General features: G+C 42.2%; 3 protein-coding genes, 1 long non-coding RNA gene and 1 pseudogene across 5 annotated transcripts; 2 read left to right on the forward strand and 3 right to left on the reverse strand.

The window, feature by feature from the left end:
* Window positions 1-10166: 10166 nt before the first annotated feature.
* On the reverse strand, window positions 10167-74128 carry LOC111078851 (putative ABC transporter ATP-binding protein BC_2655). Of its 2 annotated transcripts, XM_022373753.2 has the most exons (7): window positions 73966-74128; window positions 40734-41080; window positions 40339-40677; window positions 11580-11727; window positions 11323-11520; window positions 10411-11274; window positions 10167-10359 (listed from the first exon to the last, which is right to left on the reverse strand). In XM_022373753.2, exons 2-7 carry the CDS (start codon window positions 41041-41043, stop codon window positions 10209-10211), a joined length of 2010 nt encoding a protein of 669 aa, XP_022229445.2. In that variant the 5' UTR covers window positions 41044-41080; window positions 73966-74128; the 3' UTR covers window positions 10167-10208. The 2 variants fall into 2 exon arrangements, with proteins under 2 accessions (XP_022229445.2, XP_022229447.1); XM_022373755.1 differs by lacking the exons at window positions 40734-41080; window positions 73966-74128 and having other exon boundaries at window positions 11580-11624; window positions 40339-40373.
* LOC121405240 lies at window positions 59711-84324 on the reverse strand (annotated as a pseudogene).
* A 6763-nt stretch (window positions 84325-91087) lies between these two features.
* Window positions 91088-92569, forward strand: LOC121405242. Its single transcript, XM_041595864.1, has one exon. The coding sequence runs from the start codon at window positions 91088-91090 to the stop codon at window positions 92567-92569; it is 1482 nt and encodes a 493-aa protein (XP_041451798.1).
* A 14410-nt stretch (window positions 92570-106979) lies between these two features.
* Window positions 106980-108564, reverse strand: LOC121405243. The gene is made up of 3 exons (XM_041595865.1): window positions 108501-108564; window positions 107643-108317; window positions 106980-107557 (listed from the first exon to the last, which is right to left on the reverse strand). Exons 1-3 carry the CDS (start codon window positions 108562-108564, stop codon window positions 106980-106982), a joined length of 1317 nt encoding a protein of 438 aa, XP_041451799.1.
* Window positions 108565-118032: 9468 nt separating this feature from the next.
* LOC121405262 lies at window positions 118033-135823 on the forward strand. The gene is made up of 5 exons (XR_005968437.1): window positions 118033-118067; window positions 126231-126287; window positions 126397-126669; window positions 131941-132166; window positions 135228-135823. It is a non-coding gene; the product is annotated as an uncharacterized LOC121405262 (long non-coding RNA).
* The last annotated feature ends 8356 nt before the right edge of the window (window positions 135824-144179 follow it).

Raw genomic sequence — 144179 nt, forward strand, 5'->3', positions numbered from 1 at the left:
ATCCAGATGTTGATTGCGGGATGTGTGTTGGTCGCTTCTAGGCGGTCCATAATAGCGTTCGTAGTGACGTTGTTGAATGCTCCGGATATGTCTACGAACACTCCTAGAGCATACTTTTTATTATGGAGGGCTCTCTCGATGGTGGCTTCTAGCGAGTGCAGTGCCGTCTCTACCGATTTCCCTTTGGTGTAGGCATGCTGGTTGGTTGACATCAGTCTCCCTACATCATTCCTGATGTGTAGATCCAGCAGATTTTCTAGTGTTTTGAGTAGAAAGGATGTAAGGCTTATCGGTCTATAATCCTTGGGGCTCATATGGCTGCACTTTCCTGCCTTTGGAAGGAAGACAATCCTCGAGGTCCTCCATTGGATAGGGATATAGCCTGTGCTCAGGCAAGCTGAGTATATTGCAGAGAGCCATGGGGTGATCACGTCTTTGGTCACCTGTAGCATGGCTGGGAATATACCGTCTAGTCCAGGTGCTTTTGTACCCTCAAAGGAGTCTATAGCCCAGTGGATTTTCTTAGACGATATGAAGCCTGTTGGGGGATGCTCTTCCTCAGTTACTAGGTCCTGATGCGTTGTAGCATCAGCAACCTCGGTGCATCCTGGGAAGTGAGCTTCCATTAGTGCTGTTAGGGCTTCTTCACAGCCCTCAGTCCACTATCCATCTTCTCGCTTCAGCTGACTCTGTATGGTAGGTTGCTTTGATAGCAGCTTCCGAAGTATTCCTCATTGATTATCTCCTCGTTCGCCTGTTTGGCGATTTTGAAGAATTCTTTGAGGTTGTTTCTTTGAAGCGATAAGTCCCGGTTCCACCAGAGTGGTTTGGTCCTCTTTTTTCGTTCTCGAGGGTGGGCATGATGCGTGGTACGCATCCAGTAGTTCCTTGGACAGGGTCTCTAGGGACGTTTCTATGTCTTCCGGGGATTTCACTGTGCCCGGGCGAGCTTCGAAGTAACTGTTTTTTTAACTTTTCCCAGTTTTTGTTCCGGGGGTTTCTATAAACAGTTTTCTTCGGAGAGTGTTTAAATTCGTACTTGAATTGAATGTACTTGTGGTCTGAGAAGGATGGTCTTTCAAGGACTCTCCAGCCAGATACCAAAGTACTCTTTCCCGTTACGAGTGTTAGATCTAGTACGTTGGACGAGGTTGGACCTACGAAGGTGTGTTCCTCCCCTACGTTTGCTACATCTAGGTTAGTTGATAGTATGAAGTCTAGAAGTGACTCACCTCTGTCGTTGATGTCGGGGCTTCCCCACTCGCTGTGGTGGGCATTGGCGTCCGTACCAACCAGAAGTTGCTGGTCTTTCGGGCTGGCATCCGCCACCAGACTCCTTAGCTCTTCCGGTGGAGCTGGCCTGTCGTGTGCCATATAGCAGGAAGCTACCATAAGGTGCGTTTCCTCGGTTTCTAGCATCACAGCAGTCAGGTCATCAGTGCTGTAATGAGACAAAAGGTAAGCATGGATGCCCTTCCGTACGAGTACGGCGGTTCTGGTCCTGCTTACCGATGGTGAGTGAAAAATGTTGTAGTTAGAGGACTTTAGTCCGGCCACAGCGTTGCCAGAGGCAATCCATGGCTCCTGGACCAGAGCTATGTCGACGGGCCCTTGCTCCATGGCGATGAGGAGCTCCGTTGACGAGAGCTTGCTTTTATGTAGGTTGAGCTGCAGCACCCTCACCGACATGGGAGGCTGGCTCAACTACACTCGACGGTTGACTATTATTGTCAGGTCTCCCAACAGTTTGTAGCAGAAGTTCATTTATTGGAAACGTGTCGCATATTTCGCTACATATCCTCACCACTTCAAGCAACGGAGCTGCATGGATTTGCCGATGCGTCGGCTCATGCATACGCCGCTGTTATTTACAGTCGCGTGAAACTCAATAAGGACTATGTTGTCGGAATGATCGCCGCAAAAACCCGTGTTGCGCCCATCAAACCTGTATCCATTCCGCGACTCGAATTGAATGCAGCCCATCTTCTTTCTAAATTGATGTCTCTGGTTAAGAAAGCACTAACTATTCCTATTTCCAGTACCTCATGTTGGTCTGAATCAGAAGTTGTACTGCATTGGCTCTCATCACCCCCTCGGACTTGGAACACTTATGTTTGCAATCGGACTGCTGAGATTTTAGATGCTTGTCAACGTAGTTGCTGGCAACACATTCGCACTGGGGACAATCCCGCGGACTGTGCATCACGTGGACTTTTACCGAGGGATCTTGTAGACCATCAACTGTGGTGGAATGGACCACCGTGGCTTTCACAATCACGGCTCACTTGGCCACCTGCTAAGGCAAAGCTTGCACTGTCGACTGAGGAGGCTGCGCACATGGAAGTTAAGGCAAGCCTTAAGTTAATCTACACATTTCCGATGAAGGAAATGTTCTTCAATGTATGATTAACAAGGCTTCCTCTTGGTCACATCTTTTGCGGACAATAAGCTACTGCTTTCGCTTTGTACACCGTCTTCGCTGCAAGGAACGCCTGTCATCGTTTTTATCATCATGGGAGCTTCAATATGCACGCTCTAGGATAATCAAACACGTTCAGATGGAGTTCTTCCAAACTGATTCACTACACTCCATTTATTGACGACCAAGGAACAATGCGCGTAGGAGGACGCATTGACAATTCAATGGCAACTTACGATGCAAAACATCCCATACTTCTTCCAAAAGAATCACCAGTCGCTGTTTTATTAGCTAGACACCAGCACGTCACATCGCTACACGCTGGAGTTGAATTTATGTTCCACACGTTGAGACAGAAGTATTGGGTTCTCGGTGCCCGCAACATTGTCCGGAAAATCGTATTCAACTTCAAGATTTGTTTCCTCCAGCGCAAAAGTACGAGCACACAACTCATGGCTCATCTTCCCGCTTTTCGGTTTCAGCCCACCCGCTGTTTTCTCCATTCTGGATTGGATTACGCTGGACCAGTTACTATCAAGACATCGGTAGGTCGGACACCGAAGTTTGGCAAAGCTTGGTTTGCTATCTTTGTTTGTCTGTCCACCAAAGCAATTCATATCGAACTCGTCAGTGATTTGACGACTCCCGCATTTATCGCAGCTTTCAAACGATTCTGGTCTCGACGTGGCCCTATATCCGATTTATACTCAGCCAATGGCACAACATTCCACGGAGTCAGACGGGAACTAACGGAAGTGCAACGGATGGCTGTATCTCATTGTCAAGACGAGGACATTGCAAGTTTTCTGACGAGTCAGGAAATCAACTGGCACTTTATTCCGCAGTCAGCCCCGCATTTTGGATGTATTTGGGAGACTGGCGTACGATCAATTAAGCTTCACCTTCGCCGAGTAATTGGTAGCAGTGCATTAACTTTCAAAGAATATTCAACCGTTTTAACCCAGATTGAAGGTCTACTCAACTCTCGCCCACTGTGCGCTCCCAGTGATCATAGCTTGGACCCTCTTACACCCGATCATTTTCTTACAGGTCAGCCTCATATGTCGGTGCCAGAGCCGTCGTTTTTGGACGTGAACATTAACAGACTGCAGCGTTGGAGACGACTGTAAGCCAAGGTTCAAGGGTTCTGGAAACGTTGGAATCTTGAATACCTTTCTTCCTTGCAGTCGCGCACCAAATGGCAGCAGGAGACCAACAACATAACATACGCTTCATCATGGTCAAGACGAGAGAGTTCGAGTGGTCACCGTAAAAACTGCCCGAGGAGTGTACAAGAGACCTATCACCAAAATTGCTGTGCTTCCCTTTAACTGAACAGTCGTTCAGGGGGGCCGGTATGTTGAGAAATTAGTCGCTTTGTTTTAGGTCAATATTCATTCATATAATAGTTGCCCTAATCATATGCTCGCTATTGTTTTGCCCGCTGTTCTTATTGCTTATGTCCAAAAACTTAACTGTAACGTTCTCACACGTATAGCCAAAACGCGCAGCTGCACACGAAGACATCGAAGTGCACCGTCTTTGTATTGGAGTGTCGCATCGCGTGATCTTCTTATTCCCTTTTGGCCTCGACTTCATTTGTGGAGTTGAGTCAGTACAAAATGATATTTGAGAGTAACCGCACGCGTATTCAGTACCGGCCCGCTATTTTCGCCCCAGCCTTGTGTATAACCCGCTGTACAAATAACATTTAAACCACTAATGTTACATATGAATAAAATCAAAATACATAAAGATTACTACAGTCCATTTATTCGCAACCACTCATGTTCTCATGTATCAAAAAAAAAAACAATTTTCATCTTAGACGAACACTAGGCCTATATAATTTACAATCTAACATCTGAACACAGGCTTAAGTTTATTACAGCAAAGGAGCTGACTAAGGCTTTTGCCTATGGTCTTCCGGCTTTATCGCTTTTGGTCAGTTCTTTTGGAATACCAGCTACGCCAAAGTGTACAATAAGCTTAAAGATACTTTGGATGCAATTGTACCGATCACAGATGTATGTAGTTTTAACAGCGAAATTTCAGCCAACACAACACTTAACAAAAGATCTGCAAGTAATTCTCTTATAAATTCGTTAGCTCATGAAAAATTAACTTATTTGAAATCTAAGCACTTCAATTTAATTTTCAAGGACGGTTCAATCACAGACAATTACGTGGGTTCTGCTTTTATCCATAAAGAATTAGGATTCGATAAAACATACTGCGTTTTTAGTTTTATCGTATCTTTAAAATTGTGCCTGCCACAGATTTTCGTTCTTTGTGGGGGCGGAAGGGGGCGGAAGGGGGTGGGGCGAAATTTTGAAATACACTTGTAGCAGTGTGATATCACATGAGCTTGGAAACAAAATTTGGTTGCTCTAGCTCTTATAATCTCTATGATCTAGGCGCTCATCAGGACGGACAGACGGACATGGCTATATCGACTGGGCTATTGATGCTGATCAAGAATATATATACTTTATGGGGTCGGAAACGTTTCCTTCTCTGCGTTGCACACATCCACTTTTACCACAAATACAATATACCCCTTAACTCTTTTTTACGTACGGTTATAAAAAAATCCTTCCAGATAATTACATTCAGGGGTGCCACAGAAATCACTAGTGAAATGGGAAACCGCGCAGAGGATTTCCGCTTCAAAATTTCCGTCGTGCCACAGAATTCCGAGCGATTTAATTTTTCTTAGCATTATCACAAACCAAATTCTAACTAAAGCTAGGGTTGACACCTTACAAGATTCAATTCGAATGGGGTTTATTTTGCAGTTTTATTGATTTTATCACATCAAAACCATTGGTTTTTAATTTTTTTCCTTTTATGATATAAAATATTTGATTTTTCAAAGCTGTAATTTTATAATTTCAAACAAAACAATGTACTCGGCAACTCTAGCAGTTGTCTGCCAACTCTCCCTGCATGGCAGCAATATGCTGTTAAAAAAAAACACACATCTGAATTTTACGGTAAACTTAATTAAAATGCCTTTAACGAGACTGTTGGCCGTCGAAGAACTACGGAGGCAACATATTAGAATACAAACCTTGCAGTGCAGGCTTTTCAGATGCGCATCGGACTCGTTTTCACGTTCAAACGATACGTATGTGGTTTTTGTGATTCATTACAATTACCAATTTTTGGTATAATGATCGCTATGCTTCTATTTGTGCTGCCATGGGTCTGCGCTTAGCCGAACAGGTCTTTTTGACATAAATGCAATGGCAATAATGTGTAGAAATGGTTTGTTAGTTTTGTTTTGGCATTTTGAAGCGATGCCACCTGGTAGAACAAATGACTACAAATGTTTTCACAATGTGCACAAAAAGTATGCACACGTTTGATGTAAAGGAAGTTTTACTACAATGAGCTATTTTTTGTAATGCTTAATTAAAGAAAAACAGAATTCTTTCAATATAATTAATATTAAATATATTGTTCCGAATTCGACTTAAACAAGGTGGCATTACTGTATTAACTTCGAAAGTCCGAATCGCCCTAAGTGGCCACCTCGCTCTGAAAATTCAGTCAGCGGATTGAAAAATGATTTACTAAAATGCTTATTTTATTAACTTCACATGTAAAATGTTAAATTATTTGGATGAGGGTTAATCACCAATTGAACAACCTTTATGGGAAAGTAAGATTCGAATCGTTTTAGGTGTATTTTATGGGTGTATTTAATTAAATCGCTGGATAAATTGTGAGCGATTTTGATTCCGCTAAAAAATCGGTGTGTGGCACGGCGGAATGGAATTGAGGTGATTTTCCAGCGGAAGTGATTTCTGTGGCACCCCTGATTGGCAAAGATCAGCACTCCCTGTTTCATTTCATTGCATTCCAAGTCATGTACACATAAATAAGCTGATATTGCTGCAAAGAATGCTAAAAATAATGGCACATTCTGGTTGCTCGCTGGCCTCTTAAAGACGTTATCACTCATATTTATAATAAAATTAAAGAAGATTGGGAAAGAGAATATATTACTTACGCCACGGAATGAAATAAAGGTTACACAAAGTTATTTCCGTATATACGGGAAAAACCATGGCTTAAAGACAAAAAATGCAATCTAAGCCGTTTGGAAATCAAACAAATCGACAGACTACTAAGTGGTCACGGAATAGGCAAAGTTTCGCTTGATAGAATGAAAGTAATAAATAACAATTTATGTGATACCTGCAACCTACCGGAAGACACTTCGCATATAATTTTCAAATGTCGCGCCTATAGCCATAAGACATTAGACTTAGACAATTTTGCTGCGTAGAGAATGATAGCACTAGAGACAAAATGCAACAATATTGTTCGTAGACGTCTATAGACACACCTAATGGTTGGCAGTCAAACAACTGAGGGACTACTTGATACAAAATGATGTTTTTCAGAAAAACTCAGCCACCAAGCTAGCAAAATTGTATACGAAAAGTAAAATTTCCGATCAATTCTGCCGCAGCGCTGCTCCCAGCTCAACTGGACAGCCAGCTTGACGAATATAGTTCTCTCGCTCTTTATTTTTCCAGCTAGTCGGTTAGCAAAGTCTAATGTCATATGGCTATTTCTCTCAAGATCGAAATCGTTTTCAAGTTTCAAATCCTATACTGATATATATCGATTCTCTGAAAAAGAACCTATCGCATCTTACAAATACATTGTGGAATTCACACGCATCGCAAATATTAAATTGTAAATCAAGCACGCTAACCATTTACTAACAAACACATCATGGCATGAGCATCGTACATACACTTCCAATCATACAATTTAAAGCTAACATAATTAATCGAGTCTTTCAAGAACACAAACAGGAGGTGGCGGTAACCCGTTTCTGGGTTTCTCGTAAAACGCAAGAGTATTCTGTTTTCAAAACGGAAACAAATTCCTCGCTGAAATTAAAAGTAAACGGCTTTTTATACAACTCAACAAATTTTAATTGCAAAACGAAAAAAATAGATGACTTAGTGATGGATTGGCATAAATTTTACACCATTACTAGTTAAATTGAGCTTGTGTCCATTTTATAAATAATTTGTATTTAAACCAACCTCAAAATTGGATCTGAAAAAATTGGTCAGGGCAAAAACAAAAAGTGAATTCATCTTTCCAGCTGTGGCAGCCCGATTTGGCTATCGATAAATCTCAGTTAAACATAACAGGGGCCTTTTTGTATGAGCTGGGTATAACAGCAGTAAATTTGGCGTACAAAGCGTAAACAAATTCACAAAAGTGGATTGTAACGCTTGTAGCAGCATCAAGAGTGTTAGCGGGTGGCGCTCTCTGTCGGCCAGGGGAAGGTCCGGTGGCGCCCTCTAGGGCTCAGATTGGATGATCGGGTCAAGGAATTTTCGGAGGAAAAGAGAACAACAGGGGCAAATGTCAGGCCTTTCACTCACTGGCCCTATTAACCTTTTCGAGACCATGAGGTTGGCGCTTAAACGGAAGCGTCTAGCTCGGTCTCTCGCTTTTGGTCCCCCAGTCAGTGCAGTTGTGCGGAGTGGAAAAACTCCCTTAATTTTATAACACGCGTGTATGTAAAAGTAAAGTGCAAATTGACGGTGAAAAAGTCCAGAAGGAGAAGATTTATTTTGCGAAGAGGCGTTGAATTGGTGAGCATGGATAGTTAAAGTTTGAGGGCGGCAACGCCTAATTCCATCGCTTCGTGGAGATCTTGGCGCTGGTTAGCTGTCGCTGGGCCCAGGCGACGCCGCAAAGAGGTGCCCTCAGTTGGACACTGGATTGGAGGATCGCTCCCGTGGTCAAGGAGAAGCTCAATAGAGGAGTCCCGCTCCATCACCCATATAGGCGGCAGTTGATACGCGCAGAGCTCGGACGAGCCCATTTTTTTTGGTCTCCCTTGTGCCTCCCTATACGCCAAATACCAGCAGCGCTCGCAAGTAGCAGCGTAGGGGGAAAGGGGATGAGGGAAGATCAGCCGAAGTTCAAGCAGGCAGAGCTAGTGCTCAGCGGATGGCTAGTTAGTGCCCGTGAACCGTGCAGAGAGACAGCTGCGTCGGCGACCCTGCGCTATTGGGAGCGAGGGAATCCGCAAAGGAATCGCGAGAGACCCCCGTGTGGATCCGGACGGCGGGTGACCAGAGGCATACCAGATGCCCAAGAGAATTTTATTTTTTTTTGTGATTAATTTTGTTTTGTGTGATTTTTGCAACGTTTAGTTCCAAAGAAAAAAAACAGTTTTAAGCTTTAACGTTTTTGTTGGTGTCCCAGCGAGATTAGAGTGTTTTTGCAGTAAGCGATGAGAGCGAGAGGTCAGGGGGTGCGCGCTTAGAATATTTTCCTTCCATCTCGATATTTTCTCTCTCTCCCCTCTCTCCGTTAAGCAATACGTCGGTGAAGGCGCTTTCTTCGATGGATTCCTGACAAGGGTGAGTGCTGTTATGGCCACATAAGGCTGCATTTTATAACAACAGACCAAAACCAGCAGAAATATATTTATTCGCGGACCTAATTAATCATGCGCTAGCCCATCCTCTGCCATCAAAGTTTACGCGTAACACTTTTTGCATGCCAATGATCGCATGTCTGGAAAATTGTCCCAACAACGATCTGCGGTTTGATCATTCATTTGTATTTATTCATATTTATTTATCATTTGTTCTTATTTATTTATATGCATTCATTTTTGTCCATTTAATATTATTCATTTCTCGTGCATATCGTAGCTTAAGTATGTTAGTAGGTTCATTTTTATAGAATTTAGAATATATTTTATAATGTTTTAATTCGTTTTTTTGTTTGCCTTAGCTAGCACTCTCCCCATGTAGGCGTCCCTAGGCAGAAGGGGCCATTCCATATTCAATGAAGGCGGCTTGGAATGGCCAAGGTAGGGCGGGCGAGACAGTCTCATTAACACCAGAGACGGGACGAAACTCTTCGCAGCACAGACCCTAGCTTTTTCTTGTATTCAGGGATAGGTAGTATCTTCCGGTTAAGTTTTCGTCGTAGCACGCTATTTCATTTTTGGTAGGATGAGTATAGGCCACCAGCATGAGGGGGGGCAAGACCATCAACCCCAATAGCCGACGAGCAGAAGCCGGAAACCTTAAGCGTGCGCTTCCCCTCACTGACCAACAACTAGCCTGGCATAATTTGTATATTTGTGTTCGTGAAACGTTACAGGATTCCAGAGCGCCTTGAAATGAATAGTATGACTTTTTCTGAAAAGTAAAACGCAAAGTGAATGTGAAAGCCTGCCTGATTATAAAAATATACAAATAATGTAGATTTCAAATCTACAAATTATATTCTACATTCTGCTGCTTCGACTGCAGTTTTGATCGTCTGTCGTTGCCGAATTTTGATCAATGATAATATATCGCCGCATAGGTTGCATGCCGCCATTATAACGTCTTAACTCGCATTTGTTTTAACTGATTTTTTTTTAGAAAAGCCAATTAACCTTGGCGTCTCAAACAGTACTCGTCTGCTAAAAGCCTGCTCCTAAATTTTCTGGCTGGATGATTTTTTATCGTTTCCATACGAATATCATCCCTGACTCGGTCGACAAAAGATTTAGCTGATCTGAGTACTGAAGTTAAATTGTAACTTGTAAGCCCCTAAATTGTGACTCCCAGTGCAAATGCAAATACCACCTCCCTTAGTACGGTCCTGGATGGGAGTACATTCAAAAGTTTTCATTTTGTCGTACATGAACTCTGTGAGGTCGGAAACGCTTCACCTATACACTCTTTGAGTACCAGCTACAATAAACAGCCATGTTTATTTCATTTTTATCAAAAATCGATTAAGAAGTAAATTGTGTAGAGCTTACAGTTGGTGAAGCAATTGAGAAAGAGTATAAAATGTGTTTGTTACTTTCGAGCGTTTTAAGTATCTGTGACATAGAGTACATATTATTCGATAGCCAAAAGCACGCCGTGTGAATGTTTGCTGTCCTGTAATTAGGGAGTTTTACTCTGCTTAAAAATGTTATATTATTTACTTACTTAACAATTGCGTGTGGAAATATTTTTTCAATTAGACGACACATCATAAGATTAATCGAGGAAATATCTGGGTGTACCATGTCAGACTTGGAATTATCGTCCATTTTAAGTATAATTGTATAATTCTGCTCCTGTACTTCTGTTGGCCAACTCTGTATAGTTCCATCAACATCAGTATTACTTATATTGAATTGTGATTTTTGGTAGAGCACCTCCACTAGAGATTTTCGATCTGAAAGCTTAAGACTATCGATTTGAGCTTCGACGACATAGTATGTTGAATTCCTGCCCATTAGCTCCTGCCGCTCACCAAAAGTTGTCATACTTGAGCTGCTAAGCGTAGCAATACGGGGAACTGTTTGGGGATTCACTGTATTCGAGCATGTGTAGACCACTGAATAGCCTTGTCTGCACAGGGCTTCTATAAAATGATGAATATTGTTTTGGCTGATGATATCCAAGTGGGAAAAAGGGTCGTCCAGCAAGACTAAATCAGCATAGCCAGTTAGCGCTATAGCAATACTTAGACGCTTCCGTACACCAAGGCTGCATGAGGCAAGCGAAAATAACCGAAAATTGTATAAATTAAAGATCCTGCATAAGGCCAGTGCCACGTTTTTCACATTTAAATATATTAATCCACGAGTATGCAGCACCATTTCAATGGCTTCTAATACCGTCAGCGGCTCCACTAATTCATTAACCTGAGCACTATAAGCGGCGTGAATGCAGTATTCTTGTTGGTTGGGCTGTTTAACAAAGCTACTAATGTTACCCGTCTGGTGGAAGTAAATGCCTAGAATTGCCTTAATTAACACAGTTTTCCCAGCTCCATTTTCTCCACAAACGCTCCAGCCTTGGTACCTGAGACAGAAATAATGTGAAAGGGACTGAACTTCACACCATACATACCATTCGACCATGAAATTTATATGCTTGAGCGCCACGTTGCATCCGAAGAAAACTCCTAGATTTTCGACATGTAACGGTTTGGTTTTGATGGATTGACGTTCGAGAGTACGAGTACGGGACTTTTCCTGAATGCAGGTGTTGCCTAGCTCCTTACGCTGACTTTTGTGTAACACATTCTGGTCATACCGACTGTCTGGACTTAAAAATAAATTTTTCTGTTGATTTATTTTGTTTTTGATGTTGACTATACAACTTACTTAATGTTCCATAGATCGTTTCGTAGGCGCGGCTCATGTTTGACCCTTTTAAATTGAAAAAATATATAAATAAAGATCCACATCACCAGTATAAACAGATATAAGCTCATAAATGAATATAATATTTTGAGTTCCCGTGCGCTTTTATCTAAATATATAGGAGTAAAAAAAGCTGACGTATGTAATAAAATATAAACCATTTTAAGAATTAGTTTTTAGTTTAGCTAGGTTACCCAGAAGAAAGCATGTAAGTTAGCACTAACAGCAATACAGTGAGCACTGCGAGAGCGCATCAAGACGGTGTAGTTAGAGCTCAGCGCATTAGCAATCAGTTAATGCTGACTCGACCCACGATCAGTCGACTAGCAAAAGAGAGAAGAGAAGCGAACAACTCTATTCCACGAAGTGCAAGGTCGGCTGAGCTATACATAAGGCTCTAAGCTTTTCGGGTTCATTGCTGCAGTTTGTCAGGTTCGAGCTCTGAAGACAGATTGAGTTCAATCGGCCCAACGTCATTGTTTAACCCATCTTAATATTTATATAAAGAAAACATATAATAGAATTATAGTTAATTGGCACCCATCGAAAAATAACTTACGAGTGTGAACACAAGTCAACCTAAATATAATACAGAAAATATGACACACATTAAAATAGTAACAGTTACAAAATATAAAACTCGGCGATCGAACATCAAACTCGTACTTGTCGTACTGTCGAGGAGTGGTCGAGCTATTGATGGTAAAGTGAAGGTGAAACAGCTAAAAGGCTAGGCTAAAAGAAAACGAGAAGGAACGTGTGAGGAACGCTTCTGGGGACGCGACTCTACTTATACCCGTACTCAGTCAGTATCTATATTTTTGAGCATTATTTTTTAGAATTTTAGAATTGAAAAAAAAAATTTTACATTTTACATTTTTTTTGCTACATATGTTATCAACATCTACATCTACAATGTATATTCTACATCTAACATGTAGATTCTACGTGTACCATTTAGATTCTACATCTCCTCCGCTAGGGGTTGCTCGCGCACTGAACGCGGCAGAGTGTGCGAGCGAGAAGGAAAATGAGTTGCGTTGTCGTTGGCAGGAGAGGGCAGGGGAAGCAACTGAAAATTAATTTCTTCACTCTGGCTATAATTATGATCCGATCTGATTCAGATTCGGCAATCTGATAGATATGGTCATTCTCTACGATAATGCGTTTTTAGTTTTATCGTATCTTTAAAATTGTGCCTGACACAGATTTTCGTCCTTTGTGGTGGCGGAAGGGGCGGGTCGAAATTTTGAAATACACTATATAATCTACATGTTAGATGTAAAATATACATTGTAGATGTAGATAACAGGTGTAGCTAAAAAATGTAAAATGTTTTTTTTTTTAATTTTAAAATTCTAAAAAATCATAAGCTCATAAATGTATATACTGACTGAGTATAAGTAGAGTCAAGTCCCCAGAAGCGACTCACACGTTCCTTCTCGTTTTTCGTTCTGATCGTATTGGACATGCAGGTGGTGTTGCTATATATGTTAATACTAGATTAAAATGTAATGTTAAATGTAAACAACCAAGTGAATGTCCCATTTAATATTTACTTTTGGAAATATCAAGAAAATTAAATAAGAAAATATTACTTGGATGTATTTATAGACCCAGTAGGACAATTGACTATGAGCCATTAATTAATAGTATCTCGGACATTTCAGTGACATACACGGACATTATTCTGGCCGGCGATTTCAATAGCAATATCATGAAAGAGAGTTATCTATTGGATAGCTTTGCTTATCTGGGGTTGTATGCCGTTAATGTAACCATGCCTACACACTTCAGAAATACCTGTGATACACTTCTTGACATGTTTTTCATCAATGACCCTAATAAGACCTTACTCTATGACCAGGTATCAGTACCAGCTTTCTAAACTTTACCTTATTTTCCTGATATATGACTTGACTTTTGATTAAAAAACTGATTCTTTTACGTATAGAGACTATAAGAATATTGACCTTAATGAACTAGAACTAGAATATAATGCATGTGACTGGTCTTCCATTTACAAATCTCCCCATGTTAATTGTCAATTGAGTGTTTTAAAAAACAATGTTCAGTACCTGTTCAATAAGTTTTTTCCTCTAAAAACCAAATTAACCAACCTAAGACAAAAACAAGGGTTTAACAGTTAGATAAAAAATCTAATTTCATCAGAGAGACAATGCTTTTCTTAAATGGAAGCGTTATAAAACAGATGAATTTCGTTTAACATACAAACGATTAAGAGCAATAATTACCAAGGGTATAAGATCTGCAAAGTGTGACTTCTACAAATCTAAATTTCAGAACTGTATGAGGTCCTATCTCAGGCTGAGGTATGCTTCAGTCTGTCCAGGATCCGCTACAAGAAAATTTGTAGATCGCAGGTGGCTTCAGGTGTCGGGCAGTCTTGAAATGCAGTAGGCAAGGGAGAAATGATGACGCGATCGTTTTGTTTTGTTTGTTCTTGATTTATTCAGTACTTTTCGTTCACTTATTTATTCACGTTGTTGCTCTTGCTTTCGGCTGTGTGGTGCGCTGGTGGACTGCGTAGTGTGGTGTTTTGCGTTTGTGACTGCCTAGTGCAGTGTCTTGTGTTCTTGGCCTCTTTTGTTTTCGGTCTGATGTACTGCCTAGTGCAGTGTCCTGGGTGTGTGACTGAGGGACTGCCTAGTGCAGTGTCTTGTGTTCGGGCTGATGGACTGCCTAGTGCAGTGTCTTGTGTTCGGGCTGATGGACTGCCTGTGTCTTGTGTTCGGGCTGATGGACTCCCTACCCTTTCGGCCGATCTTGGCCCTTTTATGCAGCTGGCGATCGCACCTGTCTTTGACCCGGAAATAATTAATTATTGCTAACGTATGATTATTGGGTGGCAATAATTGTGGAAAGTGGGTCGAAGTTGGGTGCTTCGTTAACAATTTGCTAGTGGGTCAGAAGTGTTTAGGAAAAGGTTTTGCTGAGACTGCATCGCAGTCGGTGCGGGCTGCAGTTGGGAATTGGGCTTAGGATTGATTTTGCTAACTCGGCATCGCGGAAGGTGATAGCTGAATTTGGGCCGGTAGGTCGATAATTTTATGCTGGCTTGACTTATTGTGAAATAACGCAAATGATATTTCTTATGTAGGCCGTTGATTGCGAAATTTCCCAAGACGTGGGGTGTTTTAAATTGTTGTGTGGACAAGAAAGTGTAGAGTTGTTGATCGAGAGTTCTTAATTAATTGTGTGCGTTGCTTAAGACTATTTTATTATTATATTGGTAGTTCTTTGTCTAGGCATTCTTGAATCGGCGGTGCTACGTCGGGTGGCCAAGGATCCGTGGGAAGTTCTGGCTCGTCTTCGGTGGGTTCTGTGGTCAAAGGTTTGATTCGGGTCTTTCGGCGGGATGGGTCTGTCGAATGTGCTGGACGGTTCGATCCTCCGATCGTAATCGCTTATGTGGGCGATGATCGGGGAGGCGTTGGACGTGGGTAGAGTAGTTTTGTAGCTCTGGTGGAATACTTGGGTGGTGTTATCTCTAGACTGGTGCATGAACTGTCTGGTCACGACGATGTCTCTTTTGTTGGACCAATGGCTTGTTTGGGCGACGAAAATTTCGGACATGACTCTAGGCATGGCTCGGTGCATGGGGCTAGGAGTCACGTCGGTAAGCGGAAGGTACTCCAATGTCTTGGCGAAGATCTGTTAAGCGTCGGCCGTTGTTTCGAGAGGGCGGCGGTCGGTATATCGTAGGCTTATCGTATTTTGGTATGCCGGGTGTAGTACTCGTGTTATACTACAGCCAGACTGGTACGTGAACAGGTGAGTCGCGATGACGCCTCTGGTATCGCAGCAACGACTTGTTTGGGCGACGAAGATCTCGGACATGGCTGTAGGCATGGCTCGTGGCATGGCTCGTGGCATGGCGCTAAGAATCATGTCGGTACGCGGAAGGTACTCCATTGTGTTGGCGAGGATCGGTGTGGCGTCGGCCGTGGGTACGACAGGGCGGTGGTCGGTGCATCGTGGGGTCATCGTCCTGGTTTCTGGGCCCGCGTTGAGGGGTCCTGTGGATATCAGTTCGATTATGGGCCCCGACCAGCGTGGTGATGCTGATGGTCGGTTTTGAGGGTGTCCGTGCGTTCAATTCTTCCGTTGTGGATTCTGTGCGTGCTTGCTCTGTTGCTTGTCTTGGACCTGGACCTGTGTCGAGCGCCGGGTTCAAGTGTGTTTGTCTCGTGTGTGAGATCCTCGTGGTTTGTTTGGGATGCTTGTTCCCTGTTGTAGGCCTAGGACGCGGTTGCTCCGTAGTGACCGTGGGCCTCGTTTTCCCGATTGCTTGGTTGCTGTTTGCTGGTGTTGACCTTGGATTCGTGTTCTCCGTAGTGTGTCGTTGCTTCGTATTCGTTGCGATTGGTTTGGGTGTCAAGTGCTGCGTGGCGTTATTGGGTGCCGTGTGCGTTGTGGTAGGTCGTGGACGTGGGTTCGTTGCGATTTGTTGGGGTTTCTGGTATCGAGGTTCGGCGTCTTGTACGTGGATGGTTGTAAGCACGGGTTCAGTGGGCATGGGGTGACGGTCTCGTAGCTGTAGCAGCGTGGAGCCGCATTGGATCGTCGTTTCGGTGGCACCTGGGAAGTCCATGCCGACAATGACTTGTTCCAACATGTTTGGCAGGACCAGGAGCGGGATTTGAACCTCTCGTTGATCCAGCTTGATGTGCGCCAGTAGAACTTGTGAGATCTCTCTGACCGAGCCATCGGCCAGGCGTATGCGGACGCATGCATCTTGCAGGTTGGTGTTGTTGTCTAGTTGTCGAGCGAGGTTTGCGCTGATAAAGCTTCTGGATGCCCCAGTGTCGATTGTGGCTTCCGTTGCGTATCCTCCTATGCTTACCATCGCCACTATCCGGCCGTTGCTTACGTGTAGAGAGTTATTTAGTCGCGGGTTGGAGGAGGCGTCGTTCCCGGCTGATCCCGTGTCAGTTGGGGACGCATGTCGTTTCCCAACGTATTCTGGCGGCAGTAATCGACGGTCCGTGTGCCGCGTTTGCCACATTCCCAGCAGAATAGGATCGAGGGACTATGGCAGTCGTATGCCGCATGCCCGGCTTCACCACACCGGCGACAGGCGGTGCGTGGGTTGGCGATAGGGGTCGTGATCATGCGAGGTGCTATATCGGGATTCGTCGTACTGTTTGGTTGAGCTGGCGGTCTCCCTGGTGTGTCTGTCGACTCCCAATGTGGTCTCCGAAATGGCGTCCACTGCGAGAGACTGTTCGTCTGCTCTGTAGCTGGCCTTGGGTATCTTGGCGTGTTCCGCGGGGGTGCGAAAGTGGTCGGAATGGTCCGCTCTTGGATGCTCTCGAACTCTGTGGCCAACAGTGTGAGCTGTGCTAAGCTTTGTAGTTCGTGTCGGCGCACGTACATCTGATATGCTGGCAGCGCGTTGTCGTAGAACCTGTTCAGTTCCTTGGCTGCGTCGTACCTGGCGTGGTGCATGAGTAGACGTATCTCGATGAGGAAATCTTTAAACAGTTTCCCCGCCACTTGCTTGCGGGCTCGGATCTGGTCTTCCAATTGTTCAAAATACCGTGGCAAGAAGAACGTTAAAAATTCCTGGCGGAAATTTTCCCATGAGGAACTTTGTAGGCGGCTGGTGCGGAACCAACGACTGGCACGGTCTGTGAGAAGTTCGGCCATTACCCGCGGCAGATGGTTTGAGTCCACCCGATACGAGAGCGCGCGTTCTTCGAGCAGTTCGATGAATGATCATTTTGGCCGTCAAACTGGATTCCCCACTTTCGGATGCCATTCCGCCATTGGTTGTAGTGGTGCCCTTCCATGGGTCGGTCGATCGCTGACAAGACCCTCGGTACGGGTGCTGGGTGGGTCTCAATAGCTAGGGGCCTTGGAAACGGGGCTGCAGGAGTGCGGTATTCGGTGGCTGCGGGGACTCGTAATCCGGTCTTAGGATCCATTTGGCGAGTGTCGGATGGTCCAGAAGTAGTGGGCAGTGGTGACTTGGAGCGAGAGCGTGAGGCTGGTTTGGCATAGTACCTTTCAAACTCTCCTAAGCGAACCCAGGCATCTTGCGCGAGTGGCCCGGTGACTAGAGCGGCAAATTTCCTTCGGCGTTCATCGACCGTTCCTTCGCTGCCGAATCCGAATTCTTCGGCGAGACTTCTAGCTCGTCCCGACGAAGTTTGTGGATCCAGCCGGTGCTGACCCCTGGATTGGAAAAGTGTCCCGCAGGGTACGCTTCCTCTGGTTGTTCCTCGTCGTGGTGTTCCATGGTGGTTTTGGCACTGATTCACGGTTAAACGGCACTTTTAGGGTCGGCACTGCGTTTACTTTCGCGATTTTTTTCGCGCCCGGATTATGTAAATGCGCGGACTTTTGATTGATTCAATTTTCTTTTTGATGGCAGTGGGTCTTTAATCCACGAAGTCCCTGATTTCGGTTTTCTTGAAGTTTCCACAAAAAATCCTTTAAAGTCCCTGCTCGGGCGCCACTTGTAATGTCCTATCTCAGGCTGAGGTATGCATCAGTCTGTCCAGGGTCCTGAATTACAAGTTATTTATAATTCGCAGGACTTTATTTGGGGAAACCAGGAACTTTGCCAGCAACTGAAATAGAAATCACAACACTTTTTGGTTCTTTTAATTTTAATGGGTTTCTTTATTCTTCCCGGTTATGTTAAGTTTAATTGTTCTACGACGCGTATGGTGGTTTGACTTGCGTGTTTGTTATTTGCCTGACTGCTGCGGCTGGTGGACTCTCTGCCTGCGATGGCTGATTGACTGCCTCCTACGATGGCTGGTGGACTGCCTTTTTATTCATGCAAGGCAGTGCCTTTTATAGATCGGGCGGACTTCCATTTTCCCATGAATGTCTTACAGATATCTTATTTCTACTCCAGAATGTGGGAAGGGTTCTTACATAAATATATATTGCCGAATTATAGTCTGCGCGTGCAGACGGGCTGATCGGTAACAGAAGGTTACCTAATCATTAGCCCTGCAGCTAGTGTCCAATATTCTTGTCTTTTGGCGTGTGCTGAGTTTGCATTTTTGCTGGGTGTTGATCGCTTCACCTGGGAGTAGCGTTGGCTGCGTCGTCTGCTTGTGACGAACCATGGGATCCATGGTTCGTTACAAGATGTAGATAGCAGATGTAGCAAAAAAATGTAAAATGTAAAATTTTTATTTTTTAATTCTAAAACTCTTAAAAATCATATGCTCAAAAATATATATACTGACTGAGTACGGGTATGCGTAGAGTGGCGTCCCGAAAAGCGACTCACACGTTCTTTCTCGTTTAATCTAATACTTATACATTTGTAATGTCCTATTTCAGGCTGAGGTATGCATCAGTCTGTCCAGGGTCCTGAATTACAAGATATTTATAATTCACGAGGACTTTATCGGGAAACCAGGAACTTTGCCAGAAACTGAAATAGAAATCACAACACTTTTTTTGGTTCTTTTAATTTTCAATGGTTTTCTTTATTCTTCCGTATTCTTCCGTATGATTATGCTACCCGGTTATGTTATGTTTACTTATACTACGACGCGGATGGTGATTTGACTGCCTCCCGATGGCTGGTGGACTGCCTTTTTATAGATCGGCCGGCCTTCCATGAATGTTTTATAGATATCTTATTTCTATTCCAGACCGTGGGAAGGGTTCTTACATAAATCTCTCTGGCCGAATTATAGTCTGCGCGTGCAGACGGGCTGATCGGTACCAGAAGGTTACCAAATCATTCCCTGCAGTCAGTGTCCAATATCCCCGGTAAGGAGAGTCGGAGACTGCTGACTGGCTCGCGCATGTGGGGGTTTTGCCCGGTAATCGAGGGTTACCTAAGCAATCGCCTCCCAACAAGTGTCCAATGTCCCAGGTAAGGTGATCGGTGTGCACCGGTACCGTGGGAAAGGAATTTCGTTGGCACTTCGGGAATATATATTGTTAGGAATATTTATTTATTTAATATTATTTTAGGTACTTATTGCGTAAGCCCCTTCTGCTGGTCTCCTGTCTTTTGGCGTGTGCTGAGTTTGCATTTTTGCTGGGTGTTGATCGCTTCACCTGGGAGTAGCGTTGGCTGCGTCATCTGCTTGTGACGAACCATGGGATCCATGGTTCGTTACACCCCCTTTCTTCCGGGTGGGTGATGGAGAGATTTGTGGCGTCGCTTGGCGGGTGCTGAGGTTCGCCTTTTTTCCGGGTTATCCTGTCCTTTGGCTTGTGCCGAGTCTCCGGATTCGTCGCTGTTAATCTCGTCACTTTAGCGTGGCGTCGGTAACGTTATATTTTCTACTGCTGTTGTGATCGTGGCCTTTCTGCTGTTCTGGGTGCTTTGTAGTTGGTGTAGTTGGTGCTTGGTGGGTCGAATTTCCCATATGACGACAGTCATATCGGCAGTTTTCTTTGGTAGTTATTTGTCCAGGCATTCTCGAATCTGCGGTGCTATGTCGGGTGGCCAAGGATCCGTCGGTAGTTCTGGGTCGTCCTCGGTGGGTTCGGTGGCTCCGGGGTCAAAGGTTTGATTCGGGTTTTTCGGAAGGATGGGTTTGTCAAATGTGCTTGACGGATGGATGCTCCGGTGGTAATCGCTTATGTGGGCGATGATCGGGGAGGCGTTGGACGTGGGTAGAGTAGTTTTGTAGCTCTGGCGGAACACTTGGGTGGTATTGTCTCCAGACTGGTGCATGAACTGGCTAGTCTCGACGATGTCTCTTTTGTTGGACCAATGGCTTGTTTGGGCGACGGATGCTTGGGTCTGTGGGGCCAAGTCCGGCGGCCACGGCTCCGGGACTGGTTCGGGCTCATGTTCGGTTCAATCGGCGGCTTCGGAGTCAAATGGCTGGCTGGGTTCTTCGGGTAAGAGGTTTGTGTCGAAGGAGCTGTGCGTTTCGATCCTCCGTTGGTAGTCGCTTATGTGGGCGACGATGGGTGTGGTGTCGACCATGGGTATGATGTTTTGGTACGCCGGGTGTAGTACTCGTGTTATACTACAGCCAGACTGGTACGTGAACAGGTGAGTCGCGATGACGCCTCTGGTATCACAACAACGACTTGTATGGGCGACGAAGATCTCGGACATGGCTCTAGGCATGGCTCGGTGCATGACGCTAAAAATCATGTCAGTACGCGGAAGGTACTCCATTGTGTGGGCGAGGATCGGTGGGGCGTCGGCCGTGGGTACGACAGGGCTGCGGTCGGTGTATCGTGGGGCCCTCGTACTGGTTTCCGGGCCCGCGTTGAGGGGCTCTGTGGATATCAGTTCAATTATGGGCCCCGACCAGGGTGGGGTCAGCGTGGCTGTTTCCCTTGTTGCTGGGCTGTTGATCTGTTGCTGCCGTTGTCGGTGTCGATGTTGTTGTCTTGGTTCAGGGCTGATTGTCGTCTCTGAGGGTGTTTCTATGTTCACTTTCTCCTGGGAGGAGAGGGTACTTACATGCTCTGTTGCTGGACTTGGACCTGGGCTTCCTGTGTCGAGCGCCGGGTTCCAGTGCGTTAGTGCTTGTCTCGTGGGTGAGATTCTCGTAGTTTCTTTGGGGTATGTGTCCCCTGTGGTTGGCCTAGGACGCGGTTGCTCCGTAGTGACCGTGGGACTCGTTTTCCCGTTTGCTTGATTGTTGTTTCGTGTTGTTGGTTTCAGCTTCATGTTCGTGGGCCGGCGCTTTGCCTCTGCTGGGGCTGGGCTGGGTGTCGTGTTCTTCGTGGCGATCTGGGTCGTTTTGTTCATGGGGTAGGTCGTGGTCGTGTGTTCGCTGAGGTTTGTATGGGTGTCATGTTGGCGTGGCTGGGTGCCGAAATTGTTGGGATAGGTTGCGGACGTATGACGGCCGCCGTTGGCTTCAGTTTCTGGTGTCGGGTTCGTGGCCTTGTACTCTGTTGGTCGGAACGGTGTGGATATGTGGTGTGTGGCACTGATCTCGTAATTGTAGAAGTGTGGTACCGCACTGGATCGTTGTTTCAATGGCGCATAGGAAGTCCATGCCGACGATACCTTGATCCAACATGTTTGGTAGGACCAGGAGGGGTATTTGAACTTCTCTTTGATCCAGTCTGATGTGCGCCAGTAGAATCTGGGTGAATCTGGTCCAGGAGTAGTGGGCAGTGGTGACTTGGAACGAGAGCGTGAGGCTGGTTTGGCATAGTGCCTCTCGAACTCTCCTAGGCGGACCCAGGCTTCTTGCGCGAGTGGCCCGGCGACTAGAGCGGCAAATTTCCTTCGGCGTTCATCGACCGTTCCTTCGCTGCCGAATCCGAATTCTTCGGCGAGGACTTCTAGTTCGTCCCGACGGAGTTTGTGGATCCAGCCGGTGCTGACCCCTGGATTGGAAAAGTGTCCCGCAGGGTATGCCTCCTCTGGTTGTTCATCGTCGTGATGTTCCATGTTGATTTCTGTTGATTTTTGGCACTGAGTCACTGTTAAACGGCACTTTTAGGATCGGCACTGCGTATACTTTCGCGTTTGTTTTCGCGCCTGGATTATGTAAGTGCGCGGACTTGTTATCGATTCAATTTCCTTTTTGATGGCAGTGGGTCTTTAATCCACGAAGTCCCTGATTTCGGTTTTCTTGAAGTTTCCACGAAAAATCCTTTAAAGTCCCTGCTCGGGCGCCACTTGTAATGTCCTATTTCAGGCTGAGTATGCATCAGTCTGTCAGGGTCTGAATTAAAGTATTTATAATTCGCAGGACTTTATTTGGGGAAACCAGGAACTTTGCCAGCAACTGAAATAGAAATCACAACACTTTTTTGGTTCTTTTAATTTTAATGGGTTTCTTTATTCTTCCCGGTTATGTTAAGTTTAATTGTTCTACGACGCGTATGGTGGTTTGACTTGCGTGTTTGTTATTTGCCTGACTGCTGCGGCTGGTGGACTCTCTGCCTGCGATGGCTGATTGACTGCCTCCTACGATGGCTGGTGGACTGCCTTTATTCATGCAAGGCAGTGCCTTTATAGATCGGGCGGACTTCCATTCCCATGAATGTCTACAGAATCTATTTCTACTCCAGAATGTGGGAAGGGTTCTTACAAAATATATATTGCCGAATTTAGTCTGCGCGTGCAGACGGGCTGATCGGTAACAGAAGGTTACCTAATCATTAGCCCCAGTGTCCATTCCGGAGGAAGTCGGAGCGCTGACTGGCTCGCGCATGTGGGGGTTTGCCCGGTAATCGAGGGTACCGAAGCAATCGCCTCCCAGTCAATGTCCCAGGTAAGGTGATCGGTGCCGCCTGGGAAGGGATTGTTGGCACTGATATATATTGTTTGAATATTTATTAATTAATATTATTTTAGGTACTTATGCGTAACCCTTTGTGCTGGTCTCCTGTCTTTTGCGTGTGCTGAGTGCATTTTTCTGGGTGTTGATCGCTTCACCTGGAGTGCGTTGGCTGTTGGCGACGAACCATGGGATCCATGGTTCGTTACAAGATGTAGATAGCAGATGTAGCAAAAAAATGTAAAATGTAAAATTTTTATTTTTTAATTCTAAAACTCTTAAAAATCATATGCTCAAAAATATATATACTGAGTACGGGTATGCGTAGAGTGGCGTCCCGAAAAGCGACTAACGTTCTTCTCGTTAATCTAATACTTATACATTTGTAATGTCCTATTTCAGGCTGAGGTATGCATCAGTCTGTCCAGGGTCCTGAATTACAAGATATTTATAATTCACGAGGACTTTATCGGGAAACCAGGAACTTTGCCAGAAACTGAAATAGAAATCACAACACTTTTTTTGGTTCTTTTAATTTTCAATGGTTTTCTTTATTCTTCCGTATTCTTCCGTATGATTATGCTACCCGGTTATGTTATGTTTACTTATACTACGACGCGGATGGTGATTTGACTGCCTCCCGATGGCTGGTGGACTGCCTTTTTATAGATCGGCCGGCCTTCCATGAATGTTTTATAGATATCTTATTTCTATTCCAGACCGTGGGAAGGGGACCATGGGATCCATGGTTCGTTACACATTGATGTTTTGACAAGAGTTATGTACTTAAATCGAATACTTATACATTAATATGTTGTTTTGTATAAAATTTTTAAAATATTTTTTTATATTTTTTTTTTCATTATTTGATTTATTTTTTATATTTTTTGTATATTGATGAGTCTATTTATTTTGCATGCTAGTGGAATGGGCAGCTACGCGTAAATGACCTAGTTCGAGCTGCAGACAGCAGCTCGGCTTTCAAAGAAATGAACAACGTATCGAAGGTTTCACGCAGCTCACTTCCAATCTCCTCTTCATCCAGCGATTCCAACTGGTCGGCTCTAGCCACTGTTCTCCACAAATTGCGGTGTGTCAGCACCTCCGGGAAATAAAATAGTTTTAAGCAACGCACACAATTAATTAAGAACTCTCGATCAACAACTCTACACTTTCTTGTCCACACAACAATTTAAAACACCCCACCTTTGCGTTATATCACAATAAGTCAAGCCAGCATAAAATTATCGACTTACCACTCAACTTCCGCGATGCAGAGTTAGCAAAAACTAATTTTGAAACCAAATACCCAATTCCCAACTGCACCTTCCGGGATCCAGCATCAGCAAAACCACCCTGACCCACTAAAAATTGTCAACGAAGCACCAAGCTTCGACATAGTTACCACACCCCACAATTATTGTTATCCAATAACCTTAAGTCAGCAAGAATTAATTATTTCCGGGCCTCAGGTGCGATCGCCAGCTGCTCCATCAGCCCGAACACAAAACACTGCACTAGGCAGTCCATCAGCCCGAAGACAAGACACTGCACTAGGCAGTCCCTCAGTCACACACCCAGGACACTGCACTAGGCAGTACATCAGACCAAAAACAAAAGAGGCCAAGAACACAAGACACTGCACTAGGCAGTCACAAACGCAAAACACCACACTACGCAGTCCACCAGCGCACCACACAGCCGAAAGCAAGAGCAACAACGTGAATAAATAAGTGAATGAAAAGTACTGAATAAACCAAGAACAAAAAAAAACAAAACGATCGCGTCATCATTTTTCCCTTGCCTACTGCATTTCAAGACAGCCTGTAGTAGCCAGCAGAAATTTGGGAAAATTATTTTATGCTCGTTCACGTCTTGTGGTACCCCAATAGTTTTAATGCCAAGCTCTAGCCACGCTCGTAAACGATATTCACAGCTTTAGCCGCTCTTAAACGATATTCACAGCTTAAGCGCTCTTATCTTTACTGCGCTCACGCATACGTTCGAGCTACGAACAGTGGGGAGCGTAACCGATAATCGTACGATTGCACAGTTAAGAACTGCCTAATGCTGCTGCAAGGGTATGAGAACATACGATTGCACAGTTAACGTAGAACTTAAAGCTCTGACGAAACGCGCGTAGACGATCGTCTATTGATGCTATGATCATTAGAGAAAATTTGATGAACAAGTGCAGACGTGCAGATTTTTACCGTGCCCAGAGTGTGCAAATAACCGTGCATTATATTTTCACCTGCTTTTATGCGCAGAACAATTGTAATAAGACCAAGCGAACTAGATATTCCATTTATGTATGGTTATTAGGATAATATATTGAAGTGCTGTGTATCTCTTGGCAAAGGTATGTTACCATGTTCGTGCAGTGCCCATGTGCTTACATAACCTATGTTGCAGGTCAAAGCATCTTAAGCTGCCCACCGCGGTGAAGTCTGTCTAAGACTGCCCTGGGAGCAGACTGAGGGAAAAGTTGTCGATTTTAGTCCAACTGCAACCTTCGTGGTGGAGTTTCATCATCCCTTGTCCAAATACCTGTATACAGTTTGACGGAAGGTGCTGTCCCATTCCACTTGGGGGCAGATAGACTGGCCGCGTCCACAGAATTGGCTCTCGTATCTAATAAAGAGGCTACATCGTAAACCGGAGTCGGACATATCGCCGAAGTGGCTCTTAAATCTCCCCGAGGCGATTTCCGAATCGCAACAGACTAACCCGGTCACGCCTTCATCGTTGGATTCCTTTCCCCCCCCGCAGTCTAAGTTTATATATATACCAATATATTCAAAGTTCCATTAAAATCTGCCATCGCATATATGTCAGCATTGCAATTCAGTGTATGTGAAACTTTAATAGTACTCCTCGCTAATGGCAAGGAATCGTGCGATGTAAATGCACCATGCAGTTCCCTTTTGATTTGATTTTCTTTTCGCAATAATGCTTCTCAAATAATTTGTAAGCTTGTTCTTTACTCATATATTTATATATGCAGAAGTGATGTCAAATAACGTAAATTAATAATCATGCAAACTGAGACAACTGGCTGATAGATATGAACGGTTTTCCTTCGAATAAGTAATTGTTGATATGTATTTAATTAATTTCAATATCTAAAACAGCCAACACCAACACATACGTCTTCATTGGGCCCAACGATACGCAAAATAAGGTTTATAGCGGAGTGAGTAAAAACAAAAGATTTTGGTAATTCTTTTGCATTTGCGTTCATGCTGGACAGTATGAATACGTACATATATACATATTTATGGTTAACTATATTCGATTCCGTTCTTAAAGCCTAGAATGCACTTTTGTCTTCGTTTCCATAAAACTTAAGAGAACTCTAGATATCTGAAGGCAATGAATTCCGTTTATAATAAAAAGATAATAGTCTACCCTTACCTTGCCTTACGCATATATATATATATATATATGTATATCTATATCAAATAGATTCCCTTTCTTTACAATTATCTGATGAATTTAATTAAATAATACCTAGTAATTAAGAAATTAGTACCCTATTTCAAATATCTATATTAATTGCTGCCTTCTGGTTTGTAACATTATGGTTACCCGAACTGAAAATATTTTTTTGTATTAAAATATGAAGTGTTATGAATTTGAAATGAATCTTTAAACTTTTTGTAATAGTCTGTCTAGTATCCATGCCAGGATCTTATAAAATGTGGTGAATCTGATTAAAAAGGTTGAACAAGGGACAATGCAGCAGTTCTCACGCATTGTCATGGTAGGGTGGGTAGAGAAGAGAGGGACAATTTACATCTAGGTCCCCTCCAAATAGAAATGGGTTCAGTAGGGCTTTATTTGGCGTGTCGGCGCTATTTGATCATAAGTTTTTTTTTGTTTGTATTAATACAATAGCCACCTATAGTCTACCGTACAAGTGCACTAATTAAATGTAGTGGAGTACAAAAGTACAGTTTGGTGAGGAAGAACCCCGACAATCCGGCGAGCTAGATCCGAGCCTAGCAAGAGTGCACACGACCAAACCTTGCTGTACGCCGCCCTTAAAATTCAGTTTTCACCATCTGCTGATATCGAGGCACTATATATATGTATACATATGTATATAAACTCTGGTACACTACACATTTTGGCGCCCAACGTGGGGCCAGGCAACTTGCCTTAGAATCTAAAACCTATTCTGAACTATTATTAAAATTTGGAGTTATAGTGTCATACTATACGGGCCGAGTTATTTTAATAAAACACGCAAATATTGCCTTGGTTCACCAAGCTCAACCGTTTATCCATTTAAATAACAAAAATTACAATTTTTTTATAATTATATTGCTTAAAGATCACGATTTCAAAATTTGTATGTGGACTCTGGTTTAGGATTTAGTAACTGCAATTCTTTTAGTTAGGATTGGTTAACCAAAGCAGACCCACAGTGCAAAATTGCGAGTATCGGAAATAGTTATGCAATACCAAGCCATGATCAGTGTAACCAGGAATTGTTTTAGGATTTTGCGATTTCAATTCTTTTTATTTTGGATTGATCGACCAAAGCAAACCTGACTAACACATAGTGCACCCTGAATTATTTGGATTTACAGTTTATATTGCGAAAACGCTATAATTGTCCAATGGTTCAATGCAAGAGGTCATAAATGATAATTCGTCCATATTAATAGCAATAGAAAAGCCTACTGAAACCTATTTGATAATTATAAGTATTCTGGCATGTGAGAAAGACAGACATTATTTATATTACAACCACTTATTATTGCAAATTACTCCTTTGTTTTTTTATATATTCTTGAATTTTTTTTATATCGTTATTGTGTCTGATATATAATGGCTGTAAGGCGAAGCACAGAAGACATCACAATTGCTTTGCAGGAAGCAGAACCATTTTGTGGTATTTGCAACGAAGTATTGGGGGCTAGTGAGCTCATAGCAAATACTCCGTGTAGACATAAGTTCCACAAAATTTGTATTTTGGAACATATTAGAACAAATCCTAAATGTCCCACCTGTACATTAGATTGTTCTGCTCTAGCACTAACATTCTCTAACAACACATTGTTAGCAGAGCTTAACGCAGAAGGAGCGCGACCACCCAGTGCTAACGAATCTTTGAGTACGGTAGACGGTATGTCAAGTCGACCAAAAAGGGGGCAAAAGTTCAGTAGAAGAGGTATGAGTACAAGATCAACTCAACGATCTAAATTAGATCGCTCACTAACGGAACCCGAAACCAACAATACAACCCTGCCGATAAATACTCAAGTTGAAATCGCTAATTATGTCCAGTCTGCTGTTAGCATTCAACAGGCTCAGTTGATGGAACAGCTTTCTTCCTTCTTAAGCAAAACTATTGAATCTTCGATTCAAAGTCAATTAGCGTCACTCCAGTTGACACAAGCTGCACATACTACACCAGATGTATCACATAACGGTAATAGTAACCAGACGAATAACATTGGTAGCACTCAAGCACGAGATAGTAATGCAGAAGTCCTTTTAGATTTTTCAAGAGTTGGTGCGAATCGAAGTAATTCGAGCTCACACGTAGCACCAGCAAAAGTTTCTAGTATAATGCAGAATTGGCGCATCAAATTTGATGGCTCAAAGACTTGCATGAGGATGGATGAATTTATTTATCGAGTCCGTTCTTTAACTCAACAAAATCTATGTAACAATTATCAGTTGCTTTGCGATCACTTGTACCTCCTATTCTCGGGGAAAGCTAGTGATTGGTATTGGAAGTTCCACCGCACTTACCCAAATTTTACTTGGGAGACATTTTGTATAGAGTTTAGACGAAGATTTGAGGATGTAGAGACCGATTACGACATCTGGGAGAAGATTAGGAAACGCCGTCAGGGCGAAAACGAATCATTCGACGACTTTCAATATGCTATCGAAGATCTCGTTGACAGGCTTCAAAATTCTGTTGCAGAAGAAGATGTTGTCGATTTACTAATTAGAAACTCGAAGCCTTCCCTTCATCTTGAACTTCTTCATTTAAAGATCGCAAATAGGTCTCAGCTACGACGAGAGGTGCGTAAGCATGAACAGTTTTATAATGATATAAAATCGGTCAAGCAAAAGACCCTACGCTCATATGTATCGGAATTGGCAAATCCAGACGATAACGAAAAGCTATCCGACGACAATTTAGAACCGAACGAAGTATGTCAAATACAACGTCACGCTGCGCGGACAGTTCCAATTTGCTGGAATTGTGACACCAAAGGTCATAAATTCGATGATTGTGTTGGTCCACGAAGGATCTTTTGTTACGGTTGCGGAACAAAGGATACTTACAAACCAACATGCCCCAAATGTAACCCTTCGGGAAACAGACAGAGGGATGTGTCAACCAACAACAAACAGACACATCCTTAGAAAACAGTTGTCAAGAATCACCTACTGATTTGACAAACGACCAATGGTTAACAGAGCCGAAGATCAGCTCTCAAACAGTAGAGAAACCGCGGTTAACACCACTTCATTTTTCATTTATTCCTTTACAAGAAAGGGTAAATAATTACAATATTACTCGTAAAGAAATTTTTGATAGAATAGATAGCTTTAAATTCGTAAGGAAGCCTAAACGTTCAACAAAACGTTTAAGGAATTTTTGGAAAACTGTTCGCATGAATAAGAACAAGTTTATTTCCGCCATATTTCTCAAGTCTGATAACAGGCTATATACTAATGTCATCATTGAGGGCAATGAGTACGTAGCATTGTTAGATTCGGGAGCTACAATCAGTTGTATTGGAGGCTCAGCTGCAAAAGATTTAGTAGGCCATAGCAAGATTAAGAAGTGTTCAGGAGCTATAAGAACGGCCAACGACACTGAAAGCCAGGTCATAGGCAAGCTGGTAACGCAAATTAACTACCGCGGATGCACAGCTGAGTTAGAAATGTTTCTTATCCCTGAACTCAAACAAGACGTTTATTTAGGGATAGACTTTTGGCAAAAGTTTGGACTTCTGGATCAAATAGCACACACTGCCGAGGTATCTGAATTAGATGTCGGAAGTACTGATGATGTAGAAGAACCACCAAACCTACATAAATTGACCCCGGACGAGAGAAGTCGCTTGGACAAAATAATAGGTATTTTTCCATCTTTCGCCACTGAAGGATTAGGCCGTACTAGTTTAGCCACACACTCCATAGATGTTGGAGCAGCTATCCCTGTAAAGCAGAGGCACTGGCCAGTATCGCCAGCCATAGAGAAATTGATGTTTGCCGAAGTTGACAATATGCTAGCGCTCGATGTTATAGAAGAGTCGACTAGTCCCTGGAGCAGCAACTGTGTTTTGGTAAAGAAAGGCGAAAAATATAGACTTTGTCTCGATTCAAGAGAAGTAAATAAAGTCACAAGACGTGACGCATACCCCTTGCCACATATCGATGGAATTTTGAGTCGGTTACCACCCGCTCGCTACATCACTGGCTTGGACATGAAGCATGCATTTTGGCAAATCCCGTTAGACGAACAATCACGGCAATATACTGCCTTTACAGTGCCTAATAGGCCATTGTATCAATATAAAATGATGCCGTTTGGTCTTTGCAATGCCGCCCAAACTCTCTGTAGATTGATGGATCGAGTCATTCCAGCTCATCTTCGTACTCGCGTCTTTGTATACTTAGACGATTTACTTGTTTTATCGGATGATTTCGAGTCGCATTTATTGTTATTACAGGAGATTGCTTTGTGTCTACGGAAGGCAAATCTTACCATTAACATAAGCAAATCGAACTTTTGTATGAAAGAAATCACGTATTTGGGTTTCATTATTGGGAATGGTCAGATTAGAACCAATCCTGACAAAATCAAGGCCATCTCGAAGTTCCCTGTGCCAACTACTGTTAAGCAACTGCGTCGATTCTTGGGATTATCCGGTTGGTATCGACGATTTGTTGAAAACTACGCCACAGTTAGTTTCCCCCTAACAGAATTACTAAAGAAAAAGAAGGAGCTACAGTGGAACGAGAATGCTCAACAGTCGTTTGAAACGTTAAAGTCCAGTTTGACCGCTTCACCCATCCTAATAACTCCTGACTTTTCAAAACCTTACATTTTGCTTTGTGATGCTAGCAGTTACGGAATCGGTTGTGTTTTGGCTCAAGATCGAGACGGTGTCGAACTGCCAATAGCGTATATGTCGGAAAAGCTGTCAAAAGCACAACGTAACTATTCGGTTACGGAGCTTGAGTGCTTAGCCGTCATAAAAGGTATCAAGAAATTCCGCTCTTATATTGAGGGACAAGACTTCGTAGTCATAACTGACCATGCTGCACTACAATGGTTAATGCGCCAGAAAGATTTATCAGGAAGATTGGCGAGATGGTCAATGAAATTACAAGGTTTTACGTTTAATATTTTACATAGAAAAGGTTCCCTGAATGTTGTCGCTGACACTCTATCACGTCAGGATGAGCCTGCTATAGAAGAGCTTAGGCAAATAAAACCGATGGTTAATCTAGAGTCAGACCAATTTAAATCCGCAGAGTATCTGAGTTTGATAGAAAATATTAATCAAAATCAGAATAAGTTCCCAGACTTGAAAGTTATTGACGGTCAAGTCTTTAAGAGAACGGGATTCGCTTCGGGAGATGAATCTCAAGAGGCAGCCTCATGGAAACTTTGGATTCCGGCAGGATTGATTACAGATGTTTTGTATCAGGCTCATGACGCTCCCAGCTCAGCGCATTGTGGGATGAGTAAAACTGTAGAGAAACTCAAAAGATGGTTATTCTGGCCTCGCATGGTTAGTCAGACACGGAAATATATATCGGAATGTACCGTCTGCCGCACGACAAAGAGTCCGAATATGATTCTCAGACCTCCTATGGGTAAACCGTTCACTTCTGATAGGCCGTTTCAAAAACTGTACATAGATCTGCTAGGGCCGTATCCACGCACGAAGAAGGGGAACATAGGACTGCTAATAGTAGTCGATCACAATACCAAGTTCCATTTTCTGTGTCCTCTTAAGAAATTCACAGCCCCTAAAATTTGTGAATATCTGGAAGGATCTCTGTTTTATACATTTGGTGTGCCAGAAGTTATATTGTCAGACAATGGATCGCAATTTAAATCTAACTACTTCCAGGCATTTTTAAATAGCTTCGGCATAATACAAAAGTGTACTGCTATTTATTCACCGCAAGCTAATGCTAGCGAGCGATTGAATAGATCTGTAATAGCGGCGATTCGAGCTTATATCGGTAACGAACATACCAGTTGGGATTGTAACCTAAATGCCATCAGCGGTTCACTTAGATCTACCTTGCATAGGAGTACAGGATATTCTCCGTATTTTCTAGCTTTCGGTCAAAATATGATTTTAAATGGGAAAGATTACGCACTTTTACGTAAGCTGGACCTGTTAAATGACGACACCAGAATAGAGAACCCAGATTCATTGCAGCTAATCAGGCAAAAAGCGAAGAAAAATATCAATAAGGCACACGAAGAAAATACCCATAGATACAATCTTCGCTGCCGTGATACACTACTAAAGGTTGGAGACTTAGTGTATGCTAGAAATTTCACACAGAGTAGTGCCATAAAGAAGTTTAGTTCTAAGCTAGCACCTGTGTTTATTCCCGCTGAAGTAAATAAGAAGCGAAGTCCGTATTATTACGAATTGGTCGATGAGAACAAGAAAAGCCTCGGTGTGTATCATCTTAAAGACATACAAGTCAGGAAATAAGTCCTTCTACGTGAGGTCTTCAGATAATTCTTCTTCGAGCAGGTCTTGTAGGATTATCTGTGCTGTAGTAGCCAGCAGAAATTTGGGAAAATTATTTTATGCTCGTTCACGTCTTGTGGTACCCCAATAGTTTTAATGCCAAGCTCTAGCCACGCTCGTAAACGATATTCACAGCTTTAGCCGCTCTTAAACGATATTCACAGCTTAAGCGCTCTTATCTTTACTGCGCTCACGCATACGTTCGAGCTACGAACAGTGGGGAGCGTAACCGATAATCGTACGATTGCACAGTTAAGAACTGCCTAATGCTGCTGCAAGGGTATGAGAACATACGATTGCACAGTTAACGTAGAACTTAAAGCTCTGACGAAACGCGCGTAGACGATCGTCTATTGATGCTATGATCATTAGAGAAAATTTGATGAACAAGTGCAGACGTGCAGATTTTTACCGTGCCCAGAGTGTGCAAATAACCGTGCATTATATTTTCACCTGCTTTTATGCGCAGAACAATTGTAATAAGACCAAGCGAACTAGATATTCCATTTATGTATGGTTATTAGGATAATATATTGAAGTGCTGTGTATCTCTTGGCAAAGGTATGTTACCATGTTCGTGCAGTGCCCATGTGCTTACATAACCTATGTTGCAGGTCAAAGCATCTTAAGCTGCCCACCGCGGTGAAGTCTGTCTAAGACTGCCCTGGGAGCAGACTGAGGGAAAAGTTGTCGATTTTAGTCCAACTGCAACCTTCGTGGTGGAGTTTCATCATCCCTTGTCCAAATACCTGTATACAGTTTGACGGAAGGTGCTGTCCCATTCCACTTGGGGGCAGATAGACTGGCCGCGTCTACAGAATTGGCTCTCGTATCTAATAAAGAGGCTACATCGTAAACCGGAGTCGGACATATCGCCGAAGTGGCTCTTACATCTCCCCGAGGCGATTTCCGAATCGCAACAGACTAACCCGGTCACGCCTTCATCGTTGGATTCCTTTCCCCCCCCGCAGTCTAAGTTTATATATATACCAATATATTCAAAGTTCCATTAAAATCTGCCATCGCATATATGTCAGCATTGCAATTCAGTGTATGTGAAACTTTAATAGTACTCCTCGCTAATGGCAAGGAATCGTGCGATGTAAATGCACCATGCAGTTCCCTTTTGATTTGATTTCTTTTCGCAATAATGCTTCTCAAATAATTTGTAAGCTTGTTCTTTACTCATATATTTATATATGCAGAAGTGATGTCAAATAACGTAAATTAATAATCATGCAAACTGAGACAACTGGCTGATAGATATGAACGGTTTTCTTTCGAATAAGTAATTGTTGATATGTATTTAATTAATTTCAATATCTTAAACAGCCAACACCAACACATACGTCTTCATTGGGCCCAACGATACGCAAAATAAGGTTTATAGCGGAGTGAGTAAAAACAAAAGATTTTGGTAATTCTATTACATTTGCGTTCATGCTGGACAGTATGAATACGTACATATATACATATTTATGGTTAACTATATTCGATTCCGTTCTCAAAGCCTAGAATGCACTTTTGTCTTCGTTTCCATAAAACTTAAGAGAACTCTAGATATCTGAAGGCAATGAATTCCGTTTATAATAAAAAGATAATAGTCTACCCTTACCTTGCCTTACGCATATATATATATATATATGTATATCTATATCAAATAGATTCCCTTTCTTTACAATTATCTAATGAATTTAATTAAATAATACCTAGTAATTAAGAAATTAGTACCCTATTTCAAATATCTATATTAATTGCTGCCTTCTGGTTTGTAACATTATGGTTACCCGAACTGAAAATATTTTTTGTATTAAAATATGAAGTGTTATGAATTTGAAATGAATCTTTAAACTTTTTGTAATAGTCTGTCTAGTATCCATGCCAGGATCTTATAAAATGTGGTGAATCTGATTAAAAAGGTTGAACAAGGGACAATGCAGCAGTTCTCACGCATTGTCATGGTAGGGTGGGTAGAGAAGAGAGGGACAATTTACATCTAGGTCCCCTCCAAATAGAAATGGGTTCAGTAGGGCTTTATTTGGCGTGTCGGCGCTATTTGATCATAAGTTTTTTTTTGTTTGTATTAATACAATAGCCACCTATAGTCTACCGTACAAGTGCACTAATTAAATGTAGTGGAGTACAAAAGTACAGTTTGGTGAGGAAGAACCCCGACAATCCGGCGAGCTAGATCCGAGCCTAGCAAGAGTGCACACGACCAAACCTTGCTGTACGCCTGCCCTTAAAATTCATGATCTACAAATTTTCTTGCACCCATCTGCTGATGACCTCAGCCGGAGACGGGGACCAAAAGGGGCAGGGACTTTTTGGTGATTTTAAGGTAACTAGCACCTTAATACGGAGCTTTGGGGTGGGAGTCCACGGCCACTGAAAAAGACTAGGCTAGCAAGCATCACTAACCGTCAAGCACAAAAACCCCGCGCACACTAAATCCGGTCGCGAACAAGTAGTGCCGCAGTGCCGATCCTACGAGTATCGAACGAAAGTGCTACCGTACAGAAGTACCACCAAACCAAAATTAAGTCAGTGCCACTAACCGCAGAAACACACCATGGAAGCCCACGGAGACGGTCAACCCGACGAATTTTACCCGGAGGGACGCCATACCAGTCCAGGGGTCACCACCGGCTGGATTTACAAACTCCGGCGGGACGAGCTGGAAGCTCGCCGCATTAGTCGCCGGAACACTCTCGCAGGACGCCTGGCTTCGATTGGGAGACCTCGAACGGCAATACGCTAAACCAGCCACCAGTCACCCATGCCCACCACTCCTGGGCCATCTGACCAGCGGAAAACGGACCCAAAAGCCGGGTTACAAGTCCCCACCGCGGCCGAATATAGCATACCTGGCCCACCACGCATCGTAACGCCAGCCGATTTGCCCAGACCTCAAGTTACGGAGACCAGCCGCTCGCCCACACAGAGGATCGTGCCAGTCATGGACCCTCCCATAGATGGACGACACCACAGCCACGCCGCCCACATCGCGGAACAGATTGGGAAATGTGGAATCAGGTTCGACGGACAGGACGACCCACTTGCATTTCTGGAACTACTCAAATAACGTGCGCTCTCATATGGGGTGGACACAAATCAGCTACATCGGGCCATGACAGAGCTTCTCACCGATCGGGCCAGTCGCTGGTACCGCACCAGCCAACTAAAAGGCAGCTAATGGGCATATTTCCGCCAAGAATCCTTGACTTTCTTCTTGCCGCCACGGTATTTTGAACAATTGGAAGACTGAATCCGGGCCCGCAAGCAAGCGGTAGGAGAATTGTTCAAGGATTACCTCATCGAGATACGTCTACTCATGCACCACGCCAGGTACGACGCAGCCATGGAACTGAACAGGATCTATGATAACGCCCTGCCAGCATACCAGATGTACGTGCGGTGACACGAACTACAAAGCTTAGCACAGCTCACAATGTTGGCCACCGAGTTCGAGAGCATCCAAGAGCGGACCATCCCGACCACTTTCACACCCCCGCGTAACACGCCAAGCCAGCGTCAGAGCAGAGGAATTGCGACTCGCACCAGGCACCATTTCTGAGTCCCCATTGGGAATCGACAGACACACCAGGGAGACCACCAGCTCATCCAAACAGTACGGCGAGTCCCGATATAGCACCTCGCATGATCACGACCCCTATCGCCAGCCCACGCACCGCCTGTCGCCGGTGTGGTGAAGCCGGGCATGCGGCATACGACTGCCATAGTCCCTCGATCCTATTCTGCTGGGAATGTGGCAAACGCGGCACACGGACCGTCGATTACACTAGTCAACACGATTTTTCCTCAAGGAACAAAACGAAATTTTTCTTAAAGATTTGGGGCTTAGAAATGGTTTGATGTTATTTTTTTTTTTCTATGGCAGAACTTTTTTTTGAAGAATTTTTGAAAACTGGTATTTTTTTTTTAAGCTTTTTTCAGAGGTAGCGCTTGTTTTTTTCACATAGCTCTAGTATCTTACGTCTGGTTGTAAAGAACTTTGCTATTTTGAAAAGATAATTAAAACAGCTAGAAGTTAAGCCCAAACACTTTGTGATTACAGCTTACCGTCTGGGAAATATAAAGCATTGAAATGCAAAAATGATGATTTTTGTGCGGTATTTTTAACGAAATTTTGACTTTAAAAACTCAGGAAAAGTCGAAAAAAAATTATATCTTGTGTCCTCTATTTTTTTGTGTATAGGTGCGTTAATTTGGCGTCCTTTAAGGTATCGCTCATTAAAATCTATGGAGAGACTTTGGAGCTAAAATTCGTTAACCAAACCTAAAAAATGGAAAAAATGAACAAAAAATACCTTTTTGAAGGCGGCGAGCCCAACTGCCAATTGGGAACAAAGCAAACGAGCAAGGGTTGTACATTTGGTACCTGATCGCGTTCCTTTGTTCCCAATGGGCAGTTGGGCTCGCCGCCTTCTACGTTTTAATATAATTTAAAAAAACCGACGCATTCAATTTTTTTATACCCGTACTCAAAGAAGAGTTAAGGGGTATATTGTATTTGTGGTAAAAGTGGATGTGTGCAAGGCAGAGAAGGAAACGTTTCCGACCCCTTAAAGCATATATTTACTTGATCAGCATCAATAGCCGAGTCGATTTAGCCATGTCCGTCTCGATGAGCGCTTAAATCTCAGAGACAATAAGAGCTAGAGCAACCAAATTTTGTTTCCAGACTCATGTGATATCACACTGCTACTTCAAAATTTCGCCCCGTCCTTTTACGCCCACACAAAGGACGATAGTCTGTGGCAGGCCAAATTTTAAAAATACGATAAAACTGAAAAGGCAGTATCGTAGAAAATGACCACATCTACCAGATTGCCGAAGCTGAATCAGATCGGATCATAATTACGGCCAAAATGAAGAAAATAATTTTCAGTTGCTTCCCCCGCCATTCATTCCCTTTCTGGCTCGCACACTCTTCCTCGTTATGTACGCGAGCGCCCTCTAGCGGAGGAGACGTAGAATCTAAATGGTACATGGTCAATCTACATGTAAGATGTAGAATATACATTGTAGATGTAGATAACATATGTACAAAAATAATTTAATATATACAATTTTTTTTTTTAATTCTAATATTCTAAAAAATCCTAAGCTCAAAAATGTATATACTGATTGAGTACGGGTATAAGTAGAGTCGCGTCTGCAGAAGCGACTCATACGTTCCTTCTCGTTTTTATTAAATCAATGCAGGGATGATCGGGTTTTGATCGCAGCTACGTTGCCACATTGATCAGGTACTTGATATTGAGTTGCATGTCCAGGACATGCACTCGAACACAGCTCCTATCCGCAACTCCGTTTATCTCCAGAGTAGTGATTTGATCTGTTTTGTTGGTGTCTTCCTTCTTGTTTACATTTCCGACCCCATAAAGTATATATATTCATGATCAGCATCAATAGCCGAGTCGATATAGCATGTCTGTCTATCCGTCCGTCTGTCCGTCTTGTTTGACGCCTAGTTCTCAGAGCCTATAAGAGCTAGAGCAACCAAATTTTGTTTGCGGACTCATGTGATATCACACTGCTAAAAGTGTACTTACAAATTTTGCCACACCCCCTTCCGTCTTCACAAAGAACGAAAATCTGTGGCAGGCACATTTTTAAAGATACGATAAAACTAAAAAACTAAAACTATCGTAGAGAATGACCATATCTATCAGATTGCCAAATCTGAATCAGATCGGATCATAATTATAGCCAGAATGAAGAAATTAATTTTCTGTTGGTTGCCCCGCCCCCGACAGCCAGAGAACCGCTACTCATTCTCTTTCTCGCTCGCACACTCTGCCGCGTTCAGTGCGCGAGCAACCCCCAGCGGAGGAGATGTAGAATATAAATGGTACATCTATAATCTACAAGTTATATGTATAATATACATTGTAGATGTAGATGTAGATAATAGATTTAGCAAAAAAAACGTAATATGTAAAATTTTTTTTAATTCTAAAATTTTAAAAAATCATAAGCTTAATAATGTATATACTGACTGAGCACCGGTATAAGTAGACTCGCGTCCCCAGAAGCGACTCACACGTTCCTTATCGTTTTATTTACTAACAAAGAACAGAATATGAGGGGTGTAAATTTGAAAAAAAAATAAAATTTTTGATACAATTTTGGCTCAGCCTAATGCACATGCAAGATGGGCTTTAGCGTTCAGCTTCTAACGCGAAGCTCCACGTCTAGCTTTTGAATTATGTTAGTAGATAAGAAGACCTTACTCAGTACGCACGTACATACATACCAATAAAACTATATTTGTTAAGACAAAATTACTACAAATTTGCTCACGACAAGGAAGTCGTAGCAACAACTTAAAAAGGGATTTACGCGCATCCACGCTTGCGGGGGACAATAATCAAACTGATATACGCAGAGACACCGAACCATGGCTCTGGCCACGTTTCTCCTCACAAATAGCGGTGCGTCAGCACCCCGGAAGAAAGAAGCAACGTACGCAATTATTAAAATTAAGAACTCTCGATCAACAACTCTACCTATGCTGCATTATTTCGCAATCAGCGAAGATAGCACAAAATGCTCGGTCACTCACCTCCTGGCGATCTTTCGCAACCATTCGGCCACAGATCATCAACTAACTACTCAACTTCCGCGATGCAGAGTTAGCAAAAACTCATTTTTGAAACCAAATACCCAATTCCCAACTGCACCTTCCGGGATGCAGCATCAGCAAAACCACCCTGACCCACTAAAAATTGTCAACGAAGCACCAAGCTTCGACCTAGTTACCACACCCCACAATTATCGTTATCCAATAACCTTAAGTCAGCAAGAATTAATTATTTCCGGGTCTCAGGTGCGATCGCCAGCTGCATAAAAGGGCCAAGATCGGCCGAAAGAGGTAGGCAGTCCATCAGCCCAAACACAAGACACTGCACAAGGCAGTCCCTCAGTCACACACCCAAGACACTGCACTACGCAGTCTCTCAGTCACACACCCAAACACAAGACACAGGCAGTCCATCAGCCCGAATACAAGACACAGGCAGTCCATCAGCCCAAACACAAGACACTGCACAAGGCAGTCCCCCAGTCACACACCCAAGACACTGCACTACGCAGTCCCTCAGTCACACACCCAAGACACTGCACTAGGCAGTCCATCAGCCCGAACACAAGACACTGCACTAGGCAGTCCCTCAGTCACACCCCCAAGACACTGCACTACGCAGTCCCTCAGTCACACACCCAAGACACTGCACTACGCAGTTCCTCAGTCACACACCCAAGACACTGCACTACGCAGTCCCTCAGTCACACACACAAGACACTGCACGAGGCAGTCCATCAGCCCGGACACGAGACACTGACTAAGCAATCCACCAGCGCACCATACAACTACAAGCCAGAGTAACAACGTAAAAGAATTAAGTGAATGAATAAATACTGAATAATCCAAGAACAACAAAACTCTCGCATCATCATTTCTCGCTTGCCTACTGCATTTTCAAGCCAGCCTGACACCTGAAGTCACTACAAATTTTCTTGTAGCGGACCCTGGACAGACTGATGCATACCTCAGCCTGAAATAGGACCTCACATCAGGTATAAAAGTATAGGCGCAGCTTATGCGGCGGTTCATAGCGTCCCGATCGTTTATTTAAAGTAATTATATCGATGTGCACCTTGATTTGTTTTTATTAATTTGGAGAATTTATTAAATTGTTAAAAAAAACTCACCGCAACAGTTGGGTTCTTTTTGACATTGCTCTAAATGCACACTAGTCTCATATGTCTGATGGTCACTGCACAGGCCTTTTAAATCATATATCTTATTAGAGCGGACCAGGTTGTGAATAAGTGCGAAGTGGGGATGTAGGTCCCACATCAAAAATTCATTTCTTTCCAGTTCTTCCAGTGTGTGTAACTCAACCATTCGAATAAATATCACTATGCCTAGTGTGAATAATATTGAATGTATTAAATATCCAGTACGGGGCTCTACCAAAAAGAAAGAAACGCAAAAATTCATGCACTGGGCACAAAAAGCAGCTACTAGTAATACGTTGATAAAAAACACTATAAAATTTAAATGTTTTAGAGAAAAATACTCTTTGCTATAAATAATCACTTACTGAAAACCTCCATGTTCATAAGAATGCCATGGTGAACAGCAATTATAGCTAAATTCAATGGCAGGCAGCATATTACTGTTTTAAGAACATCATATATAAAAGAGGCAATGCCTAGTCTGTAGATCGGCATTCCGGCAATTACTTCAATATGACCGTAGCGAATTCCACGCCAAATGGTAAAATATAGCAAAGGTAGAGTCCAGATAAAGCCGAAACAGAAGCACAGGCTAATAGTAAATATGAAATCATTATTGTCGACACCATGATGCGGCTGTACAGCATGAGTTGTTGTGTAAGGTAAAAGCTCCATTTCCACATAAATCCTTGATTCGGATCCCACAAAAGCACTGTAAAGATGAACGAGCTTTATAAATAAATGATTAACTACAACACTACTCAACAAAATCGAACTTTTTTTCCTCAAGGATCCAAACCGACTTTTTCTGATAGATATGGGGCTTTAAATTTTTTTAAAGAACTATGGTTTTTTTTCTGTTGCAGAACTTTTTTTTTACTAAGTTTTGAAGTCTGGTATTTTTTGTTAATGCTTTTTTCAGAAGTAGCGCTTCTTTTATAACACATAACAAAAGGTATATTTTTTTAATTTTGTTCATTTTTTTGGTTTGGTTAACGAATTTTTGCTCCATAGATTTTAATGAGCAAAACCTTAAATGCCGCATAATTAATGCACCTACACACAAAAAAATAGAGAACACACGATTTTTTTTCGACTTTTCCTGAGTTTTTAAAGTCAATATTTCGTAAAAAATACCACACAAAAATCATCATTTTTGCATTTCAATGCTTTATATTTCCCAAACGGTAAGCTGAAATCACAAAGTGTTTGGGCTTAACTTCAAGCTGGTTTATCTTTTCAAAGTAGTAAAGTTCTTTACAACCAGACGTAAGATACTAGAGTTATGTGAAAAAAAGAAGCGCTACCTCTGAAAAAATCTTTAAAAAAAGACCAGTTTTCAAAAATTCTTAAACAAAAAGTTCTGGCAATGAAAAAAATATCATCAAACCAATTCAAAGCCCCAAATCTTTAAGAAAAAGTTGGTTTTGTTCCTTGAGGAAAACTCGTGTCGACTAGTGTAATTAACGTACAAGGCCAGGACATTCATAACTAGTGCCAAACTATTCGGAGCAGTGTGAAGCCATTTGTTGTTAAACAGGGCCTCAACTTTGTCTTCATTAAATAAAGCTGCAGCAATAAACTTCATATCGGTTAGCATATAACGGTCGGCAGAATAGTTTCGCATATATTCCATAATATCCTTATCTGTTCCTAGTTCGGTAGCGCCTTTGCTGGCGTATTTATTGCCTGCGGTTAGTAGTGGCATACCCGTAGCTTTTAGTTGCACTAGAATAGTGGCTCTACCGATGCGGCTTACGGGGAATGACTTAATTTTCATATTCGGTCGTAAGTGCGGAATACTTAGGGCCCAGATGGCCATCAGTGTTGGCAAAAATAATTGCAGCATTGGCAGACAGTATAATCGAATATCTCTGATAAGACTTTTGTTTAGAACAATCAAAGTGTGTTTACGCCATAAAGGATTAATCTGTTTTTTACTGAGCTCAAAACGGCACTCCTTGTCTTCTCGTATTCTGTAGATCAATCCATTGAACTCTTCAATGCTGGCAGCCGCGTTATCTATTTGTTCAGTTTTCAGAACATTATAGAAAGTGATATCAAGAGAGCAGTCCTTGAGATAAAAGTGGTTTATATTCAAGTCCCCTTTACATTTTTGCAATTCATCAAGTAAATTAGTTAGATAAGATAAGTTACTATACATTATAACGAAGACTGTACAATCGCCCAACCTTGATTCAAGTTTAATACTAGGAACGTAATATTCTAAGAACATAAGCAATTTACCAACATCGCACTGTTCTTTACCGAAAAAAACCTGCAAAATAAAAACACAAATATCACTTGTATGCTGTTGAGCTACTGACCCTTTTCAATAGCCGTTGAAATTAATTAAAAGAATCGAGCGGGTTCGATTTAATTCAGGTATATTATATTATTATGCGAAGTTTTTTGGTTTATATGCCGATAAAATTATTGATACGAAAAATAGATCTACGAAGGGACAAACTGCAATTAGGACTCCCTTGAAAAGCTCCAGTGTCGATGAAGATTGTAAAGATGAGAAGGCTACAGAGGTTGTTCATCTCGAACAAAAGTTCTGATGGAAGAGTGCCTCTGGGTTCTGAGGTTTGGAATGTAGTGCCACTCCATCTGACCATTCCACTCCTGAATGGAATTTAACAAAAATGCTAAACATTGGTGAGTCATTGCGGAACATTCCGAGACAAGGCAGTTGTGGAGTCGGGCCAGCAATAGGAGATTCAAGTAAATAATTGAAGTTGGAGTATCTCACTGATCAATTAGAAAGTAAGTCACCGTTCAATAACTCTAACTTGGGCACCGTCAATGCCTTGAGAGCGGCAACACGAAACTTCACGTAAAGACGTTGAAGGTACGCGCCATTATTGGTCCTTGAAACGATGTTAATACATGCGCCATACGGGTCTAGGCCAGCGTCACAAAACCCGTGAACTTCTATGACGCTGAGGGGTAGACTAAGTCTTGCAGAAGGTGGTCCACGCTGACGACAGAGACTCTGGCAAACTCTCATCCTATTGAGGCTGCTCCTTCCACATCAGCTGAAGGAAAATCTTTGCCTTTGCGATGACAGGTCCAATCAGTCCTAAGAGATCATAAAAATAAGCAATATTGTTTGAATATGGAACGCTTTGTGGGCTTTGATGACAGCGGTGTGGATACTACCGAAAAGAAAACTTCATCGGCTGTAGGGACTTTGTGAATTCGGACCGTTGAACCTCAGCAGCGTTTCCTTATGCTTGTAAGGAGCTTCTTCAAGCACGGCAAAAACGCTGGAGCAACGTGTCCAAATTAAGAAGTTTCCCCAAGCCAACAACTGGGATGTCTGCTTCAACTTCTCACGCACTTCCTCTATATATAAATTTCCTACAGTCATCAAATCGTCGACATAGAAATTGTGAGTCAACACTTCTGAGCCAATTGGGAATGCCGTCTTTTCGTCTTCGGCCAAATGGGGCATAGCGTGAATTGCAAGATAGGAAGCCGGCTTGTTTCCTTATGTTAAAATGTATAGTTTGAACGTCTTTAAATTCTCGTGAGGCGAATCTCTCCATAAGATGTACTGAAGGTAATTATTCGGCTCAGTTACCCGGACACACCTGTAATGTGGTCAGTCAGCGCAATTGGAAACGTACGGAACAGAAGTAACATATGGAAAGGCTTTGGTTGGATAGTAGGCCACGCCATTAGAACCTCGTTAAAAAAAAAAACAGTTGATACTGTGGCAGAGCCAATTTACTGGTTTTTCTGTCCTCCATAAGCACGCTATGATCCGGAAACAAATAACGACAGCGACTGAACAGATTTGATTCCACCAACGACACGTGATTAAGCTCTTGGTACTCCGTAATAAAGGAAATTTTAGATTATGGCGGTAGCTGGGGAGAGAAGAAATGAGGAACCGACTTCTCCTCTTCCTTGTCCCTAAAACTACTACAGATTTCCAACTCGAAATTTTCCAATCAGACACATCGACTGCAAAGCTAGGTTGCTGCTAGCTGATTCTGGATGCTACCAAAGCTACGAAGCTGGTACTGGAGTCAGTACCACAGTATAGCCCTCCGATAGCCCTTTTCGATACAACAGCTGATCGGTGCTGTGCAAAGACAAATACTGCAAGCTGCGGTAAAGAGGCAATGCTAAGGGGTGCCAATGGTAATGGAGCATACCAATGGGTATTCTTTCGTCCAGTCGGGACACCCTCATAAAAAAAGGGTCACAGCATCAGTCATTGCAGACTTCGACAATCTTCTCCGCGCCGCGGGGTGCGGGCATCCCAACGCCTAAGCAAAAAAGGCGGAAACAGCATGGGAATGAAAGCCCGCGCGGTGCGATGGAGAGAAATGACGCCGAAACTGCATGCACGAGATTGCAGGTGACTCCCAGCGCTGCCGGAGGCGAGAGCTGGACTATAGTGGCCAAGAGAAACCAGAAGGCGGATAGCTCTCAGCCGAAGGAAAATCCAGCGCGTGTCGAGAAGAACAGGTTGTCGGCAGCCGGTGCCAAAAAAGGTTGCCACCTGGCTTAGGACTGCCATAAGGAGCCAGAGTGCATGTTCTGCAACGGAAAGAAAAAGAACACAAAACACATTGTTGGCAGCAGTAGGTGCCCCACCTTTCGGAGCAATCTTGCAAACCAAACACGATGAAGCTTACCCAAATTAACCTTAGCCACTGTGAGGCCGCGCAGGACCTCCTTATGCAATCAGCGCGTGAGAGACGGACGGACGTGGTGCTGATTAGCGAACCATATAACCGTAAGGCACCCACGCGATCAATGATACCTGCTCTGGCAGTGAAGGTTTTGCTCGATCCAGAAAAGAAGGGGGCGGTTAAATGGGGCAGCCGAGACACCAATGCGAGAGCATCCTGCCTCCTAGAGGCATTCGCGCCTCTCAATGTGGGCATAGCCAACGACGGCAGGAAGCAGACGTTCAGAAAGTCAGGTAGAAGATATTTTATTGACATCACCCTTCTAAGCGTATCCCTACTTCGCAGTAGGGACCGCAAATGGACCGTCAACGAGGACCTGCACACCCGGAGTAAAAAGGTCACGCCGAAAACTACCGGCCCAAATTGGAAAGCTGGCGGCTTGGATGTGGAAGCATTCTCGGACACATTCAGCCAACCAGATTGGATACAGGGATCGGCGAAGGATAGGACAAACGATCTTGGACGGAAGATTGCAGAGGCGCGTGACGCATCATTGCCACGAAGGAGAGCAAGCAACCGGGCCGCTTCATGTTACTGGTGGCATGACCAGCGGTCCTAGAAAGCAGTGTCAGCAAGCGAGAAGACGCTCCCAAAGGACCAGGACAAGGACAATGTATATTCTACATCTAACAGGTAGATTCTACATGTACCATTTATATTCTACATCTCCTCCAATAGGGGTTGCTCGCGCTTAGCGTTTCCTTCTCTGCGTTGCACACATCCACTTTTACCACAAATGCAATATAACCCTTAACTCTTTTTTGAGTACGGGTATAAAAATTGAATTCGTCGGGTTTTTTAAATAATAATGAAACCTAGAAACTAGTTCATATTGATAACTAGCTGTACCCGGCCACGTTTCACTGTGGCACATTGTGGTTGCATGGATGAGAAGTGAGTCGAATAATAAGTTCAACATAAATTTGGATTTGCAAGAATTGGAGGGTATACACAATACACAATATTCCATTCCCGTTTCCAGCATCTTCAGTTGATCGACGGCCATTCCGTCTCCCGCTACGCATATGGATGCTTCATGTTATTATCTCTCGTAAGGATTCCCGTCCTTTCTCATTCATATTTAAAAACCATCTTCTTGTGCAGCATCTTTTATTAATCTGTATACATATATTATTATTATTTTTTGATTTATGTAACACTTTCCATACAAAAAATCAAGTAAGCGTTTGACAGCCATGGAAAGACCTACTTCATACAACAATACTAACATTTTCCGAGTATTCTTAAATTTTCGAATTTTCTTTTCTTTTTTATACCCGTACTAAAAAAGAGTTAAGGGGTATATTAGATTTGTGGTAAAAGTGGATGTGTGTAACGCAGAGAAGGAAACGTTTCCGACCCCATAAAGTATATATAGTCGATATAGCCATGTCTGTCTGTCCGTCTGTCTGTCCGTCTGTCCGTCTCGATGAGCGCCTGGATCTCAGAGACTATAAGAGCTAGCGAAACCAAATTTGGTTTCCAGACTTATGTGATATCACACTGCTACAAGGGTATTTCAAAATTTCGCCTTGCCCCCTTCCGCCGCCACAAAGGACGAAAATCTGTGGCAGGCACAATTTTAAAGATACGATAAAACTAAAAACGCAGTATCGTAGAAAATGCCCATATCTACCAGTCTGCTGAATCTGAATTAGATCGGATCAAAATTATAGCCAGAATGACGAAATTAATTTTCAATTGCTTCCCCTGCCCTCTCCTGCCAACGACAACGCAACTCATTTTCCTTCTCGCTCGCACACTCTGCCGCGTTCAGTGCGCGAGCAACCCCTAGCGGAAAAGATGTAGAATATGAATAGTACATCAATAATCTACATGTTAAATGTAAAATATACATTGTAGATGTAGATAACAGATGTAGCAAAAATGTAATATGTAAAATTTTTTTTTAATTCTAAAATTCTAAAAAATCATATGCTCAAAAATGTAAATACTGACTGAGTACGGGTATAGGTAGAGTCGCGTCTTTAGAAGCGACTCACACGTTCCTTCCCGTTTTTCATAAGAACCTTCTGCTGACAATAACAAACACAAAAAAAAAAAAAAGAATTGTCGAAATCGGTCCAGCCGTTCACGCGTGAACTTACTGTGTACTTACTTCTTATCCCTACTTCGCAGAGCCAAATGGACCGTCAACGAGGACCTGCACACCCGGAGTAAAAAGGTCACGCCGAAAACTACCGGCCCAAATTGGAAAGCTGGCGGCTTGGATGTGGAAGCATTCCCGGACACCTTCAGCCAACCAGATTGGATACAGGGATCGGCGGAGGATAGGACAAAAGATCTTGGACGGAAGATTGCAGAGGCGCGTGACGCATACCGGAGGAGAGCAAGCAACCGGGCCGCTCCATGTTACTGGTGGAATGACCAGCGGTCTTAGAAAGCCGTGTCAGCAAGCAAGAAGACGCTCCCAAAGGACCAGGGGGCACCCGGAATTCCAAAGAGACTGCAAATGATCTAAAGAGACCAAGCGCAGCAAAGCCATGTTCACTAAGAAGCTATGTAGCCAGTTCACGCACACCGCTCGACGAGCACCGACCAATATTTATTCGTACGGCGAGCTTTTTCTTAGCCATATGCAATGTTTAACAGCCGTCATTTTCACATCTAATACATATAGCACATGCAAAATTAGTTTTATCTGAAAGATCATTTTATTCTCTTATCCTTAGAAAAAACGAGAAGGAACGTGTGAGTCGCTTCTGGGGACGCGACTCTACGTATACCCGTCTCAGTCAGTTTCAAAATTTTTGAGCTTATGATTTTTAGAATTTAAAAAAATTTTACATTGACATTTTTTTTGCTACATCTGTTATTTACATCAACATCGACAATGTATAATTTACATCTAACATGTAAATTATACATGTACCATTTAGATTCTACATCTTCACCGCCAGCGGGCACTCGCGTACATAACGAGGCAGAGTGTGCGAGCGAGAGAGAGAATGAGTAGCAGGGTCTCTTGCTGGAGGAGGTGGGGGAAGCAACTGAAAATTAATTTCTTCATTATGGCTACAACTATGATCCGATCTGATTTAGATTCAGCAATCTGGTAGATATGGTCATTACCTACGATACTGCGTGTTTAGTTTTCTGGTATCTGTCTGTCCAAGATTCTCTGCTGATCGGGAAGAGCTAAGCCTAGACATTGGGAGGCCATTTATAGTCAATGACTTAATGTATATCCTACTTAGCTCAAAAAACAATTTGGATGCCGTGAGCACCTACGCTGCAGAGATCATCCAATCCTTGCGGCGCGCTGAAAGGCAGTGCAATCGAAATTCAAATCCTAGATAGGATCTAGTGACGGCTTTCATGCCATCTCCCCTCGTGAAGTATTACTTATCGGTTGTACCGCGAGAGGGATACAGAGAGTAGGGGGGTTTTTAGTGGGTGAGGTACTTCCAAGTCCCACACTTATCGGCTTTCAATGCTTTTCCCTCCTATACATACAAAAAGAAAAAAACACCCTCTGGTATTATTGTTTTCGGTGTCGATATACAGTGTTGAAGGCAACTCCTACGCGGTCATCGTCAGTCGGCGTCAGTGGTCAATATACATTGCAGCAGGATGGAGCATCATCTCATACTGCCAAACGAACCAAATCATTGATGCAGTATGAGGAAACTAGGGTCTTATATTGGCCATCAAATAGCCCGGACCTAAGCCCAATCGAGAATATATGGGAAATAATGAAAAGAAACCTAAAATATTTGCCTCAAATAACCCTTTCTGACCTAAAAACAAAGCTGCAAGAGATAAGGACTCTATTTGAAAAGAACAATGCCAGAATTTATTAAAATCTATGCCAAAGAGTGGCAGCCAAAATTTTAAAGAATTTTGACTATAAATGGCCTCCCAATGTCTAGGCTGAGCTCTTCCCGATCAGCAGAGAATCTTGGACAGACAAAAAATACATGTTCATCGTCTTCTATGGTCCGTGCACAGTGTGTGCAAAACGGATCCGACTCGCATTTAAATCTATGTAGGTAGAATTTAAAGCACCCATGTCCTGTTAAAAGCTGCGTTAGATAAAAGTTAGTCCTATGTCCAGGACTATGCGTCTAGTCCATATGCCGTTGGGTGTGTTACGCCATCGCTTTTGCCATCTACGTTAGGTCTCCGCCTCGCGGATGGTCTGGTCCTCGATGATGGTCCCAGCGGCGAGAAGGTCAATTGGCGCCATGCCGGCCAATACTAGGGCTGCATCTTCGGAAACGGTGCAGTACGCACTAAGGACTCTCAGTGCACATCTTCGATAGGACGCTTTGCAGGTGCGTTGGGAGCTCCATAGCTGGTGCCCATATTTGAGCAGCGTACATAATGATGGCTCTGACGACAGAGCAGATGAGTCGTCTGCTCCTCTGTCTTGGACCGCCGATATTGCCATCATGCCGGATAGCACGCTTGCTGCCCTGCCGACTTTGACTCCGGTTGCTTCCAAGTGCTGCTTGAAGCTAAGCCTGTGGTCCAGAAGGACTCCCAGGTACTTGATAGCCGGGAACAACTCGACTTCGTCCGCTCCAACAACCACTCTGGCTGTTTCAACCTTTTTTCTGGTGCTAATCAGGACCGATTTGGTTTTGTGCGCTGCCAGGCTGAGGACGTTTTCCTGGACCCAGCACATCACTCGTCTGACTGTCTCGTTCGTATTTTCCTCTACTTCTGCCTGGGTTTTTTGTACCGCTACCACCGCAATGTCGTCTGCGAAGCGAACGATGCTGCAGCCAGCTGGTGTGTCCAGTCGCAGCATGCCATCGTACATGACGTTCCACAGAAGAGGGCCGAGAACAGAACCGTGGAACGCCTCCTGTAACTTGCCGTCGTTTTTGTCCCGTCGAGGCTCACCAGGTACTCAGATACACCCAGTCTGGAGAGGGCGGCGATGATGTTTGGCCACCTTGCAGAGTTGAAAGCATTTTTTACGTCCAGTGTAGTTACCAGGCAGTACTTCTTGGTGCCACCGTGCCATATCTTCCCAGCTATTGCCTCGCGGGCTTTACCCACCACTACTCTGATCGCGTCGGTGGTGCTTCTCTTCTTCCTAAAGCCGAATTGAAGCTCAGATAGTCCCTGTAGGCTGTCGATTTCCGCTTCTATCCGATTTGCGATGAACAGCTTCTGCGTTACGCTGATCATGCACAGAGGCCTGTAACCAGCCGGGTCTTCGGGGTCCTTCCCAGTCTTTGGTAGAAGCACGAGCCTCTGGAGCTTCCAGCCCGCAGGGAAGACTTGCTCCTGCAGCCATTGGGTAAAAGTCTTCGCTATCGCTTCCGGGTATGTTGTGGCTATCGTCCGGACTGCTATGGCGGGTATACCGTCGGGCCCTGGCGCTTTGCCGGTCTTCATGCTCTTAGCCGTACTTAGAAGCTCTTCCGCACCGATCTGTGGAGGTGTGGGGTTCTCCCGATGCACGTAGGTTAGTTCCTGTTGTGTGGGGAACAGTGAATCTACGATTTTGGACAATAATTCCGGACAGGTGGGCATTACCTTGCGCACCAGCTTGCCCATCACCATTTTGTAGGCTAGGACAAAAGGCTGCAGGTCTGCCTCCTTGCAGAGGTCCTTACAACAGTTCGCTTTGCTGCGTTTGATCTCCTTGGTGATGTGCCCATTGTTGGTGGTAGATGGCGTGTGGTTCTGCCGCTTCCTGGGCTGCCTGAGGGTCTTGTGGTCTCCGCCTTGCCCTTTTCATGGTCCTCTGGTAGCAGCGTCTTGCTGCGTGGCTCCCTCTCCGCAGATCCGCTATATCCTGCGACCACCAGTGCACTGGTTTTGCTTCCTTCCTCCCATTTGTTTTTTTTTTACCATGGCGGCGTGGCAGGCAGTTTCCAATGCTGTCCCTAGCAAATTTGCCCGCCGTTCTGCATTTCCGTGGATGATTTCGCTGCTTTGCCGGAACATGAGGAGCAGGCACTGGGTGTCCATGTCCTCCGTTTTCCAAGCTGTGCGCCTGATGGTTGTGGTCCGTCTGGTGGGTCCGTCGTCAATGCAGCACGTTATGGCCCGGTGGTCGCTATGTATATATACACTTGCGACTTTCCAGGTGGCACACCGTGATTATTGGAGGCTGGCAAATGTGACGTCAATCACAGATCCACGGTCACCCCTAGTGTACGTTTGGGTACTTCCGTTGTTCAGGAGCACCACGCTCAGGGTCGCGAACACGTCAAGAAGAACGTTTACGCGTGCGTTTGTCCTCGTGCTTCCCCACTCGGTAGCCCATGCAATAAAGTCGCCAGCAATGATCACTGGGGAACGACTGCGTGCATCTTTTGCTAGGTCTTCGAGTATGTTGGCGAACTCTTCCAGTTGTATGCTCGAGGCAATGTAGCAGCTGTATATGTGGATGCCCGCAATCTTTGCTCTGACATACCCAACTGACGTATGACGGGCGCTTAAGTCTTGTGGCTGGGTTCCACAGCTCCAGATCGCTGCTCCGTAATTTGCATTTGCATTTTGCATCCATAAATCTTGTTGCATCGCTAGGTGTGGCTCGCTCAAGATGGCGACGTCGACGTCCTCTTCTCTCACTGTCTGCATGAGCAGGTCCTGTGCCGCTCTGCAGTGGTTCAAATTAAGCTGCAGGAACTTAATTAGTGTAGGTATTTGCTGCCTTGACATATATAGGGCATGCCCTACTGAGGGTGCCATGTGCCTTTCCTTCTAGTCCTGCTCTTGTGCATAAGATGCAGGCGGGCATCTGCTTGCAGTCCCTCGAGCTGTGCTGCGTACCTCCGCAGTTGAAACATTTGCTCTTTTCGTCGTGGCTACTCCTGCATCTTGGCCATATCGCCAAATGCTAGGCATTTGAAGCATCGCCTGGGTTCGTTCTTCAGCCGGATTCGCCATAAAGACCATCCAATGCGAACTTTGCCCTCATGCAGCAGCTTGTCCGCTGTTTCTCTGGGTAGGATGTTCGTCGTCAGCGTTTCGCGGTATGCTTTCCTGGAACTTTCCTTTGGAACTGACTCGGTCGGCAAGTCTCCGTCGATCTTGGCGAAGATGGCATCGAGCACTTCTTCCGGCGTTGTCCACTCCGATATGTCCCTGACCTCAATCAGCACCTTTACGGAGATCGCCTTGACCTCAGACGTAGTTCCCACCTTCGCCTGGACAGCCTTGAGGAGTTTTGCAGTGGCGCCGTCCCCGTGCTTTCCCATCTGGAGGAGGAGCTCCCCTGCCGCGGCCCGTCGAATTGCGGATACCGAGTCTCTGAACTCGAGGATCGCTTTAGCGGACTTCACCACCCTGAGTACCTCGACATATGACTCCTGGTCTTTGCACTTAACGACCAGTGCATCTGGCCTCTGTGCTTTCCTGGGCTGATTCACCAGCCGCTTCCGCTCTGGGCTCTTTGCGCTTCCTTTCTTCCGTGTTCTCTGCTGGGGTGTTTCGGCCAGCCTTAGTCTGGTTTCCGCCATGCGTTTTCCTGCAGGGCAACGCTCGGGGTGATTGCCGGGCTTCGGCGACTCCTCCTTCCGTAGGTCGGTGGCGTCAATTTCCTTCCATTTCTTTCCAGGCATTTCGTGCAGCTGGCGCCTGCCTGTTTCTCTTCGTACAGTTTCTCGCTGACTGCGACCTGTATATGCTTCATTTGGGCCAATGAGTCCTTCATTCCTCGGTTGATCGTCCTCACGATGGGCCTCCTTTCATTTACCAAGTAAATGAGTTCGTCTAGGATGCTTCCTAACTTGTTGAGCTGCGTCCTGCATTGTCCTTCGCCCTTTTTGATGGTGTCCTCCTCTGTGGGGATTCCGGGCTTGCCGACGCTCTACATCTTTTGGGAGTATCGGACTCCAGTTCGCCCTTGTTCTCCAGTATTGCGGGGGGCTCAGATCCCGTCGGCGGTTTTCGCATCATTTTCCGCGACTTGGTAAATGCCTTTTCCTGGTCTTCCTCTTTGATTCCGGTTTTGTTTGTGGTTGGTGTATTCATTTTTTGTGCAAAAGGGTCGTTAGGGCCGTTTTTGCTTTCCATGCGTGCATTTTCCTTAAAAGAACCTGTGGGTGCCTATCTATACAGTGAAGTCCACGCAAGGGTTGACTCCAGCCTTCATGGGGTCTGGGGTTCAGAGCCAGATCAGTTTTGGCCAGGACATTGTCAACTGGGCCTGCACGGCCAGGTGGGTGGCGATGGGAGCAAGCGTTTCCTAAGGCCTGCCAAGGTTTTAACGGGACGGGGGCAGCTGCAGCATTGGCCCAGCAGCCGTTTCAGCACGATATCACTCGGCTTACTCAGGTGACAGAATTCAATCCGTCAGCCTGTTGTCGACTGTTCAATAACAGGGCTTCCAGGATACCATAATTGAGACCTTACTGGGATGGGGTCCCAATGAGCCTTGCTAAGGCAAGGTTCACAGACTTCTGTTTTCCTGCAGGGTAGTGGCTGCCGCCGTTGCATCTGGCGTCATCTGTTGGTGGGGGCACCTAACCTCCGTGTGTATACATGTATATGTAGTGTATCCAGTGTCGTCGTGACCGCCGTAGTATGCTGGCGCCATTTAGGTCTCATGATCTACGTATGTAGATGTCATGAGTTGCGCACTCTGCCGGAGCTTAACGGTAGCTTTTTTGTTGATCCGCTTCCGTGCACTGGTCAACAGCTGACGGCTCGATCAGCTGGCATGACAAGTGAATATCGGAACGGGACGAGACGGCACAGTCAAATACAAAGATGACAATTAAACAACAAATCACGAGTGCAACAAAAGATACAGGACAGAGAGAGAGAGTAAAGAAAAGGAGGATAGTCTCACCCCTCCCACCTGATCAACGTCCTAAGTTTCATCTTTTTCTCCGTGTTGGGGTTGCAGAGGCTGCGTTGTCCATGTTTTGGAGGCTTCCTCGGTATGTACCGATCTCACGTGTTGTACTTTTTACAAGCTGCGCTCTTTTTCTGCAGGGAACTCCGCAAATTTGCCGTCCGTTTAGGAGTACCAGGAAGAAACGCGTCCGCACTATTTGACACAAACATACACACCATTCATATTCATATTCATATACTAGGGTGTGTGTATGCGTGTGTGTGGTGGTGTTTTATTCTGTAAGAATAAATACATTTGCTTAGTTTGTTGTCTGTTAATCGCTTCATACCGCAGACTTTCCTTCTACTTCTCTTGAACTCGCCATTTGGAATAAATCCTAAGCGGGAAGCACGGCTTGACTCCCTAATTTTAGTGTGACCGCAGGTCACCCATATACCTAAGTTCATGCGAAATACTAGATGCGAATACTATCGATCATTACATTTAATACATCGCGCCACAACCACAGTCAGCCAGTTTAGGTATTGGTATTTCTTCTAATATGTTAACGTATTTTTCTGCGTTGACTATTCCGTCAATAAAGTGCAGTTGTCCTACCCCTTTGGCAGAAATACAATCCCACATTATGCTTGCAGGGAACTGTACTGTCCTTTTCAGGCAGTCTTTATGGTACGCTTCAGTTCTGTTACGGATAATTATCCCTAGCGCATCATCGACACACACATACAATTTTGATTCATCGCTAAAAATTATGTTGTTGAATTGCCTTTGAGTCCAAGACATCCGTTCCCGAGACCATTGTAAACGCTTCTTCTTTTAACGAATCGTAAGCAATGGTTTTTCCTTGGTATAAGAGTAATTTAAGCAATTGAGTATGTAACATAGATAATCACTATACATACTTTATAGAACGTATATCAAATATCTGGCAACTGCAGGCGCGTCCATTCACGCTTCACGGCAGGAAGCAGACGTTCAGAAAGGCATGTGGAAGATATTTTATTGACATCACCCTTCTAACCGTATCCCTACTTTGCAGAGCCAAATGGACCGTCAACGAGGACCTGCACACCTGGAGTAAGAAGGTCACGCCAAAAACTACCGGCCCAAATTGGAAAGCTGGCAGCTTGGATGTGGAAGCATTCTCGGACACCTTCAGCCAACCAGATTGGATACAGGGATCGGCGGAGGATAGGACAAACGATCTTGGACGGAAGATTGCAGAGGCGCGTGACGCATCATTGCCACGAAGGAGAGCAAGCAACCGGGCCGCTCCATGTTACTGGTGGAATGACCAGCGGTCCTAGAAAGCAGTGTAAGCAAGCGAGAAGACGCTCCCAAAGGACCAGGACAAGGACAATGTATATTCTACATCTAACAGGTAGATTCTACAATAGGGGCTGCTCGCGCACTGAACGCGGCAGAGTGTGCGAGCGAGAAAGAGAATGAGTAGCAAGGGCTCTTTTGCTGGAGGCGGGGAAGCAACTGAAAAAAAATGTCTTCATTCGCTCTATATATGATCCGATCTAATTCAGATTCAGCAATCTGGTTGATATGGTCATTCTCTACGATACTGCGTTTTTAGTTTTATCGTATCTTTAAAATTGTGACTGCTACAGATTTTCGTCCTTTGTGTTGGCGGAAGGGGGCGGGACGAATTTTTGAAATACACTTGGAGCAGTGTGATATCACATGAGTCTGGAAACCAAATTTGGTCTATGAGATCTCTGCAACGCAGAGAAGGAAACGTTTCCGACCCCATAATATATATATATTTTCCTGATCAGCATTAATAGCCGAGTCGATATAGCCATGTCCGTTTGTCCGTCCTAGATCTCAGAAACTATAAGAGCTAGAGCAACCAAATTTTGTTTGCGGACTCATGTGATATCACACTGCTACAACTGTATTTCAAAATTTCGCCCCGCCCCCGCCTCAGCAAAAAACCAAAATCTGTGGTAGGCACAATTTTGAAGATACGATAAAACCAAAAAACGCAGTATCGTAGAGAATGCATATATCTATCAGATTGCCGAGTCTGAATCAGATCGGATCATAATTATAGCCAGAATGAAGAAATTAATTTTCGGTTGCTTCCCCTGCCTACTTCAGCAAGAGAGCCACTACTCATTCTGTCTCTCGCTCGCACACTCTGCCGCGTTCAGTGCGCGAGCGCCCTCTAGCGTAAAAGATATATAATCAAAATGCTACATGTATAATCTACATGTTAGATGTATAATATACATTGTAGATGTAGATGTAGATAACAGATGTAGCAAAAAAAAAGTAATATGTACTATTTTTTTTTAATTCTGAAAAACTATAAGCTCAAATATGTATTTACTGACTTCCCCAGAAGCGACTTACACTTTCCTTTTCGTTTTTGTTTAGTTACTGTTAACAAATTAACGATTGGTGAAAATCAAGAAGTTCAGCTGAGGTTGATATATTCAGTGAACTAGTTCGCAAAAACTTGTGTAAGTTTTTTGCTGCCAATGACTGATTAATGACGATATAAATGGTATAAATATATATGCAATAGATTTCACCAGATTATCCAACTCATTCAGCAAAAAACTTTGTTTGTTCATTTTCTTGCTTAATTTTTTTTTGTAAAATTTGATAGCAACCTCTAATTAACACTACTCGACAAAATTAAACTTTTTCTTTCCGCAGTGGAGCAAAATGACTTTTTTTGATAGATTTCGGAATTTAAAAACTATTGTTGTACTTTGTTTTTTTTTATGGTTTAATTTTTTTTTAAGAATTTTTAGAATCTGGTATTATCTTATCTTATATCTGGTTGCATAGAACCAGCTAGAAGTCCAACTCAAATTCAAATTTAATAATTTTTTGCGGTTTTTTTTCTCGAAGTTTTGACTTTAAAAACTCAGGAAAAGTCGAATTGATGGATAAACGGCCAAGTTTCAGCCGTTTAACTAAAACGACTCAAAACCCATTTTACCTGAAAAATACCGTACAGTACGCTGGTCCAATGCCAAAGGAACACGCTCAGGTAGCTCAGTTTAGCTCTAATTTTCCTCGAATTGTAGTCTAACACCTATCTTTCCTGCATGCTCGTGATCGGTTCGGTAACACGCGTCGCGCGTCATGCGGCAGCGCCCCTCGGTCGGTTAGGCGGGAGGAGGGACTGCGTTTCTGCCTGGGTTCCGCGCGTAACCGGCTTCGGCTTGGTGTCGCATGAGCCACTTAATGGTGCAGTCATTGCATATCAACGTCCAGACATAATGGTACCAAAAATTCAACCCCTTTTCGTTTTTCAAATCAAAATTTCCGGGAAAAAATACCGCAAAAAAATTATTTAATTTTAATTAGAAAGCTTAATATCTTCCAGGCGTTAAGCTGCAGATACAAAGTGTCTGGGTTGAATTTGTAGCTACATTAGTCGGCTTTTCAGAAATGCAAAGTTCTATGAAACCAGGTATAAGATTCATAAGTTATGTGACAAATATAAGCACTAGCTCTGAAAATAAAAACCATTAAAACAATACCAGATTTTTTAAAATTAAAAAAAAAACTAAAGGTTTAGGTTTTTTTGAAGAATTTTTTATAATCTGGTATTTTTTTAATGTTTTTTTCAGAGGTAGTGCTTTTATCTTTCACATTACTTAAGTATCTTATATCTGGTTTGCACTTTGCAGTTCTGAAAAGCTGACAAATGTAGCTATAAATACGACCAAGACACTTTGTATCTGCAGCTTAACACCCGGAAGATACCAACTTAAAATTTCATCATTTTTTTCGGAATTTTTCCCGAAATTTTGATTTAAAAAACTCAGAAAAAGTTGGAAAAAAAATTCGTGGCATGCATTTCTAGTTTTAGATAGAAGCATTAATTATACTTCGTTTAAGGTATTGTTCCTTAAAATCTATGGAGAGACGGTGGAGCTAAAATTCGTTAACCAAACCTAAAATATGAAAAAAATGAACAAAAAATACCTTTTGGAAGGTTGCGGGCCCAACTGCCAATTGGGAACAAAGCAAACGAACAAGGGTTGTACATTTGGTACCTGATCGCGTTCGTTTGTTCCCAATGGGCAGTTGGGCTCGCCGCCAAATTAACGCACCTATACACAAAAAAATAGAGGACACAAGATATAATTTTTTTTCGACTTTTCCTGAGTTTTTAAAGTCAAAATTTCGTAAAAAATACCGCACAAAAATCATCATTTTTGCATTTCAATGCTTTATATTTCCCAGACGGTAAGCTGTAATGACAAAGTGTTTGGGCTTTACTTCTAGCTGTTTTAATTATCTTTTCAAAATAGCAAAGTTCTTTACAACCAAACGTAAGATACTAGAGCTATGTGAAAAAAACAAGCGCTACCTCTGAAAAAAGCTTAAAAAAAAATACCAGTTTTCAAAAATTCTTCAAAAAAAAGTTCTGCGATAGAAAAAAAACCATAATTCTTTAAAAAATTTTAAATCCCCATATCTATCAGAAAAAGTCGGTTTGGATCCTTGAGGAAAAAAAAAGTTTGATTTTGTCGAGTAGTGTAATCAAAGTTAGCAATAAGCAATTATTTCCGGGTCTCAGATCGCCAGCTGCATAAAAGGGCCAAGATCGGCCGAAAGAGTAGGCAGCCCATCAGCCCAAACACAAGTCACTGCACTAGGCAGTCCCTCAGTCACACACCCAAGACACTGCACTAGGCAGTACATCAGACCGAAAACAAAAGAGGCCAAGAGCACACGACACTGTACTAGGCAGTCACAAACGCAAAACACCACACTACGCAGTCCACCAGCGCACCATTCAACTACGAGTCAGAGTAGCAACTTAAAAGAATTAAAGTGAATGAATAAAGAGTTAATAAACAAAGAACACCAAACAAAACTCTCGCATCATCATTTCTCGCTTGCCTACTGAATTTTTCAAGCCAGCCCGACACCTGAAGTCACCTACAATCTACAAATTTTCTTGTAGCGGACCCTGGACAGACTGATGCATACCTCAGCCTGAAATAGGACCTCTCAAGTTATGGGAAAAAAAGAAGCGCTACCTTTGAAAAACACTATACAAAAAAATACCAGAATTAAAAAATTCTTCAAAAAATTCTTCATAGAAAAAAAAACCATAATTCTTTAAAAAATTTTAAAGTCCCATATCTATCAGAAAAAGTTGGTTTGGATCCTTGAGGAAAAAAAAGAGCTGGATTTTGTCGAGTAGTGTTATTATTCTAAAATATACAAAAAAATACCAGAATTCAAAAATTCTTCAAAAAATTCTTCATAGAAAAAAAAAACATAATTCTTTAAAAATTTGTAAAGTCCCATATCTATCAGAAAAACTTGGTTTGGATCCTTGAGGAAAAAAAGAGTTGGATTTTGTCGAGTAGTGTTATTATTCTAAAATTTTCAAATATATTTATTGGAACTACAACCTCGATTATTTTTATTTTAATCCTACTAATTGGTCTATACCACGAATGAAACCAAGGTATATTAAACTGATAAAATTAGTCAGGGTTGTAGTTAATTATAACATTTGATTTGCATTCAAAAAGTATTGGTGATCCAATCTACCTTAAAGAATATGAAGCGATTTATTGCAATAAGTTTCGGCCTAATCTTAGGTAATTTTACCGTTTTTCTTTAATTGAAGCCAAAAAGAGGCTTATCACTGTTAATGATATAATTGAGTAAAAACTCAAATTAAGGAAGTATGGTGATCAAGTAAAAGCTGCTAACTTTTTTCTTTTAATGGTTAAATTCCATTACATTTTTATTGTACAAATTTTATTCTTTTTATAAATTACTAAATATAATTCACTATATTCAATGATTAACTAAAAGATTAATATCTTCAGTGTCATACTCATACTCTATTTGAATAAATAAATTATAAAAAATTACATAAAATTAAAGCCCAAAATACAAATAATATTAAATAAATTTTTAAATTATTATTATGCATAAAATATAAAGTTTGAGAATAACTTACTAATTTTTGGTACAAATCTTTTAACAACAATTTGACCATAGCTTAAAGGATAAAAAATTATCCCACAAGTTCTAATATATGTTATAAACCATATTGACCCTAAAAATACTGATGAATTATATATAAATAAAGATTTATTTAAATTGTACAACGTAGTAAAAGAAATTTAATACTCGAATAAACCCCCAAAAATACAAACAAATAAAGTCAATAATTTTATGTATAAAGGTAAACAAATTATATAAGGGCTAGGAAAAATTAATCAGTTTAGTACTCTAACACCGATAATTCTTATAATTAATATCCCTATTATCCCTCGCAATATAATTAAACTTTCATCGTTCAACATATTTAAACTTCCATAATTTAAATCACCTGTCATTGAATAATAAACTAAACAAAAAGAATAACTAACAGTTAACCCTGTAAAAAAAAAAAATAGAAAAAAATGAAAACAAATTAATGTTTCTCATTATAACAACTTCTAAAATTATATCCTTAGAATAAAACCCGGCCAAAAAAGGTATCCCACACAAAGCTAAATTAGAGACATTAAAACAAGCAAAAGTTAAAGGTATATGAATTCTTGAACCCCCTATTAAACGAATTTCCAGCGAATTATTCATATTATGAATAATAGCCCCAGCACATATAAATAATAAAGCTTTAAACACAGCATGTGTTAATAAATGAAACATAGCAAACTTATAAAACCCTATCGATAAAATTCTTATCATCAACCCTACTTGTCTCAAAGTTGACAAAGCAATAATTTTTTTAAATCAAATTCAAAATTATCCCCTAAACCAGCTATAAATATAGTCAAACCAGATAGTAATAAAAGTAATTGACCTATTCAAGAAGTTTTTAACAGAATATTAAAAGGAATTAAAAGATAAAAAAAAAAGCAGAAACTGGAGTAGGTGCAGCTATAGCAACTTCTAAATAAAAATTATAATTTTAACCTCCATAATTTAACATTCAAGCAATAGCTAATAACAAAGCAACATCTCCAATTCGATTTGATAAAGCTGTTAATATACCAGCATTAAAAGATTTAACATTTTGAAAATAAATAACTAAACAATAAGAAACTAATCCCAAACCATCCCAACTTAACAAAATTCTCACTAATTTAAGACTAATAATTAATATTATTTTATTAATATTTTCATCTCTTCTTATATAATATTTTCTATAAAAAAATTAATAACGAAGCAATTATAGAAACAAACACACATAAATAATAAGTGTCTGGTTTCCCAGCTTCAAATTCCCCAACAAATTCCTCGAATAATAGCCAGTGGCGCAAAATAACGTAATTTCACCTTTGTTTGCTATTTGCATTGCCCACTGCATATAAATATTGTATCCGCTTATAAATACTCAATCTAATAGCCTATGCAACCGTTCTTTCGTATCTTCGACTCGTACCTTTCTCCTTTACTTTACTATCTCGCTATATCACTCTCTCGATCTATCAGCTCTCTCGTTCTCTCGAACCCTCCCTCGCTCTCTATTTCGTAGCATCGCGTAGGGCACGGGCAATTCGGTCCGTCTGCCCTAACATGCCTTCGCAATGGTCATGATCTGGTCCAGCACTTGCATGCCTTTGCAATCTCTCGAACTTTTCTGCCTTCGCATATATACATACGCATATATTCGGTCAATAGGTGACACACGAATCGCGGGCTATATATGCATCTCGTTTGCAGCTTTCTTTCGCTATCGTTCTCTTCATCTATGCTGCTCTCTCGCATTCTTTCTCTCTATCTATTGCTCGTACTCGGGTCAGCAGCAGCCCGAGCTTCTATCGCTTATTTTGCTCTCTCTCTCTCTGCCACTTTCAGGAGGATTCTTACACAACTTCGCAGAATCCAAGTGCACCTTTACCAAGAGATCAACTCCAATTGAGTGATTCTAGCGTGCCTGCTGTGTTTGATGGAGCTCCGGCATCTTACGTGAATTCCCGTAGGAAGTTGGACATTGACACCGATGTTCCAACACCACTAGAACTAGCTTTGGAAACGGCTACTGATCAGCCTTTTTTCTCGTTTTTGGACTATTCGTCATTGTCGCGTCCCTGCAGAAGTTCAGGTTTGCCAACAGAAGCGCAGCTGTTTGAGGCTTTCGGACTGGCAGGATCTGCAGCTACATGGTCCAGAATCTTTCTCCAACGGTTGGGCAAAGATAAGTTGTCTTGGCATAAAGGTCTGACTGATATTTCTTCGCGTGGGTTTCTTTTGAATGATTTGAGGGAGCCCCCTCGTTTGGCATGTGGACCTCAATACCGATCATCCTTATACTTTGCGGGCCATCATCAATTCATCGCACCAAAGAGGACTCCAGCTCAGCTCACCAACACTTCAACTTTCATCAACGCGCACAAGCAGAGTCTTCGCGATGGATTTCGAGCTCAGTTTGCACTAAGTCCATCCCAATATTGGCCAATATCAGGCCACATTTTAATCTCTACTAATTCTACAACCGCATCTTTAATTACAGAGAGGCCTGCCGATCTCGCTGTGCTCTGTCTGGCGCTTTTGAATGGCGGCTCTCTCTCTTCGTTTCCTGGGCCTAGCGTTACATGCCTGATTTTGCGTCGATTAGAAGTTGCCTACTTGCTTCACATCTACTGGTTGCCATGGAAGGAAGTCTACATGTCGACTCTGCAGCTGCTTTCAAATCTCACTCCTAATCCTGGGTTGACAGTCTCTTGGCCCATAGCAAAGGTGCCGTGTTGCAGTGCTAAAATGGCATCAGGAGCTACATCGAATCAGCCACAAGCGACGGCTGTGAAACCCTTCAGCATCTGTTGAAAGTCAGGCTTTCAACGGGGGAGTATGTCTGGTTTCCCAGCTTCAAATTCCCCAACAAATTCCTCGAATAATAGCCAGTGGCGCAAAATAGCGTAATTTCACCTTTTTTTGCTATTTGCATTGCCCACTGCATATAAATATTGTATCCGCTTATAATTACTCAATCTAATAGCCTATGCAACCGTTCTTTCGTCTCTTCGACTCGTACCTTTCTCCTTTACTTTACTATCTCGCTATATCACTCTCTCGCTATATCACTCTCTCGATCTATCAGCTCTCTCGTTCTCTCGAACCCTCCCTCGCTCTCTATTTCGTAGCATCGCGTAGGGCACGGGCAATTCGGTCCGTCTGCCCTAACATGCCTTCGCAATGGTCATGATCTGGTCCAGCACTTGCATGCCTTTGCAATCTCTCGAACTTTTCTGCCTTCGCATATATACATACGCATACATTCGGTCAATAGGTGACACACGAATCGCGGGCTATATATGCATCTCGTTTACAGCTTTCTTTCGCTATCGTTCTCTTCATCTATGCTGCTCTCTCGCATTCTTTCTCTCTATCTATTGCTCGTACTCGGGTCAGCAGCAGCCCGAGCTTCTATCGCTTATTTTGCTCTCTCTCTCTCTCGCTTGCATTAGGGCACGGGCAATTCGGCCCGCCTGCCCTTTCACATTCTGTTATTGATCATCAGAACCGTCGGTCTTTATACCTTTAGCAATACGCGTACTGCCGCTACTAAACATTTATAAATTGATATTATAATAAACCTTCTCGGCTCCTTTATTAAAATTAGGCCCTTAAACAAATAGCTATTAAAAACGCTTAATAGCTTAACAATAAGCTTATTCAATCAAATAAAAAAGTCATCACAATTCTTATTGAATTTAATGAAACTAATTCAATTTCAATAAAATAAACTATATTATTTAATAAAAATATAAACTTAACAAAAAACATCTTAATCTAATAGAAATTAAATTAACAAATTTAATTCTACAAATTGATAAATATTTCACAATCTAAAATGAATACATTCATATCACTAACACCACAAATTAGTATTTTTGTTAAACTATTTAAATTATAATCATAATATACATGAATCTCTTTTTATAATTACAAGTTTAAAGGTATTCAACGTAAAACATTAATAAATATTAACGAATTTTACCTCCTCTAAAAGAATAAACCACTGAAAATAACTTACCATGTTGACTAAATGAATACAAATACAGGGCATAGGCAGCTCTAAAAAATGATAAAAAAGATAACATCATTATAGTTAACCATGGCCAAAAAACAATTCTATTCAATTAAGAAATTTCTCCTAACAAATTCAACAAAGGAGGAGCTGCTATATTAGCCGAACTTAACAAAAAGCATCATAATGTTATAGCAGGTATAACATTTAATAAACCCTTATTAATAAATATACTTCGTCTACCTAAACGCTCATAAGAAACATTAGCTAAACAAAATAAACCAGAAGAACACAAACCGTGAGCAATTTTTAATGTATAAGAACCACACAAACCTCAATTAGATATAGTTAAAAGGCATGCTAACACAATCCCCATATTGGCAACTGATAAATAAGAAATTAAAGATTTCAAACCAGTTTGACGTAAACAAACTTAACTTAACTTAACTGACCAGAACACCACCGACTAAACTAGCCCACACAAATCTATACTTTAAATTTATTAACTGTAAAAATTAAATAACTCGTAATAAACAATACCTCCCTAATTTGAACATACTCCATTTTTGCTGGGATACACTACTCGACAAAATCCAACTTTTTTTTCGTCAAGGATCCAAACCGACTTTTTCTGATAGATATGGGACTTTAAAATTTTTTAAAGAATAATTGTTTATTTTTCTATGGCAGAACTTTTTTTGAAGAATTTTTGAACTCTGGTATTTTTTCTAAAGCTTTTTTCAGAGGTAGCCCTTATTTTTTTCACATAACTCTAGTATCTTACGTCTGGTTGTAAAGAACTTTGCCATTTTGAAAAGATAATTAACGTCTACAAGGTAAGCTCAAACACTTTGTGATTTTAGCCTACGGTCTGGGAATATAAAGCATTGAAATGAAAAAATGATGATTTTTGTGTGGTATTTTTTACGAAATTTTGACTTTAAAAACTCAGGAAAAGTCGAAAAAACAATTTTTCTTGGCAAACATTTTTAATTGAAAAATGAAAATGAAAATCCATGTGTCAGTTCCGATATGCAGTGCACCTTACTGTTTGGTATAGGAGTAGGAAAAATTAAAGACGAGGAGAAAGTTAGGAGAAACATAAAGATTATTCAGACTAGAGACAAAAAATTTGGTTGCTGTACCCACGGAATTGGTGCTCGAATTAATTATTTAGCGGTAAGGCTGACTGATAATTTTTCCTTATTCCAGCCAAACTGCATAGGTCGAACGGAATATGCTTCTTTATGGAAATGATATGCACGTATTCCTGGTAGCCTATAGCTCAGGTCCACAAGAAAACTAATTCCAAGCGAAACAAGCATATCCGTCCCACAAGGAATACTAGAAAGCTTTTACTATGTCCACGAATAGCTACGTTCTCCACGCCGCTGTAAGACCTGGTTCACCTGTAGGCTTCTATTAAGAGCACGCCTGCTATTTCGTTACGTTAACATAGCAACAACGAACGGGAGCTGCTAAAGTCGTTTAGCTGTTATAGACTTTGTTTCTGTATTCTATGTGTTGGGTGCCATTATTTCTTATTTATTCTATTTAATATATCTATATATGTATCTGCATCATATAATGGTGGAGGGGCTGCTCAAATTACTGAGCGGGGTACGCGATGGCTTCCGGATTTTCTCTGGTCGGCTGGGGTTATTAGGAAGAGGCCGTCAGCTATGGTTCTCACTGGGTGCAAATAAACAAGAAAATAAGTTCCAACAAGAACGGAATAAGATAGATTAAAGAAAGAGGGGGTAGCGGTCAGGCGATGGTCGATCTTGGGCTGCATGTGCACAGCGGCACGGATGCCCACCCTACCATGATCCCTTATAGGCCAGCTTGTCGCCAGGGATCCCTCCCAAAATCGTTCGGGCCTCGGACTGCGGCATCCGGCACAGGCATGTGTCCAACCAAAAAGAGGTTTAATTCATGTTACTAACGCTATTTTTATTGACTAAATGAACAATTCCAACTTTCACCATGATACTTCATGTTCTATCTAGTTATGTATGTATATCTGTTCCTAATACTATTTCAGTCGTCGAAAATTCCCTAAGGTGCGAAAGGGTGATTATAAAGAAGAACAAAATGAATATGCAATACAATCTAATAAAATATATAATATACAGTAATATAGTAAGAGCCAAAACCCAAAAGTATTCAAATTAATTAAGGCTAACATCATATGGAAAAGAGTGTGTTTAAGTACGGGGTATCAAAGGTGTCTTCATGCCCATTCTCTCGGCCAAAAATAAGCTGCAACTGTTTTATTTCGGTTCCCTTTTAACGCCCGTGTGGATCGTATGTTCGAACTGTTCCTTGACCTTAACGGAGCTTTTTTTTCACGTCGCTCTCGTGCTCATAACACTCACTCTCACCCGCACAAGCCAATTCTCTTAGGCCAGGCAAAGTTATAGTGGATTCTAACTTACATGATCATACAACCGGTTAACCGGGTCCAGCGCCGAAAGATCTTTCGTCGATACTTAGGTTCCACCTGTAACTGCGAAAGAAAAACGTAAAGAGTAACGAGAGAGAGATAGTGAATTGAGCTTTGAGGGAGCTTTGAGGGAGCTTTTGGGGAGCTTAGCATTCTGCTGCCGTCAGAGCCGCTACACTGGGAGGTTATGATTTTTCTTGAATTTTCTTCTTTTTTTCTTAAATTTTCGTTAGTTAGCCTTGTTACCACACTTCGCACGTTTGGGGAGCTTAGCCATCTGATGCCGTCGGAGCCACTACTCTGGGAGGTTATTATTTTTTTTGAATTTTCTCCTTTTTTTCTTTAATTTGCGTTAATTCACCATGTTACCTCACTTCGCACGTTTTCCTTTTCGCCCCGTTACATATTTTCCCCAGGGAATATCTCCACTACTAATATAAGTTATAACAGGCTATAATTCCTAACCAATGCTCTTTCTTTTCTTTTTTGTTCTGCTCACATTCACTACCACACGCACAGACAAAAAAAAACGAAAAGGAACGTGTGAGTCGCTTCTGGGGACGCGACTCTACTAACACCCGTACTCAGTCAGTATATACATAATTGAGCGTATAGTTTTCAGAATTTTAGAATTAAAAAAAAAATTTCACATATTACATTTTTTTGCTACATCTGTTATCTACATCTACAATGTATATTCTACATCTAAAATGTAGATTATACATACATGTAGCATTTAGATTATATATCTTTTACGCTAGAGGGCGCTCGCGCACTGAACGTAGCAGAGTGTGCGAGCGAGAGACAGAATGAGTAGTGGGTCTCTTGCTAAAGTAGGCAGGGGAAGCAACTGAAAATTAATTTCTTCATTCTGGCTATAATTATGATCCGATCTGATTCAGACTCGGCAATCTGGTAGGTATGTGCATTTTCTACGATACTGCGTTTTTGTTTTTATCGTATCTTCAAAATAGTGCCTGCCACAGATTTTCTTTGTTTGTGGAGGCGGAAGGGTTCGGGGCGAAATTTTGAAATACACTTGTAGCAGTGTGATATTACATGAGTCTGAACACAAAATTTAGTCGCCCTCGCTCTTATAGATATTGCGATCTAGGCGCTCAACAAGACGGACAGACGGACAGACAGACATGGCTATATCGACTGGGCTATTGATGCTGATCAAGAATATATCTACTTTATGGGGTCGTTTCCTTCTCTGCGTTTCACACATCCACTTTTACCACAAATCTAATATACCCCTTAACTCTTCCTTGAGAACAGGTATAAAAAATAACAATATGAACTTGTTTCTAAGTTTACATATTATTTGAAAAAACGGACGAATTAAATTTTATTATACCCGTACTCAAAAAAGAGTTAAGTGGTATATTAGATTTGTGGTAAAAGTGGATGTGTGTAACGCAGAGAAGGAAACGTTTCCGACCTCATAAAGTATATATATTCTTGATCAGCAACAATAGCCGACTCGATATAGCCATCTGTCTGTCTGTCTGTCTGTCTGTCTGTCTCGATGAGCGCCTAGATCTCAGAGACTATAAGAGCTAGGGTAACCAAATTTGGTTTCCAGACTCATGTGATATCACACTGCTACAAGTGTATTTCAAAATTTCGCCCCGCCCCCAGAAAGGACGAAAATCTGTGGCAGGCACATTTTTAAAGATACGATAAAACGCATTATCGTAGAGAATGCCCATATCTACCAGACTGCCGAATCTGAATCAGATCGGATCACAATTATAGCCAGAATGAAGAAATTAATTTTCAGTCGCTTCCCCTGCCCCCTCCTGCAAACAACGCAACTCATTTTCCTTCTCGCTCGCACACTTTCCGCGTTCAGTGCGCCACCAACCCTTAGCGGAGGAGATGTAGAATCTAAATGGTACATGTATAATCTACATGTTAGATGTAGAATATACATTATATATGTAGATGTAGATAACAGATGAAGCAAAAAAATGTATAATGTAAAATATATTTTTTTTAATTCTAAATAATTATATGCTCAAAAATGTATATGCTGACTGAGTACGGGTATAAGTAGAGTCGCGTCCCCAGAAGCGACTCACACGTTCCTTCTTTTTTTTTTATTATTACGGGATTTTATTTATCGAATCTTCCCTATTAGAGACCTACGACAAGTATACAAATCTTAGCCTAATATATTTATTTAATTAATTACACTTAATTCCTTAGAGTACGTCCCTAGCTAAGTATTATTGCTGGGTGGGAAGGTTTCCTCGCCGGAGTCGTGTATGGCTAGTGTGCCAAGTTAAAGACTGCGCAAGTCTATTAGGATGGGCTTGAAGCTTGGTCTGGTACTTTGCTTTCACTTTGGCAATTTCATCTTTAACTGATCCTACATGTAAGTCTTTATGGATATTTTCTTACCCGATTTTGATTTTGTGGATTAAGCCATCCAACCAAACGCGCTCAGAAGCCTGGGCGACATCCACGAAAACAGCGGAGCAATACCTTCAAATGCATTTCTTATCTCAGAGGTTATACGGTTTACTTGTTCAATGGTTCCGTGTTTTTCGTGTGTTTTTCCAAATTGATGAGTTGGGATGGCACCGTTGATGTGTAGGTGTTGCTTGATACGATTCAGGATCAGCTTTTCAAATATCTTTGATAGGCAAGGCAGTAGGCTGATAGGTCTGATGATCCATTCATTGTAATGACTGATTTCCTCCATTCTTGAGGATAATAGCCCCATTTCATCATGCTGTTGAATATCACAGTAAGGAAATACACTGCACAGCTCGGCAATTCTATGATCATTTTAGGAGAGATGAAATTGTGGCCCGGAGCTTTCTTTTGCTTTGAGATTTGGTCTTTAATGACCCTTGTGACTTCTCCTGATTGGAATACGATAGGCGGAGTAGCTTCGGGATTGTTGGTTGGTGGGAGCACAAAGCTATTCGTTGCTGGGTGCGGTTTGAAGACGTTTTCTAGATGGACGGCAAATGTATTTGCCTTCTCTTTGTTGCTGCGAGCCCACTCTCCTGTTTGTGTACGCAAAGGTGATTCACTCTCGATTGGTGGGCATACGCCTGATTTTGCTTTCCACAGTGGGAATCGTTTGCTAGTTGGGGAGAGTTGCTCCATATAGGATATTTGAGCCCGTTTTTTTTCATCTTCTAGGGCTCTGCGTAGTAGGTGGTTGGCTATTTTTAGCCGTTCTTTCGATGCAGGTGATCTGTGTGCTTGCCACTCTCGGCGAAGCCTTCTTTTATCGCGTAGCAGCACTTCGATGTGCCTAGAAATACGACTGCTGTTGGAAAGTTTATTAGATGCTAATATTGGTGTTGAGTGTTTTGCCGCCAGTGACATTGAGGAAACCAATGCTTTGACTGACCTATCAATGTCATCTTTACAATTAATTTTTGGGCAGCTATCAATATGAGAGCTTATGTACTTCCTGTATTTGAGCCAATCTGTTTTGCTAGAAGTTAGAAAGTGTGGGCGTTCCGAAAGCTGTGGATGGTCGTGATCCGATGATAGATCTGTTAAGTGATCTACATTAATCTGAGCTTGCAGCACCCTTCGTGTAACTGCAAAATCAATCAAGTCGGGTTGCTTGTTTGGATCTGTGGGCCAATATGTGGGCTTGCCCGGAGAGATAAAGTCTAGCTTGTTTCGTGGGGTTATTATAGCGTTATATAGTTGTCTTCCTTTCGGGTTGGTAAGTCTAGATCCCCAATGGGTGTGCTTGGCATTGTAGTCACCAGCTGCTATAAATCGGTCACCTAGTAGGTCGAAGAATGTTACAAATTCTGTTTCGGAAATGCAGAAGCGTGGTGGGCAGTATACTGCGGCTAGGTTTAGGTAGCCGCTCTGAAAATCAATATGAATTGCTGTTGCCTGTAGATAAGGTGTAGCAAATGAAGGCAATGGATAATGCCTAATGCGATTCTTGATCAGAACGCCAGTACCTCCATGTGCCTTACCATCGGGATGATTTGTCGCATAGAAGTTATAGCCATCGAGGTGAAAATAGTTTTTATTTGTTAGGTGAGTCTCTGATATGAGCATGGCGTCAATGTCGTGTTGAGCGAGGAACTGTAAGAGCTCGCATTTGTGCTGCGAAATGCCATTTGCATTCCAGAAACATATATTTAGACAGGACATTTAAACGGATTTCTGTTTGGTTAGGAGCTCCAGGAGGAGATTTTGGTTGCGCATAAGCTCATGCATCGTTTGTTGTATTGGTACCATTGTGTTTGTTATAGTTATCAGCATTGACTCAATTCCACTAGGCAATTGGGATGGATAAGCAGGGGTATGTTGGGCAGAGATTTCTGGGATCTGATTTGATGCCTGATTCTGCATTATTCCATCTGTGGTTGGTTGAAGTGTCGGCTTAGAGACTGAGGCGTACGACCCGTTGTTGTAACTTAGTCGTAGTTGATGGTATATATGGTAAGTTTTATCGGACGACCGGGTTTCGAGCTGCAGTTATTTGTTGTTTTAGGCGATTTTTGAATTCTTTATAGACAGGACAACCTCTATAGTTGGCAGTATGGTTTCCCCCACAGTTGCACCATTTTTGGCAGATGGATCCTCCTTATTTACGGGGCAGGCCTCAGTGAGATGAACATCACCACAGGCAACGCAGACTGCCCGTATAGTGCAATAGGTTTTCGTGTGTCCATATTCCTGGCAATTTGTGCATTGGACCGAACCATTTCGTTTGTGTGGTTCCTCAACGGTGATCCTACGGTGCAGTAGATATTGAAGCTTGTATATTGGCTGAACTTCATTTTTACTTATATGCATACTTTCAGGTGTCAGTTCTACTTTGAACATTGGCTGGGGAATTTTATTTCTATTTATTATGTTCATAGCCATTTTGACTTCGAAGCCCTTATCGTTAAGTCCATCTATTATCTCATTGATTGGGACTATTGGTTCGATTCTTTTGATAACCACTTTTAATCCTTTGCTACTTTTAAGTTGGTAGGTGCAGTAATTCATTTTTTTAATTTTCGAGGTATTTCGCAACTGATCGATAGTTTTGTTCGTCATTGACTTGTATTTTTGTTTTATTTATGTTACCCCTTTTTATGGACGTGACATAGAATGTGTTTGCGCCGATTGTATCAGTTATTTTTTTGACCAGCTCAGCACAGTTTGCCTGTCGAACATAAATAGGTGGCGGTCTTAATTTTTTGGCCTTGGGTGTTTGGGCGATCTCATCTTCATTTGGGACACTTAGTATCGCAAATCTATTGTTTGCTAGTGCCTTATGTGGCACAGTGTTCTCGGTTATTTTAGTTATTTTAGCTGCATTGTTGTTCTTCACATTTTGTGGGCTCAATTTTCTTTTGATTTGCACATAGCGATCGAGCCCAGTCTGAATTAACGCTCCGTTAGCATTTTTTGAACTTATTGGTTGGGAGAGGTGGGGCTTGTCGCAGTGGGTCGACAGTATCGGGCGCTGAGCAATTGCAGTGCTCTTAAACGTTGACATTTGTTCTTTTCTATTATTACTATTAATCTTTATTACACGATTGGATGGAATTCATGGGCAGCACGATCACTAGTACCCATGCCTACCCCGAGCGCTTTTTCGCGAATTAATTTAACGGTTAACGGTTGATCACCACAAGGTGATCATGGAAAATCTTATACATGGGCGTCATACTAATGCCCAAGGATACCTTAATCTCACGGTATGTGACATGACGATATTGCTTAATCATTTTCCGCACAGCATCGAACATTATAATTTGTGGGACAAAAATTAATTTTAAGCTACCTTCACGAAGATGTGATGGGGGGGATGAATCGGTGTAGGAAGAGTGAGAATTAGTAGTTTAATGAGTTTGTCGTTTGTTGTTTTCGGTCTTTTTGCTTGTATACTGTTTTTGTCCGCGGGTAACGGGTCAGCGATTTTATTTGTGATTGCTTTTGTGGTTGGTTTTATAAAAGTTCGATTTTTTGATAATTAGTAGTGTTGTTGTTCTTTTCACTGATAGGTTTTCTTTTGTTAATTTCAGTTGAAGTTAATTTTGGGTTTGTTATTTGGCTTGCGTTGCTTGCTACGTCAGCATATGAGCGGGCAGTAGTTTAATTGGGATAATGATTTAATGAATTGTAGGTCAGCTTGGCTTTCTTATAGGTGCATTTGGTCTGACACTGAGTCTTTAGAATTTTTTTTTGCTTGATAAACTTTGAGCATTTTTTGCTGGAGGCAGAAGCAACTCCTTCGCAGTTGATCTACTGAAGACATGTACATTGTACAATTGCTTTCGTGTGTGGGCAAGTTGAAGTTGGAGCATATGAGCTGTTTGGTGCAGTGTTTAATGTTCTGTCAAAAGATTTTTCAGTTCTTGCACCGTATTGGATTTGGAGTATAAGGTCGTATTTTATTTTTTAAGCTAAAATTCGTTAACCAAACCTAAAACATGAAAAAATAGATTTCAAAATTTAAAAATTTTGGTATTACTTTATTTTTCTTGGATGGTGTTTGGTTACGCAGCCAAATAGTGGACAAATGCATAGATTATAGCAGTGGTGCAGCAGTAGAGTAAATCCTTATTATTGTTCGTTGTTTGCACTGCCCACTGTACTAAATTGTCATCTACCTACAAACTCATGCACGCATTAATGCTCCCGCACGGCAGCAGCCTATGCATCCGTTCTCTTTCGCCTCTTCATCTCGCGCCTTTCTTTCTTTCCTTTGCTTTGCTAATACTCTCTCGATCTGTCGCTCTCTCGCTCTCATTAAGGCACAGGCAATTCGGCCGCCTGCCCTTTGATTCAGTCTGGATCTAGCAACCACTGCACATCGTCTTGGAATCGAGCTATTCAATCCGACACCGTCTTGTACCGACCCCCGCGTCTACAATCGGACCCCGTCTTGAATCCAGCTAACTCTCCAACCGACTCGTCGTCAACCGAACTCGAACCTTTCGCTATCCCTTTGACTCTGTATCGCCTTCTATACTGTTTACAACAATAAACCATATTTAATCTGAACAACCATCGTCTCGTTAATAAAAATATCGCAAAACTACGCCATTGAAAAAGCTGAGTAGCTCAACAGCCACAATTTTAAAGATACGCTAAAACTAAAAACGCAGTATCGTAGACAATTAACATATCTACCAGATTGCCGAAAAAATTCAATCAAAATGAAAAATATATTGACTGACTGAGTACGGGTGTAAGTAGAGTCGCGTTCCCAGAAGCGACTCGCACGTTCCTTCTCGTTTTTTGAAAAAGTGCTCCTATTTTTCACATAACTGAAGTATCTTATATCTGGTTGCATAGAACTTTGCAGTTCTGAAAAGCTGACAAATGCAGCTATAAGTCCGACCCAGGCGCTTTATATCTGCAGCTTAACGTCTGGAAGATATTAAGTTTTCCAATTCAAATTTCATAATTTGTTTGCGGTATTTTTTCCCGAAATTTTGACTTTAAAAACTGGGAAAGGTTGAAAAAAAATAAACATAAATAAAGTACTACAAATATTTTTACATTTCGAAATCTATCAGAAAAAGTCATTTTGGTCCACAGCGCAAAAAACAAGTTCAATATTGTTGAGTAGTGTAATCATTAAAAAATCAATTGTTCCTGTTGGCTAGTATATTCCTGTAAGAAAGTGCATCAGAAGCAAGACATTACATTATCATACCAGAAAATGTAGCCGGGTTGACAATATGGCAGATGTTTTGGATTCGCCAATCATATCCTTAAGTGTTGGCCACAAAGGAGGTAGCCCAAAAAATTTGTGCGAAGATGATACAGATGAAGAATATGGTGCCGATGATGGAATTGATACCTTTGAAATAGATTTAGAGGAAGAGATACCAGACGAAATTGAAAACTAAAATAAATGAAGAAAGAAATATTATAAGCTTCAATTTTGTAGTTTTTACAAAAATGTCACAACATTTATTTTCAGCGTTTTTACAATGGATCACAAATATATAGCTGAAGTAAATTTTATTTTTTTTAAGCATTGTATAAGCATGTCTTACTAAATGTAATGGAAATTAAAATTTTTGACAAATATTTAATTAAAAATTAATTTTTACCCACTGTGCGGGTATTCAAATTAAAAAACAAACAAAACTAAAATTTTATTTAACTTCATATTATACACGAAAAAAAAATTTCAAGTCAATATCTTAAAACCTAGAGTTTATGCACCAAAAGCGTTCTTTTTACACATAGTTCACCGTAAAGACAAAATGTTTTGAAAGCAATATTTGTTTTATATTTATGAAAATAATTTAAAATATATATGGATATTATTGTCTTTCATATAATGCTGCATTAATTAGATTCTATTTGTCTTCATTATTTAAATATTTCATTTGGTTTTTTGTTCTCATATCGCAATTTTTGCTTCGTGTGTGCTGGCAAAATATCAAATTGATATAATTTTCGAGGGGTGTAGAAACATACCAGCCATACAAGCAAATACCTTTGGATACTTTTCTAATATATACCAACCTTTTTGGTGTTTATCTGAATACTGCCACTAACCATACAGTATATAGATTTGCCGTTCATACATCGAAAGTGGCGTAGCTGAGGTTTCAGCGTACGGTCATAGGTCTTCGGCTCTGGGACCAACGGCGTTTGGCCGCATGTACATATGTGTGTACGTGTAACACTCCAAAATATATGGTTGTATGCATGAAATAATTTTTAGCTGCCGAAACCGTTTTTCCTGAGTTTTTAAAGTCAAAATTTCGTAAAAAATACCGCACAAAAATCATCATTTTTGCATTTCAATGCTTTATACTTCCCAGACGGTAAGTTGAAATCACAAAGTGTTTAGGCTCAACTTCTAGGTGTTTTAATTATCTTTTCAAAATAGCAAAGTTCTTTACAACCAGACGTAAGATACTAGGGTTATGTGAAAAAAACAATCGCTACCTCTGAAAAAAGGTTAAAAAAAAATCCAAGTTTTTAAAAATTCTTTAAAAACAAAAAAGTTCTGCCATAGAAAAAAAAAATATCATCAAACCATTTCTAAGCCCCAAATCTTTAAGAAAGAGTTCGTTTTGTTCCTTGAGGAAAAAATCGTGCTGACTAGTGTCATTAAATGCCAAAATAAGCTAAAAAATTGCATTGGCTATTAAACAAAACGAGAAGGAACATGTGAGTCGTTTCTGGGGACGCGACTCTACTTATACCCGTACTCAGTCAGTATATACATTTTTGAGCTTATAATTTTTTTTAATTTTAAAATTAAAAATAAAAATTTTACATTTTACATTAATTTGGCTACATCTGTTATCTACATCTACAATGTATATTTTGCATCTAACATGTAGATTATAGATGTACCATTCATATTCTACATCGCCTCCGCTAGGGGTTGTTCGCGCACTGAACGCGGCAGAGTGTGCGAGCGAGAAAGAGATAGGTAGCGGATCTCTTGCAGGAGAAAATTTCTTCATTGTGGCTATAATTATGATCCGATCTGATTCAGATTCGGCAATCTGCTAGATATGTGCATTCTCTCAGATTCGGCAATCTGGTAGATGTGGGCATTCTCTACTATACTGCGTTTTTAGTTTTATCGTATCTTTAAAATTGTGCCTGTCACAGATTTTCGTCCTTTGTGGGGTCGGAAAAGGGCGGGCCGAAATTTTGAAATACACTACAATTTTTGAAGCTATCTTTTCAAAATAGCAAAGTTCTTTACAACCAGACGTAAGATACTAGAGCTATGTGAAAAAAATAAGCGCTACCTCTGAAAAAAGCTTTAAAAAAAAATACCAGTTTTCAAAAATTCTTCAAAAAAAAAGTCTGCCATAGAAAAAAAAAAATTATCATCAAACCATTTCTAAGCCCCAAATCTTTAAGAAAAAGTTCGTTTTGTTCCTTGAGGAAAAATCGTGTTGACTAGTGTAATCTCTAGATCCAGGCGCTCAACAAGACGGACGGACGGACGGACAGACAGACATGGCTATATCGACTCGGCTATTGATGCTGATCAAGAATATATAAACTTTATGGGGTCGGAAACGTTTCCTTCTCTGCGTTACACACATCCACTTTTACCACAAATCTAATATACCCCTTAACTCTTTTTTGAGTACGGGTATAAAAAAGCAAACCACCCCTACGTAGCAAAGTCTTGCTCAACAAGGCAATGATTATTCCCATATGGACATATGCCATTCAAGTATGGGGATGTGCAGCGAAAACACATCTTAACAAAATAAGAGTAATGCAAGCGAAGACCCTTAGGGCGATGGTAGGTGCTCCTTTGGTTTGTACGGACCACTATGCTTGAAACAGATCTCCACATCCCAAAAATCGTGGATCAATTAAACCATCACAGCAGCCGATATAATGATCGGCTGTCGAATCACCCAAATGAAGCAGCCATAGGACTACAACACCGTCAAATCCCACGTAGACTTAAACGTCTACACCCATCAAACAAAAATGTAGAAAAATTTGTTAAACAAAAATTTTGATTTATTAGAAAATCTATATTATAAATTTGTAGAAAAAAACTGTGTGTAAGCGGCTATCTCCGTAACGCGTGCACCAAATTGCATGCTGTTTTTTTTAAATGATAGCCAGAGAATGTGGCCTGGTTTGCAAAAACAAATTTGTACTTTTCTATAAAAGTTTTATTTGTGATTGCTTTTGTGGTTGGTTTTATAAAAGTTCGATTTTTTGATAATTAGTAGTGTTGTTGTTCTTTTCACTGATAGGTTTTCTTTTGTTCATTTCAGTTGAAGTTAATTTTGGGTTTGTTATTTGGCTTGCGTTGCTTGCTACGTCAGCATATGAGCGGGCAGTAGTTTAATTGGGATAATGATTTAATGAATTGTAGGTCAGCTTGGCTTTCTTATAGGTGCATTTGGTCTGACACTGAGTCTTTAGAATTTTTTTTTGCTTGATAAACTTTGAGCATTTTTTGCTGGAGGCAGAAGCAACTCCTTCGCAGTTGATCTACTGAAGACATGTACATTGTACAATTGCTTTCGTGTGTGGGCAAGTTGCAGTTGGAGCATATGAGCTGTTTGGTGCAGTGTTTAATGTTCTGTCAAAAGATTTTTCAGTTCTTGCACCGTATTGGATTTGGAGTATAAGGTCGTAATTTATTTTTTAAGCTAAAATTCGTTAACCAAACCTAAAACATGAAAAAATAGATTTCAAAATTTAAAAATTTTGGTATTACTTTATTTTTCTTGGATGGTGTTTGGTTACGCAGCCAAATAGTGGACAAATGCATAGATTATAGCAGTGGTGCAGCAGTAGAGTAAATCCTTATTATTGTTCGTTGTTTGCACTGCCCACTGTACTAAATTGTCATCTACCTACAAACTCATGCACGCATTAATGCTCCCGCACGGCAGCAGCCTATGCATCCGTTCTCTTTCGCCTCTTCATCTCGCGCCTTTCTTTCTTTCCTTTGCTTTGCTAATACTCTCTCGATCTGTCGCTCTCTCGCTCTCATTAAGGCACAGGCAATTCGGCCGCCTGCCCTTTGATTCAGTCTGGATCTAGCAACCACTGCACATCGTCTTGGAATCGAGCTATTCAATCCGACACCGTCTTGTACCGACCCCCGCGTCTACAATCGGACCCCGTCTTGAATCCAGCTAACTCTCCAACCGACTCGTCGTCAACCGAACTCGAACCTTTCGCTATCCCTTTGACTCTGTATCGCCTTCTATACTGTTTACAACAATAAACCATATTTAATCTGAACAACCATCGTCTCGTTAATAAAAATATCGCAAAACTACGCCATTGAAAAAGCTGAGTAGCTCAACAGCCACAATTTTAAAGATACGCTAAAACTAAAAACGCAGTATCGTAGACAATTAACATATCTACCAGATTGCCGAAAAAATTCAATCAAAATGAAAAATATATTGACTGACTGAGTACGGGTATAAGTAGAGTCGCGTTCCCAGAAGCGACTCGCACGTTCCTTCTCGTTTTTTGAAAAAGTGCTCCTATTTTTCACATAACTGAAGTATCTTATATCTGGTTGCATAGAACTTTGCAGTTCTGAAAAGCTGACAAATGCAGCTATAAGTCCGACCCAGGCGCTTTATATCTGCAGCTTAACGTCTGGAAGATATTAAGTTTTCCAATTCAAATTTCATAATTTGTTTGCGGTATTTTTTCCCGAAATTTTGACTTTAAAAACTCGGGAAAGGTTGAAAAAAAAATAAACATAAATAAAGTACTAAAAATATTTTTACATTTCGAAATCTATCAGAAAAAGTCATTTTGGTACACAGCGCAAAAAAAAAGTTCAATATTGTTGAGTAGTGTAATCATTAAAAAATCAATTGTTCCTGTTGGCTATTATATTCCTGGAAGAAAGTGCATCAGAAGCAAGACATTAACATTTCAAGGCTGACGGAAAATATCATACCAGAAAATGTAGCCGGGTTGACAATATGGCAGATTTTTTGGATTCGCCAATCATATCCTTAAGTGTTGGCCACAAAGGAGGTAGCCCAAAAAATTTGTGCGAAGATGATACAGATGAAGAATATGGTGCCGATGATGGAATTGATACCTTTGAAATAGATTTAGAGGAAGAGATACCAGACGAAATTGAAAACTAAAATAAATGAAGAAAGAAATATTATAAGCTTCAATTTTGTAGTTTTTACAAAAATGTCACAACATTTATTTTCAGCGTTTTTACAAAGGATCACAAATATATAGCTGAAGTAAATTTTATTTTTTTTAAGCATTGTATAAGCATGTCTTACTAAATGTAATGGAAATTAAAATTTTTGACAAAAATTTAATTAAAAATTAATTTTTACCCACTGTGCGGGTATTCAAATTAAAAAACAAACAAAACTAAAATTTTATTTAACTTCATATTATACACGAAAAAAAAATTTCAAGTCAATATCTTAAAACCTAGAGTTTATGCACCAAAAGCGTTCTTTTTACACATAGTTCACCGTAAAGACAAAATGTTTTGAAAGCAATATTTGTTTTATATTTATGAAAATAATTTAAAATATATATGGATATTATTGTCTTTCATATAATGCTGCATTAATTAGATTCTATTTGTCTTCATTATTTAAATATTTCATTTGGTTTTTTGTTCTCATATCGCAATTTTTGCTTCGTGTGTGCTGGCAAAAAATATATCAAATTGATATAATTTTCGAGGGGTGTAGAAACATACCAGCCATACAAGCAAATACCTTTGGATACTTTTCTAATATATACCAACCTTTTTGTTGTTTATCTGAATACTGCCACTAACCATACAGTATATAGATTTGCCGTTCATACATCGAAAGTGGCGTAGCTGAGGTTTCAGCGTACGGTCATAGGTCTTCGGCTCTGGGACCAACGGCGTTTGGCCGCATGTACATATGTGTGTACGTGTAACACTCCAAAATATATGGTTGTATGCATGAAATAATTTTTAGCTGCCGAAACCGTTTTTCCTGAGTTTTTAAAGTCAAAATTTCGTAAAAAATACCGCACAAAAATCATCATTTTTGCATTTCAATGCTTTATATTTCCCAGACGGTAAGTTGAAATCACAAAGTGTTTAGGCTCAACTTCTAGGTGTTTTAATTATCTTTTCAAAATAGCAAAGTTCTTTACAACCAGACGTAAGATACTAGGGTTATGTGAAAAAAACAATCGCTACCTCTGAAAAAAGGTTAAAAAAAATCCAGGTTTTTAAAAATTCTTTAAAAACAAAAAAGTTCTGCCATAGAAAAAAAAAATATCATCAAGCCATTTCTAAGCCCCAAATCTTTAAGAAAGAGTTCGTTTTGTTCCTTGAGGAAAAATCGTGTTGACTAGTGTCATTAAATGCCAAAATAAGCTAAAAAATTGCATTGGCTATTAAACAAAACGAGAAGGAACGTGTGAGTCGTTTCTGGGGACGCGACTCTACTTATACCCGTACTCAGTCAGTATATACATTTTTGAGCTTATAATTTTTTTAAATTTTAAAATTAAAAATAAAAATTTTACATTTTACATTAATTTGGCTACATCTGTTATCCACATCTACAATGTATATTTTACATCTAAAATGTAGATTATAGATGTACCATTCATATTCTACATCGCCTCCGCTAGGGGTTGTTCGCGCACTGAACGCGGCAGAGTGTGCGAGCGAGAAAGAGATAGGTAGCGGATCTCTTGCAGGAGAAAATTTCTTCATTGTGGCTATAATTATGATCCGATCTGATTCAGATTCGGCAATCTGCTAGATATGTGCATTCTCTCAGATTCGGCAATCTTGTAGATGTGGGCATTCTCTACTATACTGCGTTTTTAGTTTTATCGTATCTTTAAAATTGTGCCTGTCACAGATTTTCCTCCTTTGTGGGGTCGGAAAAGGGCGGGCCGAAATTTTGAAATACACTACAATTTTTGAAGCTATCTTTTCAAAATAGCAAAGTTCTTTACAACCAGACGTAAGATACTAGAGCTATGTGAAAAAAATAAGCGCTACCTCTGAAAAAAGCTTTAAAAAAAATACCAGTTTTCAAAAATTCTTCAAAAAAAAGTTCTGCCATAGAAAAAAAAAATTATCATCAAACCATTTCTAAGCCCCAAATCTTTAAGAAAAAGTTCGTTTTGTTCCTTGAGGAAAAATCGTGTTGACTAGTGTAATCTCTAGATCCAGGCGCTCAACAAGACGGACGGACGGACGGACAGACAGACATGGCTATATCGACTCGGCTATTGATGCTGATCAAGAATATATATACTTTATGGGGTCGGAAACGTTTCCTTCTCTGCGTTACACACATCCACTTTTACCACAAATCTAATATACCCCTAACTCTTTTTTGAGTACGGGTATAAAAAAGCAAACCACCCCTACGTAGCAAAGTCTTGCTCAAAAAGGCAATGATTATTCCCATATGGACATATGCCATTCAAGTATGGGGATGTGCAGCGAAAACACATCTTAACAAAATAAGAGTAATGAAAGCGAAGACCCTTAGGGCGATGGTAGGTGCTCCTTTGGTTTGTACGGACCACTATGCTTGAAACAGATCTCCACATCCCAAAAATCGTGGATCAATTAAACCATCACAGCAGCCGATATAATGATCGGCTGTCGAATCACCCAAATGAAGCAGCCATAGGACTACAACACCGTCAAATCCCACGTAGACTTAAACGTCTACACCCATCAAACAAAAATGTAGAAAAATTTGTTAAACAAAAATTTTGTTTTAGTAGAAAATCTTTATTATAAATTTGTAGAAAAAAACTGTGTGTAAGCGGCTATCTCCGTAACGCGTGCACCAAATTGCATGCTGTTTTTTTTAAATGATAGCCAGAGAATGTGGCCTGGTTTGCAAAAACAAATTTGTACTTTTCTATAAAAGTTCCTCGAAAATTAATCAACATTTTTTGTTGGTCTAAAAATGTATGTACATTTTTTGTTGGTCTAAAAATGTATGTTTGAACGGCTATTTCATTTCATTTTGTGTCATTCTGTAGAACAGAACATTTTATGATAGATTTTGTTTTTATACCTTTTTGTATGAAAAATTGTTTTCTGAAAATAATCGCAATTTGTGTAAGTATATTTGTTGCTTTTGATTACACTACTCGACAAAATCGACCTTTTTTTCCTCAAGGATCCAACCCGACTTTTTCTGATAGATATGGGGCTTTAAATTTTTTTAAAGAATTATGGTTTTTTATATGTGTATAGGTGCATTAATTTGGCGTCGTTTGGCCGCTTGAACCTAAAATGGTTTTTCGTTTTGTTTTCAGGGCTGATGTAGCAACCTGAGCTGACTTGCCGCAACATAAATGGGCAGAGTGGGTGGGGGTGGACAATTAATACATATATACAATACATATATAAAAATAAAAGATGTTAATTGTTTGATTTATTTGAAATTGCACATTAACATATACATTGTAATGTGCGGAATTAAGAGGTGTGAGATAGTAAGTACCGATGTTTCTGGTTAATACAATCTAGATGGTCATACACCGATGGTATAGCAGGATTTCGGAATGTGTACCTCTAGCTATGCTCTAACTAGCTCGCCGGAATGTCGTGGGATCTTTCCTACTCCCCTATGTGCCATACAAACACATTTGCACAGATGTTTTAGGTACACGTGATTCAACGTTCAGAAGGAACACTCAAACTAAAACAATAAAAGCTTGGAAATGTCAATTAATGGATTACACTAGTCAACACTAGAATTAGGCTGTAGCCCAAAATAACTTTTTATACCCGTACTCAAAAAAGAGTTAAGGGGTATATTAGATTTGTGGTAAAAGTGGATGTGTGCAACGCAGAGAAGGAAACGTTTCCGACCCCATAAAGTATATATATTCTTGATCAGCATCAATAGCCGAGTCGATATAGCCATGTCCGTCTGTCCGTCCGTCCGTCCGTCTGTCCGTCTGTCCGTCTTGATGAGCGCCTAGATCTGAGAGACTATAAGAGCTAGAGAAACCAAATTTGGTTTCCAGCCTCATGTGATATCACACTGCTACAAGTGTATTTCAAAATTTCGCCCCGCCCCCTTCCGCCCCCACAAAGGACGAAAATCTGTGGCAGGCACATTTTTAAAGATACGATAAAACTAAAAACGCAGTATCGTAGAAAATGCCCATATCTACCAGATTTCCGAATCTGAACTAGATCGGATTATAATTATAGCCAGAATGAAGAAATTAATTTTCTGTTGGTTCCCTCTCCTTCTCCAGCGCTGCTGACGCTACTGATTCTCTTTCTCGCTCGCACACTCTGCCGCGTTCAGTGCGCGAGCAACCCCTAGCGGAGGAGATGTAGAATCTAAATGGAGCATGTACAATCTACATGTTAGATGTAGAATAGACATTGTATATGTAGATGTAGATAGCAGATGTAGCAAAAAAATGTAAAATGTAAAATTTTTTTTTTTTAATTCTAAAATTCTAAAAAATCATATGCTCTAAAATGTATATACTGACTGAGTACGGGTATAAGTAGAGTCGCGTCCCCAGAAGCGACTCGCACGTTCCTTCTCGTTCTTATAGATTTCGGGGTTTAAAATTTTGTAACGAATTGTGGTTTTATTTTATGGTGTAGTTTTTTTTTAAGAATTTTTTAAAAGCTGGTATTTTTTTCATGTTTTTTTTCAGAGGTAGTGCTTCTATATTTTACATAACTTCAGTATCTTATATCTGGTTGCAGTTTTAGTTTTATCGTATCTTTAAAATTGTGCCTGCCACAGATTTTCATCCTTTGTGTGGGCGGAAGGGGGAGGAAGGGGGCGGGGCAAAATTTTGAAATACACTTGTAGCAGTGTGATATCACATGAGTCTGGAAACCAAATTTGGTTTCTCTAGCTCTTATAGTCTCTGAGATCCAGGCGCTCATCAAGACGGACAGACGGACGGACAGACGGACATGGCTATATAGACTTGGCTATTGATGCTGATCAAGAATATATATACTTTATGGGGTCGGAAACGTTTCCTTCTCTGCGTTGCACACATCCACTTTTACCACAAATCTAATATACCCCTTAACTCTTTTTTGAGTACGGGTATAAAAACATAGTTCTTTAAAAAATTTTAAACCCCGAAATGTATAAGAATCTAAATTTTGGGCCACAGCCTAATTCTAGTGTTGACTAGTGTAATCCATGTTCTTGTCCTATTCATATTACGCTATAATTTGTTAGTTTAACTGCTCATAGTTGAACCTTATAAAATAAATACAAAATCCAATATAGTAATATTTGAGTGAATCTGTGAAAGCATATACATAATAAGACACGTGCAAAAGAGAGCATAGTTCTGGTGACCGGAATCGATCCGCTGTGTTTGAAAGAAGATAAGAGGTAGTTAAATGTTCCATAAGTGAAACCGTTCTAACCGTCTCGTATGCTAGGGCTGGAAGTCCAACTTGTTTTCTCCATAGTGATTGTTACCCGACTCACCGAAAACGGGAACAGCAAAGTCCATCGACCGTTCTGGTAGCGTGGGAGAGACCTCGGATCTCCCCAGGAACACCAGGAACCTTACATATCATCGTCTACAAAATAAACAAACGACAACAAACCGAGAACAATGACTAAAGTGAAGAGACAGGCTAGCTGAATAAATACTTGGATGTATATCTACATTCATATATAAAGTAGGAGGGTAGATTGAGTGAAACCAATAGAACAGTGTACATGTGAATTCGAAAAAGTCAATAAGCCACAATCGTTACCCTACTCTCTTATGCATTAAGCGTGCAGCCAAAGCTTTCGGCTGTAAGTTCTTCATGAGAATCATAGTACTTCTCAAACTGTAAAAATTGGCAATTGTTCTGTGCAGACGCCAGTAGTAATTGGAGAGCCATGATTTTTAAACATTACATCCTTTTACTCTTTTAATAATACCCTTCTAAATGATTATAATAGTTCGTTATTATCTAGATGTAACATAAAAGTAAACCTTTATATGTAGTTATCGGTAATGGGGATTTAGTCCGAATGAAAGGGAAACGATAGAAAGGAAATCCCTTTGTTAGTTACAAAGCGGCGTTGAACTGGTATGAAAAAAAGGAAATCTTCATTTGATTCGAATTAGAAGCAAAGACTTGTATAATTCTAATTTCTCTCTTTTCCTCAGAATATGTTTCCGCGCCGCTCCCTTGAGCTCAACGGATGCGATCGACCATTTTTATATTAATCCTATTAATGACGGAAAGGACCACATCCTAACTAAATGCAGCATTTTTTGGAATTTGGCACCTACCTTGCCGTACAAGGAAGCAAAGAAAATGCATCTCTGCCTCAATTGTTTCCGCAAGGTTCATGGGTTGCAGCAGTGCAAGTAGGAAATTGTAAGCAATGTCAAATTAAGAATCATACATTGCTCCATATGCCGCAAAACCCGTTTGCATCCTCACCAACCACGGTAGGGGAAAGCGTGCCTCAAAATCAAACATCCGCATTAATTTCATGCTCGACCTCCTTACCTCACCCTTTAACTATTGCCAGTATCCCAAACAATTACGTGTTGCTAGCTACAGCCATCGTTTTGGTTAGGAATCGAGCTGGAACGCTGGTGCCCTGTCGAACGATTCTTGATTCTGCATCTCAGCTCAATTTCATAACGTCCCGTCCAGCTGGCCATCTACAACTAAATCATCGTCATTCGCCCATTTCGATATCTGGCATTGGAAAATCGTCGCTCAGCTCTAATAAGGCAGTGGAAGTTGTTATGCAGTCTCAGGATGGTGGATACAAGTCTTCTTTCACGGCAGTTGTTACTAAGGTCATCACTGACTATCAGCCGCATTGCGACATTAATGCTGCTGGCTGGGATCTGCCTAAGAATATAAGCTTGGCTGACCCTTTATTCTATAGATCTCAGCAAATCGATATGCTCATGGGGGCGGGTCTATTTTTCGATTTGATCTGCATTGGACAGATACAGTTGGCTGAAAGGTTGCCGTCGCTCCAGAACACCAAACTTGGTTGGATCGTCTCTGGAGGTCTGGCCAACTACATCACCAATCGCTGCGCTCTGGCTGCGGCAGCTCAACCGCACATACTAAAGGAAGAAGAGGATTCTCTGTCTGAAGTTGTGAAGCGTTTTTGGGAGCTTGAAAACTGTTACTCATCGGAGGCAGTTCCATCAAGTGAGGATACACTCTGCGAGCGATTGTTCAAGGAAAACGTGCTCGGCTGGAAAATGGTCAATATTCTGTTCGGCTCTTGGCTTCTGCTGGTTTTGAGGCCCTTGGCGACTCATTCTGTCTCACTCTTCGTCGATTCAAAGGTCTTGAGACAAAGTTGCTAAGAAATCCGTCACTAAAGGCTCAGTATAGCGCGTTCCTTCAGGAATATCTAGACTTAGGGCACATGTCTTTGGCCTCCAACACACAGAAATTGGCACAGTTTTTCTTGCCGCATCATTGCGTTCAAAAACTCGACAGCAGCAGCACGAAACTTCTTGTTGTCTTCGACGGATCCGCAAAGACCACATCCGGGCGTTCCCTAAATGACTTGTTGATGGCGGGTCCAACCATTCAGCCAAAAATATTCAACACACTGGTTCGGTTCAGGTTCTTCAAGATTGCACTTTGTGGAGACATCTGCAAGATGTATCGCTGTGTACGGATATCGAACCCGGATGAATATTTGCAATGCATCCTTTGGCGAGAAGCGCCTACTGATGAAATCAAGGTGTACAAGCTGGAGACCGTGACGTATGGAACAAAGCCCGCCGCTTTTTTGGCCATTCGTGCCATGCACCAGCTATCGTACGACGAGGAGGTATCATTTCCTATAGGAGCTCAAGTTGTAAGAAGGGATTTCTACGTGGACGATCTCATGTCTGGTGGTGACACAATTTAAGAGGTGAATGTGATATGGCGACAAGTAAAGGATCTCCTGCATAGAGGACACTTTCCCATACGCAAATGGTGCTCCAATGAGCCTATGGTGCTTGATGAGGAGCCGGAGGAAGACAGGGAGAAGCTTCTCAAGTTTCATGATGGAACGGACATAGCGAAGGCGTTGGGGCTTGTATGGGATCCTACTTCAGATAGCCTGTTGTTCAATTTTTCGCAAATAATGCCAGACGGCCCACCCACCAAACGCTCTGTCCTGTCTAAAGCCAAAATATTCTTACAGAGCTTATGGAAGGAGGAGCTAGGATGGGATGATGCACTGTCTGAACCTTTGTCGACAGTGTGGTCAGACATGACATCTCAATTACGCATAATTCATAACTATAAATTCCCTCGTTTTGTCATGCTCCCGAACTCATCTCTCCAGTTGCACGCATTCTGTGACGCCAGCATAACCGCATATGGAGCTTGCGTTTACATAAGATCGGACAGCCAAGGACTTACCACATCCCGCTTACTCTGCTCGAAGTCCAAGGTAGCGCCTTTAAAGATGCTAACCATACCCAAGTTGGAACTGTCCGCCGCGTTGCGAATTCCACTGTTGGCATCACGTGCCGACGGATCTTAACCCGGCAGATATAGTGTCAAGAGGATGTTCTCCAAAAGAGCTTTTTGATTTGGAATTGTGGCTAAATGGACCACCGTACCTGTTATCGGACTCGTCAGGATGGCCTTCTCATGCTCAGACGGCTGAAGACCTACCAGAACGCAGACAGACGGCATTGGTTGGAGCAGTTGTAACGGACCTCTCATGTCACAGCAAGTACAGCGATATATTAATCGTTTTATCTCCCTTCGAAGCCAGGATATTATTCGTTCAAGTGCGACGCTCACCGTACAGGAGCTGGACGGAGGCACGCGTTTGCTTATTAAAAGTATCCAGAAAGTTCATTTCGCTGAGAAGATCAACGCACTCATCGCCATTAAAGCACTTCCAGCCAGGAGCAAACTACTTTCGTTGCATCCGCTGCTCGATGCTGATGGACTGCTTCGCGTGGACGGGAGGCTTCTAAAGTCGAACGTAGCATACGATGCAAAGCACCCTATATTGCTGCCGAAGTGTCATTCGATCACAAAGGTAATCATAACGTTCTATCACGAAAAATTCTTGCATGCTTCTCGCTTCGTCAGAAGTATTGGCCTGTTGGAGGTCGAAAATTGGTGGCAAGCGTCGTAAGCAAATGCGTCCGTTGCTTCCGGGCAAAGCCAAAGTTGGCTGAGCACGTGATGGGAGATTTGCCAACTGATCGTGTCCAACCGAACCCCGCATTTCACACAACTGGAATTGATTTTTGTGGGCCGTTCTATCATAAGGCTGATGTCCGGAATAAGCCCCCATGCAAATGCTACATCTCCATATTTGTGTGCTTTTCAACAAGGGCTGCTGCTGCAGTTTCTGAGCGCAGATGGAAGTAGTGCAGCTCCGACCACAAACAGAATTAAAACGTACAACATACAGTTGCGGCAGAAATAATAGCACTGTTTGGTACCACAGTCTTTATTGTTTCAAAGCCTGATCTCTAACCAACATATTTTGCCCTTGACTATAATATCAATTAGGTTTACAAGTCTCCTCTCTGATAGAAGTGTGCTTACTCTCGAATTCCTAACGGTTCTTATTACTAAAGACCATTTTCCAAAAAAAGAAGCGAAATAGGACGGCAACAAAAATAGCACTAAAATTGGTTTTTTATAAAAACTTTTACTTTTCCGAGCTTTTTGATATATTATGATCTTAATTAAATTAAAATTCGGTGTCTTAAGTAGATTGTGGCAAGAACTTAACAAAATAAAAGTAGTTTTGGGCCTCAGAAAGCACTTTAGGTAAGAGAAAAGCAAGAGGATCAAAACTTTTATTCCAGAAGGAGACACCTATCTTTAGGTGAATCCAATTGTTGGTTGATCATTGAGCATTGAGATCAAAATGCTTTAAAACATGCAACCAACAAAAAACACACGGAATAAAAGCCGCGGTACCGCCATTTCCGGTCAAACTACTGATAGATGAGAGCCAGAAGGACCCTTATAAATCGTCCACAGAGCTAAAAAGGATCTTAAAAAATCGCCAAGGATGAGCAAAGTTATTTCTTGCATACAAGAACATAAATTAAGTGCCAAAAGTCCGAGGAAAAATCCACTTTAGAAAGAAAGCCATTGGGCAAAGTGAGTGCATTATGCAAATAGCACTGGAGTTGTCCCAAAGAAACATCATGTGATCCGAAGAAAGTCAAATTGTTTTTTTTTTGTGGAAAAGGCTATCAATCTTATGTATGACAACACCTAATGCAGAATAAAAACCCCTGGCTAATATATAAAACCATTAAACACTCAGGGATAAGTATCATTGCATGGGCATGCTTTTCGTATTATTGAGGTGGTCCAATACATGGCACAAATAGATGATGGATCAACATGTCTATATTAAAATATTAGAAAACAACGATGCTGCCTTATATGGAATAGGAAATGCCGTTGTTTTGTGCCTACCATCAGGACAATGATTCAAAACAGACCAGCAAGGAAGCTCGAAGGTGGTTCAAGATCATTGCATTTAATGTAATGCATTGGCCTGCTTAGTCGCCAGATATGAACACCATGAAACATCTTTGCGCTAAAGCTAAAAAATATGTTTCTAATACGAAACCAAAGAACAATATTGATTCGTGGGGTATCAGGCATTATTGGTGGAGCCATATCTCCCAGGAAAGATGCGAAAATGAGGTGAACTTTCATGACAAGACGCTGAGACACTGTGGTTGCTTCCAAAGGCTTTACAACAAAATATTAACCTTTGAATACAACTAAAGTAACCTACTTTAATGAAAAATTTGGAAAGCTTCTTTAAAAGTTGTATTTTTTTTAAATTTTTGGAAATCAGTGCTATTTTTGTTGCCGCCTAAATTCCTGAATAGTTCCTTTTCTTTTTGATAACACTAGTCAACACGATTTTTCCTCAAGGAACAAAACGAACTTTTTCTTAAAGATTTGGGGCTTAGAAATGGTTTGATGATTTTTTTTTTTTTTCTATGGCAGAACTTTTTTTTAAAGAATGTTTGGAGTCTGGTATTTTTTTTTTTTAGCTTTTTTAGAGGTAGCGCTTGTTTTTTCACATAGCTCTAGTATCTTACGTCTGGTTGTAAAGAACTTTGCTATTTTGAAAAGATAATTAAAACAGCTAGAAGTTAAGCCCAAACACTTTGTGATTACAGCTTACCGTCTGGGAAATATAAAGCATTGAAATGCAAAAATGATGATTTTTGTGCGGTATTTTTTACGAAATTTTGATTTTAAAAACTCAGGAAAAGTCGAAAAAAAATTATATCTTGTGTCCTCTATTTTTTTGTGTATAGGTGCGTTAATTTGGCGTCGTTTAAGGTATCGCTCAGTCCAACTTGTTTTCTCCATAGTGATTGTTACCCGACTCACCGAAAACGGGAACAGCAAAGTCCATCGACCGTTCTGGTAGCGTGGGAGAGACCTCGGATCTCCCCAGGAACACCAGGAACCTTACATATCATCGTCTACAAAATAAACAAACGACAACAAACCGAGAACAATGACTAAAGTGAAGAGACAGGCTAGCTGAATAAATACTTGGATGTATATCTACATTCATATACAAAGTAGGAGGGTAGATTGAGTGAAACCAATAGAACAGTGTACATGTGAATTCGAAGAAGTCAATAAGCCACACTCGTTACCCTACTCTCTTATGCATTAAGCGTGCAGCCAAAGCTTTCGGCTGTAAGTTCTTCATGAGAATCATAGTACTTCTCAAACTGTAAAAATTGGCAATTGTTCTGTGCAGACGCCAGTAGTAATTGGAGAGCCATGTGATACATATGTGTAAAATCATGGATCTCGATTTTTAAACATTACATCCTTTTACTCTTTTAATAATACCCTTCTAAATGATTATAATAGTTCGTTATTATCTAGATGTAACATAAAAGTAAACCTTTATATGTAGTTATCGGTAATGGGGATTTAGTCCGAATGAAAGGGAAACGATAGAAAGAAAATCCCTTTGTTAGTTACAAAGCGGCGTTGAACTGGTATGAAAAAAAGGAAATCTTCATTTGATTCGAATTAGAAGCAAAGACTTGTATAATTCTAATTTCTCTCTTTTCCTCAGAATATGTTTCCGCGCCGCTCCCTTGAGCTCAACGGATGCGATCGACAATTTTTATATTAATCCTATTAATGACGGAAAGGACCACATCCTAACTAAATGCAGCATTTTTTGGAATTTGGCACCTACCTTGCCGTACAAGGAAGCAAAGAAAATGCATCTCTGCCTCAATTGTTTCCGCAAGGTTCATGGGTTGCAGCAGTGCAAGTAGGAAATTGTAAGCAATGTCAAATTAAGAATCATACATTGCTCCATATGCCGCAAAACCCGTTTGCATCCTCACCAACCACGGTAGGGGAAAGCGTGCCTCAAAATCAAACATCCGCATTAATTTCATGCTCGACCTCCTTACCTCACCCTTTAACTATTGCCGGTATCCCAAACAATTACGTGTTGCTAGCTACAGCCATCGTTTTGGTTAGGAATCGAGCTGGAACGCTGGTGCCCTGTCGAACGATTCTTGATTCTGCATCTCAGCTCAATTTCATAACGTCCCGTCCAGCTGGCCATCTACAACTAAATCATCGTCATTCGCCCATTTCGATATCTGGCATTGGAAAATCGTCGCTCAGCTCTAATAAGGCAGTGGAAGTTGTTATGCAGTCTCAGGATGGTGGATACAAGTCTTCTTTCACGGCAGTTGTTACTAAGGTCATCACTGACTATCAGCCGCATTGCGACATTAATGCTGCTGGCTGGGATCTGCCTAAGAATATAAGCTTGGCTGACCCTTTATTCTATAGATCTCAGCAAATCGATATGCTCATGGGGGCGGGTCTATTTTTCGATTTGATCTGCATTGGACAGATACAGTTGGCTGAAAGGTTGCCGTCGCTCCAGAACACCAAACTTGGTTGGATCGTCTCTGGAGGTCTGGCCAACTACATCACCAATCGCTGCGCTCTGGCTGCGGCAGCTCGACCGCACATACTAAAGGAAGAAGAGGATTCTCTGTCTGAAGTTGTGAAGCGTTTTTGGGAGCTTGAAAACTGTTACTCATCGGAGGCAGTTCCATCAAGTGAGGATACACTCTGCGAGCGATTGTTCAAGGAAAACTGTGCTCGGCTGGAAAATGGTCAATATTCTGTTCGGCTCTTGGCTTCTGCTGGTTTTGAGGCCCTTGGCGACTCATTCTGTCTCACTCTTCGTCGATTCAAAGGTCTTGAGACAAAGTTGCTAAGAAATCCGTCACTAAAGGCTCAGTATAGCGCGTTCCTTCAGGAATATCTAGACTTAGGGCACATGTCTTTGGCCTCCAACACACAGAAATTGGCACAGTTTTTCTTGCCGCATCATTGCGTTCAAAAACTCGACAGCAGCAGCACGAAACTTCTTGTTGTCTTCGACGGATCCGCAAAGACCACATCCGGGCGTTCCCTAAATGACTTGTTGATGGCGGGTCCAACCATTCAGCCAAAAATATTCAACACACTGGTTCGGTTCAGGTTCTTCAAGATTGCACTTTGTGGAGACATCTGCAAGATGTATCGCTGTGTACGGATATCGAACCCGGATGAATATTTGCAATGCATCCTTTGGCGAGAAGCGCCTACTGATGAAATCAAGGTGTACAAGCTGGAGACCGTGACGTATGGAACAAAGCCCGCCGCTTTTTTGGCCATTCGTGCCATGCACCAGCTATCGTACGACGAGGAGGTATCATTTCCTATAGGAGCTCAAGTTGTAAGAAGGGATTTCTACGTGGACGATCTCATGTCTGGTGGTGACACAATTTAAGAGGTGAATGTGATATGGCGACAAGTAAAGGATCTCCTGCATAGAGGACACTTTCCCATACGCAAATGGTGCTCCAATGAGCCTATGGTGCTTGATGAGGAGCCGGAGGAAGACAGGGAGAAGCTTCTCAAGTTTCATGATGGAACGGACATAGCGAAGGCGTTGGGGCTTGTATGGGATCCTACTTCAGATAGCCTGTTGTTCAATTTTTCGCAAATAATGCCAGACGGCCCACCCACCAAACGCTCTGTCCTGTCTAAAGCCAAAATATTCTTACAGAGCTTATGGAAGGAGGAGCTAGGATGGGATGATGCACTGTCTGAACCTTTGTCGACAGTGTGGTCAGACATGACATCTCAATTACGCATAATTCATAACTATAAATTCCCTCGTTTTGTCATGCTCCCGAACTCATCTCTCCAGTTGCACGCATTCTGTGACGCCAGCATAACCGCATATGGAGCTTGCGTTTACATAAGATCGGACAGCCAAGGACTTACCACATCCCGCTTACTCTGCTCGAAGTCCAAGGTAGCGCCTTTAAAGACGCTAACCATACCCAAGTTGGAACTGTCCGCCGCGTTGCGAATTCCACTGTTGGCATCACGTGCCGACGGATCTTAACCCGGCAGATATAGTGTCAAGAGGATGTTCTCCAAAAGAGCTTTTTGATTTGGAATTGTGGCTAAATGGACCACCGTACCTGTTATCGGACTCGTCAGGATGGCCTTCTCATGCTCAGACGGCTGAAGACCTACCAGAACGCAGACAGACGGCATTGGTTGGAGCAGTTGTAACGGACCTCTCATGTCACAGCAAGTACAGCGATATATTAATCGTTTTATCTCCCTTCGAAGCCAGGATATTATTCGTTCAAGTGCGACGCTCACCGTACAGGAGCTGGACGGAGGCACGCGTTTGCTTATTAAAAGTATCCAGAAAGTTCATTTCGCTGAGGAGATCAACGCACTCATCGCCATTAAAGCACTTCCGGCCAGCCACTTCCGGCCACTTCCTACTTTCGTTGCATCCGCTGCTCGATGCTGATGGACTGCTTCGCGTGGACGGGAGGCTTCTAAAGTCGAACGTAGCATACGATGCAAAGCACCCTATATTGCTGCCGAAGTGTCATCCGATCACAAAGGTAATCATAACGTTCTATCACGAAAAATTCTTGCATGCTTCTCGCTTCGTCAGAAGTATTGGCCTGTTGGAGGTCGAAAATTGGTGGCAAGCGTCGTAAGCAAATGCGTCCGTTGCTTCCGGGCAAAGCCAAAGTTGGCTGAGCACGTGATGGGAGATTTGCCAACTGATCGTGTCCAACCGAACCCCGCATTTCACACAACTGGAATTGATTTTTGTGGGCCGTTCTATCATAAGGCTGATGTCCGGAATAAGCCCCCATGCAAATGCTACATCTCCATATTTGTGTGCTTTTCAACAAGGGCTGCTGCTGCAGTTTCTGAGCGCAGATGGAAGTAGTGCAGCTCCGACCACAAACAGAATTAAAACGTACAACATACAGTTGCGGCAGAAATAATAGCACTGTTTGGTACCACAGTCTTTATTGTTTCAAAGCCTGATCTCTAACCAACATATTTTGCCCTTGACTATAATATCAATTAGGTTTACAAGTCTCCTCTCTGATAGAAGTGTGCTTACTCTCGAATTCCTAACGGTTCTTATTACTAAAGACCATTTTCCAAAAAAAGAAGCGAAATAGGACGGCAACAAAAATAGCACTAAAAGTGGTTTTTTATAAAAACTTTTACTTTTCCGAGCTTTTTGATATATTATGATCTTAATTAAATTAAAATTCGGTGTCTTAAGTAGATTGTGGCAAGAACTTAACAAAATAAAAGTAGTTTTGGGCCTTAGAAAGCACTTTAGGTAAGAGAAAAGCAAGAGGATCAAAACTTTTATTCCAGAAGGAGACACCTATCTTTAGGTGAATCCAATTGTTGGTTGATCATTGAGCATTGAGATCAAAATGCTTTAAAACATGCAACCAACAAAAAACACACGGAATAAAAGCCGCGGTACCGCCATTTCCGGTCAAACTACTGATAGATGAGAGCCAGAAGGACCCTTATAAATCGTCCACAGAGCTAAAAAGGATCTTAAAAAATCGCCAAGGATGAGCAAAGTTATTTCTTGCATACAAGAACATAAATTAAGTGCCAAAAGTCCGAGGAAAAATCCACTTTAGAAAGAAAGCCATTGGGCAAAGTGAGTGCATTATGCAAATAGCACTGGAGTTGTCCCAAAGAAACATCATGTGATCCGAAGAAAGTCAAATTGTTTTTTTTTTTGTTGAAAAGGCTATCAATCTTATGTATGACGACACCTAATGCAGAATAAAAACCCCTGGCTAATATATAAAACCATTAAACACTCAGGGATAAGTATCATTGCATGGGCATGCTTTTCGTATTATTGAGGTGGTCCAATACATGGCACAAATAGATGATGGATCAACATGTCTATATTAAAATATTAGAAAACAACGATGCTGCCTTATATGGAATAGGAAATGCCGTTGTTTTGTGCCTACCATCAGGACAATGATTCAAAACAGACCAGCAAGGAAGCTCGAAGGTGGTTCAAGATCATTGCATTTAATGTAATGCATTGGCCTGCTTAGTCGCCAGATATGAACACCATGAAACATCTTTGCGCTAAAGCTAAAAAATATGTTTCTAATACGAAACCAAAGAACAATATTGATTCGTGGGGTATCAGGCATTATTGGTGGAGCCATATCTCCCAGGAAAGATGCGAAAATGAGGTGAACTTTCATGACAAGACGCTGAGACACTGTGGTTGCTTCCAAAGGCTTTACAACAAAATATTAACCTTTGAATACAACTAAAGTAACCTACTTTAATGAAAAATTTGGAAAGCTTCTTTAAAAGTTGTATTTTTTTTTAATTTTTGGAAATCAGTGCTATTTTTGTTGCCGCCTAAATTCCTGAATAGTTCCTTTTCTTTTTGATAACACTAGTCAACACGATTTTTCCTCAAGGAACAAAACGAACTTTTTCTTAAAGATTTGGGGCTTAGAAATGGTTTGATGATATTTTTTTTTTTTCTATGGCAGAACTTTTTTTTGAAGAATTTTTGGAGTCTGGTATTTTTTTTTTTAGCTTTTTTAGAGGTAGCGCTTGTTTTTTCACATAGCTCTAGTATCTTACGTCTGGTTGTAAAGAACTTTGCTATTTTGAAAAGATAATTAAAACAGCTAGAAGTTAAGCCCAAACACTTTGTGATTACAGCTTACCGTCTGGGAAATATAAAGCATTGAAATGCAAAAATGATGATTTTTGTGCGGTATTTTTTACGAAATTTTGATTTTAAAAACTCAGGAAAAGTCGAAAAAAATTATATCTTGTGTCCTCTATTTTTTTGTGTATAGGTGCGTTAATTTGGCGTCGTTTAAGGTATCGCTCATTAAAATCTATGGAGAAACTTTGGAGCTAAAATTCGTTAACCAAACCTAAAATATGGAAAAAATGAACAAAATATACCTTTTGGAAGGTTGCGAGCCCAACTGCCCATTGGGAACAAAGGAACGCGATCAGGTACCAAATGTACAACCCTTGTTCGTTTGCTTTGTTCCCAACTGGCAGCTGGCAGTTTTAAAGTCAAAATTTCGTAAAAAATACCGCACAAAAATCATCATTTTTGCATTTCAATGCTTTATATTTCCCAGACGGTAAGCTGTAATGACAAAGTGTTTGGGCTTTACTTCTAGCTGTTTTAATTATCTTTTCAAAATAGCAAAGTTCTTTACAACCAGACGTAAGATACTAGAGCTATGTGAAAAAAACAAGCGCTACCTCTGAAAAAAGCTTCAAAAAAAAATACCAGTTTTCAAAAATTCTTCAAAAAAAAGTTCTGCCATAGAAAAAAAACCATAATTCTTTGAAAAATTTTAAATCCCCATATCTATCAGAAAAAGTCGGTATGGATCCTTGAGGAAAAAAAAAGTTCGATTTTGTCGAGTAGTGTAATTTTCGTTTGAAGTCTGCAATACAAACTATTACTTTCGGAAACATTAGATTACATCCTAAAGTATATATATTAGTTCTTAAACCGTTCATTAATACCACTGTTTAAGAAAAATCCTTCAATACAGAAAATTGAGTGTCATGGTGCTATTATTTATGCCACAGCTGTATATAGAAAGCCAATTTGTCGTTTTTATATATATTTGCGTCAAGGTGATATACTTCGATATCCTCCTCTAAACAGTGACGAAAACGCTTAACAGCTTCAACAACTGCCAAAGTATCCAATCCAGGGTAATGATATCTTGACTTAGCGGAGGAAATGGTTTTGCTAAAATATTCTACTACATGAGGATTGCCATTGATTCGATGCATCAACATACATAGCACCATAGCCACAGGAACTCGCAACTGTATGTAATTCAATCGGATATTCTGGGTTGAATATTACAAGAACTGGTTCATTTGTCAGAATGGTATTGACATTCTTTCGAATCCTTTCAAGCTCTGCATTCCAAGAAAAGCTTTCCTTCACTGATGTAAGAGAATAGAGTCGCTTCATAATTTGTGAAAATCAAGGCACAAACTTACAAAAACTCGTATTGACCTTCTATCGTTACAAACGCAGTTTATTCTACCGAATCAGGGTGCATTGGTATTTGATGATATCCGCTAGACATGTCTAAACAAGTAAAATAATTAGCTCCACATAGTCTTGCAATCTGGTCATCGATGAGTGGCAAGGGGTATAATCGACCCAACCGATTTTCTTTTTTACAAGCAAAATAGGGCTATCGTACGGAGAACAGCTGGGTCTAATGATGTTACATTTTATTAACTCACTTATCTGTGACCGAACTGTTAGCTTTTCTTCAGGGCTGAGTCTATACGGTCGCCGCTGCACTGTTTTGCTTGAGTCTATTAATCGTAATTTCATTTCACCACATAGTCTTGCAATCTGGTCATCGATGAGCGGCAAGGGGTATTGTTTAAGTAATTTAATCAACTTATCTTTGTCATTATCAATAAGGTCATTATTAACATTAAATAGACTAACTGGCAATTCCTAAGCCGCATAAACATTACAAGATTGGGTTTTCAAGATTTCAAATTTATTAAACGAAAGTAAAGCGTGAAAATCATGCTTAAGAATTTCTCGTCCAATTAGAATATCATTCTGCAATTGTTTATCTTGTACGGAATGAAACAAAATTTCAGGGGCATTTTCATTAATTAAATCACTGCTTAAGATTTTCAATGTGCTGTATATACCAGCATCACCAATACCCTTTAACATTACAATGTTATTGATGTTATTGATACAATGTCAAAACAAATTGGAAAGATCGTACCTCGCTGTGTCATACTTTCTTTAGGCTCTGGCACAAAGCACTAATTGATGCTCTTCTGCTGAAATGCTCCTGATTTGGTAACGGTCGCCTCCTTGGAACATTTGTTAGCGAGATGTCCACGCTGGCCATACCGATAACAGGTCACGTCCTCTCGGCGGCTTCGTTTCCCTCTTGAAGTTGTTTCCACTTCCATCCTGCAGTTGCTTAGTGCGACAGTTTTTTATTTTGTGGCCTGGCTTCTTACAAAAATTGCACAACAGGGTAGACTGCCTTAATCGCTTGCAATCGGGTTCCATGTGTTCCACTGTTTCAGCACTGCGTTTGTTTGTAAATGTAAGGGCCGTCCACTCCGACTGCAGCTTGCCTCGGGTAGTCACATTTGAAGTGAAAATAAGTCTCTGCAAGCGACTTTCGAACAGCAGACACAGCGATTTCTTCGATGTTCATGTTTTTCCACTTCGACATAAGAGAAGTTACCAGGCGGCTTGCGTACACTGTATGGCATTCGCCAGCAGATGGACGGCTGTTAACAGGATTTAGCAATATGGCGGCCAACGACTGTTCGGTCTCATACCGCTACTTGAAAAGTTCCTTGAACTGGTTCCACTCAATTCCAGCATAACACACTTTGGTTAACCACTGCAAAGCACTGCACTCCATGCAATTGCTCAGTGCCATAGTGAGCCCACTTCCCATTAGCGGATTCTCCGATAAAATAATGTCAGCGGTCACACACCATTGGGAGGTGTCAGCGCCCTCTCCGTCAGGGTTAAACGTACAGATGACCGTGCGAAAAACAGGGAAATTCAAGATTAATCCCTTAGACTTTCAAAGATTGGCCTTGGGATTTATTGATTGTAATCGCAAAAGCCAATCGAACGGGGAACTGAATCCTTTTAAATTGTAATGGAATAATCGGAATTCGTGGGACTAGGACTACCTCTTCCCTTGAATTTTCCCTTGATGATCGTCGCTTGAATCACATTGTTCATCAGTTTTTTCACGGACAACCGCGAACCATTGCACAATTTCCAGTCATCCCGAAATCTATTGCTGCCGCTGAACTTAATGCATGTTGGCTGCGTTTCCTTCAGTAGCGATGGCGTCACCTCAAGTGGATGTACTTTTCTGATCGTAACTTCGCCGGACTAAAACGAATGAAATTGAGCTACTCCGTTTCGACCTTTACGTAAATGTCGACGCAGTACTGTTGAAACAACTAGCGATATCAACAGATGATTGTCAACCTCTTGCCGAATAATCAATCGACACGCATAAAAATTCATTCAGTTGACCTTATTCGTTTCTTCTCCTGAAAAGTAATGAATTTAAACAAACTTGCCGTTGGATTGAGCATCTTTATATTCATTCATGATAGCCAGCCTCTCCACGAAAGTACGTCAATGGATATTTAAGTGAATCATATGAACGATGAGTCTCGTCACTAATTTTGGATGAACCATAACCAAAGGGAAGCTGCAGTGGATCAGTGGTTTGTCAACTCGAAACGTAACTCTTCCCAATTTCCGTCATCTTTTTTTTTAATGGCAGCAAGGCTGATAACGATTGTGATATTGATAATCTTTTCGCTTCATTTGTTCAACTCTGCTACTCAGTTCCCTCTAATAACCATCCCTCTATTCTGGCTTCTTCTAACATACTTTGTCCCAATCAATCTTATCCTTTCCACATGAATAGTTCTAACTGTATCTATCCCCCCTTCGTCGACTATAATGGCGTCTTAATTAATTTAAAGTCATGTAAATTTTCGTTTTCTACCGGCCCCGATAGTGGTTCCTAGTGCTGTCCTTAACCTTTGTGCAGATTCTCTCTGTGTGCCCCTCCTTAAACTGTTTAACCTATCTCTCGAGCTCGGCAATTTTCCCACTGTCTGGAAAGAGTCATATATTATTCCCATTCATAAAAAGGGGTCTAAATCGGATATTTCTAATTACCGTGGGATCTCCAATTTATCTGCCATTACCAAACTCTTCGAAAAAATAATTACTTCCCAGCTCCAACATTTTTGTTGTTCCTTATTATCTCAATCGCAGATTTGTAAAACGTCGATCTATTTCGTCTAACCTCCTGGAATTCTCCACTTTCGTGCATGAGGGTTTCGCTAAGCAGTCTCCAACTGACGTAGTCTATACTGACTTTAGTAAAGCCTTTGATTCAGTAAATCATAATCTGCTTATTCATAAATTATCTCTCCTAGGGTTTCCGCCTAAACTACTTTTCTGGCTTAATGCATACCTTTGTAATCGATCTCAGCGTGTCTGTTTTAATAACTCTCTTTCTAAGCCTGTTTCTGTATCGTCAGGGGTATCTCAAGTTAGCCATCTTGGCCCTCTGTTGTTTAATTTGTTCATCAATGATCTTCCCCAAGTCTTAACTCATTCCCGAGTACTTATGTATGCGGACGATGTGAAGTTATGTTTCTCTTATAGCGACCCCATGTCCCCGTTATGTCTCCAATCTGATCTTGACGCCCTCAACAACTGGTGCTTAAGCCTAGTACTCAGATCGAAAAACTGTTTGCTAGCAAACAGATGTCATATATTTTTCGAGCGACCAGTGGTGTGACCAGAGGTGTGCACTGCATTCCGAACGGTTACACTGCTCAGACCGCTGCTTGGTTTTGTTTAAAGTTAACAAAATGCACTTCTTCGGCTGGGGCCGCTCTTCCCCAGGCATATCCTGGGCTCCCAAATATTTTATTGGCAAGGTAATGTGTCTGACTATCAGCAGCAGCAGATGGCGACGCCTCCAGTGCCGATCACCGTGAAGACAAACTGTTTTGAAAGCAATATTTGTTTTTGTATTTATGAAAATTAATAAAAATATAATATTATAATATCCATAAAATTGTCCTTTATATTATGCTGCATTAATTAGATTCTATTTGTCTTCATTATTAAAATATTTCATTTGGTTTTTTGTTCTCTAATTGCAATGTTTGCTTCGTGTTTGCTGGCAAAAGATATCAAACTGATATCTTTTTCGAGGTTGGTCGAAACATACCAAAAAAACAAGCAAATACTTCTGATACTTTTCCAGTATATACCGACCTTTTTGTTTTTCTATCTGAGTACTGCCTTCCGTACAGAGCCTAGAAAACAGTTTTTGCCGTAAAAAATTTCTTATCGGTTTCATACGAATATCATCCCTGATTTCGGTCGACGGAAAATTTAGCGCGTCTGAGTACTAGGCTTAAGTCAAAAGTTCAATTTTGTCGAGTAGTGTTATCAGACTATGGATATTATCCTGATCCATTGGAATAATTTATTGGCTCAATAGCCGCTATGGTCCAGCTCACTGCAAGTTGTGGTCAGGACATCGCCTATAGCCTATTAAGTTAAGATTCATTAATTTAAGTTATTTCTTAACAAAGATTTTACCTTAATAGAACTAGTGTCGAAGGAAAACAGATGGAAGAAGGTATTGTAGTTACGGCAAAGGCTACGGAAAGATTCATGGTCAGAGTATTTAGAAAGACAGCGTTGAAGATGAAGGCTTGCTGCGATGGAATGTCATGACGTTACATTTGGAAATGTTAAGGGGAAGAATGTTTATTAAAGCCTAGTACTCAGATCGAAAAAAACACCTCGCGAACAGAATCAGGATTGATATTCGTATGAAACCGATAAGAAATTTTTTACGGCAAAAACTGTTTTCTAGGCTCTGTACGGAAGGCAGTACTCAGATCGAAAAACAAAAAGGTCGGTATATACTGGAAAAGTATCAGAAGTATTTGCTTGTTTTTTTGGTATGTTTCGACCAACCTCGAAAAAGATATCAGTTTGATATCTTTTGCCAGCAAACACGAAGCAAACATTGCAATTAGAGAACAAAAAACCAAATGAAATATTTTAATAATGAAGACAAATAGAATCTAATTAATGCAGCATAATATAAAGGACAATTTTATGGATATTATAATATTATATTTTTATTAATTTTCATAAATATAAAACAAATATTGCTTTCAAAACAGTTTGTCTTCACGGTGATCGGCACTGGAGGCGTCGCCATCTGCTGCTGCTGATAGTCAGACACATTACCTTGCCAATAAAATATTTGGGAGCCCAGGATATGCCTGGGAAGAGCGGCCCCAGCCGAAGAAGTGCATTTTGTTAACTTTAAACAAAACCAAGCAGCGGTCTGAGCAGTGTAACCGTTCGGAATGCAGTGCACACCTCTGGTCACACCACTGGTCGCTCGAAAAATATATGACATCTGTTTGCTAGCAAACAGTTTTTCGATCTGAGTACTAGGCTTAAGCACCAGTTGTTGAGGGCGTCAAGATCAGATTGGAGACATAACGGGGACATAAGGTCGCTATAAGAGAAACATAACTTCACATCGTCCGCATACATAAGTACTCGGGAATGAGTTAAGACTTGGGGAAGATCATTGATGAACAAATTAAACAACAGAGGGCCAAGATGGCTAACTTGAGATACCCCTGACGATACAGAAACAGGCTTAGAAAGAGAGTTATTAAAACAGACACGCTGAGATCGATTACAAAGGTATGCATTAAGCCAGAAAAGTAGTTTAGGCGGAAACCCTAGGAGAGATAATTTATGAATAAGCAGATTATGATTTACTGAATCAAAGGCTTTACTAAAGTCAGTATAGACTACGTCAGTTGGAGACTGCTTAGCGAAACCCTCATGCACGAAAGTGGAGAATTCCAGGAGGTTAGACGAAATAGATCGACGTTTTACAAATCTGCGATTCAGAGAATAAGGAACAACAAAAATGTTGGAGCTGGGAAGTAATTATTTTTTCGAAGAGTTTGGTAATGGCAGATAAATTGGAGATCCCACGGTAATTAGAAATATCCGATTTAGACCCCTTTTTATGAATGGGAATAATATATGACTCTTTCCAGACAGTGGGAAAATTGCCGAGCTCGAGAGATAGGTTAAACAGTTTAAGGAGGGGCACACAGAGAGAATCTGCACAAAGGTTAAGGACAGCACTAGGAACCACTATCGGGGCCGGTAGAAAACGAAAATTTACATGACTTTAAATTAATTAAGACGCCATTATAGTCGACGAAGGGGGGATAGATACAGTTAGAACTATTCATGTGGAAAGGATAAGATTGATTGGGACAAAGTATGTTAGAAGAAGCCAGAATAGAGGGATGGTTATTAGAGGGAACTGAGTAGCAGAGTTGAACAAATGAAGCGAAAAGATTATCAATATCACAATCGTTATCAGCCTTGCTGCCATTAAAAAAAAAGATGACGGAAATTGGGAAGAGTTACGTTTCGAGTTGACAAACCACTGATCCACTGCAGCTTCCCTTTGGTTATGGTTCATCCAAAATTAGTGACGAGACTCATCGTTCATATGATTCACTTAAATATCCATTGACGTACTTTCGTGGAGAGGCTGGCTATCATGAATGAATATAAAGATGCTCAATCCAACGGCAAGTTTGTTTAAATTCATTACTTTTCAGGAGAAGAAACGAATAAGGTCAACTGAATGAATTTTTATGCGTGTCGATTGATTATTCGGCAAGAGGTTGACAATCATCTGTTGATATCGCTAGTTGTTTCAACAGTACTGCGTCGACATTTACGTAAAGGTCGAAACGGAGTAGCTCAATTTCATTCGTTTTAGTCCGGCGAAGTTACGATCAGAAAAGTACATCCACTTGAGGTGACGCCATCGCTACTGAAGGAAACGCAGCCAACATGCATTAAGTTCAGCGGCAGCAATAGATTTCGGGATGACTGGAAATTGTGCAATGGTTCGCGGTTGTCCGTGAAAAAACTGATGAACAATGTGATTCAAGCGACGATCATCAAGGGAAAATTCAAGGGAGAGGTAGTCCTAGTCCCACGAATTCCGATTGTTCCATTACAATTTAAAAGGATTCAGTTCCCCGTTCGATTGGCTTTTGCGATTACAATCAATAAATCCCAAGGCCAATCTTTGAAAGTCTAAGGGATTAATCTTGAATTTCCCTGTTTTTCGCACGGTCATCTGTACGTTTAACCCTGACGGAGAGGGCGCTGACACCTCCCAATGGTGTGTGACCGCTGACATTATTTTATCGGAGAATCCGCTAATGGGAAGTGGGCTCACTATGGCACTGAGCAATTGCATGGAGTGCAGTGCTTTGCAGTGGTTAACCAAAGTGTGTTATGCTGGAATTGAGTGGAACCAGTTCAAGGAACTTTTCAAGTAGCGGTATGAGACCGAACAGTCGTTGGCCGCCATATTGCTAAATCCTGTTAACAGCCGTCCATCTGCTGGCGAATGCCATACAGTGTACGCAAGCCGCCTGGTAACTTCTCTTATGTCGAAGTGGAAAAACATGAACATCGAAGAAATCGCTGTGTCTGCTGTTCGAAAGTCGCTTGCAGAGACTTATTTTCACTTCAAATGTGACTACCTGAGGCAAGCTGCAGTCGGAGTGGACGGCCCTTACATTTACAAACAAACGCAGTGCTGAAACAGTGGAACACATGGAACCCGATTGCAAGCGATTAAGGCAGTCTACCCTGTTGTGCAATTTTTGTAAGAAGCCAGGCCACAAAATAAAAAACTGTCGCACTAAGCAACTGCAGGATGGAAGTGGAAACAACTTCAAGAGAGAAACGAAGCCGCCGAGAGGCATGACCTGTTATCGGTATGGCCAGCGTGGACATCTCGCTAACAAATGTTCCAAGGAGGCGACCGTTACCAAATCAGGAGCATTTCAGCAGAAGAGCATCAATTAGTGCTTTGTGCCAGAGCCTAAAGAAAGTATGACACAGCGAGGTACGATCTTTCCAATTTGTTTTGACATTGTATCAATAACATCAATAACATTGTAATGTTAAAGGGTATTGGTGATGCTGGTATATACAGCACATTGAAAATCTTAAGCAGTGATTTAATTAATGAAAATGCCCCTGAAATTTTGTTTCATTCCGTACAAGATAAACAATTGCAGAATGATATTCTAATTGGACGAGAAATTCTTAAGCATGGTTTTCACGCTTTACTTTCGTTTAATAAATTTGAAATCTTGAAAACCAAATCTTGTAATGTTTGTGCGGCTTAGGAATTGCCAGTTAGTCTATTTAATGTTAATAATGACCTGATTGATAATGACAAAGATAAGTTTATTAAATTACTTAAACAATACCCCTTGCCGCTCATCGATGACCAGATTGCAAGACTATGTGGTGAAATGAAATTACGATTAATAGACTCAAGCAAAACAGTGCAGCGGCGACCGTATAGACTCAGCCCTGAAGAAAAGCTAACAGTTCGGTCACAGATAAGTGAGTTAATAAAATGTAACATCATTAGACCCAGCTGTTCTCCGTACGATAGCCCTATTTTGCTTGTAAAAAAGAAAATCGGTTGGGTCGATTATACCCCTTGCCACTCATCGATGACCAGATTGCAAGACTATGTGGAGCTAATTATTTTACTTGTTTAGACATGTCTAGCGGATATCATCAAATACCAATGCACCCTGATTCGGTAGAATAAACTGCGTTTGTAACGATAGAAGGTCAATACGAGTTTTTGTAAATTTGTGCCTTCATTTTCACAAATATGGAGATGTAGCATTTGCATGGGGGCTTATTCCGGACATCAGCCTTATGATAGAACGGCCCACAAAAATCAATTCCAGTTGTGTGAAATGCGGGGTTCGGTTGGACACGATCAGTTGGCAAATCTCCCATCACGTGCTCAGCCAACTTTGGCTTTGTCCGGAAGCAACGGACGCATTTGCTTACGACGCTTGCCACCAATTTTCGACCTCCAACAGGCCAATACTTCTGACGAAGCGAGGCTAGTAAAGCCTGTGGTTCAGCATGCAAAAATTTTTCGTGATAGAACGTTATGATTACCCTCGTGATCGGATGACACTTCGGCAGCAATATAGGGTGCTTTGCATCGTATGCTACGTTCGACTTTAGAAGCCTCCCGTCCACGCGAAGCAGTCCATCAGCATCGAGCAGCGGATGCAACGAAAGTAGGAAGTGGCCGGGTGGCTGGCCGGAAGTGCTTTAATGGCGATGAGTGCGTTGATCTCCTCAGCGAAATGAACTTTCTGGATACTTTTAATAAGCAAACGCGTGCCTCCGTCCAGCTCCTGTACGGTGAGCGTGGAACTTGAACGAACAATATCCTGTCTTCGAAGGGAGATAAGACGATAAATATATCCAAAGACACGTTGGAGCTTGCCAAACGAGTTTGTGTACTTGCTGACATGAGAGGTCCGTTACAACTATTCCAACCAATGCCTCCTGTCTGCGTTCTGGTAGGTCTTCAGCCGTCTGAGCATGAGAAGGCAATCCTAACGAGTCCGATAACAGGTACGGTGGTCCATTTAGCCACAATTCCAAATCAAAAAGCTCTTTTGGAGAACATCCTCTTGACACTATATCTGCCGGGTTAAGATCCGTCGGCACGTGATGCCAACAGTGGAATTCGCAACGCGGCGGACAGTTCCAACTTGGGTATGGTTAGCGTCTTTAAAGGCGCTGCCTTGGACTTCGAGCAGAGTAAGCGGGATGTGGTAAGTCCTTGGCTGTCCGATCTTATGTAAACGCAAGCTCCATATGCGGTTATGCTGGCGTCCCAGAATGCGTGCAACTGGAGAGATGAGTTCGGGAGCATGACAAAACGAGGGAATTTATAGTTATGAATTATGCGTAATTGAGATGTCATGTCTGACCACACTGTCGACAAAGGTTCAGACAGTGCATCATCCCATCCTAGCTCCTCCTTCCATAAGCTCTGTAAGAATATTTTGGCTTTAGACAGGACAGAGCGTTTGGTGGGTGGGCCGTCTGGCATTATTTGCGAAAAATTGAACAACAGGCTATCTGAAGTAGGATCCCATACAAGCCCCAACGCCTTCGCTATGTCCGTTCCATCATGAAACTTGAGAAGCTTCTCCCTGTCTTCCTCCGGCTCCTCATCAAGCACCATAGGCTCATTGGAGCACCATTTGCGTATGGGAAAGTGTCCTCTATGCAGGAGATCCTTTACTTGTCGCCATATCACATTCACCTCTTAAATTGTGTCACCACCAGACATGAGATCGTCCACGTAGAAATCCCTTCTTACAACTTGAGCTCCTATAGGAAATGATATCTCCTCGTCGTACGATAGCTGGTGCATGGCACGAATTGCCAAAAAAGCGGCGGGCTTTGTTCCATACGTCACGGTCTCCAGCTTGTACACCTTGATTTCATCAGTAGGCGCTTCTCGCCAAAGGATGCATTGCAAATATTCATCCGGGTTCGATATCCGTACACAGCGATACATCTTGCAGATTTCTCCACAAAGTGCAATCTTCAAGAACCTGAACCGAACCAGTGTGTTGAATATTTTTGGCTGAATGGTTGGATCCGCCATCAACAAGTCATTGATCGAACGCCCTGATGTGGTCTTTGCGGATCCATCGAAGACAACACGAAGCTTCGTGCAGCTGCTGTCGAGTTTTTGAACGCAATGATGCGGCAAGAAAAACTGTGCCAATTTCTGTGTGTTGGAGGCCAAAGACATGTGCCCTAAGTCTAGATATTCCTGAAGGAACGCGCTATACTGAGCCTTTAGTGACGGATTTCTTAGCAACTTTGTCTCAAGACCTTTGAATCGACGAAGAGCGAGACAGAATGAGTCGCCAAGGGCCTCAAAACCAGCAGAAGCCAAGAGCCGAACAGAACCATTGACCATTTTCCAGCCGAGCACAGTTTTCCTTGAACAATCGCTCGCAGAGTGTATCCTCACTTGATGGAACTGCCTCAGATGAGTAACAGTTTTCAAGCTCCCAAAAACGCTTCACAACTTCAGACAGAGAATCCTCTTCTTCCTTTAGTATGTGCGGTCGAGCTGCCGCAGCCAGAGCGCAGCGATTGGTGATGTAGTTGGCCAGACCTCCAGAGACGATCCAACCAAGTTTGGTGTTCTGGAGCGACGGCAACCTTTCAGCCAACTGTATCTGTCCAATGCAGATCAAATCGAAAAATAGACCCGCCCCCATGAGCATATCGATTTGCTGAGATCTATAGAATAAAGGGTCAGCCAAGCTTATATTCTTAGGCAGATCCCAGCCAGCAGCATTAATGTCGCAATGCGGCTGATAGTCAGTGATGACCTTAGTAACAACCGCCGTGAAAGAAGACTTGTATCCACCATCCTGAGACTGCATAACAACTTCCACTGCCTTATTAAAGCTGAGCGACGATTTTCCAATTTCAGATATCGAAATGGGCGAATGACGATGATTTAGTTGTAGATGGCCAGCTGGACGGGACGTTATGAAATTGAGCTGAGATGCAGAATCAAGAATCGTTCGACAGGGCACCAGCGTTCCAGCTCGATTCCTAACCAAAACGATGGCTGTAGCTAGCAACACGTAATTGTTTGGGATACTGGCAATAGTTAAAGGGTGAGGTAAGGATGTCGAGCATGAAATTAATGCGGATGTTTGATTTTGAGGCACGCTTTCCCCTACCGTGGTTGGTGAGGATGCAAACGGGTTTTGCGACATATGGAGCAATGTATGATTCTTAATTTGACATTGCTTACAATTTCCAGACTTGCACTGCTGCAACCCATGAACCTTGCGGAAACAATTGAGGCAGAGATGCATTTTCTTTGCTTCCTTGTACGGCAAGGTAGGTGCCAAATTAAAAAAAAATGCTGCATTTAGTTAGGATGTGGTCCTTTCCGTCACAAAACAGGCATTCAGCGTGGTGCTCCAATTTGACAGCTTGTTGATCGGTAAGTCCTTTTCCCATTTTTCCCGGGTCTTGGCAGATCCCATCTCAACACCATGTAGCCCAAAGAAATCTGGCCAGTCTGCGTAGTCTCCACTGAAGCGCGTCAATACCAGATGCAGCAGCCTTGACCTCCGTGATGAAGTGTTGAACGGAGCATCTCCGGAAAAATGATGAGGCATGGCCGTTGAGTTTGCCTTGCCCAACTCGCAATCATCTCCAAATAAACCGCCGTAAAATCGGACCGCGCGTCGCCGTCGAGCACCATCAGATCGAGCCTTTCTAAGCTGGTCTGTGCAATGTTAAAATCAGCGTACATTGTTTCATTATGCTTTATTCGCGCACGTAGATCAGCCTCGTCAAACTGAATTATAGAGTCATCGGTAATAAATGTGTTCATAGCCACGAGTTGGCACTGGATCGACTTCGCCTTTGCTCTGTAAAAATCAACCTCACTAGGGCCAGCAGGCAAAGCATGACCAATATCATGGTTTTCTGCCATTTTATTAGCGTCACAAGAAGTTCACACACAAATCAGAGGCACTACTTAAGTTTTCAATTGCAAAATATAACACCCTGTATGCGCGGGTCAGCTGAAGATCAAGCGACGAAAAACCAACGGTTCGATTTTAGTTATTCTTTTGCCTTAGTGTTGGAGCGTAGAGGCGTTCGAAGTTCCACTGATGTTTCCCACAGATAAATATGATAGGCAAATCCAAATTCTTCAATGTATATTTCGGGGTTTATTCTGGTGCTTAGGTTATATATATGTATTTATGTTTCGCGTGCAAAGCCGACCGTTTGCTTGTGGGTGAAGAAGCGCATTGAATAGATCGGTGGCGCTCAAGCTGCCGAGGGCTGTCGGCGGCGAGAACGGGAGCGTGAGCGTGGGCGGGAGCGAAAGCGTGGTGAGTATGCGCGCGAAAGCGCGTCTCCGGGGGGAAAAACGCTCATAAGCGTGAGAGCGAGAGCGAGGGCAACAGCTTGCGTAGCTGGATTGCTAACAGTGGTGTGGCTGGAATGCCCACAGAGCTGTTACCCCGCCAGCGCCGTCCTCACTCTGAACATTCTCCCCCCCCCTTGCAGGATTGCAAAAACTCTATATGCTCCGATTTGGAAGCAAGGAGGTTGCTGATGAATCCGGGATTCCTATGCCGGGGCGGCTCGCAGGAAGACGAGGGCGCACATCGGCGCTGTACGCTGAAGATAAAGGCTGCGGTGTCGCAGAGGAGCCAGATAGGCGCCGAGACTCGGGAAGGTGGAGTAACGTGTGGTGGCTCCGGTTACACACGTTACACCGAATACCGCTTCGGCAATCCTGGCCGGAGTGTCGGTGGGACAGGCAATTGGTGCAATAGCTGAAGTGGAGGACAGCTTGGAGCCTCCTTTCGGAATCCAGGCGGAGAAAGCGGCGGCATTTCTGTAGAGGATGGATTTCTGAGCAGACTCGGCATTGGTAGGACTTAGTACCTCGGGAACGTCTGCTCTCCACGGTGCTGTCGAAACGGGATCGGGCAGCAATGTCTGTATGTGGAAGGCTAGGGCCAAATGAAAAAGTTGAAGAAGCATTAGAAGTGAGCTTTGAACGGATGACGGGCACATTTGGGACATTGGAAGCTACTCTGCAAATTCGACAAGAAAAGGATGCAATTTGATGGCTCTCCGTATTGGACACGGGACTAGTAAGCACCCAACCAAAAATGGTTTCTTGGCCGAGAAGAGAGCCACATATGTTGGGCTGCAACCCGCTTGACAATACCGATGGTAGGATATCGGCTCCAGGCAGGACATCGATTGGTGAGCTCTCGAAGAATGTAGGATCCGCCAGTGGAAGACTCGGCAAATCTTTTAATAAACTTGGCGAGAAAGGATGCAACGGAAGATTCTTTGCCAATTCCGGGATAACAAAGGCTGTGGCGTTTAATTGTAAGCCCGGTCTCGTTGGGGAGTGAATGGAAAACTGACAGAGCTTATCGGACTGAGCGGACACTGTCTGATTGAGGCTGGAGATCTGTGTCTGAATACGTTGGAATGGCAATTTAATTGTGTTGAAAAGGCGTTCCGTAATGAACGTTGCCTCGGAGCCCGAGTCGATCAGAGTTTTTCCCAAGGTGCCAAATATTAATAATTGCCGTGCCTAGAGGCGTGCCGGAGGCGAAATACGTCTGATCGTTAGGATGAGGTTCGGAAGAACTTGAATTTTCTGCTGAAGGTACTGGTCGATTGACGTCTGGCCAAGCTGTCGAATTGGGTACGGATGTGGAATGTGACTCGCTGGAAGCTGGATTGCCACGATGCAGAAGCGTGTGGTGTCGTCCTCCACAAGTGTTGCAATTGTGGGAGCTTGAGCAGTCGCGAAGCTGATGGCCTCTTGCGAAGCAATTTAGGCACAGCTGTTTTGTCTTAATGCAACTAGAACGTGCATGGGCGGACATGTTGAGAAAGCGCGGACATAATCGGATCGGGTGATTCTCCTTGGAACAGAGATCACAAGCGCTCTTGCTCGGATTCACGTTGCTTTGGAACGAGTGCGCTGTCCTTGGAACAGGACTGCCTTGGGAACGCAACGGATTGGACTGGCTTTGGGAGGATGGTGGATTCTGACTGCCTTTGGCGGGTGCCGGATTCGGAGCGCCTTGGGAAGTGGAAGTGTCAACCTCTCTACCAGAGACAATCTAGGATTGTTGATCACGACCGCAGTGAACAGATCCCGGAATGTGGGCCAGCGGACGTAGTCCCCTGAGAATGCCTCAATATTGACGGGAGGCAGTCGACAGCCGCCCTGTTGGACTGGCTGTGAAGGAGGAAGAACTGTGGATGTGGCCAGTTGGGCATTGAGGTCACTGAGGCACTGCTCAAATACCCCATAGCATTCACCGTATGTGTCACGGATGTCCGCTTGGATATTTGGCTCCTCGTCAGTCATCACCGCGGAGCAGGCCTTATATTCGGCCTCGACGTCCGTCCACATGCTGAGGATTTGGCCACGACGGACCTCGGACAGAGAGCCGGATGGGGCGGCGGTGATGCGCTCTGCCAGGTGCGACAGTCGGCCAATAGCGGCGACCAATCTGGTCCGAGCGACTGAGGTGGCGGATTGAGCCATTGTGATGCAGTGGCGAGAGCTGACGGGGCTGCTAACGAAGGAGCCCTTCGGATCTTGTTTGGTCACAGCTGGAACCTTAAGAGTGACAGTAGACGGGAACAGAACCGATTTGGTCCTTGCCGCAGGGCTGCTACTGGCTGCTCTCGGAGTGAGGGGTGCCTTGATTCTCTGAGTCAGCGTAGTTCCGGAGGCGGACGAGGTGCGTAGCCAGTTGAAAGAGGTCACAGGCAAAAGCTGGTTGCCGTCCTTGTGACCTGTTGGCATATTCCGAACTCACACACGCACAGAAAATCGGATTTGGAAGGGAAACAAATATAACCCACTTATGGAAGGCTGTCAGGAAAGAGGCCTCGAGCTTGTTGGAAAACAATAGTCGGGTCGACTCGGATTGTTTGAGATCGCCGTGAAGTGAAATTTCTCAAACAATGAGTGACCTATATTTCGCTGAGCCGAGGAGAGGACCGGTCACACTGATTTGGCCAATATTTTGCAAATGTTGTTAGTGCGGGCTCCTCCGTTTACCTCTTTGACGCAGTCGTGTTCAGAACTGGGTTATTTGCGGATGGACGGCGGACGGAATGGCAATTATCTCTTCGATAGTTGATTGGAATGGGCGATAGTTTGCTCTTTATGTCGGTTTGGATCGACAAAGTGCAGATAAACCTAGTCGCCGTAAGCGTTACCGGAAGCTACAGTCAAGAATATGACTGCGGAGTGGGCGCTGGAGAACTATCGGGAGAAATACCGAAGGAAAACAGAAAATATCGGTAAAAGGATGACGAAACGGTTTAAATAAGAACTCGTGGATCGTTTAATTTATTTCTTGTAGTGTCGGTGTGTTTGTTTGGAAATTGTCTTTTTTTTATTTTTTATTAATTTATTTTTGGTCGAACGCAAGACTCGGTTACGATACCGATATTTTTGGATTGCGCCACCTCTGATGCACGAAACAAAAAAAAACAACAACAAAGGACCGAAACACCAATTTGCCAATTGGCAGTGGAAATTGCCAAATAATTACTATAAGTGCGCCGTGGAGGATGTTGGAGTTGGGGTAGCGATCGTGAAAAGTGGCTGGAGTGCACGAATTGTACGGAATCGCGAATTTTATATTAAAATTGGCACTTGCGCGGAGTATGTATGTAGTGCAGAGGTCGGCAGCGTCGTATGCACTGTGCATAGGAAAAAATTTCGGGCAGCGCAGTCGGCACACGTACAGCGTAAAGACTTCGTGTGGTTTCGTTATTCTGCCTGATGACGTACCAGCAGAGAAAATTCTGCTCTGCTGACGTCGCGGATGAGAAACATGCTTCGGCCTATGCACAAACGGCTTCATATTCTGCCCGCTTGCCTCAGCGGCAGAGAAGCATTCGTGTGCCCTTTGCACAATTCTTCGGCTTTCGCAGCGGCAGAGAAATAAGTAACGTATTTGACTTCGTGTCTGTTGTTTTCACACACAAACGCACCAAAAAAATGTGTGAGTCTGTGTGCCGACCCCTGATGTAGTGTATGGAGCGCGGTATTTTTCTACGGGGAGTGGTATTTTTATGGTATGGAATTATGTATGTTATGTATATATCTGGCAATATATGTCCGTTCCATCATGAAACTTGAGAAGCTTCTCCCTGTCTTCCTCCGGCTCCTCATCAAGCACCATAGGCTCATTGGAGCACCATTTGCGTATGGGAAAGTGTCCTCTATGCAGGAGATCCTTTACTTGTCGCCATATCACATTCACCTCTTAAATTGTGTCACCACCAGACATGAGATCGTCCACGTAGAAATCCCTTCTTACAACTTGAGCTCCTATAGGAAATGATACCTCCTCGTCGTACGATAGCTGGTGCATGGCACATTCCATACGTCACGGTCTCCAGCTTGTACACCTTGATTTCATCAGTAGGCGCTTCTCGCCAAAGGATGCATTGCAAATATTCATCCGGGTTCGATATCCGTACACAGCGATACATCTTGCAGATGTCTCCACAAAGTGCAATCTTCAAGAACCTGAACCGAACCAGTGTGTTGAATATTTTTGGCTGAATGGTTGGACCCGCCATCAACAAGTCATTGATCGAACGCCCTGATGTGGTCTTTGCGGATCCATCGAAGACAACACGAAGCTTCGTGCAGCTGCTGTCGAGTTTTTGAACGCAATGATGCGGCAAGAAAAACTGTGCCAATTTCTGTGTGTTGGAGGCCAAAGACATGTGCCCTAAGTCTAGATATTCCTGAAGGAACGCGCTATACTGAGCCTTTAGTGACGGATTTCTTAGCAACTTTGTCTCAAGACCTTTGAATCGACGAAGAGCGAGACAGAATGAGTCGCCAAGGGCCTCAAAACCAGCAGAAGCCAAGAGCCGAACAGAATATTGACCATTTTCCAGCCGCGCTTCACAACTTCAGACAGAGAATCCTCTTCTTCCTTTAGTATGTGCGGTCGAGCTGCCGCAGCCAGAGCGCAGCGATTGGTGATGTAGTTGGCCAGACCTCCAGAGACGATCCAACCAAGTTTGGTGTTCTGGAGCGACGGCAACCTTTCAGCCAACTGTATCTGTCCAACGCAGATCAAATCGAAAAATAGACCCGCCCCCATGAGCATATCGATTTGCTGAGATCTATAGAATAAAGGGTCAGCCAAGCTTATATTCTTAGGCAGATCCCAGCCAGCAGCATTAATGTCGCAATGCGGCTGATAGTCAGTGATGACCTTAGTAACAACTGCCGTGAAAGAAGACTTGTATCCACCATCCTGAGACTGCATAACAACTTCCACTGCCTTATTAGAGCTGAGCGACGATTTTCCAATGCCAGATATCGAAATGGGCGAATGACAATGATTTAGTTGTAGATGGCCAGCTGGACGGGACGTTATGAAATTGAGCTGAGATGCAGAATCAAGAATCATTCGACAGGGCACCAGCGTTCCAGCTCGATTCCTAACCAAAACGATGGCTGTAGCTAGCAACACGTAATTGTTTGGGATACTGGCAATAGTTAAAGGGTGAGGTAAGGAGGTCGAGCATGAAATTAATGCGGATGTTTGATTTTGAGGCACGCTTTCCCCTACCGTGGTTGGTGAGGATGCAAACGGGTTTTGCGACATATGGAGCAATGTATGATGCTTAATTTGACATTGCTTACAATTTCCAGACTTGCACTGCTGCAACCCATGAACCTTGCGGAAACAATTGAGGCAGAGATGCATTTTCTTTGCTTCCTTGTACGGCAAGGTAGGTGCCAAATTCAAAAAAATGCTGCATTTAGTTAGGATGTGGTCCTTTCCGTCACAAAACAGGCATTCAGCGTGGTGCTCCAATTTGACAGCTTGTTGATCGGTAAGTCCTTTTCCCATTTTTCCCGGGTCTTGGCAGATCTCATCTCAACACCATGTAGCCCAAATATCGCCGTTACGTGTGCCTGGAAATGAAGGAGCTTGTTGTCGAAACGATTAGTAAGTAATTGTAAAGCTTTGGCACAGTTCTCATCGGATATTTCGAGGGAACGTATGGTTTCTAGTGCTACCCCGTCTAGGCTAGCACGTAGATACTGGAATTTTTCCAAATTACTTAGCTCCTGCTCATTGTCCACCACAGTTGAAAACATCGAGAAGAAATCTGGCCAGTCTGCGTAGTCTCCACTGAAGCGCGTCAATACCAGATGCGGCAGCCTTGACCTCGGTGATGAAGTGTTGAACGGAGCATCTCCGGAAAAATGATGAGGCATGGCCGTTGAGTTTGCCTTGCCCAACTCGCAATCATCTCCAAATAAACCGCCGTAAAATAGGACCGCGCGTCGCCGTCGAGCACCATCAGATCGAGCATTTCTAAGCTGGTCTGTGCAATGTTAAAATCAGCGTACATTGTTTCATTATGCTTTATTCGCGCACGTAGATCAGCCTCGTCAAACTGAATTATAGAGTCATCGGTAATAAATGTGTTCATAGCCACGAGTTGGCACTGGATCGACTTCGCCTTTGCTCTGTAAAAATCAACCTCACTAGGGCCAGCAGGCAAAGCATGACCAATATCATGGTTTTCTGCCATTTTAGCGTCACAAGAAGTTCACACACAAATCAGAGGCACTACTTAAGTTTTCAATTGCAAAATATAACATCCTGTATGCGCGGGTCAGCTGAAGATCAAGCGACGAAAAACCAACGGTTCGATTTTAGTTATTCTTTTGCCTTAGTGTTGGAGCGTAGAGGCGTTCGAAGTTCCACAGATGTTTCCCACAGATAAATATGATAGGCAAATCCAAATTCTTCAATGTATATTTCGGGGTTTATTCTGGTGCTTAGGTTATATATATGTATTTATGTTTCGCGTGCAAAGCCGGCCGTTTGCTTGTGGGTGAAGAAGCGCATTGAATAGATCGGTGGCGCTCAAGCTGCCGAGGGCTGTCGGCGGCGAGAACGGGAGCGTGAGCGTGGGCGGGAGCGCAAACGTGGTGAGTATGCGCGCGAAAGCGCGTCTCCGGGGGGAAAAACGAACATAAGCGTGAGAGCGAGAGCGGGGGCAACAGCTTGCGTAGCTGGATTGCTAACAGTGGTGTGGCTGGAATGCCCACAGAGCTGTTACCCCGCCAGCGCCATCCTCACTCTGAACACTTAGCTTCTCAGGGCTTTGCACTGCGCTTGAACTACTAACACACGCGCAACAAAAACCGTTTCAGGGCGGGGTGCTTGCACTCAGTTATGAGACCGATGTCCATATATATATATATATAGAAATGTATATAGGCTTTTTAAACGCGAACTTTTCACCAAACTACAGCCAACTGCTGGTAGTTGCACGATGTAGCAATCACTGCTTTGTATTTGTGTGTTTGGCACCGAATTGTGCACAAACAGCTGGATCGCGAATAATCAATTTCCTGAACGATATAGGCAATTTGAATGTTATAGACCGTGGTACAGGCTCCGATCACGTCGGATTCACCAAAATGTTTAGAGGATGATATCGAAGTATATCACCTTGACGCAAATATATATAAAAACGATAAATTGGCTTTCTATATATGTTGTACGTTTTAATTCTGTTTGTGGTCGGAGCTGCACTACTTCGATCTGCGCTCAGAAACTGCAGCAGCAGCCAAATGCTCAGCGAGAGCGCAAGCCTTAGGGCGAGAGAGATAACAGAGCGATAGACAATAACAAAACATAGTACAACAAACAATTATGCTCGGTGGCATTAACTTAATGCTATGTATTCTAATTACACTACTCGACAAAATTGAAATTTTGATTTACGCTGTGAACCAAAAGGACTTTTTCTGATAGATTTTGGGATTTAAAAATTTTTGTAGTACTTTATTATTTTTTTTATAATGTCATTTTTTTTATAGGAATTTTTAAAATCTGGTATTTTTTTCTTGGTTTTTTTCAGAGGTAGTGCTTCTATTTTTCACATAACTTTAGTATCTTATATCTTGTTGCATAGAACTTTGCAGTTCTGAAAAGGTGTTTAGTGCAACTATAAATCATATCCTGACACTTTGTATGTGCAGCTTAACGCCTGGCAGATATTCAGCTTTAAAACTCAAAGTTCATCATTTTTTTGCGGTATTTTTCCCAAAATTTTTACTTTAAAAACTCGGGAAAAGTCGAAAAAATAATAATTCTTGCCATGCATTTTTAGTTTTAGATAGAAGCATTAAATAAGCGTCGTTTAAGGTATTGCTCATTAAAATCTATGGATAAACGGTGGAGCTAAAATTCGTTTACCAAACCTCAAAAGTGAAAAAATAGACAAAAAATACTTTTTACCAAAAACCCCTTTTCGTTTGCTTTGTTTCCAATTGGCAGTTGGGCCCGCAACAATCCAAAAAGTATTTTTTGTGTTTTTTTTTTCACTTTTGAGGTTTGGTTAACGAATTTTAGCTCTGGTAGCTATGCAACCAGATATAAAATACTTAAGTTATGTGAAAAATAAAAACACTACCCCTGAAAAAAAACAAAAAAAAATACCAGATTTTAAAAAATTCTACACCAAAAACTACACCATAAAAAAAAACCATAATTCGTTAAAAATTTGTAAGCCCCGAAATCTATAAGAATCTACATTTTTGGCCACAGCCTAATTCTAGTGTTGACTAGTGTTATAGGCCGGTCTGAACCGAACAGTCACTATTTGTTGGGACGTGAGTTTGTAGTATATACTGATTGTAACTCTTTAAAGGCTTCACGCACTAAATTGGAATTGACCCCTAGAGTGTATCGGTGGTGGGCTTATTTACAGTCCTTTAACTTCGATATACAGTATAGGGAAGGTAAACGTATGGCCATGTTGATTTTTTGTGAAGAAATCTAATTCATGTAAAACCCGATTCTGTAAAATGTAAAATTCCTGAAAAACAAGTGAGACTGACAGAGATTTCGTACGATTGGCTCTTAGCTGAGCAGCGACTTGATTCAGATCTAATTGATATTGTTAAGAAACTTAATGACAGTGAGCTTGCTGAAGATTTGACAAAGACAAACGAATTAAGAAAGGGTGTGTTGTTTGCAGGTAGTACCACGTGCATTTAGATGGTCAGTAATAAATCAAGTTCATGAATCAATTATGCACTTAGGTTGGAAGAAAACGCTTGATAAAGTTTTTCAATATTATTGGTTTGAAAAGATAAACAAGTACGTACGAAAATTTGTTGATAATTGCATCACTTGTAAAACAGATAAGGGGTCGTCGGGAAAAGTTCAGGCAGAGCTTCATCCCATTCCAAAAGTGAATATACCTTGGCATACCGTACATATGGATATCACCGGAAAATTAAGCGGTAAAAGTGACCTTAAAGAGTATGTGTTTGTACAGATTGACGCTTTTACAAAGTACGTTTACTTGTTTCATACTCTCAAACTGGATACCGAGAGCTGTGTGACGGCTATGAAATCATCCATTTGTTTGTTTGGGGTTCCGACCCGAATCATTGCCGATCAGGGTAGATGTTTCACTAGTGCAAAGTTTTCCGAGTTCTGTTCATCACAAAATATTAAGCTTCATCTAATTGCTACGGTCAGGTTGAGCGTGTAGTGAGCATACTGAAAAATCTATTAACCGCTGTTGAATCAAGCCAACGGTCTTGGCAAGATGCCCTATGAGAGGCAGAGCTTGCCCTCAACTGCACAGTCAACCATGAAACTGGAGCTAGTCCCTTAAAGCTTCTGATCGGCAAAGAGGCTCGTCCAATGGGACTTTAAACTTCAACTTTAAAAGGCCCGAGACAACCATCATCTGACTGCAATGTATCTTTAGCAAGGGAAAATTCCACACGCGTGGCTTTATGTAAAAATAGTCTTTATCCCCAAAGCGGGAAAAGCCTCACATTCAACCACAAAAGACCAATCTGTCTATCGTCCATTCTACTTAAAACCTTTGAGAGACTAGTCGGGTTACCACCGCGCAACTGGGCTGCAAAGTATTGGCAAAAGCCGACGGAATTTTAATTATTTTCTTGGGAAAAAACCCTCACACACACACTGGGACAATATGAAAACGAGAAGGAACGTGTGAGTCGCTTCTGGGGACGCATATACATATACATTTTTGATTTTACATTTTACCTTTTTTTTGCTACATCTGTTATCTACATCTACAATGTATATTTTACATCTAACATGTAGATTCTAAATGTACCATTAAGATTCTACATCTCCTCCGCTAGGGGTTGCTCGCGCACTGAACGCGGCAGAGTGTGCGAGCGAGAAAGAGAATGAGTAGCGTGTCTCTGGCTGAAGCAGGCGGGGGAACCAACAGAAAATTAATTTCGTCATTCTGGCTATAATTATGATCCGATCTGATTCAGCAATTCGGCAATCTGGTAGATATGGGCATTCTCTACGATACTGCTTTTTTAGTTTTATTTCCTGTTCCTTATTATTATTGTTCCTGCCACAGATTTTCGTCTTTTGTGTGGGTGCAAGGGGGCGGGGCGAAATTTTGAAATACACTTGTAGCAGTGTGATATCACATGAGTCTGGAAACAAGATTGGGTTGCTCTAGCTCATATAGTCTCTGAGATCTTGGCGCTCATCAAGAAGGCAGACGGACGGTCAGACGGACAGTTAGACATCCACTTTTACCACAAATACAATATACCCCTTAACTATTTTTTGAGTACGGGTATAAAAATGGAAGCAGATAAAATATTTTTAAGTTCTAATAAAATAGTAGAAAGTTACTAAACGGAGTGCATCGGCTCCGATTCCAATTCCGGCACCACGCATAAACTATTTATTGTATAGGTTACATAAATCATATTTGTTGCATTATTTGTTCGAAAGTGCAACCTGGTCCCATTGCATCTAGCTAACCATGTTCACTGTAACACACACAAAAATTGACCAAATTGGTGTTCTTTCTGATGAAAATCAGTATGCAAAACTTTCACATTCACAAAAAACGTAACACGCAACCCAATAATAGGTCAAAGCATACTTGATTTGTTTAAATTTTATGTGTGATATTTGGATATTTATACAAAAATCCTGAAATCTCGATTAAAAAATGGAGAATCGTGGTAGGAAGGAGAATTTATTGGATTTTGCAAAGTGTCATTTCTCTGTGATTTGCATTAAGGCTTTCCACCCTTAATTTACTAGATTTTATTATGCCTGGGAATGCTTAAGCGTTCAATGATAATATGATGGGATATTTACCAATCGATAAGCGTCCTTGAACTTCTTAAAAAACATTTTTTTTGTTCCGCAAAAATACAGGCCACCATTGGATAAAATTGCAATGCGCTCGGCAAGATTGCTAGCCACTATTGGTTGGTTGGTTGTCAGAAAAATTGTGCGATTCTTCTTCTGCTGCTGAACAAAATTAAAGAACAACTTTGTCTTATCTTCATCCACTCCTACAAGTGGTTCGTCGAGCAGCACAATTCGAGTTCTTCCAGCAAAGGAACACAAAGTATGCAATATACGTTTCTGGCCGCTGGTCAGTAGTCTGACTGGAGTTCTTTCTTTATCCTCCATTTTCATGGAACGCAGATATAATAATGTTTCTTCTTTAGCTTCATTGTGTTTCAGACCCCGCAGACTACAAAAAAACATAAGATGCTCGAGCACGTTGAACTCTGAATAAGTTTCAGTGCAGTGGATGGCAAAGCCAATCTCTTTAGGTGGTTGGGATGAAAAATTTTTTACGTCTATACCAGATATGTAGATTTTGCCAAAAGAAGGCAATAACATTCCGGAGGCCATTTTCATAATTGTGGATTTTCCGGACGCATTAGTGCCCAGTAGAGCTACCACTTCGCCTTGATAGACTTTAAGTGAGAAGCTCTTCACGACAAATTTGTCAGAAAACTTTTTCCATACGTTTCGAAACTCAATGGTTGCATTGGATTTCTTTTCCACTTCCAAAATCCCATAGATTTTTGTATCAATATTATACGTCTGCTGGATCATCTCTTCTTCGAGGTTATTTTCTTTCTCGCCATCAACTTGAAAGCTGTAACGAAACAAAGATACTAAATAGAGAATATTTATAATTTTAAAATATTAGAGTAAACATATGTGACTTTGGTACATGAAATAGCTACACAGTATTTCCAAGAATTATCCTATAACAGGATATCAAGATTTATCAGTTTTTTTTAATAAATTGTTTAATAGCTTTTTTCTCAATTTTTATAAAACAAATACATCTATATAAAACTACGATCCTGTTTCAAACACTTATAGCTCTAGAATGGCTGGACAAATGTTCATGGTTTTTCATTTGTTGTATTTGTCTCCGTCCCGAATAGTAGAATAACTATTCTAAACTATTAAATCGCGATTAAAGTATTTCAAGTATTTTTTTATGAAGTTGGCCGTACAAGGCTTTAAAGCGTTTTTTGTCAAATGTAAGGATACAAAACCAATATAATCAGGCATGCTCCAATTTTCACTTTCACATAAAATTTGTGATTTACTTCTCAAACCAGAACGTTAGACACTCCCCGCATCTTAATTGAAAAAGGAAACAAATAGATGACTTATTGATGCATTGACATGAATTTGACTATTACCAGTGCAACTGAGCTTATGCCCTTTTCTTAACCCATTTCCACCCAGTGGTCGAAAAATCGACCAGTGACTTTAGATATTTTTGGACGTTAGCGTAAAATAGATATAACTTAGCTACCTTGAAAATATGGTAGTTTACACCTTTGTTTACTTAAATAATTTTTTGAGGGGCTTTTATATATTTTAAACCTGATTTTTACTGCAGTCGCGCAAATTAACTTTTAGGAAGAAGTAGAAAAAATATTTATAAATCCTAAAACAAATATTTGGAAAATTCTGAATAAAATATTCTTAAAATATTATTTTATATTAAACTTTATGGGATCTATATTTTGCAATAAAAATAGTTACAGCTCAATTAGTGTAGTGGTTTTTGAATACGCTAAGGTTAAAATTTACTGGTCGATTTTTCGACCACTTGTCATAAACGATATACGAAAATACAAAATGTGGACTTTATTGGTTTTTGAGAGTTACACCATTGAACGATTTGATGAATGTGAAATTAATGCAGTTTGGAGTTTTCAGCCATAATTTATCTATTGACGAAAAAATTATTGCCTATTACGGCCGCCACTCCTGCAAAATGTTTATAAAAGGGAAGCCGATCCGGATTTAAGTATTGGGATTTGTGTTGGGCTGAAGGCTACTTGTATTCATTTATTCCATATGGTGGTGCAGTCCCGGATCCGGTTTGGTTTGGTTTGGGAGAAACAGTGGTTCTCAAGCTTTTCAGTAAGCTGGAGAATCCATTGCAACATTGCGTTGCATTCGACAACTTTTTTACGTCTCATAGATTGATGTCTCGACTTTCACAAATGAATTACTTTTGCACAGGCACAGTTCGAGACAACCGAACCAACTACGCTCCACTTGTGGATATTAGAGCGTTGAAAAAAAAGCGTGGTTCGTTGGATTATATATTCGACAAGGCAAATGAATTGTTGATCGCCCGGTGAAACGATAATTACGTGGTTACAATTGTATCGAACCATGAAGTAATCGAGCCTATGAACCGTGCAAAGCAATGGGATCGGAAGTCACGGAAAATGCAGTATATTCAAATGCCACAGATTCTGCACGCTTATAATAAGCGAATGGGCGGATTCGATCTATTTGACAATGGCACACATAATTATCGTATTAGAGTTCGAGGGAAAAAGTGGTATTGGCCGTTGTTTACAAATGCCCTGGACGCCGCTATGGTTAACTCATGGAAGCTCCACTGTGTTCTGGCCAAGCATGCAAGAACTACCGAATCCAAAGAGGTGGGAACGGATCGCGCAATGAACCGAAAAAATCCAAAACATTTAAGTATGAGGCCACAACTTGCTTTCCGTACGAATGTAACAATGTGTTTATTTCATACAAGTCCGGAGATACAAAGGTACATCTTCAAACTTGAAAAGCCATGTCGTTGTCGTGTTTGTAATAAACATGCTTAATTTAAATGCTCCAAATGCGAGGTTGCTGTTCACACAAATTGTTTTAATATACATTATAATTTGTAATCACTTATTATATTCATGCTAAAAACAATAATCCATTAAAATTAAAATATTTTATGTTTGCAAGTTTTTATATCGTTAATAACCAGTGGTCGATAAATCGACCAGCCCCTACAGCCCAAACCGGCAGAGATAAAAAAAACATTAAATATAGACCTTTTTTTCTACTCCTATAGCATTAGTATTAAGTTCCATTAAATTTCAACCAGCGGTTTTGGATCGGGTTTAAATGGTTTAAACCAACCTCAAAATTGGTCTTTGCAAAAACAAAAAGTGAATTCGTCCGAAAAGCTATCGCAGCCCGATCTGCTTATCGATAAATCTCTGTTAAATATAACAGAAGCCTTTTTATATAAGCTGGCACTAACGCTTGGGTATAACCGCAGTACATTTGGCGCTTAACAGTACAGGGAGTAAAAAAATCGACTATGGCGGATTCCAGAGCAATTGAAAACGAAGGTATGACTTTTGGCTGAAAAATAAAACGCAAAGGAAAGTGGAAATGCGAGCCTGCCTGAATCAATATATATAATATTTCAATATACGAAACTATTATCCTTAGTCTTAAAAGCACAACTCGACTAAATCTAACTGTTTTGTCCTCAAGGATCCAAACCGACTATTTCTGATAAACTTGGGGCAGCTATAAACTGAATCTGATGATGCATCTTTAAAATGCAAAATTTATTTATTTATTACTTTTTAAGATTAACCTTAATACATTATGAAATAATATTAAAATTAATTGTATAGAGCGCTTGCATCGAGGCCTTCGGTTCTGTATGGGACAGAAGGGAGTAAGATCGTTTGTTTGTTTAATTAAACTACTCGACAAAAGGCTGTGAACCAAAATGACCTTTTCTGATAGATTTAGGGATTTAAAAATTTTTGTAGTACTTTATTATTTTTTTATGGTGTAATTTTTTTTTAAAGAATTTTTAAAATCTGGTATTTATTTTCATGGTTTTTTTCAGAGGTTGTGCTTCTATTTTTCACATAACTTAAGTATCTTATATCTGGTTGCATAGAATTTTGCAGTTCTGAAAAGCTGACGCAGCTATAAATCCGACCCAGACCTTTTGTATCTGCAGCTTAACGCCTGGAAGATTAATTAATTAATTAATAATTATTTTTTTTTCGACTTTTCCCGAGTTTTTAAAGTCAAAATTAAAAAAAAAAATACCGCCAAAAATTATGAAATTTTAATTTGAAAGCTTAATATCTTCCAGGCGTTAAGCTGCAGATACAAAAGGTCTGGGACAGATTTATAGCTGCGTCAGCTTTTCAGAACTTAAAAATTCTATGCAACCAGATATAAGATACTTAAGTTATGTGAAAAATAGAAGCACTACCTCTGAAAAACAAAACAAACAAAAAATACCAGATTTTAAAAAATTCTTAAAAAAAAAACTACACCATAAAAAAAAAACCATAGTTCGTTAAAAATTTTCAAACCACGAAATCTATAAGAATCTAAATTTTGGGCCACAGCCTAATTCTAGTGTTGACTAGTGTTATTGTTGGGAAATACGTACATATATCGTGTGCATATATTCTATGGCATTGACCATATGTAAGTGTGAGCATAATTTTTAAAATTTGATCAATTATATTACATTTTTGTATGAAATTGTATATTCTAGTTATATTAGAGTGGGAAACTGTCGACAGATGAGTACATGGTAACGAGTTCGGAAAAAAACGTTTTTCTGATACTCTCCAGGTTTGGAAAAGTTTGTATTTGTGTTGAAAATATGTCCAGTTGGCAATCCGTTCTGAGAAAGTGTGGTTTTGGATGACATTTAGCATGTATTTTTCAGCTGAGGTGATTACAGTAAGGTCTGTTCCCGTGGCGGCTCCTTCGGCGACTCCTGTCGTCGTGGTGACGACTGCTGTGGCGACGATTGCGGCGGCGGCGATTGCGGGGGCGTTGGCTGCTGCGCGCTCTGCCGCTGCGGCGGTGACTCGGGATGCCGGCGTTCCCATAAGAGAGCCTCTTCACCCTGTTGTGGTTTCTGCTGTCCTGACGGGTTGGCAAACAGGCCCGGCTTCACCCCCAAGAACTTCCTTGCTCCCCTTGTGGGCTTCAGCTTCACGCCGCGTGGCCTCCATCTGACGGTGCAGGGCAGCCTGAGCCTCCCGCATTATGTCCTTGTTCAGCGCCGCCTCCCTTCGCGCCTTCTGCTCTGCTGCTTTCCTCCGAGCCTCTTCATCGCGTCGCCGGGCCTCCTCGCGTCGTTGGGCTTCCACCTCGCGTCGCCGGGTCTCCTCCTCGCGTCGTCGTGCCTCCTCGCCGTGTTGTCGCCGCTCCTTCTCGCGTCGCGCCTCTGCCGCTGCTCGCCGACTGCGCTGCTGCTCCATACGGCTCCTCCATATGGCCTTGACTGTTTCATTCCTCCAAACGGCTCAGCGTCTTGCAACAAGCCGCTCTGTGAGATGATAAAAGTCGTCAAGCCGATCATCCGTACTCTGGTAGAGCATTGTGAGTGAACAACGTGGACTATTATTCACATATACTAATTGCTGATAATATATTTCGATTGCAGCTCCCCACACGCTTGGCCTGTTCTTCCAAATATGTTTTTTTTTTTAATTTTTATAATTCCTTGCGTTGCGTCTGTGTCTGGGCACCTCTGGCTTTCGACTGATCGACAGCCCCAGCCTCTGCTGCCGTCGAGCCCTCGCTGTCTTTCCCGTCGTTCCGTCTTACCTACCGGCTCATTCCTTCTCCCCCTCTCTCGAAGGTTTCTGCCTCTCCGCACTGGGGCTCTTCGCCGCGTTAACCCTTCCGCGGTCGGTGGGGGTCTTCTTACACCTGAACCTACCCCTTTTTGTTTATATATACATTTTATTATTTTATATATATATATTTTTTTTGAAATAACATTTTCCTTGATATGTTTCTTGCAGAGCTTTGACGCCCGGCCTACCCTCCCCCCGAACTGATCGATTCCCCCCTCGGCCCATGTGAGTACCGCGAATGTGTGTCATTCTTCAATAACTTTGGCGTATCTTTCCGCGCATCCTGCCTCCTTGGCACGCGATGCCAATCGTCATAAATGCCCGCGATTAAAAGGTCCTCCAACCTTTCGTCCGGCTGCATCATGACGATCGGCCCTGGCTTATCACCTCATTGCTGCCTTCGGTTTGGCTTCTGGCGTGACCTCTGCCCCACGCAGCTGCCTCGGACCCGAGGGTCATCCGACTCCTCGGCTGTAGGCAACGCGTGGGTAGTGCCCTCTGCCCGGCCAAACCCGACGGTTGTAGATGACCCAGGAATTCTGGACCCCAGGACCAGGACTCACCTTAACGCCTCACTGGACCCCCATGGAGAAGCCTTTGGCCTCGGGTATGTCGCTTCTCTTATTATTTGTACTTTTTTTCCAATGTGTGCCGTCCGTGTATGCTTATCGCTGTCTCTCCGCAGCTTGCATATCACCGGTGACACGGCCCCCCGGCTGCGTTAGATAGGTGGTGCTGTTTGATCCACACCCTTTCTCCGACCTTCGGCTTCCAAGCTCTCCTTCGCAAGCTATAATATCTTGCCTGATCCTTGGCTGCCCTTTCCAAATTTCGCCTTACTAGCTGCAACAGTTCCTTCAGCTTTATCGCGTGTTTATCTGGAGTTTGTGTCTCTTGTCCCGTGCCGAGTGTTTCCTCATCATACAGAGCCTTCGGCAGCCTGGGCTTTCTTCCTTGCACTATGAATGCTGGTGCGAGTCCCGTGGACTCCGTGACCCCAGAGTTCACGGCCAGCATTTACTCGGGTGACTTCTCGTCCCAGCATCTCTGGTCCCCTTCGGTGATCTGTGCGATCATTTTTCCACCATTCTGTTGGTGCGATCCGTTGGGTTTTCTTGCGGTGTGTACCGGGCCGTAAACTGGTGTCAAACTCCCATCTGCTCTAGAAACTTTTTAAACGCCCGACTGGTAACTGGTGGTGGGCACGCCGAACCGGCCTAACTTTCGCTCTCTGAAAGCCTTTATCAGTGATTCTGCCGTGGTCTTTCTCATCGGCACCAACTCGGTCAAAATTGAAAATCGGTTTACCAGCACCAATAGCATGGTATTTCCATATTTTGACCTGGCTAATGGTTCCACAAAATCTGCACACACCGCCCATGGTTCCTCCGGTACTTGTGTCAGCATCTTCCCGGCCGCTTGTATCTAAGTTGGTTTGAAACGCATTCAGGTGTCACTTTTCCTGACATACGTCCTCACGTCCCTGTGCATCCCCGGCCAATAGTACTTGACAGCCATCCTTGCCATCGTCTTTCTGCCGCCGGCGTGACCCGCCTCGGGGGTGTCTTGGTTCTCCCTCATGACCCGCTCCCGACGATCCTTCGGCACACATAACTTCCAAGCCACTACTTCTTCATCGCCGGCCTGGTGCGGGATATGCCGGTACACTACGCCTGCCTCCTCCACATAATCCGGGAACTTGGCCGGGTCTTTTCTCATCTTCTCCTTGACCTTTTCTATCCATGAGCATTGCTCTTCGGGTTCCTATCCGACGTCCTCCGCTCGCATTCATCGCTCCTCCATGGGCTGTCGCGATAGTGCGTCAGCCACTACGTTCAGCTGCCCCTTCCTATACGCTATTTCGCAATCGTACTGCTGCAACTCCAGCGCCCATCTTGCGATTCTCCCCGTCGGCTCTCTATGCTGTTGAGCCATTTCAATGCCATGTGGTCGATGACCACCTTGAAGTGATACCTTCCAAATAGGGTTTGAGCTTCCTAATGGCCCACACAATGGCCAGGATCACCCTTTCGCCCTTCTCTGTATCTTGGGTAAGAATCGCTCCCAATCCATAGTCGCTGGCGTCCGTCTGTAGCACGAACTTCTTTGAAAAATCCGGGCGGGTTAGTACCGGATCGGCTAGCAGCCGACCCTTCACATATTCAAATGCCTGTTGCTGCTCTGGTGCCCATTCCCACTTCACCTTTTTCTTCAGCAATGCGCTGAGTGGCTGTATCATGGTGGCGAACCCTGGCACGAAGCGTCGATACCATAAGGCGTCGCCCAAATATTTGCGGAGCTCCTTCACGTTCGAGGGTGGCTTCAGTTCTGCAATGGCGGCCACCTTTTCTGGATCAGTTCAGATGCCTTCTTCCGTCACCAAGTGACCTAGGTATCGAAGTTCCCTCAGGCCGAACTGGCATTTCTCAACATTCAACCTCAAGTTGTCTTTTTTTAACCGTCGGAAAACCTCCCTAAGATTCAGTTGGTGTTCCTCTTTCGTTCGGCGTATCACAATGATATCATGGTAAGCAAACGCATGTGACATTATTTCTGGACTATTGGTCCAGAAACGTCCCTCTGAAACGTGGCCGACGCCGAATGTAGCCCGAATGGCATCACTTTCCATTGGAATAATCCTTTTCCTGGCACCGTGAAGGCTGTGAACTTCCGGCTATCCTCTTCCAGTGGTATTTGCCTAACCGTCTTTTAAGTCCAAGCTGCTGATGAACCGTGCATCTCTCAACAGATCTAAAATATAGTCAATCCGCGGCATTGTATATGCGTCCTTGATAGACTTTGCATTGATTTGTCGGAAGTCCACGCATAACCTCCATTGAAAAGTTTTCTTTTTAACGATAGCGATGGGGGAACTATATGGACTTTTCGATGGCTCGATAAACCCCATCTCTAGCAGCTTGTCTACCTTCTCGTTGATTTCCGCCTGCATCTTTGGGTTCTTAGGGTAGTATCGCTGTTTAATCGGTACCGCATCGCTCATTGTGATTGCATGTACCGCCACATTCGATACCCCTTTCAGGCTTTCAACTCCTTGGTCAGAAATTCCTCTGCCCTTTCGCGGCGCCTGCTTCCCATTGGGTCATCGGCCTCTAAATCCTTATCAGCCGTTCGTTCTGGGGTCTCTTCATTGGCCTCCAGCAGCCTTTTTTCCAACCTCTCGGCCTCTCGCAGGGATCACGACACTTTGCCCCGCACAGTTCACCTCTGCTCTGACCGCGGTAATGAAATCCCAGCCCAGTACCAGCGCATCGATGACTCCTGGTAGCACAAGAAGTGCCATTGAGACCACTTTGTCCTCGAACGCCAGCTCCACTTAGATTTGTGTATCGATGGCTCGGCGACGTCCATCGGCCAAACAAACCTGCTGTTGGTTTTCTCCCCGCGCCCCTCCCCACGCATCTGTTCCACCAGCTCACAGCTGACAAAGCTGCTCGTGGCCCCTGTGTCGATCGTGGCCTTCCATTTCCTCCCCGCGATGTCCACCACGGCTGACAGCTGCACATCCTCTACGGTGAGTTTACCGAGTAGGTTTCGGGGCTGCAGCCTGGCACGGCCCGTCGTTGCACCTCCGGCAGACTTTGGTTACGGCCGACTTCGCGAAGGGATTTGCCGCCTTCGCTCTTCCCGCTGGAATATCCTTCTGGAACTCCACGCGATCCCTTTCCAGTGCCTCGAACTCATCCGCTTGCATCATCATGTGGTCCAGGTCCTTGCACCTATGTGGCCTGATGAACATCCGCAGATCTGGAATGCTGTTCTCGCGGATGAGCTCCATCTGCTCCTCAGGATTACATTTGAGGGGTCTCATGAGGGTCTGCATGTCCATTATGTAGTCCTTGAATGACTCTCCCCATTTTTGCTTCCTTTGCTGTACCTCTTAGAGCAACTTCTCGAAGTACCCCTCGGCAAGAAGTAGGCCTGGATGCTTGTCACGAAGGCTTCCCATGTTTGCCATTGCCGGTTATTGACGATGAACCATATCAACGCCCGGCCCTTCAGCAACTCTGCCATTGCTCTGGTAATCTGGACGTGAGTCTGTCCAGACCGTACATGTCTGCCGACCATTCGACCTGCTCCAGAAACGCTTGACTACATTCGCGTGTAGTGTGCGAGACTGCCTCCCGGCTTGCGTCTCGGGAACTTCACGCCCTTCTTCATTGTGGCTCCTCGATGGCTCTCGCGTCGCGGTGTGCCTGGCCTCCGCTGGCTCCTGTCTGGTATTGCCAGGCTTGCTATGAGGTCCTCCGCTGGCATTTTCCACCCCGAAGCCGAGCCCGCATCTGCCGGCGATGTCAGATGCTCGTACGCGTCTGGCCTGTCTTGATCCTGTGGCAAGGGTGAAGTTCTAACTGCCCGAAGCTCTCATGCCTCCAGCAGGTCAGCGCCTCGTGCTTTTCCACCCAGTCCTTAAACTGTCTCCGCATTTCGGACACGGTGCCTTCCAGCCCAAGCTCTAGGGAACATCGGACCAGTTCCTCCTTCCTCAGGGAATGGATCCATTGTCGGCTCCTCATGGTGTATAGATACCTCACTCAGTACCGACCTTCCCAATGCACTCCTCTCTTTGCTTGTGAGGCCCCACGCTGGACGCCAGTTTTAACGAACTGTTTCTGTCCGTCTGAATAAGCAAAGCTGGCTCAGCGGCCGACGGTTCGTTTGCAACAAATTTGTATGTTGACTCACAGACAATAAAGAATGCACGGGTGGGTTTATTTACTGGCTATTGGTACTTTATTGGTATCTTAATGGATCTTACTTTCTAGATAACAGTGATTTGTCTCTATTACTAGACGCTCTGGCGTCACCGGCCCCTCAGGCTCCTCGCTGGTGCTATGGATATGTGTCCGACCCGGCTCGCGCCTGATCCACGCACACAACTCCGCACACACATCGATTCTCTTTCGACCGCCGTGGCAATACACCCGTTACCCGTTGACCTTCCTTTGGCATCTCGCAGACTTTGTTCCCTTCGCTGGGTCGTACTGCTGCCTGTTGATCGGGTCACTTGATCCTTCCTGGGTTTCTTTCGGGGACTCTCACTTTTTCCGTTGGCTCTACCGCACTCGCTTTTATTCGCGCCTTTCCGGGTGATTCACACTCTACTGACTGTCCCCTTCTGCTGTCGCCGGGCTGAAGCGGGGGTATACCGCTTCGACGCTGGCGTCCGCGCCTCTGCCCAGCAACAGCGGTAAATTCCATCGGCCTCTTCGCTCGTTTCCACCACGTTCTTAACGGGACCGGGCCGGTGGCGTGATCTCATGCACATGGTCATGCACTGAACCCCTACCGCTCTAACGGGACCCGGCTCTCGGCCTCCTCTCACTCTCTTGTGAATTTGCCTTGAACTCTCTCCTTAACCCTTACTCGGTCCCTGTGAGGAAACTCCATTCCTCACAACGTATTGAAAAGAAAAAATTTGGTATGTCTACAGAGTAATGATGCCCTTTACTGAATTAAGAGATTGATGGAACTTGCATTCAATTTTGCAAATACTTGGAAGTTCAGTTGAGACAATGAATTTTTTGGCATCGTCAAGTGAGTGAACTAGCAACAACAAGTTCCCGTCTTTTAAATTAGAAATAGAAGCGATGTTCTTACTGATCTACTTTATTGCTTTATGGACGGTGAAACATAAATATTCAGGTATGGTTTTTTTATTGTCTTTAGAAGAGACTATTATATTCTTGGGGTTCGCAATTCATTAAACATTTTTATTAGTTGTCTACGCTTTTTCACGGGGTGACTTTCGGCAAGAAGGCTGAACCGATTGTTTCCTAAATTAGGTGGCCCGGGGCCAATTTTGCTCAAAAACGACTGTTCAGCCGTTTAGTTGGCACTTGATTTTTGTTATTTTCAGAAAAACAAACAAACAAACAAACAGTGTGAGCGGAAGAGGTGAAGAACGATGAGAAGAAAGAAATAGAATGAAAACACACACAAACTGATAAGGGCACGATTTCTTAGCAACTGACGTCTGCTCGCGATGAGGATTATTCGGCGACTGAAAATGCAAAACTATAATATTTGTGCGGAATTTGTTTTCAAAATTTTGAAGGAAATGTCGAAAAAAAGCAAGGAAACTGGTAAGTTAAAATTGGCTTACCAACCTTTCGAAAATCACAGTTTGGAAGGTGCTTTTGTTTATCATAAGATCTTAAAGCAATCGGTCAGCTATAATCTAAACATAATTCACTTTAATTTGTATATTAAATTTGTATAATAATCTATATATTAGGTTGAGCCAAAAATATGTGTTTTTTTCTAATTTAAACGGGACATCACTTAATTTTGTTATCTTGGGTTTGAGTGTAATATTAAAGTTTTTAATTTTATTTAAAAAAATGTTTTAGAGGCTGCTACCGAATTTTACAAGAAATTGCTAAAAACAAAATTGTTTGCTGAATGAGTGGGATATTTTGATGAAATCTATATATCAATATATATTGATACCATTAATATCGTCATTAATCAGTTATTGGCAGTAAAAAACCTGCTTAACCGAACAAGTTAACTAAATATATCAACCACACCTAAATTTCTTGATTTTCACCAATCGTTAATTTTTTAATAGTAACTAAAAAAAAAATAAAAATACCTTATTATCAAAATGAACTAGTTTCTAAGTTTCAATATTATTTGGAAAAACCGACGAATTAAATTATTTTATGTATATTTACCCACAAATTTTTATTTTCTTTTCGTGGTAGCAACCCTCAAACATTAAACTAAAGATTTGAAAAAAATTGTATAGTTTTATTTACTAACAAATAACAGAATAAGAGGGTGTCCGTTAAAAAAAAAAACAAAACAAAAACAAAATTGTTTATCAATTTTTGGGTCTATATATATTATATATATATATATATATTATATATATATATATATTAGGCTGGGCCAAAATTTGACCAACAAATTTTTTCAAGAGGACACCCCCTATTCTGTTCTTTGTTATTCAATAAAATTATATAATAATAATATATATATATATAACAAAGTCGATTAAGTAATTTAAAACAGATGGACTGATTTTCATGGCTATTGATTTTTTTAGTTTGTCTCCGACCCAAATAAGAAAAACTTATTAAAAATATTGGAAAAAGCGCCCACGACTCGGAAAACGTTAGTAATGTTGTATGAAGTTCGCCTTTCCAGGGTTGTCAAAAGTTTGCTTGATTTTTATACCCGTACTCAAAAAAAAGATAAGGGGTATATTGTATTTGTGGTAAAAGTGGATGTGTGCAACGCAGAGAAGGAAATGTTTCCGACCCCATAAAGTATATATATTCTTGATCAGCATCAATAGCCGAGTCGATATGTCCGTCTGTTCGGGCGTCCGTCTGTCCGTCTCGATAAGCGCCTAGATCTCAGAGACTATAAGAGCTATTTTGTTTCCTCCGCCAGCCAGAGAACCGCTACTCATTCTCTTTCTCGCTCGCACACTCTGCCGCGTTCAGTGCGCGAGCAACCCCCAGCGGAGGAGATGTAGAATATAATTGGTACATCTATAATCTACAAGTTATATGTATAATATACATTGTAGATGTATATGTGGATAACATATGTAGCAAAAAAATGTAATATGTAACATTTTTTTTTTAATTCTAAAATTCTAAAAAATTTTAAAAATCTAAAATGTATATACTGACTGAGTGCGGGTATAAGTAGAGTCGCGTCCCCAGAATTGACTCACACGTGCCTTCTCGTTTTATTTGGATTTGAATTTATCGAACTTTTACCAAGGAGGGTACGGTTCAGGGAGAGACCAGCTGTAATTCGTGTTGGATTGGAATAGTTTTTTAATTTAAAATTTTTAATTTTCAAATTTTTTAAAACTGGGTTTAAAATATGCAAGTTATTTGATAAAAAACAAGAAATTTTGGAGTCCCAAGTCTATCAGAAACGAGAAGAAACGTACGAGTCGCTTCTGGGGACGCGACTCTACTTATTCCCGTACTCAGTCAGTATATAAATTGTTGAGCCTATGATTTTTTAGAATTTTAGAAAAAAAAAAATTTATTTTTTTTGTTACATCTGCTATCTACACCTACAACGTATATTCTACATCTAACATGTAGATTATATATGTACCATTCATATTCTACATCTCCTCCGCTAGGGGTTGTTCGCGCACTGAACGCGGCAGAGTGTGCGAGCGAGAAAGAGAATGAATACCGTGTCTCTGGCAGGTGGAGACAGAGGAAGCAACAGTAAATTAATTTCTTCATTCTGGCTATAATTATGATCCGATCTGATTCAGATTTGACAATCTGATAGATACGGTCATTCTCTACGATACTGCGTTTTAAGTTTTATCGTATCTTTAAAAATGTGCCTGCCACAGATTTTCGTCCTTTGTTTGGGCAGAAGGGGGCGGGCGAAATTTTGAAATACACTTGTAGCAGTGTGATATCACATGAGTCTGGAAACAAAATTTGGTTGTTCTAGCTTTTATAGTCTTTGAGATTCAGGCGCTCATCAAGACTGACGGACGGACAGACGGACGGATAGACGGACATGGCTATATCGACTCGGCTATTGATGCTGATCAAGAATATATATACTTTATGGGGTCGGAAACGTTTCCTTCTCTGCGGTGCACACATCCACTTTTACCACAAATCTAATATACCCCTTAACTCTTTTTTGAGTATGGGTATAAAAACAGGTGCCAAAAGTTCTGCTAAACAGCAATATCAATGGTTTTATTAGGCTGGTAGGCACTTGCCTACCATTTGCCTAACATCACTTGCACAGGTCGATCTGTGAACGCATACTTATCGGAAAATGATCTTGATTTTGAAGCTTGCAAATTATGACCTTCTTGAGCTTTTTCTCTATTGAGCTCAGCTCGCCACTTGAAAATAGTGCAAAATTTTTCCAGCATTCGATCCTTAAGAAAGTGCCAGCCACAAGCATAATCATCGACGAACATAGCTAGCAACACATAAAAAAAGGCCTGAAAATAGAAACATCCGATAACTATTATAAGCTCAATATCACTGCCCATAATTGTGGAGTAGAGATATTGTCTAGTGCCCAATTTTCCGGTATAGTCCTCGAAGTGAATCATCTTCTGTAAGCCTTGAATCAAAGTCACATTGCACAGAAGTATTGAAGTAAGATATAAATTGTCTAATATTTCAGACTCCAGCGTTTTTTCCGACAAAAAAGGCAGCGGCACTACAATCCAACAGATGGGCACCACGGCAACAGCTAATGATGTGTTGCGTATTATGGTGGACAATAAAATGACAAAGCCAACAGCAGCGAACACATATGATGAAATGAACAAGAGCATTATATACCAAGGGCATTTACTCAAGCTCATCGAGGTTCCATTCCACTCAATCTGAAAAAACAATGCATCGATTAAAATATCAATATTATTAAATGAGTCAGCCAATGCACCTTAAGCAAACAAGTTATAAGAACTGAAGTCACTAGAAATTGACAGAGTCCATTGAAGTACCAAGATGCAATTTTCAATGATTTTCCCATGCTGGTAACTTTCTGAAGGAAAATCTGGCCAAACTCACGTTCCTCTACAATAAGCTGAAACAAGATCCAGAAAATATAAGCGTACATTCATTCCATTACTAGACGTTATATAAAACAATGAAATAGGTATCAAGAAGACTGAGTCCACAGAGCAATAAACAGGTATGCGAACATGTTTTGGATGGTTTTTGTTAAAAGGCTGTAAGATAAAAAGAATTTTGGGTATAATTCTAAAGTGGCTGCTTGATTTTTCGTGTAATCCACTAGCATGATGCCATACCACATTCCTCGAATTAAAGGGACGAAACTGATTCGCGGTACACATTTTCTCTAGAAGTGATCGATAAGAAATCGGTAGCAGATAAAAAAAGCTACCAGGCACCAAGCCGATTATTATTTTAACAAGAGTAAGGGAGTTACTAGCTAATATTATCTCGCAGAGGGATCTATATTCCGATCATAATCCTAACGGTTCATTCAAAGCACAATCTATATATATATAAATGTTGTGTTCGTTCCTCTTACATCTATGCATTTGAAAAGTACTTAGCCGTTTGAGCCCAAATTTGGACACACTTTAGAGTCAGATTTAAGCTTGGCTTTTATTTACTTATTTATTTATTTCAATTAATTAACAATTATCTGCTAACTATGAACTATAATAGGAATATACATACTTAAAGAAAAATATAATAGAGGAAGAAAAGAAAGGTTTTACAAATTTGCTAGGTAAACGTTACGTACAATCGTGTCAAGGAATATTTCGGAGGATATGGTATTGCAATACGAATTGTAATTATTACAAAGAATACGGAAAGGTTCGTGCTGGGCGAAGTTAGATCTGCAGAAGGGTAAACGGATAGGCCGGAAAGTCCTTGCTGGTCTGGAAGGATCTGTAAAATCTATCTGTCCCAACAGAGTTTGGGAGTCCAGAGAATGAGCCCGAGAATGAGCTTGTGAATAGGAATAGGCCGTCAGTTATGGTTCTCAATGGGTGCAAATAAACAAGATAATAAGTTCGCGTGTGGAAGGATGGGGACGGGAAAGGAAGACTACAGTACAGCAGACCAACAAGAACGGAATAAGATAGATTAAAGAAAGAGGGGGGTAGCGGTCAGGCGATGCTCGATCTTGGGATGCATGTGCACAGCGGCACGGTTGCCCACCCTACCATGCCTACATGCCCCAAATGCCTACAGGGAGAAATCCCAAGCGAGAGAAGGCAACGGCCCAAAGGCCTGGCCAAATCCGCTCAGACGCAGGAAAGACCTGCACGGTGAAGGACGCGGGTCCGCGGGTACTCCGTCGGCAGAACGCAAGCCAGGAAGTCAGTCAAACAGCAGACTGGCTGAAGAAAGTGGAATGGGCCTCGGTGGTGTTGCCTAACTTCAGTGTGGAGCCACAGAAGGTGGCCGCCCAACCGAAGAGGCAGCGCTCTCAAGAGACGCCCGGACCTGTCGCGAAGCGATCCAGGGTTACACCGAATGTATCCTTCGCGCAGATTGCCAAGGAGAGGACGCTGATAGGCGTTCTCGACAAAGGCAGCGCGGAGGGGAAAATACCCAGAAGCCAGTGGAAGTGGGTGGAAGCGGCACTGGCCGACCGCTGCTTCGAGCTTCTAGAGAAGGATCCCGGTCCACCGCCAGTCTGCAAAGACATGGGATGGTTCCAGGGGAGCATCAAAGTGGTAGCCTGCGAGGATGAGCGCTCCGTAAAGCTATACAAAGCTGCGGTGGCGCAAATCGGTGAGGTCTACGCCGGGGTGAAGCTCGTCGCTGTGGACTGGAGCGAGGTGCCGAGTAGACCAAGGGCCCGTATATGGGTACCGGCCACTTTCAAGGAGCCCGAGCGGATCCTCACGATGTTGCATAGATGCAACCCCACACTGCCAACCTCAGATTGGAAGGTGGTCAAAGTGGAGGCATCAAAGGGCCCCACAAATCAGGCGGTGGTTGTGCTGAACAAGGAATCGCTAGCCCCGATCGAGGCAGCCAGGGGAGAGCTTAACTTCGGGTTCAGCTCGGTGACCATGAAGGTCTATAAGTCGGATGCAGCGACCGAGGCGCGCCCTGTCAACAGCCCAGTTGAGCGGGACGTTGCCTCGGAGATCGAGGCACCCGAAGTAGACCCGGAGCCGGAGCCGGCCCTGGAGAGCTACTCCTCGGAGACGGAGCTGATGCTCGATTTTGAGGCGTTGTGTCGGGACGAGATCCTCGACGACTCTGACGCCGACATAACAGTGGTGGAGAACGATTCTAATGAAGTCTCTGAGGCTTCTGCAGATAAATCTCCACCACTGTAAAGCAGCATCCGCTGCCCTGATACTCCGCTTGGTTTCAAGCGGAGCTGACGTAGTCCTAATCCAGGAGCCTTGGGTGGTAGAAGGCAAGGTCTGTGGATTAGCGACAAAGGACTACAAGCTGATTGTAGCCCAAACTGAAGGTAAAATTAGAACCTGCATATTAGCAAGAAAGCACCTAAATATCTTTCTGCTCCACAATTTTAGCAATGGCGACAATACGGCGGCTAGCCTAGAGCTACAAGGGACACGCCTGAACCTGGTGTCGTCCTACATGGCTCACGAGGAAAGCGATCCTCCCAGTGACCTCGTTCGCAAGATTGCCAGCGACAGCGAGAGGTCGGATACAAGCCTACTAATAGGCTGCGATGCCAACGCTCATCACACCCAATGGGGGAGCTCGGATACAAATGTAAGGGGTGAGTCACTTTTCAGCTTCATCCTGAACGCCAACCTAATTATTGGTAATCGGGGTAATGACCCCACTTTTATCAAAAAAAACCGTCAAGAGGTTATTGACCTCACTCTATTGTCTCACAAACTGTCAGACATAATGGAAAGTTGGAGAGTCCTAGAGGACCACTCCTTCTCCGACCACAGGTACATCGAGACAATCCTATCGCTCGAAAGCACCATACCCACTAGCTATATTAATCCAAGGAAAGCCAACTGGGATATGTATAGTGCAAAAATGGAGGAATTACTCCCCCCCTAGCCACAAAATGCCCGGACACACAAGACGATCTTAATCGTCTTGTGGACAATTTCACGGAAGCTTGCAACAAGGCCTTCATGGCAGCTTGCCCCCCAACCAAACCAAGAGGGAAAAAGAAACCCCCCTGGTGGTCTAAACATAAAGATACCCTCCGGAAAGACTGCAGGACTCTCTTTAACAGAGCCAAAAGCAGCAGCGAGGAAGCGCATTGGGAAAATTACAAAAGTAAGCTAACCCTATACAAAAAAGAAACAAGGAGAGCAAAAAGGGCCTCTTGGCACAAATTTTGCTCCGAAATTGAGGACACGTCAGAAGCCGCAAGGCTACGCAAGATCCTGTCAAAAACATCCCCTCGATGGGATACCTCAAGAGAACGGATGGTACGTGGACTAACTCTAGTGAGGACTCCCTACACATTCTACTCGATACTCATTTTCCTGGGTGTACGACCATCGAGCCGGCAGACTACCCAAGTGAAGGCCCGGAAACCTCGATGGGGCACATCCTCACAAAACGGAATATTAGCTGGGCAGTAAACAGCTTTAAATCCTACAAATCGCCTGGCCCGGACCAAGTCATTCCGGCTCAGTTGCAAAAAGCCGGGGACATGGCCATCAACTGGCTGCAAAGTATCTTCAGGAAGATACTGACAGTGGGAAAAATCCCCCGCGCTTGGCTAAAGGCTAAAGTAGTCTTTATCCCCAAAGCAGGGAAACCCTCACACACAACCCCAAAAGACTTCAGACCAATAAGTCTATCGTCCTTTCTTCTCAAAACCTTTGAGAGACTAGTCGGGCTGCAGCTGAGGACAACTATAAATCCTCAGTGGCTGTCAGGCGCTCAACATGCCTACCGAAAAGGAAAATCCACGGAAACGGCACTCCATGAAGTAATCTCGGCGGTAGAGAAATCTCTACACGTCAACGAATACTCCTTAATCGCTTTCCTAGATATTGAGGGAGCTTTTAACAACGTCATACCGGGAGCCATCACAGAGGCCCTGACTGACCTGGGAGTGGATCGTCACTTGATGATGCTCATAGATCAATTGCTCACATGCAGGACAGTGACATCATCAATGGGATCGTCCACTCAGTCTAGGTATGTCAACAGAGGCACCCCGCAAGGTGGTGTCCTGTCTCCCCTTCTATGGAACATAGCAGTCAACAAGATACTGTGTGACCTGGAAGGGGGGGCTGCAAGGTGGTAGCATACGCGGACGACGTTGCCACTATTTTCTCGGGAAAATTCCCTCAAACACTCTGCGATCTAATGACTGCAAAGCTCGCGCGACTCTCAGAATGGACAGAGTCGCGTGGACTGGGAATCAATCCCTCTAAAACGGAACTTGTATTGTTTACAACCAAATACAAAATCCCGTCCCCCAACCCCCCAATACTAAACGGATGCAGGCTCTCCTTCAGCGACAGTGCCAGTTACTTAGGGTTGGTAATTGACAAAAAGCTTAGCTGGAACCTGAGCATCAAAGACAGAGTGAAGAAGGCTACGATAGCCCTCTACACTTGCAAGAAGGCCTTTGGGCTAAAATGGGGCATGAACCCAAGAATAGTCCAATGGATATACCTAGCAAAAGTAAGACCAATACTACTCTACGGAGTCGCAGTGTGGTGGCCTGCCCTATCGAAGGGGACCATCACTAAACAACTGGGCAAGGTGCAGCGCACTGCAGCCCTATGCATCAGTGGAGCTCTAAGCACAACACCAACGGATGCGCTAAATGCTATCCTATGCCTGCAGAGCCTTGACCTTGCAGGTAAGGAGCAGGCAGAAATGGCAGCAATCCGTCTTAGAGACTCTGACCAATGGGTGTCACATCACACCGGTCATGCGTCCATCCTAAATGGAAACAAAATCGTCCCCAAAAAAAACGGACTACTGCGTTCCGAGGGAGTATACAGATACCCCCTTCGAAACAATCATCCCTCACAGAAACATCTGGCTTGAGGGACCACCTGGTCCAAAGGAAGCCATTCGAAGCTTTACTGATGGCTCAAAGCTGGACAACAAGGTCGGAGGAGGAATCTACTCCGAACAGCTGAACATAAGACAATCCTTTAGGCTCCCGGATCACTGCAGTGTCTTCCAAGCGGAAGTCATAGCGATCAAGGAAGCTTTGAGATGTCTTCAGGAACTAGCCCCTGCGGCAACTCATATAAATATCTACAGTGACAGCCAAGCTGCGATCAAATCGCTGAATGCGATAACAACAAGCTCGGCTACCGTGGCAAACTGTCGCAAATCTCTCCATGAGATGGCTTATCAGTTTGTCATCAGTCTAATATGGGTCCCGGGCCACCAGGACATTGAAGGCAACTGTATAGCAGACGAGCTGGCCAGAGCTGGTACAACAATCCCCCTTCTCCATGATAAGGAGGATATTCGTATGCCAATGGCCACCTTCAAGCTCAAAATAAAAGAACATTTTAAGCAACTAATAAATGACAGATGGCAAACAGTGCCACTATGTCGCAAACCTCGGCAAACATGGCCTAACATTACTAGGAAGCGCACCGATGAGCTTTGCAAAAACTCAGTAGGAGCAGGTGCAGCTCAGTCATACGCTCCCTTACGGGACACTGGCTAATAGGCACCCATGCAAACAGGCTGGTCGCCCCATATAACGACTTCTGTCGAAGCTGTAGAGATGAAGACGAGGAGGAGACTGTGGAACACCTGTTCTGCTCCTGTCCGGCCCTCAGTAGAAGGAGACTGCAATACTTGGGCGCTCCTTTTCTAATTGACATTTCGGACATGTCTACAATCAGTCCCAGACGGATCGCAGGCTTCATAAGGGCATCCGGATGGGATAATGGATAACATAGGGTCTCACGAGGGAGAAGGGAACGTATATGCGGTATCCCAACGGGCCGAAACCGGCCTAGGTGTGTCGGGTCTCTGACAATCCCGACAGCCGCTTCAACCTAACCTACTAACGCTATTTTTATTGACTAAATGAACAATTCCAACTTTCACCATGATACTTCATGTTCTATCTAGATATGTATGTATATTTGTTCCTATTACTATTTCAGTCGTCGAAAATTCGCTAAAGTGCGAGACAGCAACTGCAACTGCAACTAAGGTCTAGGAATAATTATATGAAAATTATAAAGAAGAAAAAAATGAATATGCAATACAATCTAATATAATATAAGTTAACACTCGGCAGCGGAGACGTGCAATTGGGCACTGGGTTCTTGCAATTAGGCAAGATCTTATTCAGCTGACTAAATCCACTAACTTCGTTGCCTTTAGGGCTTAGCTTAATCTTTCTGATATTAAGTATTTTGGTCTTAACAGATCGGCTATCGAATCAACGTCGAATAAATAAGCTCCATCCGTAGCCGTAAATAACTGTTGTTTTACTGTTGAGCTGATCGGCCAACAACAACTAAACACTGGAAAGCTTGCCATCTCCTACTTCGTCTATCGGCGAATACCTTATGGCATAAATCGTCGTGGTCTTATCTCCAAGCCACCAACCATAGGAACTCATGCTATTACTGGCGCCCAACAGAATCGCGAACCCGCGAAACAATATTAAATATATAAATAAGAAAAAACAAACCAAAAACACTGTATAGTTTAACACCGAATCCAGATAAGCGCCCCGGTTATTCATGTTAGTGATATCAAGGCTCATAACAATAGTATTTTAAGGTGGAATAAGTCAAAAAATTGCGCCATTAGTTAATGTTGTAATAAGTGCAAAGAATTAAATCGCATCTTTTGAAAGTAATTTTTCCAAGTGAAACAGCGAAGCCCACCACGACCATTTTCGGGCCAAATATAAATTTTATATTAATCCGGTTATTTTTCTCGGTTCCGTACCGCACATTAATGACAACACGAGACAGTGACATTGACAGTGAGTTGGAAGAGTTATTAGCTAGACACGAAATACATGGTAGACCAAAGCGAAGCATAAAAATGGATCACGCTGACGTTCAGAGCATTGTAGAAAGGGCTGTCGCCACAGCTTTAGCGGCACAGAGCACTGAACTGAGCAGAATCAAATTAGAGTTACAGGCCGCCTTAGACGCGCAGGACGTGCAAACTAAACAGCAAGTCGATTTAGCGGTTGCAACTGTAAGTCGAAATATATCAGGGGACGTCCCCAAAGTAGAAGTATTTCAGGATATTCAAATTACAAGTTCAGACTGCAGTGAGCCACTCGATGCTGTTACATCACTACCTGAGTTTAACGGAGCACCGGAAAAGTATGTCTCTTGGCGAAAAGCGGCAGAGGCCGCATATCAGATTTATAAACAATATCCAGGCAGCTCTACCAGGCTGTTACTATAATCAGGAACAAAATTACAGGAACGGCGGACTCTGTCCTAGCATCATTTAATACGGTTCTTAACTTTGAAGCAATTATTAGCAGATTGGACTTCACATATGCGGACAAACGCCCGCTGCATTTGATAGAGCAGGAGCTGTCATGCCTGCGTCAAGGCAACATGACAATACTCCAATATTACGATGAGGTAGAAAAAAAACTAACTCTACTTACAAATAAAACGGTCATGACGTACGACAAAACTATGGCCAAATGTATGAATGAAAAATACCGCAGCGATGCACTTCGCGTCTTTATCTCAGGCCTGAGGAGGAACCTCACAGACGTTCTGTTTGCAGCTCATCCGCCTGATTTGCCATCTGCGCTGGCGTTGGCTCAGGAAGTGGAATCAAACCATGAGCGCTACGCCTTTGCGGCTAACTATGCAAAGAGCATTGAGGAGAAGGCAGTCAGAAACGAGCAAAGGGCTCAGGCTAACAAGCCCAAGCAGAATAGTCATCATGGTAATCAGGAAAAGGCCCCTTTTTTCTCCAGACAAGTTGATGATCATCGTCAGTCTATCCAAAATCAGGGAAACCAGCCTCAGCGAAACCAAGGCGAACCGATGGATGTAGATCCATCTTCATCGAAACTTCGACAGCCTACTAGTTACCAGAAAAATCAAAGTGCCCTGTTCCGACAAAACAACTCCGAGCGTGTATCCGGACAGAGGCGTCAGAGGGTTAATAATGTAACCCATGAAAGCCGTGGCACAGATCCGACAGCCTACAATGCCGTAGCTGAAGAGGCCGTCGCAGAAATCGACGCAGACGGAAGCTGCGGCTACGAAAGCGAGCTGGTGAATTTTTTAGAGAGCGCTCCCGGCTACCGTTTGTCGAGCGGAAGCTGGCTGGCTTGGTTGACACAGGAGCGGCTAAAAACTACGTCAAACCCGTAAAGGAGTTACAGGGCGTGGTACCAGTCGAATCCCCTTTCACTGTGAGCTCAGTACACGGTTCAAACGAAATTAAACAGAAATGTCTGATCAATATTTTCGGGAAAACGTCCCCATTTTTCTTGTTGAATACGCTGACGCTGTTTGACGGTATCATAGGCTTGGATTTGCTAACGCAGGTTGGTGCAAAGTTAGACACAGAAATGAACAAGATAAACTATGGTACAACGTCGGAAGGCCTGACGTACCACACCTGCGAAGACGTTAACTTTACAAACGTCAACGACATACAGGTACCCAATGCCGTAAAAGCATCTTTTAAAAAG

Source organism: Drosophila obscura, unplaced genomic scaffold, assembly GCF_018151105.1.
Source record: "Drosophila obscura isolate BZ-5 IFL unplaced genomic scaffold, ASM1815110v1 contig_87, whole genome shotgun sequence".
NCBI lineage: Eukaryota > Metazoa > Arthropoda > Insecta > Diptera > Drosophilidae > Drosophila > Drosophila obscura.

Coding starts and splice junctions, on each gene's coding strand:
- LOC111078851 (XM_022373753.2), bottom strand. CDS start 41,043: ATGGAGCTTTTACCTTACACAACAACTCATGCTGTACAGCCGCATCAT. Junction 40,678..40,733: donor TATGAACATGGAGGTTTTCA/GTAAGTGATTAT, acceptor TAAATTTTATAG/TGTTTTTTATCAACGTATTA. Junction 10,360..10,410: donor TTTCCACACGCAATTGTTAA/GTAAGTAAATAA, acceptor CCCTAATTACAG/GACAGCAAACATTCACACGG.
- LOC121405243 (XM_041595865.1), bottom strand. CDS start 108,564: ATGCATCTCTGCCTCAATTGTTTCCGCAAGGTTCATGGGTTGCAGCAG. Junction 108,318..108,500: donor GCAGTGCAAGTCTGGAAATT/GTAAGCAATGTC, acceptor ACGTGTTGCTAG/CTACAGCCATCGTTTTGGTT. Junction 107,558..107,642: donor CTGTGCTCGGCTGGAAAATG/GTCAATGGTTCT, acceptor GTCGATTCAAAG/GTCTTGAGACAAAGTTGCTA.
- LOC121405242 (XM_041595864.1), top strand. CDS start 91,088: ATGCCGCAAAACCCGTTTGCATCCTCACCAACCACGGTAGGGGAAAGC.